Genomic DNA, 144179 nt, shown 5'->3' on the forward strand with positions numbered 1-144179 from the left:
TTTTTTTTTAAATGGTTACAATACAAAACAGGGCGACAAAATAACACCTCAACACAGAAAATCAGCCAATCCAGATCTCATGAAACAAATATGTAGGAATTCATTCACCTAATGTTTTGAACGCTGGAGAACAAAACATTATTTTTCTGCGTGTCTGAACTTAATTAAATCTGGCACTCAAACACTTTTACAGTAAACACTGGAACCGATCAATTAAAGATTTACGACCTAGTTTAATTTTAGACTGTGTAGGCCATTGTTCTCACAGAAACACATGTTGAACCGGTTACTGTGAGCAGCATCCCAACGCTGTCTGAAAACATGACGCTGTCTGAGAAATCAGAGAGGTGAGTGTACTCCATGTCCAAGCGGGTTGGGTTGGTGGGATGTGTTTGCTGTCTGTATGTACGGTCCCCTCCAAAAGTATTGGAACGGTGAGGCCAATTCCTTTATTTTTGCTGTAGACCTGAAACATTTGCCACTTCACAAGAAAAAAAGAAAAAAAGTTAGAGCTCATATGAAACAAGGATGCCCCTATTGTAAGTTATAAAACAATCTGAAATGTTGCCCTAAATTCACTTGAACTGAACCAATGCCCATTGGGGCATGTATCGAAGTCCCAACTGCTGAGGTTAAATAAACAGGTTTGAATAAGGATTTAGTAAAAAACAAAAACGTGTGTGTGTGTGGAGGGGGGGGGGGGGGGGGGTGCATTGAAACTTCAAGGAAGTTCTGTAGAAGAGCGCGTGTGGCTCAGTAGGTTTTTTTTAATGGTTTTGGTCCAGGGCGACATGGATACCACAAAGGCGTTAAGAAAAACTATATAAAAATAGCATTCTTTGCACTGATGGTCTTGTTGGCTGTTACATGTAATTCATGATCATCAGAGGAAAAATTAGACTGTTTCAGAAATATTTAAAAGTTCCTGGTAGCACCTTTAAAGCTGACCCTTGGAATGAGGTGCATCTGTACCTTCTGTACAAACAGCTATAAACACACACACACACACACACACATCGAGGTTGTTATTATCTTTGACTTATCTAAGACTTGTTGTCTTAAGAACAAAAACATGTGAAGGTTATTGGGAAACACAGGCGATTATTAAAGGTCATCGCTGTCTCTAAGGAAACGCAATCGACATTTGAGTCCAAAACAAACTAGAGACTTTTGCCATGACTAATGTCATGTCCACACGTACACGGGTATTTTGGTAAGTTAAGTTAATTACATTAAAGGAATTAGCCTCACTGTTCCAATACTTTGGGAGGGGACGTGCGGGTTTTACTCTGTGTTCCCCCCATTTCCACCACTGCTGGCTACTTGCTCCCAAAGATTTAAGTCGGTGGAGAAAGAAACTAGATTCTCATGACTGATCGCCAATTGTTACCCAAGAGAAGTGAAAATACCTGCTTGGTTAATCGTAAAACAAGATACAATTTACGAGAAGTCAGATGGTGAGACAAAAATAAATCTCTTCCGTTTTCTTTGGGTCAATGCCAACAACTCATCAGTTTGTGTCAAACATGAAGTGAATCAGTGCCAGCATCTGGCGTGGTAAGAAAAATATTTAAAAGTTCCTGGTAGCACCTTTAAAGCTGACTCTTGGAATGAGGTGCACCTGTACTTTCTGTACAAACAGCTATAAACACACACACACATCGAGGTTGTTATTATCTTTGACTGACAGCTTGTTGTCTTGAGAACAAAAACATCACACGAAGGTTACTGTGGAAACACAGGCGGTTATTAAAGGTCATCGCATGTTGATAGAGACAGAGGTGAAATGGGGCAGAGAGGGGAGTGACATGCAGAGCACGACCGCGGGTCTGCTGCTGGCCCCGGGGGGGGGGGGGGGGGGGGGCACCCAGTTAATTACATTTTAGTCAATTGTACATAGGACACATTGAAATTCATCTTTTCTCATCTCCCCTCTCAAGTTCCCACACTCCAGAGGGGGTCCTCACAAAGGGTCAGCCATAGTACAGCGCCCCTGGAGCAGTTTGGGGTTAAGTGTCTTGCTCAAGGACACAATGGTAGAGATGGTTGGTACCGTAGATGTAATAACAGCCACCCACTACTTTTATTACTAACACCCTCCTGTCCGGTGCCGAGGATCCAACCAGAGACCTCATGGTTACTGGGAGGAGGAACCAGAGACCTCATGGTTACTGGGAGGAGGAACCAGAGACCTCATGGTTACTGGTCAGCCCCCTTTCCTCTAGGACATCCTACCATCCCTAACCATATCTTTGCGTGAATTGTCCTTCTGTCCACACAACCGGACACTGAAACCGGAGCTTTTTGAAGGAAAACTGCATTTCTGTATCGGTGGTGACAGGGGACCAGGAGTGTTAGAGCCATATTCTATGTTAGTTTACAACCTATTTTATTTCAATTATTATATTAATGAATTCCTAATTGATTTAAGGGATTTATTCTTATTTATTTAAATATTAGATTTATGTTGGATTGATCGGAGGTATAGCCTAATTAGAGGCAGCCGGCATAGAGTGGGTTGGGTCACCAGGCAGCCAGGTTAAGAAGGAGGAAATGAGCCACTGACAGGGTGGAACAGGGGGAATCGAGACTGCTTTAGACCTCACGCTCACACTCACACTCACGGCCTCTGCACACATCCTGCGTCTACCTCTGGAGCGCGTCGCATTACCTTACTGCTGCGTCTCTCGGACTTTTCTCGGACACACATGGAACGTCTCAGCAGCTGCTGCTGCTGCAGCGCTGCTTCTAAAAGCCCTATCTTTCTACATAGAGTTTTCATAGATAATTCCCATTAAAAATGAAGTTCTTTCCTGTCATTTATGATGCATATGATTTATACTGAATCTAATATTGAGTCTGGACAGTAATCCGTGCGCCCCATTGCCTTTTTTTTTTTTTGCCACATTTTCGCTTGTTGGAAGTTTTATTTTGAAAGGGACACACCAGGAAATGGTGAAACTACAGCGAAAGCTGCCGGTATGAAGTCAACATGACTCTCAGCAGAGTATTTCTCTATCAGTTAAAGCAGAGAGACCCGAGAGAGACGCGCGGCTCTCAGAAAAAAATAGGCGAGCCTCCTGAGGTAAAGGGGAGCGTCGCTGCAGACGTGCCTCTGACGTGCGTCTGAGGTTGGATGTGTGCTCGCTCTAGGTTGATTACACGGTCAGTGACAAAAAGTCAGACGCAGACGCGAGTTAGACGCGCAGTAGAGGTAGGATGTGTGCAGAGGCCGTCACTTAGCTCATGCTCACCAAGCTGAAGGAAATGTTCTGTGATAAGAAAGAAAATAAATCATCTGAAACGAGAAGAAAGACTCTTGAGTATAATTGAACAGAGTGTGTGAGTCCAGCGAGCGATCCCCTGTACGGTGAAAAGTTTAAAACTAAGGTTAAGAACTGGCCACGACAAGGAGGATTGGGGAAAAGCTGGCGTCATGCCTCATTGTGACCTCAACACAGAAAAGCAGCCACTACTGATCTCATGAAACAAACATGTAGGAATTCATTCACCTGATGTTTTGAACGCTGGAGAACAACACATTCTGTTCTGAGCTTAACTTTTACGGTAAACACTGGAACCGATCGATGACAGATTAACGACCTAGTTTAATTTTAGACTTTGAAGGCCATTGTTCTCACAGAAACACATGTTGAACCGGTTACTGTGAGCAGCATCCCAACGCTGTCTGAAAACATGACGCTGTCTAAGAGGTCAGAGAGGTGAGTGTACTCCATGTTTAAGCGGGTTGGGTTGGTGGGATGTATTTGGTGTCTGTATTTTTATGTAAACCAAAAAATAAAAACCATAGACATGTGAGCCGCGTGCGGCTTTTACTCCCATTTCCACCACTGCTGGCTACTTGCTCCCAAAGATTTGAGTCAGTGGAGAAAGAAACTAGATTCTCATAACTGATCGCCAATTGTTACCCAACAGAATGTAAGTGGAACTACCTGCTTGGTTTATCGTAACAAGAAACACTTTATGAGTCAGAGGGTGAGACTAAGACAAATCTCTTACGTTTTCTTTGGGTCAATGCCAACACCTCATCAGTGTGTGTTAAACATTAGGTGAATCAGTGCCAGCATCTCTACGTGGGTTACGTGTTACCAGCATCAGGTTGAGACACACCCAGTGATCAATATAAGAGCGGCTGCCTCAGCTCATAGGTACCACAGGTGAACAGGTGAACAGACTGACAGGTAAACTCCTTCACATCACAGACTGACTGCAGCGACCGCCACCATGACACCAGCCTTCATCTTCCTCCTCTGCCTCGCGCTCCCGGTATTTATATTTTAACCCTTTTAGAGTCAAATTTTACACGTGTTTAACTTCAGCAAAACAGGCCTTTTTTATTGGAACAAGATATTATGATATTCTCAGTAAAAGCTTTTTTTTTTTACCATTTAAGTAAATTCCTAAGGTCTCTAAATAACAAATTGACATCTGTGGTGTTAGGGGTCAGTTATGAGCCGGCAGAAAATAGTGGCTGTTGCATGAATCTTTTAGGTTGTTAGTGGCTCTGTGGATCGAATTTAGTCTCAAACAAGAATCATCTTTGACACTTTGTAATCTACACAACTTTTTTACCTTTTTCCTAACATATCCCAATGTAAACAGGTACATGTTGACCCTTTACGCTACTGATGTCACTATCGTTAAATTTAAAAAGAATTCACTTTGGGATTTCTCCATCTAGGTTGATTTACAAACGACCCAAGCTGGCCCCGTGAGGTTTAACTGTGGTGGCAGACAGTGCCCTTCTGGTCAGGACTGCCTCCTGGTGGACGGCACATCTCGCTGCATGGACCCGTGTGATCACTACACGCCGTTAGACGACGCCTGGAGAGCCACAGATCGCAGGGCACCGCCTTTTCACTGCGACCAGGCAGGGAGGGGTGGCCCAGTCTGGCAGGGCTGGTACCGTCTGTTCCTCGGGAACAGCAGCGTTCAGATGCCAGAGAGATGCATTGATATGCACTTGTGTGGAACTCAGGTTTCAGGGTGGCTGAAGACGCCCCACCCGCAGCTCTCTGCAGGCATCATCTTGGCCCAGGTTTGTGGCAGCTATACGAGAGGCTGCTGCCATTACCCGCAAAACCCAATCCATGTGAAAGCCTGCCCAGGAAACTTCTACGTCTACAAGTTTGTAAGGACCACTCCCTGCAATACAGCATACTGTGCAGGTAAGCAACAAGCATTCCTTCAATGCAGTCACACTGTTGTATCAAAGTTGAGACAAATGCTAAGATCAAGATCCAGAGGCTTCAGCTGCTAAAGCACAAAGTTATAAGTCTAGTTCTTCAGACTGACAGCGAATGGAATCCTTATTCCATATAATGTATCAGGAGATGATCATGTCTTTGGATAATTCAGACCTTTGGACCATCAGATTCTCTGGTGAACTAATTTGTTTTGTGCTCCATCAGATGTCAACACCCTGGTGTGTAATAACTGCACTGCAGCTCAGACCTGTGTGAGCAATGACGCCATCACCTGGAGGTGTGAAGGTGAGTCTGAGTGACCATGAAACATCCACCATTCCACATGATTTACCTTGATGGTTTTGACACAAGAAAAGTTTGGTGTATATTTAATTTACCTTTTCTAATAATTTTCTATGTGCTGGTTTGTGTGGTGTGACATCAGTCTACATGTTGTTGAAGCTCAAAGTACTTTTATACCCACAATGCCTTGTTCCCAACTGTAGCTAAATCGGAGCTGGTGTGTGGACGGGAGCAGATGCGTCTGATGGTCCCAAAGAGGATCCTGGAGGAACAAGGCCTGAACGGTTCCTCTGCTCACCTGATCGACCCGCGCTGCCACCAGCAGCTGGACGGCCAGGAGACCTTCTCCTACCTGGTGGACCGGAGGAAGACCTGTGGAAATGTGGTGAAGGTCAGTGAGAGTCAAGAACAATTCAAGGCACTTGTCTTTAGAAAAAAGGTCAAATTCCTTTATCACATCCAGGCCCGACCACACACATGTCTGCGCCCCCTTTACACCTATCAATGTGTGCATGTGCTCATCCCTTATCTCAGCACATATGTATTTGGAGAGAGACTAACTGGAGGTAGGGTGCTACATGATGGTTGGACACACACACTCTTCGCCGTCCATTGAATTGTCCTCAAGAAACTAGAAAGCTTCCCCACTTTCTGTGAAATGGTATTTGAGATAAACCTGATACAAACATACATCAGCCTCAACACATGTCAAACCATTGTGTCCATTCATTGTCGTTTTCAGAACAACGGGACCCACGTCACGTACTCCAACATTGTGTTTGTGTTCCCCTCCGGTCGGTCCAATGGATCGATCTCTGTCCCGACGAGTTTCCCGTTCTCCTGCGACTTCCCGCTGGATGACATCACCAGCCTGGACGTAGCCATCGGAAACCAGCCGCCGTGAGTTCACCACCTTCACCACGTCACAATGATTATTAACCTTTATTCCTACAGGTAAATCCCATTGAGACCGAAGACTCTTTATCAAGGGAGACCTGTTTTCCTTTCCCACGTTACCATTCACACACACATTCATACACCGATAGCAGCAGGCTAACTATCGACATTCACACGAGGCAAGGTGGGTGAAGTGTCTTGCCCAAGGACACAACAACCATGACACACGTGGCAGTGCGGGGATCGAACCTCCAACCCTTTGATCATCGGCCGACCCGCTCTACCACCTGAGACACGGTCGCCCATGATGTTCAAGCCTGATTGGGAGCGTATCAATGTTGAGCCTGATTCAAATACGTTCATTACCGTTGTGTTTGTCGTCTCTTTGCAGGGCCAGTGGGGAAGGTGTGGTGCGTGCGGGCGATCCCACCAGAGCCTCCATGACTCTGTACACGAGGCCAGACTTCAGCGAGGCGTTCCCGGCCGGCCCCGTCCGCCTGCCGCTCGGCTCCGCTCTGCACGTCGCTGTGTCCGTGAACAACACCGAATACGACGGCTTCGGGCTGCTGCTGGAAACCTGCTACTTCACAAACTCTCCCAACGCCAGCGACCCACGCAAACACTTCCTGATCAAGAACAGGTGACCATCACAGTCAAAACTCAAGTCAAAGTCAAATCCAGCTTTATCGTCGATTTCCTCATTATGTCCCAGACGTACAGAGGAATCGAAATTATGTCTCTCTCCGACCCACAGTGCACTAGAACTAAGGGATACAATTAGATAATATAAGTAAGTAATATTTACAATGAATACATTCTAAAAGGTAAGGCACAACAAAAAAATACGAAATTTAAATGTGCAATATGAGGATTTTTTTTTTACAATATTTGCAATATGCAATAAACTGAAGCAATTGAAAGTGTACATTATAATGGCCACAAACTGCTATCTGTTGTGTTTTGGATTGTTCGTCGGGAAACATGTTTAAAGATCCTGAAGTCCTTTTGAGAATTTCTATATTTGATTGAGTGTAGTGTTTTTAAGTGACTGCAGTTCCTCTATGATCCACTAAATATTACCTGTGTAGAAGAATCCTTATTGCCAGTTAGAGGGCAGATTTTCACGGCAAAAGTTTAGCTAAACGAGGCTGTAGCCATGGGAACAACACAGGGGTTGGACCAAATCTGCCCAAAATTTTTTTGAAATTTTATTAACTTATCTCCTGTCATTCTAAATTATAAAAACAAACAATAATTATTTAGATTGAGGATGTGTGCATCTCATGGAAAAGCAATTTTCTTCTTTACTCATATTTTTTACAACAATATGTTGCTACATTTTGAGCATATTTGAATACTGGGGGGGAGTGTCCCTCTCAATGTATAATAAAAATCCGACCCTTAGAGCTAAATAACAATAGAATTTGAGCTGCTGTGTGATTGGCTGCTCCCTCCAGGTGTGCTGTTGACCGTCGTCATGTGCTGGTGATAGAGAGCGGTGCTTCTCTGCGAGCTCGTTTCTCTGCTCTGCTGTTCCTGTACCACGGGACCTATGAGGACGTTTACCTGCACTGCAGCATCAGCATGTGTGACCGCAGCAGCGCCCCCTGCAGCCCGGTGAGTGAAGTAAACATTTTGACAATTTGTCATTGATTGTATTCCTTTGTGATTTTATATTATGTTCTGTTTACTTGACATCTATTGCCTGATGTCTGTCCTGGGAGAGGGATTCCTTCCTTTCTTTCCTCAATCGAGCTAAGGGTCTAAGGGCAGAGGGTGTCAGACTCTACGGAATGTGAAGTCCACTGAGCCAAATGTCTATTTTTGATATTGGGCTGTAGAAATAAAACTGATTTGATTTGAGTGCACCTGTCCTGTCCTCATATCCTTTAACCAATTTAAACAAACTATCTTAAATCTGCCAAACTCTACCTGTAACTGTTTTAATTAGGCTATATTGTACTTTCACCCATTTAATTTTAATTGCTGCCACTCTTCACCACAGTGTAAATGTTTCAATTGTTTTCTTCTCTTCACCTGTTGTTGTGTATTTGATGTATTTGCATTGAATATTGTGTATGTATTGTTGTTTTTCCTTTGAATTTGTTTTGAACTCGACGTCATTGTAAATGAGGGTCACTAACCCCTCAATTGGTCTCTCGAGGATAAATAAAAGTTGAATAAATAACTCTAGAGCAGTCAGTGGTCATCAGAAATGTGCTGCAAAGTTTTCAAAAAACAAATAGGGTCAAAGGTCAAGTTTTCAATACTCTTATCGGGAGTGTATCAATCTCAGGTTTCATTGGGTTAGTGTGTGTGTGTGTGTGTGTGTGTGTGTGTGTGTGTGTGTGTGTGTGTGTGTGTGTGTGTGTGTGTGTGTGTGTGTGTGTGCGTGTGTGTGTGTGCGTGTGTGTGTGTGTGTGTGTGTGTGTGTGTGTGTGTGTGCGTGTGGTTGCGTGTGTCACTCCTAGTCTAACCTCTCCCTGTCCCCTTACACCTAACCACCCAGCTGTGATGCCTGAACCTAATCGCCAATTTCAGGAACATCCTATTTGGTGCAATACATACCTGAGAACAACCATCTGACAACTAATTAGCTTGCTAACCACAATCTAAACTATAGTTTACCCTTCACACTTTTTTAGGGTAACAAGTGTTTTGTTATAAACCCAATGTGTAAAAGCCTAGAAGAAAAATACTGAGGAGCTAAATATTTTCAATTTGACATGAAAAACACAAACAGTCCTCTCACCTCAAATTCAGCAGTCTAACTCCAAGGAAGACTACGTAGGTGACCTCTGATCTCAATTCTGGATATTAACATACCAAAATTTCACAGACAGCGCCTTCTGTTTCCGAGATATAACGATTGTGACAAATAACCCCGTTCTCCCCTGCATTGGGAACATTGGGACGATCCCGTTAGAAATCAGCTGCAAAATTTACAGAAAATTCCAGGATTCGACAAATATGGTATTTGTGAATAAACAAAATAAATTAACTATAAAAACTTCTACTCGGTTTTTAGAACTGTTCCAGGCGTCAGGCTCGGTCCGCAGACTCCTCCGACCAGCTGGCTGTTGCTGTCGGACCAATCAGCTGTGAGTATTTCCCGTTAATAAAAACACATCTGTTCTTCTTTGAAACATGCCCTACGTTCCAAATCACATACTCTTTATTTTTTTCTATTCTACATACTACATCTGACCATAAAAATGATCTAGCTAGCATGCAGCATGCTACAATTGGGACATACTTTAACTCATTTATGTCATCATATCATTGCGCCTTGATCTTGTCTCATCAATGTGATGTCACTTCTGGTGCGCATTGGATTGTGGGTCAGAATTTGGCCACAAGAATTGGGATATCCTAAATCTTTTTTTCTACCATACTAATTAGCAGAAAGTAAAGAATAGAGATTGGAACACAGCCATGGTCTTTATCTTCTGATCGATAAATGTTTCTCTGTTTGTGTCTTCAGGGTTTTGAGGAGCAGAAGACGACGTCGCCGCAGCTTTTTACTTTTTTTCATTTTAATCATTAACAGAAAATCAACGCTAATCAATGTAACCAGATATAGTCACTAGCTGGGTTTACATGGACATTCATAATCCAATTAAGAATGTTGGATCAAGGCCAAACCGAATCAAACCGTTCCATATAAAGTCTCTATTCTGAATTAAAAGGAAAAAGGTGAACGACACATTTCATTGGGTTGCAGAGCGGCGATTTAAACCTTTTCATAAACCAATCAATAGAAAAATAGTTCCATATAAATGATTAAAGCCGATTACCTTCTGGCTATGTTGTTCTGAGCCTGTGCACTAACTGGACCTCATCAGACACAACATTTTTAATTCAAACTATTTGGTATTTTAGTCTCATCGGAGGGATTGTTATGCAAGTCAGGAACAATTCACTTTTTAAACAAGTATACGAAAAAAATTTAACAAATAAAGATTGCAACAGTCCGCTCTGACGGAAGTAAATAAAGGCAGAACCACTTTGCACGTGTCAAACTGATCGAAGGCTTTGGGCATTTGACCATCTGATCCATTCATAACCATTCATTCTTAACGTCCATGTAAACAGTAAATTTGGAATCTGCAAACTGAATTAATTCATTCAGTTTGAAGAAATATTATCCATGTTATTAATCAATCAATCCTTAACAGTGTGAAATCAACAACACTTGAAGCTGATTATTTTTTTATTTTTGTGATGATTAAACATAAATAAAACATATATATTGCACTTTACATTGAGTCTGTTTTGTACCCGAGTCAAAACTTTTTATTTATGTTTTATGTATGTATGTATTATTAAGTCTACAATTATTGTTCTCCCCCATACTTTTTAAGTGCTGGTCCTCAATTCATTGAGGATCCTGCCCCGGATTTAAAAAGTTTAAGAGGCCACGCCCCTCACACCGTTAGTCCGATTGACTTGACATTTCTCACACAGGTACACATGAGGGTGCTGTACAAAAAAGCCTCTTGGTCCATGTAAGTCCGCCTTGAAATATCTTTAGCTAATTTGCATAAACTGAAAAACAGGTTTTTCACCACAACTTTCTCAAATTTTAAGCGATCAACACGAATTGATCATAAAGCCTCGGGGGAATGAGATACAGATGTCTATAAAAGATTAGTAGAAATCTTGAAAACCATGGCCGCCATTGACCAAAACGTTTACGCAGGGGCGGAGCTTAGCAGTTAATTGGCCATAACTCATTGACCATAGGTCCAGTCATCATAAAAGTTGCTGGATATGTGCAGAACACATGTGGTTGCCTGTCCCCCAAGGCCTTTAGAGCAAAACCCATAGAGGTGCCACAAATGCGAAAACCATAGCTCAGAAATGTAATGTTTGACAGGCTACGGCATTAAGAAAAACTATGTAAAAATAGCATTATTTGCACTAGGGATGGGACGATCCACTTTTTTTAGTTCCGATCCGATTCCGATACCTGGGGTTTGGATATTGGCCGATACCGATACTGACCGATACGATATCATAATTGTTATACATTTTTTCGTTGGTGGTGATGTTATGTATAGGAAGGCTTAAGCAATTCTAATTTAAAAGAGCAATAAATATACACAAATGCATATAGGTTTATCTTAAAGGCAGAAATCCTTCTCAATGATCACTTCTGCCCCACTAGAATATGTGGTGGTCTGTTTGTCTAAACAGTCTTTCTCACTCTGGCTGTATTTTACATAGTAGAATTTGTCACAAGCCTCTCCACTTCCTTGACTTGGATTAGCTTTGGTTAGCTCATTGGCTAACAAACTCATATGTACTGTATGTCAAATTATAAAGTGATGTCCTCTCTCCCTCCACCGAACGTCGGCGCATGTTACATAGTAAAAAAAAAAAAAAAAAAATCGAATTTTAATATCGGAGCTGTCAGTCCGATATCCGATACGCAGATTTCGGCCATATCGGACCCGATACCGATACTGGACCGGATCGGCCCCATCGCTAATTTGCACTGATGGTCTCGTTTGCTGTTACATGTCATTTATGATCATCAGAGGAAAAATTTGACTGTTTCAATAATATTTAAAAGTTCCTCGTAGAAAGAATTTAAAGAAGCTACGGTGGCCTTCAAGGACAAGAAGCTATAGTTACTAAAGATGGCATTATCCACCACTGCCTCAAGTCTTTCCCACAACATCAAGTGATGAGGTGAAGATATTTAGTTAGACAGGTGCATTTCCAGAGGACACCCTCTATATCTAGTAAATCAGCTCAATGTTTCCACCGGTGTGTGTGTGTGTGTGTGTGTGTGTGTGTGTGTGTGTGTGTGTGTGTGTGTGTGTGTGTGTGTGTGTGTGTGTGTGTGTGTGTGTGTGTGATAATGAGGGGTTAAAAGTTTAAGAACATGACATTAACATCTTCTAATGACACCAAACGATTTTCAGCAGGCAGATGGGAAAAGCATGTGACTTTTCCCTTTAGGGTGAAATAAAAAAAATATGGTTGTATGTAAAAACCTGCAAATATTTAATTAGTTTAGATTTGAAGAACCAACATTTCCTATTTCGGTTAATATAAGACACTTTAACTGTAGAAATGTGTTTTCCATTGTATAGGAATACAGACATAATTATCTATTATAAAATAAAATAAATATACTATTTGAGGGACGATATATATACAATGTGTGGCTGCAGATGTAGATTTTGTTGGGAAAAATCTGTTGAAAATCATCATGTTGCAATTATTCATACAGTGCAGGGAGAGGCAAAAAGAAATACTTTATTTAAAGCCTAATTTGAAAAACAAAAAAAATTAAATTATCACAAAAATATCATTAATATCTCATACAATTTAAAGTAAACTAATAAAATAACGTGGATACATATAAAAACCAACCAACATTTTGAGGAAAAAGAATCATATTGAATAAAACTTCAGCATGTAAGAAATGTAGGACAATGAACATTGAAAGATTGACAAGTTAGGAGTAAACCTGAGAATTTGCTTTAAAGTTAGTTTTGAAATGCTCAGGAATATTCCCTTCACTTGAATGTATCTTAAAAATAAAAATAATATCTGCAAAATATTAATGTCAGAAATAGGCAGGAATCTGGAGTTTGTGAATTTGAGTAAGGATACGGTTTGTGGGGAGGGTGAGCACAAATTAAAAATAAAAAAGTTTTAAAGATTTATAAAACTCGATGCAAACTACATTTACTATATTGCTTCTGGGTAATGTCTGTCATTAATTCAGTTTCAAGGGCCTTTACATGAACTGTAACTGTGTTGTGTGATTTTTAGTGAAGGATGTGACCGTTATTATCCTATCTAAATTGTCTGTATTATATTTAATGACCGGTTTTCATGATGACTTCATGGACAGACATCTCTCGTAAAAAAATTGTAAGACATATTAAAATAACCTGCTATTATTCCACATCATCCTGAGTTTCTGTTAATCTCCATGCAAGATCTGTTGAGGACAGCTCCAGTTGACTGACTCTGTGTGTTTGCATATGTGTCCTGCCTCTCTGCTCCCAGCCGTTAAGAGGCCAGTGTTGATCAGTGGCTGTCCAGGCCTTTCAGAGAACCACTGACACGCCGGCAGCACAATGATGATGTCTGTGATTCTCCTGCTGGCCACCCTGGGGCTCCTTGTTCAGGGTGAGACTCTCTTCTGAAAACTTTGCTTCAGGACTCAACCAGGTTCACCAGCACAATGATGGAGCAACACTGAAACAAGCAGCGTTTACCTTCTTCCATCTGCTCTCCATGTTAAAGAGATGATGCTCTTCTGTCTGGAGGCTGATCATCTTCCTCCAAGCTGGATGTGTCTCAGTAACCCTTCTCCTCTTTCTCATGTTTTACAGATTCATCAGGAGAAATCATCCTGACTCAGTCTCCTGAATCTCAGTCTGTTGTTCCAGGACAGACTGTCTCTATCAGATGTAAAACCAGTTCATCTGTTAGCAGCTACCTCCACTGGTACCTTCAGAAACCTGGAGAAGCTCCTAAACTCATGATTTATTTAGCTACAAACCGTCATTCTGGAGTTCCAGATCGTTTTAGTGGAATTAAATCATCTAACACTGACTTCACTCTGAGCATCAGTGGAGTTCAGGCTGAAGATTCAGGAGTTTACTACTGTCAGAAGGGTGGCAGCACACCGTTCACACAGTGATATAACGTCGTACAAAAACCTCCTCAGCTGGAGAGGAACTGATCTGACTCAACAGCTGCACTGAAGCTAGAACAACAGAGGTTTGACTTAATAATATGTAGTCAGTCATAATACACTAGAACATTTTAACACTAAATATAAAACATTTAACACAAAATGTTAATTTAACCCACAATGTAATAATTGTGTACTTTTTTTAAACTAACATCTTTCAGTATGAAGCACAGTTTCCATTCATTGGTAAATTTGTGTAAAAACATTTGAACACTCAAACTGAATATAATTTTTATATTTTACACAATTTTTCAGTTAACATAAACATTTGGAAATACATACAGAAGGATGTATATTTAATATTTATATAGGAAAGTAAAAACAGTTAGTTTTTGAAGTCTGGAAAATGATAAATCATTATTATATTTTGTTTAGTAACCAACAAATGTATTTTATTATTAAACAAAAAAGGATTTATGAAAAAATACAAAAAACTAACATTTTATTTGTGTTCATATTTTTATTTGCCTTTAAGGATCTTTGGCGGGAGAAATATATTAATATTAATCCAGATTTAAAACCCATTCTATTTATTTTTCTCCTCTTTATTTCTATTTCTCTTCACTTCACAAATAACAGATGATTTATCATTCAAATGTTCCTACCATGGGTTTTGTTCCAAAGGTTTATTATGACAGACACGTTTTTTTCTCTTTCGCGAAAATTTCAAATCATGTCTAGAACACAATTTGGTAATTTTTGTGTTTTGTTCACCAATAAATGTAATGTATTATTAATACCAAAAAGGATAAATTAAAAGTTTTAAATTATTAACATTTAATTTATGTATGTTTGTCATATCTCCAGTTCACTTTAGTTACCTGTTTGTTTCTTCATCAGAAAGATTTTAAATGATAATCCAGATTAAAAAACTGCTCATGAAACTAATTGTATTTCTCTCTATAATGATGACACTGTGCTTTTTATTTACATATTTATTAATTTTATTCGAGTAATAATGCATGTTCTTTGAAAACCCCTAAAACATTTACAATATTACAGTCCTAACCCCTATCAGACTTCAGTAATAACATGTGATTTATCATTTAAATGTTCCTACCATGAGTTTTGTATTAAAGCTTTATTATCACATTTACATCACTAACGACTATAGCAGAGAAAGTTTCAGTTATAAAAGTGTCCATATCGACTGTGACAACAAATGATGGACTCACACTACGACCATCGCTGGTTTGTCCTGATCAAACTGTAGTGAGGAGTTCATAAAGCCCTTAATTCTACAGTGTATATGTCTCTATATTATATGAGCCTACACATCCTTTGTTAAACCATCACGAAGCAATATACAGTCACTATATTTTTCTCTGAATTTAATAAAGTCACTGACAACCTGAAGAGAAAATGTATAAAGACATTCTGATGATAATAAAACATGAAAACAAGTGATTTGATGAACTCGTCTTTATTATGTGGAAACAGTGAATAATATTGAAACACAGCAACAAGCCAGTAAATATCTTTAGATGTGAAATAACAGAGAGAGACAGTCCCAGAGTCAAAGCAGCAGCAGAGTCCCAGTGAGTCAGCTCAGGACTGGGGACACTGGTCTCTCCTCAGTGTCTCTGAGAGCGGAGCCTGGGAGCCCTGGGTGGCCTCACAGGTCACAGAGCCCACCTTCCTCCACTGGTCTGCAGGGAGCCTCAGGGTGCTGCTCCAGCTGTAGAGGCCGTCCTTCCCCAGCAGCCCGGGGCTCCTGCTCTCCTCCCAGCTGCTGCTGCTGCTGCCGTCCACCTTCCAGGCCAGACTCCAGCCTGAGGGGAAGCCCTTGTTGGCCAGGCACATGAGCGTGGCCTTCCCCTGCTGCAGCTCCTCTGTGGAGGGGGGCAGCACCGTCAGGGTGGGGCGGACATCACCTAGAGGAGACACCAATCAGCTTAGAGGACAGGGAACACACAGCTGTCAATCAAACACCAGCATCTTGGACACCTTGTAGCACCTGATAATGTTAAATTCCCTAATATAATGTAGTTTCTCCTTAAAATGTACTAAAATTGTTTCACCTAACTTGATCGAAAATACAATAAAAGACCAATTAAGTCACATCTGTCCACCAAACACCAGCATCTTGGGACACCTTTACTGTGTGACAGTGGATTTACTCATTGAAGGAGTTTCAGTCAGATGGTTTCTCTGCTCCACCAGTCACTCACTTTGTTTCACTTCCCTTAAAGAAACCTCTCATGCACATCAGCACAGACAGAGTCCTCATCTGACCTGAATACTTTAAACTACACTACAAATAAAACAATCACACTTTATATTGTTTACAGTTTGAAGAAAACAATAAATTGTGGTCTGAATATATTTACACTCGTTTGGTCAAAGTCCTGGAACATTTAAACATATTTACTGTCAAAACTCTCCAAGGTTAAAAGTTAATGAGATCCACAGTTCAAATACATTATCGGCCATAAAAACTGACAAGATTTAAACACTTTGTACTTCAGAGAACTGTCCACATTATTTCAAACTGAGCTTTGAGGACTATTTGAGACTGTTTGAGACAATGTCAACGATTTTTCACATTTTACATAAAGTATTTTTGTCTTAAGTCAAACTATTAAAAATTAGTTTTACTCAGCGACAAAATGGAAGGTGAAGTTTGGAAACATTTCAAAAGTATGAGGGTTGTTTTTTAATGTTAGCTTCAGTTCATGCTGTTCACATTTAACAGAATAAATGCACACGTTTAGAAAAAGCTCAGTGCAACTCAAATTCAAGGTTAAAGAATTGAGCACTAAAACTGAGCCTGTAAATTAATTTAAATCAGCCCATTAAAAATGTATATGTACTACAAATGTTCACACAAACTAATTTTAGCCTTAACTGGTCATACTATATTTCATATTTTAAGCAGAAACTTACTTCCAACATCCAGTCTGGTTCCTCCACCGAACGTGTACCACAGTGATACAAACTGGTTGAGTCGCCGTACAAAAACCTCTCACTGTAGAGACACGGCTCTCTGACTCTGTCTGACAAACTACAACTACAAGTCCTCAACTTTCAAATTTCAACTAGAAATCTAAATACACCACTTCTCATCTACAACAATACATTATAGTAAAAATTACCTCCATGATTTAATTTCTAAAAAAAAACTAAACCTTGGTTTTGAGACTAAACTGTTGCAAAGACTAAAAGTCCAGATATAAAATCATCACGTTTGAGTTTTGAGAGGAAAATGTACTTTCAGGAATTAAGTAGTTGGTTGTGAATTAATAAAAAAACATCAAAGATTGAACTTACTTCCAACCTCCAGTCTGGTTCCTCCACCGAACGTGTACCACAGTGATACAAACTGGTTGAGTCGCCGTACAAAAACCTCTCACTGTAGAGACACGGCTCTCTGACTCTGTCACAACAATCTCAATATGAACTCTTCCTGTTTTTTATTAACAACTTCATTTTTCATTATTTATGAAACAACACCATTATTCCTCACATTTATGTAGTTAAATTTTTTCATTTATTATATTTTGTTAAAAAATGCTTTTCTTCCGGCATAAATTTAAAGACGACAAACAACTTTCTTAATGAACTCTCATCCAAAGTCATCAAACCATACTCAAATAATATGATCACTGAAACATTCCTGATCAATCCTGTGAAAAAGTGATTGATCCGTGGAGAACCATCTTCCTCAGAGTAATCCCAGTCCCTGTTGGAGTCAGTCAGAGCATTTCCATAGAGAGCCACTTTGCATCAGCAGCACCATGCTCCAGTGCTCTGGGAGAGTTTATAGTCCTGAGAGTTGAACACTGGATGACTGACAGCTGTCCTTCATGACAACAGAAGCCACAGAAATCCTCCTCACCACCAACATGACTCTGATCTGCGTCCTCATCTGGACTCTCCTCTGCTTCACTCAGGGTGAGGGAGATCTTTCTTCTGTGCTGTGAGAACCATTTGGAGTGAAGCTGAATTCCACCTCACCATCTCATGTCCAGTGTTTCTTCTCTCTCCTCAGGGTCTGTGGGACAAAGTGTTGTTGTGACTCAGCCAGCAGCCAAGTCAGTGCAGCTCGGTCAAACTATTTCTATTGACTGTAAAGCCAGTCCAAAAGTTGTCCACCATACTGGTTCTCAATATTACCTGGCCTGGTACCAACAGAAAACTGGAGAAGCTCCTAAACTTCTGATCTACTTCACATCAGACAGATTTACTGGAATCTCCTCCAGATTCAGTGGCAGTGGAGCAGGGAATGGGCTTGACTTCACTCTGAGCATCAGTGGAGTCCAGGCTGAAGATGCAGCAGTTTATTACTGTCAGAGTTATCACTACATCAACAGCCAGAATGTGTTCACACAGTGAAAAACCGTCGTACAAAAACCTCCCTCAGTCAAACTGAACTGACTGCTGCAGCTGGAAGATACTGCAGAGACTGATACAGTTCACTGAACCCCCTATCCCCCCCCCACACCACCACACACACACACACACACTGATATAACTTTAACAGAAGCATTGACCGATTTAAAAACCTGTGTTATCAATATTCTTAAGCCGTTTTTCCAGGTCAGGACAGAAACAGTAATTCCTCCTCCAGAAGGTGACGCCTGCAGACTATAAGCTCTGATCTATGGATGGTAGGAAACATGAGAACTCAACAAAAGCTGTTCAACATTTAAAAGTCAATCTGTGGGGAAATATTTGAACAAACACAAAGAGCCATTTATGACACTTCACCTCACCATTATCAATCAGTGGGATTTAGTTAAACATTAGTACAAAATATCATCTAAATGCTTTTAGTTAAAATCTGACAGCAGGAGCTGAAACAAATTATTATAATTGCCTTTAGTTTTAAACAACATTAATTACATTTAAAGGACTCTTAAATATTCAACAATATTAGTTGAATAAGCAGCAGTAACTTAGACCACTGCATCATCTGCATAATGACACACATTTTAGATTGACCAATTAAGATAAGATAATTTCTGCCTAACACACAGTGACACAGAGGGCAACATACACAGGCCTTTCTCTACAGTATAGAAACGTACACTGTCATTTACTTTACTGATGGCAGCTCTTTGATCCTTACGTGATATCACTGATAGTTTCTTATGATCCAATTTTAACCCTTAAACACCTGAAAAATCAAACCAAATGCAGAATTTAAATTTTTCTGAAATAGAAATGCAACACAATACATTAAAGATTTAGGGATTTTCAGATATGATACTTTTTATAAAGCTGCAGTTTCATATTTGATAAATTGTCAGTGCAATTATACTGTTAAATATGGCACCAAATATTCAATATTATGTTATTTTACATTGCTTCAATACAGTCAATCTTGAAATCAAACAATTTCTAAGAATATAAATGTTATTTTAACATTCTCACACTAACTTTTTTATTATCAAGTCTTTTAAAACGTTAACGCTGTTTGTCACAGTGATGTGGTCAGTTAAAGACTAAAAAAAGCTCAAGTAAACCTTCTTCAAAATAGAGTAAAATGCATTAAAACTTACTTCAGTTTCAATGGCCTGTATGAGAACTTTAACTATAGAGGCTGTTTGATTTTTAGTGAAGGATGTGACTGTTCTCGTCCTATCTATTTTGTCTGTATTATATTTATTGATTTTTTTTCATGATGAATTCTTGGACAAACATCTCTTGCAAAACAATGTCAGAGAAATTGAAATAACCTGCAATAATTCCACATCATCCTGAGTTTCTGCTAATCTCCATGCATGATCAGTTGAGGACAGCTCCAGTTGACTGACTCTGTGTGTTTGCATATGTGTCCTGCCTCTCTGCTCCCAGCCGTTAAGAGGCCAGTGTTGATCAGTGGCTGTCCAGGCCTTTCAGAGAACCACTGACACGCCGGCAGCACAATGATGATGTCTGTGATTCTCCTGCTGGCCACCCTGGGGCTCCTTGTTCAGGGTGAGACTCTCTTCTGAAAACTTTGCTTCAGGACTCAACCAGGTTCACCAGCACAATGATGGAGCAACACTGAAACAAGCAGCGTTTACCTTCTTCCATCTGCTCTCCATGTTAAAGAGATGATGCTCTTCTGTTTGGAGGCTGATCATCTTCCTCCAAGCTGGATGTGTCTCAGTAACCCTTCTCCTCTTTCTCATGTTTTACAGGTTCATCAGGAGAAATCATCCTGACTCAGTCTCCTGAATCTCAGTCTGTTGTTCCAGGACAGACCGTCTCTATCAGATGTCAAACCAGTTCAACTGTTGGTAACCTCCTCCACTGGTACCTTCAGAAACCTGGAGAAGCTCCTAAACTCGTGATTTATTCAGCTACAAACCGTCATACTGGAGTTCCAGGTCGTTTTAGTGGAAGTGGATCATCATCTTACACTGACTACACTCTGAGCATCAGTGGAGTTCAGGCTGAAGATTCAGGAGTTTATTACTGTCAGCAGAGTAACAGCTTCCCGTTCACACAGTGATATAACGTCGTACAAAAACCTCCTCAGCTGGAGAGGAACTGATCTGACTCAACAGCTGCACTGAAACTAGAACAACAGAGGTTTGACTTAATAATATGTAGTCAGTCATAATACACTAGAACATTTTAACACTAAATATAAAACATTTAAAACAAAATGTTAATTTAACCCACAATGTAATGATTGTGTACTTTTTTTAAACTAACATATTTCAGTATGAAGCACAGTTTCCATTCATTGGTATATTTATGTAAAAACATTTGAACACTCAAACTGAATATAATTTTTATATTTTACACAATTTTTCAGTAAAATATTTTTTTTTAAATAAATATAGAAGAATATTTTATATTTATACAGGAAAGTAAAAACAGTTTGTTTTTATGAAGTCTGGAAAATTATAAATCATTATTATATTTTGTTTAGTAACCAACAAATGGATTTTTTTATTAAACCAAAAAGGATTTATGAAAAAACGCACAAAAATAAAATTGTATTTGTCTTTTTGTCATCGTTTTATTTGCCTTTAAGGTATTTTGGCGGATGAAATATATTAATATTAATCCAGATTTAAAACTAATTTTATTAATTTTTCTCCTCTTTATTTCTATTTCTATATATATATTCATAAATAACAAATGATTTATCATTAAAATGTTCCTGGGTTTTGTTCCAAATGTTTATTATTACATTTCATTTATTTACAGCTCTTGACCATAGTATCATGGAATGGAGCACAAAACATTCAAATAATAACAGAACAAAACAATTGTTTACGGCATGGTGTGAACAAAAACGCTACTTAAACAATGGTAGGACTTTTTTCAGATAGGCACCTGTTTTACCAATAACCTTTGGTCTTTCCAAACTTAGAAGCAAAATCAATTTAAACATAGGTCGAGAATTAACATAATATTTCGGCAGGTACTTCTTTCTATAATACATTACATTTATATTCTTATATTCTCTACAGACACATCTTTAAAACAAATCTAAATCATGAAAATTACTAATTTGTCCATTTTGTGTTTTGTTCATCAATTAATATAATTTATTATTCATACCAAAAAGGATAAATTAAAAGTTTTAAATTATTAACATTTAATTTATGTATGTTTGTCATATCTCCAGTTCACTTTAGCTACCTGTTTGTTTCTTCATCAGAAAGATTCTAAATGATAATCCAGATTAAGAAACTGCTCATGAAACTAATTGTATTTCTCTCTATAATGATGACACTGTGCTTGTTATTTACAGAATATTTTCCACATATTTATTAATTTTATTCGAGTAATAATGCATGTTCTTTGAAAACCCCTAAAACATTTACAATATTACAGTCCTAACCCTTATCAGCCTTCAGTAATAACATGTGATTTATAATTTAAATGTTCCTACCATGGGTTTTGTATTAAAGTTTTATTATCACATTTACATCACTAACGACTATAGCAGAGAAAGTTTCAGTTATGAAGGTGTTCATATCGACTGTGACAACAAATGATGGACTCACACTACGACCATCGCTGGTTTGTCCTGATCAAACTGTAGTGAGGAGTTCATAAAGCCCTTCATTCTACAGTGTATATGTCTCTATATTATATGAGCCTACACATCCTTTGTTAAACCATCACGAAGCAATATACATTCACTGAAAAAATGAAGAGAAAATGTATAACGACATTCTGATGATAATAAAACATAAAAACAAGTGATTTGATGAACTCGTCTTTATTATGTGGAAACAGAGAATAATATTGAAACACGGCAACAAGCCAGTAAATATCTTAAGATGTGAAATAACAGAGAGAGACAGTCCCAGAGTCAAAGCAGCAGCAGAGTCCCAGTGAGTCAGCTCAGGACTGGGGACACTGGTCTCTCCTCAGTGTCTCTGAGAGCGGAGCCTGGGAGCCCTGGGTGGCTTCACAGGTCACAGAGCCCACCTTCCTCCACTGGTCTGCAGGGAGCCTCAGGGTGCTGCTCCAGCTGTAGAGGCCGTCCTTCTCCAGCAGCCCGGGGCTCCTGCTCTCCTCCCAGCTGCTGCTGCTGCTGCCGTCCACCTTCCAGGCCAGACTCCAGCCTGAGGGGAAGCCCTTGTTGGCCAGGCACATGAGCGTGGCCTTCCCCTGCTGCAGCTCCTCTGTGGAGGGGGGCAGCACCGTTAGGGTGGGGCGGACATCACCTATAGGAGACACCGATCAGCTTAGAGGACAGGGACCACACAGCTGTCAATCAAACACCAGCAGCTTGGACACCTTGTAGCACCTGATAATGTTAAATTCCCCCAAAATGTAGTATCTCCTGGAAATGTAACAAATTTGCAAAAATGCAATAAAACACACATTTTGTCAACAAAAGTCTTTCAGACGTTACCAGTCTCATCAAATAAGTTATATCATATTCCGGAAAATGTTATAACAATATCATTCAGGACATTCTATGACATTATTCGGTTTTATTACATTTCTAACAAGTCAATCAAGTTAAGTGCAAAATTACAAAAAGAGTAACTTTATTATTGGGAAATTATTATATTATCGGATGCCACACACCTTTACTGTGTAAGAGTGGATTTACTCATTGAAGGAGTTTCAGTCAGATGGTTTCTCTGCTCCACCAGTCACTCACTCACACATTGTTTCACTTCCCTTAAAGAAACCTCTCATGCACATCAGCACAGACAGTCCTTATCTGACCTGAATACTTTAAACTACACTACAAATAAAACAATCACACTTTATATTGTTTACTGTTTGAAGAAAACAATAAATTGTGGTGTGAATATATTTACACTCGGTTGGTCAAAGTCCTGGAACATTTAAACATATTTACTGTCAAAACTCTCCAAGGTTAAAAGTTAATGAGATCCACAGTTCAAAGGCATTATCGGCCATAAAAAACTGACAAGATTTAAACACAATGTACTTCAGAGAACTGTCTGCAATATTTCAAATTGAGCTTTGAGGACTATTTGAGACTGTTTGAGACAATGTCAACGATTTTTCACATTTTACATAAAGTATTTTTGTCTTAAGTCAAACTATTAAAAATAAATTTGACTCAGTGACAAAATGGAAGGTGAAGTTTGGAAACATTTTAAAAGTATGAGGGTTGTTTTTTAATGTTTGCTTCAGTTCATGCTGTTCACATTTAACAGATTAAATGCACATGTTTAAAAAAAAGCTCAGTGCAGCTCAAGTTCAAGGTTAAAGAATTAAGCACTAAAACTGAGTCTGTAAATTAATTTATATCAGCCCATTAAAAATGTATATGTACTACAAATGTTCACACAAACTAATTTTAGCCTTAACAGGTGATACTATATTTAATATTTTAAGCAGAAACTTACTTCCAACCTCCAGTCTGGTTCCTCCACCAAAAGTCCACCACAGTGATACAAACTGGTTGAGTCGCCGTACAAAAACCTCTCACTGTAGAGACACGGCTCTCTGACTCTCTGTCTAACAAACAAGTCCTCAACGTTCAACTAGAAATCTAAATACACCACTTCTCATCTACAGCAATACATTATAGTAAAAATTACCTCCATGATTTAATTTCTAATAAAAAACTACACCTTGGTTTTTAGACTAAACTGTTGTAAAAACTATTCGTCCAGATGTAAAATCATCATGTTTGAGTTTTTAGAGGAAAATGTACTTTCAGGAAAGAAGTAGTTGGTTGTGAATTAATAAAAAACATCAAAGATTGAACCTACTTCCAACATCCAGTCTGGTTCCTCCACCAAAAGTCCACCACAGTGATACAAACTGGTTGAGTCGCCGTACAAAAACCTCTCAATGTAGAGACACGGCTCTCTGACTCTGTCACAACAATCTCAATATGAACTCTCCCTGTTTTTTATTAACAACTTCATTTTTCATTATTTATGAAACAACACCATTATTCCTCACATTTATGTAGTTACATCTTTTCATTTATTATATTTTGTTAAAAAACACTTTTCTTCCGGCATAAATTTAAAGACGACAAACAGCTTTCTTAATGAACACTCGTCAAGCCTCAAATAATATGATCACTGACACATTCCTGATCAATCCTGTGATAAAGTGATTGATCCGTGGAGGAACATCTTCCTCAGAGTAATCCCAGTCCCTGTTGGAGTCAGTCAGAGCATTTCCATAGAGAGCCACTTTGCATCAGCAGCACCATGCTCCAGTGCTCTGGGAGAGTTTATAGTCCTGAGAGTTGAACACTGGATGACTGACAGCTGTCCTTCATGACAACAGAAGCCACAGAAATCCTCCTCACCACCAACATGACTCTGATCTGCGTCCTCATCTGGACTCTCCTCTGCTTCACTCAGGGTGAGGGAGATCTTTCTTCTGTGATCTGAGAACCATTTGGAGTGAAGCTGAGTTCCACCTCACCATCTCATGTCCAGTGTTTCTTCTCTCTCCTCAGGGTCTGTGGGACAAAGTGTTGTTGTGACTCAGCCAGCAGCCAAGTCAGTGCAGCTCGGTCAAACTGTTTCTATTGACTGTAAAGCCAGTCCAAAAGTTGTCCACCATACTGGTTCTCAATATTACCTGGCCTGGTACCAACAGAAAACTGGAGAAGCTCCTAAACTTCTGATCTACTATACATCAGACAGATTTACTGGAGTCTCCTCCAGATTCAGTGGCAGTGGAGCAGGGAATGGGCTTGACTTCACTCTGAGCATCGGTGGAGTCCAGGCTGAAGATGCAGCAGTTTATTACTGTCAGAGTTATCACTACATCAACAGCCAGTATGTGTTCACACAGTGAAAAACCGTCGTACAAAAACCTCCCTCAGTCAAACTGAACTGACTGCTGCAGCTGGAAGCTACTGTAGAGACTGTTACAGTTCACTAAGCAAACACACACACACACACACACACACACACACTCACCGATAATATTTGTAAAAGTTTAACAAACATTACCAGAAGCATTGAAATATTTAAAAGCCTTTGTTAACATCTTTATGAAACCATAATTCCAGGAGCTGATGCCTGCAGACTATAAGCCCTGATCTATGGGTAGAAGGCATAAAGAGAACTCTCAACTCTCAACAAAAGCTGTTCAACATTTATAAGACAATCTGTGGGGAAATATTTGAACAAACACAAAGAGCCATTTATGACACTTCACCTCACCATTATCAATCAGTGGGATTTAGTGCAACATTTGTACAAAATATCATCTAAATGCTTTTAGTTCAAATCTGACAGCATTAGCTGAAAACCATAATTATGTTTGCCTTAGTTTTAAACAACAATAATTACATTTAAAGGACTCTTACAGATTCAACAATATAAGTTGAATAAGCAGCTGTAACTTACACCACTGCATCATCTGCATAGTGACAAACTTTTTAGATTGACCAATTAAGACAAGATCATTTCGGCCTAACACACAGTGACACAGAGGGCAACATACACAGGCCTATCTCTACAGTATAGAAACGTACACTGTCATTTCCCTTACTACAGTAATAGCAGCTCTTTGATCCTTACTTGATATATCATGTTCTTTTGATCCACGTTTACCCTTACACACCTGAAAAATCAAACCAAATGCAGAATTTCTATTTTTCGGAAATTTTAATACAACACAATACATTAAAGATTTAGGGATGTTCAGATATGAAACTTTTTATAAAGCTGCAGTTTCATATTTGATATATTGTCAGTGCAATTATACTGTTAAATATGGCACCAGTTATTCAATATTATGTTATTATAAGTTGCTTCAATACAGTAAATCTTGATAATTGAACAATTTTGAAGAATATAAATGTTATTCTAACACTAACATTTTTATTATCAAGTCTTTTAAAACATTAACACTGTTTGTTACAGTCATGTCGTCAGTTAAAGACTAAAAAAAGTAAACATTCTTCAAAATAAAGTAAGGTGCTTTAAAACCTACTTCAGTTTCAATGGCATTATTTGAACTGTAACTAAAGATGTTGCGTGATTTTTAGTGAAGGATGTGACCGTTATTATCCTATCTACATTGTCTGTATTATATTTATTGACCGGTTTTCATGATGACTTCATTAAAAAAAATAAAGACATATTAAAATAACCTGCAATTATTCCACATCATTCTGAGTTTCTGCTAATCTCCATGCATGATCTGTTGAGGACAGCTCCAGTTGACTGACTCTGTGTGTTTGCATATGTGTCCTGCCTCTCTGCTCCCAGCCGTTAAGAGGCCAGTGTTGATCAGTGGCTGTCCAGGCCTTTCAGAGAACCACTGACACGCCGGCAGCACAATGATGATGTCTGTGATTCTCCTGCTGGCCACCCTGGGGCTCCTTGTTCAGGGTGAGACTCTCTTCTGAAAACTTTGCTTCAGGACTCAACCAGGTTCACCAGCACAATGATGGAGCAACACTGAAACAAGCAGTGTTTACCTTCTTCCATCTGCTCTCCATGTTAAAGAGATGATGCTCTTCTGTTTGGAGGCTGATCATCTTCCTCCAAGCTGGATGTGTCTCAGTAACCCTTCTCCTCTTTCTCATGTTTTACAGGTTCATCAGGACAAATCATCCTGACTCAGTCTCCTGAATCTCAGTCTGTTGTTCCAGGACAGACCGTCTCTATCAGATGTCAAACCAGTTCATCTGTTAGTAGCAACCTCCACTGGTACCTTCAGAAACCTGGAGAAGCTCCTAAACTCATGATTTATTACGCTACATCCCGTCAGTCTGGAGTTCCAGATCGTTTTAGTGGAAGTAAATCATCTAACACTGACTTCACTCTGAGCATCAGTGGAGTTCAGGCTGAAGATTCAGGAGTTTATTACTGTCAGCAGGGTACCAGCAGACCGTTCACACAGTGATATAACGTCGTACAAAAACCTCCTCAGCTGGAGAGGAACTGATCTGACTCAACAGCTGCACTGAAACTAGAACAACAGAGGTTTGACTTAATAATATGTAGTCAGTAATAATACACTAGAACATTTTAACACTAAATATAAAACATTTAAAACAAAATGTTAATTTAACCCACAATGTAATAATTGTGTACTTTTTTTAAACTAACATTTTTCAGTATGAAGCACAGTTTCCATCCATTGGTAAATTTGTGTAAAAACATGTGAACACTCAAACTGAATATTATTTTTGTACACAATTTTTCAGTAAATATAAAAAACTTGAAATAAATATAGAAGAATATATATTTTATATGTATATAGGAAAGTAAAAACAGTTAGTTTTTAAAGTCTGGAAAATGATAAATCATTATTATATTTGGTTTAGTAACCAACAAATGTATTTTATTATTAAACAAAAAAGGATTTATGAGACAATGCAAAACACTAACATTTTATTTGTGTTCATATTTTTATTTGCCTTTAAGGATCTTTGGCGGGAGAAATATACTAATATTAATCCAGATTTAAAACCCATTCTATTTATTTTTCTCCTCTTTATTTCTATTTCTCTTCACTTCACAAATAACAAATGATTAATCATTAAAATGTTCCTACCATGGGTTTTGTTCCAAAGGTTTATTACGACAGACACGTTTTTTTCTCTTTCGCGAAAATTTCAAATCATGTCTAAAACACAATTTGGTAATTTTTGTGTTTTGTTCACCAATAAATGTAATGTATTATTAATACCAAAAAGGATAAATTAAAAGTTTTAAATTATTAACATTTAATTTATATATGTTTGTCATATCTCCAGTTCACTCCAGTCACCTGTTTGTTTCTTCATCAGAAAGATTCTAAATGATAATCCAGATTAAAAAACTGCTCATGAAACATTGTATTTCTCTCTATAATGATGACACTGTGCTTTTTATTTACATATTTATTAATTTTATTCGAGTAATAATGCATGTTCCAAAACCCCTAAAACATTTACAATATTACAGTCCTAACCCCTATCAGCCTTCAGTAATAACATGTGATTTATCATTTAAATGTTCCTACCATGAGTTTTGTATTAAAGCTTTATTATCACATTTACATCACTAACGACTATAGCAGAGAAAGTTTCAGTTATGAAAGTGTTCATATCGACTGTGACAACAAATAAAAAAAAAGCCCTTCAATCTACAGTGTATATGTCTCTACATTACATGATCCTACACAACCATCACGGAGAAATTACAATATTTTTCTCTGAATTTAATAAAGTCACTGACAACCTGAAGAGAAAATGTATAAAGACATTCTGATGATAATAAAACATGAAAACAAGTGATTTGATGAACACATATTTATTATGTGGAAACAGAGAATAATATTGAAACACAGCAACAAGCCAGTAAATATCTTAAGATGTGAAATAACAGAGAGAGACAGTCCCAGAGTCAAAGCAGCAGCAGAGTCCCAGTGAGTCAGCTCAGGACTGGGGACACTGGTCTCTCCTCAGTGTCTCTGAGAGCGGAGCCTGGGAGCCCTGGGTGGCCTCACAGGTCACAGAGCCCACCTTCCTCCACTGGTCTGCAGGGAGCCTCAGGCTGCTGCTCCAGCTGTAGAGGCCGTCCTTCTCCAGCAGCCCGGGGCTCCTGCTCTCCTCCCAGCTGCTGCTGCTGCTGCCGTCCACCTTCCAGGCCAGACTCCAGCCTGAGGGGAAGCCCTTGTTGGCCAGGCACATGAGCGTGGCCTTCCCCTGCTGCAGCTCCTCACTGGAGGGGGGCAGCACCGTCAGGGTGGGGCGGACATCACCTATAGGAGACACAAATCAGCTTAGAGGACAGGGACCACACAGCTGTCAATCAAACACCAGCAGCTTGGACACCTTGTAGCACCTGTTAATGTTAAATTCCCTAATATAATGTAGCAACTCCTGAAAATGTAACAAATTTGCGAAATGCAATTTAGTCAACAAAAGTCTTCCATACTTTACCAGTGTTATTAAATAAGTTATATCATATTCCGGAAAATGTTATAACAATATCAGTCAGGACATTCTATGACATTGTTCGGTTTTATTATATTTCTAACAAGTCGATCAAGTTAAGTGCAAAATTACAAAAAGAGTTACTATATTAATGGGAAATTATTATATTATCGGATGACACACCTTTACTGTGTGAGAGTGGATTTACTCATTGAAGGTGTTTCAGTCAGATGGTTTCTCTGCTCCACCAGTCACTCACTCACACATTGTTTCACTTCCCTTAAAGAAACCTCTCATGCACATCAGCACAGACAGTCCTCATCTGACCTGAATACTTTAAACTACACTACAAATGAAACAATCACACTTTATTTTGTTTACTGTTTGAAGAAAACAATAAATTTTGGTCTGAATATATTTACACTCGTTTGGTCAAAGTCCTGGAACATTTAAAAATATTTACTGTTAAAACTCTCCAAGGTTAAAAGTTAATGAGATCCACAGTTCAAATACATTATCGGCCATAAAAATTGACAAGATTTAAACACTTTGTACTTCAGAGAACTGTCCACATTATTTCAAATTGAGCTTTAGAGACTATTTGAGACTGTTTGAGACAATGTCAATGATTGTTCACATTTAAAAAAAAATTGTTTTGTCTTCAGTCAAACTATTAAAAATGCGCTTTACTCAGCGACAAAATGGAAGGTGAAGTTTGGAAACATTTTAAAAGTATGAGGGTTGTTTTATAATGTTTGCTTCAGTTCATGCTGTTCACATTTAACAGATTAAATGCACACGTTTAAAAAAAGCTCAGTGCAGCTCAAATTCAAGGTTAAAGAAATGAGAACTAAAACTGAGTCTGTAAATTAATTTAAATCATCCCATTAAAATGTATATGTACTACAAATGTTCACACAAACAAATTTGAGCCTTAACCGGTGATACTATATTTAATATTTTAAGCAGAAACTTACTTCCAACATCCAGTCTGGTTCCTCCACCAAAAGTCCACCACAGTGATACAAACTGGTTGAGTCGCCGTACAAAAACCTCTCACTGTAGAGACACGACTCTCTGACTCTGTCTGACAAACTACAGCTAGAAGTCCTCAACTTTCAACTTTCAACTAGAAATCTAAATACACCACTTCTCATCTGGCCAAAGAAATTATAGTAATAATTACCTCCACGATTTAATTTCTAATAAAAAACTACACCTTGGTTTTTAGACTAAACTGTTGCAAAAACTATTCGTCCAGATGTAAAATCATCATGTTTGAGTTTTTAGAGGAAAATGTAATTTCAGGAAAGAAGTAGTTGGTTGTGAATTAATAAAAAACATCAAAGATTGAACTTACTTCCAACCTCCAGTCTGGTTCCTCCACCGAACGTGTACCACAGTGATACAAACTGGTTGAGTCGCCGTACAAAAACCTCTCACTGTAGAGACACGGCTCTCTGACTCTGTCACAACAAACTCTTCCTGTTTTTTAGTAACAACTTAATTTTTCATTATTTATGAAACAACACCATCATTCCTCACATTTATGTAGTTACATATTTTCATTTATTGTATTTTGTTAAAAAACACTTTTCTTCCGGCATAAATTTAAAGACGACAAACAGCTTTCTTAATGAACACTCATCAAGCCTCAAATAATATGATCACTGACACATTCCTGATCAATCCTGTGATAAAGTGATTGATCCGTGGAGGAACATCTTCCTCAGAGTAATCCCAGTCCCTGTTGGAGTCAGTCAGAGCATTTCCATAGAGAGCCACTTTGCATCAGCAGCACCATGCTCCAGTGCTCTGGGAGAGTTTATAGTCCTGAGAGTTGAACACTGGATGACTGACAGCTGTCCTTCATGACAACAGAAGCCACAGAAATCCTCCTCACCACCAACATGACTCTGATCTGCGTCCTCATCTGGACTCTCCTCTGCTTCACTCAGGGTGAGGGAGATCTTTCTTCTGTGATGTGAGAACCATTTGGAGTGAAGCTGAGTTCCACCTCACCATCTCATGTCCAGTGTTTCTTCTCTCTCCTCAGGGTCTGTGGGACAAAGTGTTGTTGTGACTCAGCCAGCAGCCAAGTCAGTGCAGCTCGGTCAAACTGTTTCTATTGACTGTAAAGCCAGTCTAAAAGTTTCTGAGTACTCTAGTCCTCGATATCACCTGGCCTGGTACCAACAGAAAACTGGAGAAGCGCCTAAACTTCTGATCTACAGAACGTCAGACAGATTTACTGGAGTCTCCTCCAGATTCAGTGGCAGTGGAGCAGGGAATGGGCTTGACTTCACTCTGAGCATCAGTGGAGTCCAGGCTGAAGATGCAGCAGTTTATTACTGTCAGAGTCATCATACCATCAACAGTCAAGCTGTGTTCACACAGTGAAAAACTGTCGTACAAAAACCTCCCTCAGTCAGACTGATACAGTTCACTGAGCACACACACACACACACACACACACACACACACACACACACACACACACACACACACACACACACACACACACACACACACACACACACACACACACACACACACACACACACACACACACACACACACACACACACACTCACTCACCGGTAATATTTTAAAAGCTTAACAAACATTACCAGAAACATTGAAATATTCTAAACCCGTTGTTAACATTTTTATGAAACCAACCATATTACCAGGTCAGGAGACAAAAAGATTCCTCCTCTAGAAGGTGATGTCTGCAGACTATAAGCCCTGATCTATGGGTAGGAGGCATAAAGAGAAATCAACAAAAGCTGTTCAGATTCATAAGACAATCTGTGGGGAAATATTTGAACAAACACGAGGAGCCATTTATGACACTTCACCTCACCATAATAAATCAGTGGGATTTAGTTAAACATTAGTACAAAATATCATCTAAATGCTTTCAGTTCAAATCTGACAGCATGAGCTGAAAACAATAATTATAATTGCCTTTAGTTTTAAACAAAATTAATTACATTTAAAGGACTCTTACAGATTCAACAATATTAGTTGAATAAGCAGCTGTAACTTAGACCACTGCATCATCTGCATAATGACAAACTTTTTAGATTGACCAATTAAGATAAGATAATTTCTGCCTAACACACAGTGACACAGAGGGCAACATACACAGGCCTATCTCTACAGTATAGAAACGTAAACTGTCATTTCCCTTACTACAGTAATAGCAGCTCTTTGATCCTTACTTGATATCTCATGTTCTTTTGATCCACGTTTACCCTTACACACCTGACAAATCGAACCAAATGCAGGATTTCTATTTTTCTGAAATTGAAATACAACACAATACATTAACGATTTAGGAATGTTCAAATATGATACTTGTTATAAAGCTGCAGTTTCATATTTGATATATTGTCAGTGCAATTATACTGTTAAATATGGCACCAGTTATTCAATATTATGTTATTATAAGTTGCTTCAATATAGTAAATCTTGATAATTGAACAATGTTTAAGAATATAAATGTTATTCTAACACTAAAGTTTTTATTATCAAGTCTTTTAAAACATTAACACTGTTTGTTACAGTCATGTCGTCAGTTAAAGACTAAAAAAAGTAAACATTCTTCAAAATAAAGTAAGGTGCTTTAAAACCTACTTCAGTTTCAATGGCATTATTTGAACTGTAACTAAAGATGTTGCGTGATTTTTAGTGAAGGATGTGACCGTTATTATCCTATCTACATTGTCTGTATTATATTTATTGACCGGTTTTCATGATGACTTCATTGAAAAGAATTAAGACATATTAAAATAACCTGCGATTATTCCACATCATCCTGAGTTTCTGCTAATCTCCATGCATTATCTGTTGAGGACAGCTCCGGTTGACTGACTCTGTGTGTTTGCATATGTGTCCTGCCTCTCTGCTCCCAGCCGTTAAGAGGCCAGTGTTGATCAGTGGCGGTCCAGGCCTGTCAGAGAACCACTGACACGCCGGCAGCACAATGATGATGTCTGTGATTCTCCTGCTGGCCACCCTGGGGCTCCTTGTTCAGGGTGAGACTCTCTTCTGAAAACTTTGCTTCAGGACTCAACCAGCACAATGATGGAGCAACACTGAAACAAGCAGCGTTTACCTTCTTCCATCTGCTCTCCATGTTAAAGAGATGATGCTCTTCTGTTTGGAGGCTGATCATCTTCCTCCAAGCTGGATGTGTCTCAGTAACCCTTCTCCTCTTTCTCATGTTTTACAGGTTCATCAGGACAAATCATCCTGACTCAGTCTCCTGAATCTCAGTCTGTTGTTCCAGGACAGACCGTCTCTATCAGATGTAAAACCAGTTCAAATGTTTATGGCGCCCTCCAGTGGTACCTTCAGAAACCTGGAGAAGCTCCTAAACTCATGATTTATTCAGCTACATCCCGTCAGTCTGGAGTTCCAGGTCGTTTTAGTGGAAGTGGATCTAGCACTGACTACACTCTGAGCATCAGTGGAGTTCAGGCTGAAGATTCAGGAGTTTACTACTGTCAGCAGAGTCAGAGCTTCCCGTTCACACAGTGATATAACGTCGTACAAAAACCTCCTCAGCTGGAGAGGAACTGATCTGACTCAACAGCTGCACTGAAACTAGAACAACAGAGGTTTGACTTAATAATATGTAGTCAGTCATAATACACTAGAACATTTTAACACTAAATATAAAACATTTAACACAAAATGTTAATTTAACCCACAATGTAATAATTGTGTACTTTTTTTAAACTAACATCTTTCAGTATGAAGCACAGTTTCCATCCATTGGTAAATTTGTGTAAAAACATTTGAACACTCAAACTGAATATTATTTTTATATTTTACATAATTTTTCAGTTAACATAAACATTTGAAAATACTTACAGAAGAATGTATATTTTATATTTATATAGGAAAGTAAAAACAGTTAGTTCTTGAAGTCTGGAAAATTATAAATCATTATTATATTTTGTTTAGTAACCAACAAATGTATTTTATTATTAAACAAAAAAGGATTTATGAAAAAACGCACAAAAATAAAATTGTATTTGTATTTTTGTCATCATTTTATTTGCCTTTAAGGATCTTTGGCGGATGAAATATACTAATATTAATCCAGATTTAAAACTAATTTTATAAATTTTTCTCCTCTTTATTTCTATTGCTATATATATATTCATAAATAACAAATGATTTATCATTAAAATGTTCCTGGGTTTTGTTCCAAATGTTTATTATTACATTTCATTTATTTACAGCTCTTGACCATAGTATCATGGAATGGAGCACAAAACATTCAAATAATAACAGAACAAAACAATTGTTTACGGCATGGTGTAAACAAAAACGCTACTTAAACAATGGTAGGACTTTTTTCAGATAGGCACCTGTTTTACCAATAACCTTCGGTCTTTCCAAACTTAGAAGCAAAATCAATTTAAACATAGGTCGAGAATTAACATAATATTTCGGCAGGTACTTCTTTCTATAATACATTACATTTATATTCTTATATTCTCTACAGACACATCTTTAAAAAAAATCTATATCATGAAAATTACTAATCATGTCTAAAACACAATTTGTCCATTTTGTGTTTTGTTCATCAATTAATATAATTTATTACATTCATACCAAAAAGGATAAATTAAAAGTTTTAAATTATTAACATTTAATTTATATATGTTTGTCATATCTCCAGTTCACTCCAGTCACCTGTTTATTTCTTCAACAGAAAGATTCTAAATGATAATCCAGATTGAAAAACTTCTCATGAAACTAATTGTATTTCTCTCTATAATGATGACACTGTGCTTTTTATTTACAGAATATTTTCCACATATTTATTAATTTTATTCGAGTAATAATGCATGTTCTTTGAAAACCCCTAAAACATTTGCAATATTACAGTCCTAACCCCTATCAGACTTAAGTAATAACATGTGATTTATCATTTAAATGTTCCTACCATGAGTTTTGTATTAAAGCTTTATTATTACATTTACATCACTAACGACTATAGCAGAGAAAGTTTTAGTTATGAAAGTGTTCATATCGACTGTGACAACAAATGAAAAAAAGCCCTTCAATCTACAGTGTATATGTCTCCACATTACATAAGCCTACACATTCTTTGTTAAACCATCACGGAGAAATTACAATATTTTTCTCTGAATTTAATAAAGTCACTGACAACCTGAAGAGAAAATGTATAAAGGCATTCTGATGATAATAAAACATGAAAACAAGTGATTTGATGAACTCGTCTTTATTATGTGGAAACAGAGAATAATATTGAAACACTGCAACAAGCCAGTAAATATCTTAAGATGTGAAATAACAGAGAGAGACAGTCCCAGAGTCAAAGCAGCAGCAGAGTCCCAGTGAGTCAGCTCAGGACTGGGGACACTGGTCTCTCCTCAGTGTCTCTGAGAGCGGAGCCTGGGAGCCCTGGGTGGCCTCACAGGTCACAGAGCCCACCTTCCTCCACTGGTCTGCAGGGAGCCTCAGGGTGCTGCTCCAGCTGTAGAGGCCGTCCTTCCCCAGCAGCCCGGGGCTCCTGCTCTCCTCCCAGCTGCTGCTGCTGCTGCCGTCCACCTTCCAGGCCAGACTCCAGCCGGAGGGGAAGCCCTTGTTGGCCAGGCACATGAGCGTGGCCTTCCCCTGCTGCAGCTCCTCTGTGGAGGGGGGCAGCACCGTCAGAGCGGGGCGGACATCACCTATAGGAGACACCAATCAGCTTAGAGGACAGGGACCACACAGCTGTCAATCAAACACCAGCATCTTGGACACCTTGTAGCACCTGATAATGTTAAATTCCCCCAAAATGTAGTATCTCCTGAAAATTTAACAAATTTGCGAAATGCAATTTAGTCAACAAAAGTCTTCCATACTTTACCAGTGTTATTAAATAAGTTATATCATATTACGGAAAATGTTATAACAATATCAGTCATGACATTCTATGACATTGTTCGGTTTTATTATATTTCTAACAAGTCGATCAAGTTAAGTGCAAAATTACAAAAATAGTTACTATATTAATGGGAAATTACTATATTATCGGATGCCACACACCTTTACTGTGTGAGAGTGGATTTACTCATTGAAGGAGTTTCAGTCTGATGGTTTCTCTGCTCCACCAGTCACTCACTCACACATTGTTTCACTTCCCTTAAAGAAACCTCTCATGCACATCGGCACAGACAGAGTCCTCATCTGACCTGAATACTTTAAACTACACTACAAATAAAACAATCACACTTTATATTGTTTACTGTTTGAAGAAAACAATAAATTGTGGTCTGAATATATTTACACTCGTTTGGTCAAAGTCCTGGAACATTTAAACATATTTACTGTCAAAACTCTCCAAGGTTAAAAGTTAATGAGATCCACAGTTCAAATACATTGTCGGCCATAAAAAAACTGACAAGATTTAAACACTTTGTACTTCCGAGAACTGTCCACAATATTTCAAACTGAGCTTTGAGGACTATTTGAGACTGAGACAATGTCAACGATTTTTCACATTTTACATAAAGTATTTTTGTCTTAAGTCAAACTATTAAAAATGAGTTTTACTCAGCGACAAAATGGAAGGGGAAGTTTGGAAACATTTCAAAAGTATGAGGGTTGTTTTTTAATGTTTGCTTCAGTTCATGCTGTTCACATTTAACAGAATAAATGCACACGTTTAAAAAAAGCTCAGTGCAGCTCAAATTCAAGGTTAAAGAATTGAACACTAAAACTGAGCCTGTAAATTAATTTAAATCAGCCCATTAAAAATGTATATGTACTACAAATGTTCACACAAACTAATTTTAGCCTTAACCGGTGATACTATATTTAATATTTTAAGCAGAAACTTACTTCCAAAATCCAGTCTGGTTCCTCCACCAAAAGTCCACCACAGTGATACAAACTGGTTGAGTCGCCGTACAAAAACCTCTCACTGTAGAGACACGGCTCTCTGACTCTGTCTGACAAACTACAACTACAAGTCCTCAACTTTCAACTAGAAATCTAAATACACCACTTCTCATCTGCCCAAAGAAATTATAGTAATAATTACCTCCACGATTTAATTTCTAATAAAAACCTACACCTTGGTCTTCAGACTAAACTGTTGCAAAAACTATTCGTCCAGATGTAAAATCCTCATGTTTGAGTTTTTAGAGGAAAATGTTCTTTCAGGAAAGAAGTAGTTGGTTGTGAATTAATAAAAAACATCAAAGATTGAACTTACTTCCAACATCCAGTCTGGTTCCTCCACCGAATGTGTACCACAGTGATACAAACTGGTAGCCTGGAAATCCTGACCCTGATATCTTGAACGATAGAGGGTCTGGCGACGATCAATAGTAATTTCCAACTCTAGGGGCGGCTCCTACTCGTGCATTTCAAATGCCACTGCACGCAGTTGGATAGCACTACAACCAATCAGAGCGATGCACAAGTGACGTAAGCCCCGTTCGTTTAGCGAACAGCTGTTAAACTGTTCAATTAAACGTTTGCCGTTGTCGGTCGGCAAAACAGAACATTCCACTTACTTGCTAGTGAAAGCTATGAGTCCCGTCTTCCAATTCGTAAAGGGTCGAGGCCAAAGCAGTCTCAAACTCACACAACATATCCGCAGCCATCTTTGATGTTTACTATCACAGCTTCGACGTCGCATGCACGTCACTGTCGTCATCCGGTTACGTCCTCCCCAGAGCACCATATAAAGGGCTCTGGCGCGCCCATATTAGATAGAACCAATTGAAACGTTATACCAGATTTCTGGTAGTCTTGATAAGCTTCAACGGAGCGTCTCCAGACCAACACGCGCAGCAAATTTAATTTGCCAGCGCCTAGTGGCAGGTCTGGGAATGCCAGGCTAACAAACTGGTTGAGTCGCCGTACAAAAACCTCTCACTGTAGAGACACGGCTCTCTGACTCTGTCACAACAATCTCAATATGAACTCTTCCTGTTTTTTATTAACAACTTCATTTTTCATTATTTATGAAACGACACCATTATTCCTCACATTTATGTAGTTAAATTTTTTCATTTATTATATTTTGTTAAAAAACACTTTTCTTCCGGCATAAATTTAAAGACGACAAACAGCTTTCTTAATGAACACTCATCAAACCTCAAATAATATGATCACTGACACATTCCTGATCAATCCTGTGATAAAGTGATTGATCCGTGGAGAACCATCTTCCTCAGAGTAATCCCAGTCCCTGTTGGAGTCAGTCAGAGCATTTCCATAGAGAGCCACTTTGCATCAGCAGCACCATGCTCCAGTGCTCTGGGAGAGTTTATAGTCCTGAGAGTTGAACACTGGATGACTGACAGCTGTCCTTCATGACAACAGAAGCCACAGAAATCCTCCTCACCACCAACATGACTCTGATCTGCGTCCTCATCTGGACTCTCCTCTGCTTCACTCAGGGTGAGGGAGATCTTTCTTCTGTGATGTGAGAACCATTTGGAGTGAAGCTGAGTTCCACCTCACCATCTCATGTCCAGTGTTTCTTCTCTCTCCTCAGGGTCTGTGGGACAAAGTGTTGTTGTGACTCAGCCAGCAGCCAAGTCAGTGCAGCTCGGTCAAACTGTTTCTATTGACTGTAAAGCCAGTCCAAAAGTTAGTCACTACTCTGGTTCTCAATATTACCTGGCCTGGTACCAACAGAAAACTGGAGAAGCTCCTAAACCTCTAATCTACAGAACATCAGACAGATTTACTGGAGTCTCCTCCAGATTCAGTGGCAGTGGAGCAGGGAATGGGCTTGACTTCACTCTGAGCATCAGTGGAGTCCAGGCTGAAGATGCAGCAGTTTATTACTGTCAGAGTCATCACTACATCAACAGTCAGAATGTGTTCACACAGTGAAAAACCGTCGTACAAAAACCTCCCTCAGTCGGACTGAACTGACTGCTGCAGCTGGAAAAGACTGCAGAGACTGTTACAGTTCACTAAGCACACAAACACACAACACACACACACACACACACACACACACACACACACACACACACACACACACACACACACACACACACACACACACACACACACACACACACACACACACACATACAAACACACAAACACACACTTACTCACCGGTAATATTTTAAAAAAGCTTAACAAACATTACCAGAAACATTGAAATATTCTAAACCCGTTGTTAACATTTTTATGAAACCAACCATATTACCAGGTCAGGAGACAAACAGATTCCTCCTCTAGAAGGTGTTGTCTGCAGACTATAAGCCCTGATCTATGGGCAGGAGGCATTGAGAGAAATCAACAAAAACTGTTCAGATTAATAAGACAAACTGTGGGGAAATATTTGAACAAACACGAAGAGCCATTTATGACACCTCACCGTAATCAATCAGTGGGATTTAGTGCAACATTTGTACAAAATATCATCTAAATGCTTTTAGTTCAAATCTGACAGCATTAGCTGAAAACCATAATTATGTTTGCCTTAGTTTTAAACAACAATAATTACATTTAAAGGACTCTTACAGATTCAACAATATAAGTTGAATAAGCAGCTGTAACTTACACCACTGCATCATCTGCATAATGACACACTTTTTAGATTGACCAATTAAGACAAGATCATTTCTGCTTAACACACAGTGACACAGAGGGCAACATACATAGGCCTTTCTCTACAGTATAGAAGCGTAAACTGTCATTTACTTTACTGATGGCAGCTCTTAGATCCTTACTTGATATCTCATGTTCTTTTGATCCACGTTTACCCTTACCTGAAAAATCGAACCAAATGCAGAATTTCTATTTTTCTGAAATTGTAATACAACACAATACATTAAAGATTTAGGGATGTTCAGATATGAAACTTTTTATAAAGCTGCAGTATCATATTTGATAAATTGTCAGTGCAATTATACTGTTAAATATGGCACCAGATATTCAATATTATGTTATTATAAGTTGCTTCAATACAGTAAATCTTGATAATTGAAAAATGTTTAAGAATATAAATGTTATTCTAACACTAACGTTTTTATTATCAAGTCTTTTAAAACATTAACACTGTTTGTTACAGTCATGTGGTCAGCTAAAAAAAGTAAACATTCTTCAAAATAAAGTAAGGTGCTTTAAAACCTACTTCAGTTTCAATGGCATTATTTGAACTGTAACTAAAGATGTTGCGTGATTTTTAGTGAAGGATGTGACCGTTATTATCCTATCTACATTGTCTGTATTATATTTATTGACCGGTTTTCATGATGACTTCATTAAAAAAAATTAAGACATATTAAAATAACCTGCAATTATTCCACATCATCCTGAGTTTCTGTTAATCTCCATGCATGATCAGTTGAGGACAGCTCCAGTTGACTGACTCTGTGTGTTTGCATATGTGTCCTGCCTCTCTGCTCCCAGCCGTTAAGAGGCCAGTGTTGATCAGTGGCTGTCCAGGCCTTTCAGAGAACCACTGACACGCCGGCAGCACAATGATGATGTCTGTGATTCTCCTGCTGGCCACCCTGGGGCTCCTTGTTCAGGGTGAGACTCTCTTCTGAAAACTTTGCTTCAGGACTCAACCAGGTTCACCAGCACAATGATGGAGCAACACTGAAACAAGCAGCGTTTACCTTCTTCCATCTGCTCTCCATGTTAAAGAGATGATGCTCTTCTGTCTGGAGGCTGACCATCTTCCTCCAAGCTGGATGTGTCTCAGTAACCCTTCTCCTCTTTCTCATGTTTTACAGGTTCATCAGGACAAATCATCCTGACTCAGTCTCCTGAATCTCAGTCTGTTGTTCCAGGACAGACTGTCTCTATCAGATGTAAAACCAGTTCAGATGTTAGTAGCGACCTCCACTGGTACCTTCAGAAACCTGGAGAAGCTCCTAAACTCCTGATTTATAACGATATAACCCGTCAGTCTGGAGTTCCAGATCGTTTTAGTGGAAGTAAATCATCTAGCACTGACTTCACTCTGAGCATCAGTGGAGTTCTGGCTGAAGATTCAGGAGTTTACTACTGTCAGCAGAGTGAAAGCAGACCGTTCACACAGTGATATAACGTCGTACAAAAACCTCCTCAGCTGGAGAGGAACTGATCTGACTCAACAGCTGCACTGAAACTAGAGCAACAGAGGTTTGACTTAATAATATGTAGTCAGTCATAATACACTAGAACATTTTAACACTAAATATAAAACATTTAACACAGAATGTTAATTTAACCCACAATGTAATAATTGTGTACTTTCTTTAAACTAACATCTTTCAGTATGAAGCACAGTTTCCATTCATTGGTAAATTTGTGTAAAAACATTTGAACACTCAAACTGAATATAATTTTAATATTTTACACAATCTTTCAGTTAACATAAACATTTGGAAATAAATATAGAAGAATGTATATTTTATATTTATATAAGAAAGAAAAAACAGTTAGTTTTTGAAGTCTGGAAAATTATAAATCATTATTATATTTTGTTTAGTAACCAACAAATGTATTTTATTATTAAACAAAAAAGGATTTATGAAAAAATGCAAAACACTAACATTTTATTTGTGTTCTTGTCATCTTTTTATTTGCCTTTAAGGATCTTTGGCGGGAGAAATATATTAATATTAATCCAGATTTAAAACCCATTCTATTTATTTTTCTCCTCTTTATTTCTATTTCTCTTCACTTCACAAATAACAGATGATTAATCATTCAAATGTTCCTACCATGGGTTTTGTTCCAAAGGTTTATTATGACAGACACATTTTTTTCTCTTTCACGAAAATTACAAATCATGTCTAAAACTCAATTTGGTCATTTTTGTGTTTTGTTCACCAATAAATATAATGTATTAATAATACCAAAAAGGATTCATTAAAAGGTTTAAATTAATAACATTTAATTTATGTATGTTTGTCACATCTCCAGTTCACTTTAGTTACCTGTTTGTTTCTTCATCAGAAAGATTCTAAATGATAATCCAGATTAAGAAACTGCTCATGAAACTAATTGTATTTCTCTCTATAATGATGACACTGTGCTTTTTATTCACAGAATATTTTCCACATATTTATTAATTTTATTCGAGTAATAATGCATGTTCTTTGAAAACCCCTAAAACATTTACAATATTACAGTCCTAACCCTTATCAGACTTAAGTTATAACATGTGATTTATCATTTAAATGTTCCTACCATGAGTTTTGTATTAAAGCTTTATTATTACATTTACATCACTAACGACTATAGCAGAGAAAGTTTTAGTTATGAAAGTGTTCATATCGACTGTGACAACAAATAAAAAAAAAGCCCTTCAATCTACAGTGTATATGTCTCTACATTACTTGATCCTACACATTCTTTGTTAAACCATCACGGAGAAATTACAATATTTTTCTCTGAATTTAATAAAGTCACTGACAACATGAAGAGAAAATGTATAAAGACATTCTGATGATAATAAAACATGAAAACAAGTGATTTGATGAACTCGTCTTTATTATGTGGAAACAGAGAATAATATTGAAACACTGCAACAAGCCAGTAAATATCTTTAGATGTGAAATAACAGAGAGAGACAGTCCCAGAGTCAAAGCAGCAGCAGAGTCCCAGTGAGTCAGCTCAGGACTGGGGACACTGGTCTCTCCTCAGTGTCTCTGAGAGCGGAGCCTGGGAGCCCTGGGTGGCCTCACAGGTCACAGAGCCCACCTTCCTCCACTGGTCTGCAGGGAGCCTCAGGGTGCTGCTCCAGCTGTAGAGGCCGTCCTTCCCCAGCAGCACGGGGCTCCTGCTCTCCTCCCAGCTGCTGCTGCTGCTGCCGTCCACCTTCCAGGCCAGACTCCAGCCTGAGGGGAAGCCCTTGTTGGCCAGGCACATGAGCGTGGCCTTCCCCTGCTGCAGCTCCTCTGTGGAGGGGGGCAGCACCGTCAGGGTGGGGCGGACATCACCTATAGGAGACACCAATCAGCTTAGAGGACAGGGGCCACACAGCTGTCAATCAAACACCAGCATCTTGGACACCTTATAGCACCTGATAATGTTAAATTCCCTAATATAATGTAGCAACTCCTGAAAATGTAACAAATTGTGGCACCTAACTTGATTGAAAATACAATAAAAGACCAATTTAGTCACATCTGTCCACCAAACACCAGCATCTTGGGACACCTTTACTGTGCGAGAGTGGATTTACTCATTGAAGGAGTTTCAGTCAGATGTTTTCTCTGCTCCACCAGTCACTCACTCACACATTGTTTCACTTCCCTTAAAGAAACCTCTCATGCACATCAGCACAGACAGAGTCCTCATCTGACCTGAATACTTTAAACTACACTACAAATAAAACAATCACACTTTATATTGTTTACTGTTTGAAGAAAACAATAAGTTGTGGTCTGAATATATTTAGACTTGTTTGGTCAAAGTCCTGGAACATTTAAACATATTTACTGTCAAAACTCTCCAAGGTTAAAAGTTAATGAGATCCACAGTTCAAATACATTGTCGGCCATAGAAAAGCTGACAAGATTTAAACACTTTGTACTTCAGAGAACTGTCCACATTATTTCAAACTGAGCTTTGAGGACTATTTGAGACTGTTTGAGACAATGTAAACGATTTTTCACATTTAAAAAAAAAATGTTTTGTCTTCAGTCAAACTATTAAAAATAAGTTTTACTCAGCGACACAATGGTATGTGAAGTTTGGAAACATTTTAAAAGTATGAGGGTTGTTTTTTAATGTTTGCTTCAGTTCATGCTGTTCACATTTAACAGATTAAATGCACACGTTTAAAAAAAGCTCAGTGCAGCTCAAATTCAAGGTTGAAGAATTGAGCACTAAAACTGAGCCTCTAAATTAATCTATATCATCCCATTAAAAATGTATATGTACTACAAATATTCACACAAACAAATTTGAGCCTTAACCTGTGATACTATATTTAATATTTTAAGCAGAAACTTACTTCCAACCTCCAGTCTGGTTCCTCCACCAAAAGTCCACCACAGTGATACAAACTGGTTGAGTCGCCGTACAAAAACCTCTCACTGTAGAGACACGGCTCTCTGACTCTGTCTGACAAACTTCAACTACAAGTCCTCAACTTTCAACTAGAAATCTGAATATACCACTTCTCATCTTCTACAAGAAATTACAGTAATAATTACCTCCATGATTTAATTTCTAATAAAAACCTACACTTTGGTTTTTTAGACTAAGCTGCTGCAAAAACTAAAAGTCCAGATGTAAAATCATCATGTTTGAGTTTTTAGAGGAAAATGTACTTTCAGGAAAGAAGTAGTTGGTCGTGAATTAATAATAAAACATCAAAGATTGAACTTACTTCCAACATCCAGTCTGGTTCCTCCACCGAACGTGTACCACAGTGATACAAACTGGTTGAGTCGCCATACAAAAACCTCTCACTGTAGAGACACGGCTCTCTGATTCTGTCACAACAAACTTTACTTCAGTCTGAGTGAAACACATCTGGCTGATAGGACACATTAACTCACTAAAGCAATTAATATGTTTCATGTTTATTATATTTCTAAATATAGTTGCATCTAAAAAAAATGTAATATCATGGTGAAGTTAACTTTAATTTACTCTAGATTTATTGCACACAGTGAAAATGTACCTCCTGTTTGGTTTCATTTTTAATTAATAAGGCTTACAGCTGATAAAAATAAAAATACAGCATCTCAACTTATTAGAATTTTACACCATTATATTATAAGACAAAATAAAAAAAAGGGATTTTCTAAAAAATTTGGGATGCGGAATTTGGGATTTCCATCAGATGTTATTAATCTGTAACCATCACAATTATAACAAAGAAAGGCTTGAAATATTTCACTTTATTTGTATCAAATGATATTGTCTGTGATACACTATATATTTTTTTTCTTGATGTATCAGTATGTCTTTGATTAAAGCTGAGCGCCGTCAAAGTCACTTTCATCAGAATAGACATTTCTGGGGAAATCAATCTGTTCAGAAGTAAAATCCACTAAATTGGAGTAATGGCGCATTCCCGATCAATCCTCTGATAAAGTGATTGATCCGTGGCGAAACATCTTCCTCAGAGTAATCCCAGTCCCTGTTGGAGTCAGTCAGAGCATTTCCATAGAGAGCCACTTTGCATCAGCAGCACCATGCTCCAGTGCTCTGGGAGAGTTTATAGTCGTGAGAGTTGAACACTGGATGACTGACAGCTGTCCTTCATGACAACAGAAGCCACGGAAATCCTCCTCACCACCAACATGACTCTGATCTGCGTCCTCATCTGGACTCTCCTCTGCTTCACTCAGGGTGAGGGAGATCTTTCTTCTGTGATGTGAGAACCATTTGGAGTGAAGCTGAGTTCCACCTCACCATCTCATGTCCAGTGTTTCTTCTCTCTCCTCAGGGTCTGTGGGACAAAGTGTTGTTGTGACTCAGCCAGCAGCCAAGTCAGTGCAGCTCGGTCAAACTCTTTCTATTGACTGTAAAGCCAGTCTAAAAGTTAGTCTTTGGACTGGTTCTCAATATTACCTGGCCTGGTACCAACAGAAACCTGGAGAAGCTCCTAAACCTCTGATCTACAGAACATCAGACAGATTTACTGGAGTCTCCTCCAGATTCAGTGGCAGTGGAGCAGGGAATGGGCTTGACTTCACTCTGAGCATCAGTGGAGTCCAGGCTGAAGATGCAGCAGTTTATTACTGTCAGAGTTATCACTACATCAACAGCCAAGCTGTGTTCACACAGTGAAAAACCGTCGTACAAAAACCTCCCTCAGTCAGACTGAACTGACTGCTGCAGCTGGAAGCTACTGCAGAGACTGTTACAGTTCACTAAGCACACACACACACACACACACACACACACACACACACACACACACACACACACACACACACACACACACACACACACACACACACACACACACTCACACACAGACAGACAGACAGACAGACGCACACGCACACGCACACACACACACACACACATACACACACACACACACACACACACACACACACAAACACACAAACACACACTCACTCACCGGTAATATTTTAAAAGCTTAACAAACATTACCAGAAACATTGAAATATTTTAAACCCTTTTTAACATTTTTATGAAACCAACCATATTACCAGGTCAGGAGACAAAAAAATTCCTCCTCTAGAAGGTGTTGTCTGCAGACTATACCCTGATCTATGGGCAGGAGGCATAGAGAGAAATCAACAAAAAGTGTTAAGATTAATAAAACAATCTGTGAGGAAATATTTGAACAAACACGAAGAACCATTTATGACACCTCACCTCACCATAATCAATCAGTGGGATTTAGTTCAACATTAGTACAAAATATCATCTAAATGCTTTCAGTTCAAATCTAACAGCATGAACTGAAAAAATAATTACTGTATACTTGTCTTTAGTTTTAAACAACATTAATTACATTTAAAGGATTCTTACAGATTCAACAATATTAGTTGAATAAGCAGCTGTAACTTAGACCACTGCATCATCTGCATAATGACACACTTTTTAGATTGACCAATTAAGACAAGATCATTTCTGCCTAACACACAGTGACACAGAGGGCAACATACATAGGCCTTTCTCTACCCTTACTTGATACCTCATGTTCTTTTGATCCACGTTTACCCTTACCTGAAAAATCGAACCAAATGCAGAATATCTGTTTTTCTGAAATTTTAATACAACACAATACATTAAAGATTTAGGGATGTTCAGATATGAAACTTTTTATAAAGCTGCAGTTTCATATTTGATAAATGTTCAGTGCAATTATACTGTTAAATATGGCACCAGATATTCAATATTATGTTATTATAAGTTGCTTCAATACAGTCAATCTTGATAATTGAACAATTTTTAAGAGTATAAATGTTATTCTAACACTAACGTTTTTATCATCAAGTCTTTTAAAACATTAACACTGTTTGTTACAGTCATGTGGTCAGTTAAAGACTAAAAAAAGTAAACATTCTTCAAAATAAAGTAAGGTGCTTTAAAACCTACTTCAGTTTCAATGGCATTATTTGAACTGTAACTAAAGATGTTGCGTGATTTTTAGTGAAGGATGTGACCGTTATTATCCTATCTACATTGTCTGTATTATATTTATTGACCGGTTTTCATGATGACTTCATTAAAAAAAATTAAGACATATTAAAATAACCTGCGATTATTCCACATCATCCTGAGTTTCTGTTAATCTCCAAGCATGATCTGTCGAGGACAGCTCCAGTTGACTGACTCTGTGTGTTTGCATATGTGTCCTGCCTCTCTGCTCCCAGCCGTTAAGAGGCCAGTGTTGATCAGTGGCTGTCCAGGCCTTTCAGAGAACCACTGACACGCCGGCAGCACAATGATGATGTCTGTGATTCTCCTGCTGGCCACCCTGGGGCTCCTTGTTCAGGGTGAGACTCTCTTCTGAAAACTTTGCTTCAGGACTCAACCAGGTTCACCAGCACAATCATGGAGCAACACTGAAACAAGCAGCGTTTACCTTCTTCCATCTGCTCTCCATGTTAAAGAGATGATGCTCTTCTGCCTGGAGGCTGACCATCTTCCTCCAAGCTGGATGTGTCTCAGTAACCCTTCTCCTCTTTCTCATGTTTTACAGGTTCATCAGGACAAATCATCCTGACTCAGTCTCCTGAATCTCAGTCTGTTGTTCCAGGACAGACTGTCTCTATCAGATGTCAAACCAGTTCATCTGTTAGTAACAACCTCCAGTGGTATCTTCAGAAACCTGGACAAGCTCCTAAACTCATGATTTATCACGCTACAACCCGTCAGTCAGGAGTTCCAGATCGTTTTAGTGGAAGTGGATCATCATCTTACACTGACTACACTCTGAGCATCAGTGGAGTTCAGGCTGAAGATTCAGGAGTTTATTACTGTCAGCAGGGTACCAGCTTCCCGTTCACACAGTGATATAACGTCGTACAAAAACCTCCTCAGCTGGAGAGGAACTGATCTGACTCAACAGCTGCACTGAAACTAGAACAACAGAGGTTTGACTGAACAAAAAGTTAATAATATTTCACAAGAACTTCTTAACACTAAATATACAGTATTACATTTAACCCACAATGTTCATTTTATTTATTTAAAAATAATAAAAACTAACCTCTTTGATTATGCAGCACACTTTAAGTTATTTGATACATGTATGTCAATGAATGTGTTGTTACCAACACATGAAAACTAAAATTGTAAATATTATTTTATTATTTTAAACAATTTTGCTTTAAAACCTGAACATACTCATTGTGAAATAAGTTTAGAATCTTCAACTCAAAAAAACAAATTTAGTTAATGACTGAAATAATACTAATCATGTCTAAAATATACTATAGTAGTTTAGTCTGCTTTGTTCGTATTTCATGATTTAGACCAAATGGGATAAACACAATTTTTAAACCAATGAAATTTAATTTCAGTTGTTTTGTCATCTCAGTTTTTTTGTCTTTGTGGTTCTTTAGCAGCAACAGTTTGTAAATATAAATCCACATCTAGAAACTTCACATCAAACTCATTTAATTTGTCTTGATTATCTTTATCTTAAAAACTATTAATGAAAAAAGTGACAGTGATCTTTTTTATGTGGGATCGACTTGAAGCCACACATTGATCTGTGCACTTGTTGTCACTTTTATGTCGATTTTTCATTCTATTGATAGTTTATGTTTATATTTTTTTAATCTAAATGGATGGGATTGACTGTAAAATTGTCTTGCCCCTTTGGGATTGATAAAGTATTTAAAATCTTTATCAGGCCGTGAGTAAGTTCTTATGTTTGTTCGCCATGATGCCTGCGGATGAATGTTCATTAGGACGTCTTGTGTCGTCTTTCATTTTATGCTAAACGAAAAGTAATTAACAGAATACAATAAACGGGAAAATTGGAAGATCATTAAAAAAGAATTGTAGTTGTTTAATAGACATTTAAAAAGTTAGAATGCAAATAAAAACAGGAAGAGTTCATTTAGAGTTTGTTGTGACAGAGTCAGAGAGCCGTGTCTCTACAGTGAGAGGTTTTTGTACGGCGACTCAACCAGTTTGTATCACTGTGGTACACGTTCGGTGGAGGAACCAGACTGGATGTTGGAAGTAAGTTCAATCTTTGATGTTTTTTTATTAATTCACGACCAACTACTTCTTTCCTGAAAGTACATTTTCCTCTAAAAATTCAAACATGAGGATTTTACATCTGGACGAATAGTTTTTACAACAGTTTAGTCTAAAAACCAAGGTGTAGGTTTTTATTAGAAATTAAATCATGGAGGTAATTTTTACTATAATGTATTGCTGTAGATGAGAAGTGGTGTATTTAGATTTCTAGTTGAACGTTGAGGACTTGTTTGTTAGACAGAGAGTCAGAGAGCCGTGTCTCTACAGTGAGAGGTTTTTGTACGGCGACTCAACCAGTTTGTATCACTGTGGTTGACTTTTGGTGGAGGAACCAGACTGGATGTTGGAAGTAAGTTTCTGCTTCGAATACTAAATATAGTATCACCGGTTAAGGCTCAAATTAGTTTGTGTGAACATTTGTAGTGCATATCCATTTTAATGGGATGATTTAGATTAATTTAGAGGCTCAGTTTTAGTTCTCATTTCTTTAACCTTGAATTTGAGCTGCACTGAGCTTTTTTTAAACGTGTGCATTTAATCTGTTAAATGAGAACAGCATGAACTGAAGCGAACATTAAAAAACAACCCTCATACTTTTAAAATGTTTCCAAACTTCACATTCCATTTTGTCGCTGAGTAAAATTTATTTTTAATAGTTTGACTGAAGAAGAATCTTCAAAACAGTCTCAAATAGTCCTCAAAGCTCAATTTGAAATATTGTGGACAGTTCTCTGAAGTACATTGTGTTTAAATCTTGTCAGTTTTTTATGGCCGATAATGTATTTGAACTGTCTCATTAACTTTTAACCTTGGAGAGTTTTAAAAGTATATATGTTTAAATGTTCCAGGACTTTGACCAAACGAGTGAAAATATATTCAGACCACAACTTATTGTTTTCTTCAAACAGTAAACAATATAAAGTGTGACTGTTACATTTGTAGTGTAGTTTAAAGTATTCAGGTCAGATGAGGACTCTGTGTGTGCTGATGTGCATGAGAGGTTTCTTTAAGGGAAGTGAAACAATGTGTGAGTGAGTGACTGGTGGAGCAGAGAAACCATCTGACTGAAACTCCTTCAATGAGTAAGTCCACTCTCACACAGTAAAGGTGTTCCAAGATGCTGGTGTTTGGTGGACAGATGTGACTTAATTGGTCTTTTATTGTATTTTCGATCAAGTTAGGTGCCACATTCTGTACATTTTTAGGACATACTACATTATATTAGGGAATTTAACATTATCAGGTGCTACAAGGTGTCCAAGCTGCTGGTGTTTGATTGACAGCTGTGTGGTCCCTGTCCTCTAAGCTGATTGGTGTCTCCTCTAGGTGATGTCCGCCCCACCCTGACGGTGCTGCCCCCCTCCACAGAGGAGCTGCAGCAGGGGAAGGCCACGCTCATGTGCCTGGCCAACAAGGGCTTCCCCTCAGGCTGGAGTCTGGCCTGGAAGGTGGACGGCAGCAGCAGCTGGGAGCAGAGCAGGAGCCCCGGGCTGCTGGGGAAGGACGGCCTCTACAGCTGGAGCAGCACCCTGAGGCTCCCTGCAGACCAGTGGAGGAAGGTGGGCTCTGTGACCTGTGAGGCCACCCAGGGCTGCCAGGCTCCGCTCTCAGAGACACTGAGGAGAGACCAGTGTCCCCAGTCCTGAGCTGACTCACTGGGACTCTGCTGCTGCTTTGACTCTGGCACTGTCTCTGTCTGCTCTCAGAATCTCTCTGGCACATTTTCTTTTATCATGTATCATCATTAACGTCTTCTTGCTTTTATTGATTGTTTTAAAATCTGAAAACAATAAAGATTTAATCCTGTGTAAAATCTACATGACATCCATTCTTTGGTATTTATTATACAGTGATAATCGTCAGGTTAACGCACAAAGTCACAACAGTAACAAGTCCATTTGTTCCAATTACAATTTTTCTCAGTCGCTTTGGTGCTTTTCTCACACCACTATTAACATTTGCACAGCAGTTAGTGCATTTTTCAAAACAATTAATGCAAACTGCAAAACCTAGAGGATAACCTGCAAAAGTACATCACTTGCTCAAAGTGGATAGTCTATTCCTCAAAAGCAAGTATTCATGTCAATGAAACTGCCAGTGTCATCAAAATGAGAAGTCTTGACACCATCGTTTATGAACAAGATAGTCAAATGGCTTTGTCATGTTTTCATTATGAAAGTTTATTCTCTCAGTGTTTTCCAATGCAAAAAAAGGTCGGAACTCGGTGACACTACCTGAAAATGCTCAAGACAGCACTATACACTACTTGTACAGCCATTTGAAAACTACAGTAAAGTTACACATTGCTGTAGTTAGGGGAGTAAGTGAGTACAAGACACTGAATACGTATGTTTCACATTTTTACTGTATATGCTCTTTGCAATTCTACAGCATTGTGCAAAAGAAAAATACACTTCAGTCACTTATTTAGATCAAAAATACAATCATACAATTCATTTTGACTGACATGACATAAGCAAATGACAATGTTATAAAACAGCAGAGAATTGTATGAAAGAAACTGATACATGTCCAAAAGCATTTGCAATTTGTTCAGAGGAAGGAGAAATTGCTACTATGATGTGCACAAATGACTAAATGTTGCGGAGGTTGAACTAATAGTTAAGAGAATTTTCATTCTGGTCTGAGAAAAGCACCAAAGCCACTGAGAAAAACTGTAAATAACTTTAAAGATGACAATAACAAAATAAGTTTGCCTTTTTGGAAAACAAAACAAAAATGCAATTAAATATGTTAGTACTTTTTCAAATCATCAATCATTTATTTCAGTGTAGGACCATTTGAATCATACACATTGTTAATCAGGCTCTGAACATCAGATTTGTTTACGACTGATCCTTTAAAACGCTGCTCTAAACTAAGCGCGGGCAGGTCCAGGCTCATTTCTGTGAACGGCATTACAAAAGCACACTCAGTTATCCATGTATGAAGGAGTTCCTGATAATGAACCAATTGGTCTGAACTGCTGGTTTGATGTAAAGGTGCTGCCCTCTTGTGGTAAACCTCAGTAACTACTGCTGTGTAAATGTACTGATTCGTTACTCTTACTGTATATTGCCCTGTGTTCCAATCCCGATACTACCATACTTTTTAGTATCACAGAAAAAGATTAAGGATGTCCCAATACATGCTTATTAAATGCAGTATGCCAAAACTACCCAGATGCCCGAACACTTCCAATTACCCTTTGTAGTATGCAAACCAGCATGCTTTAATATGTAGTGCAGTACAAAGAAAAAGTATGTGATTAGGAACGCATGGTTGGTTTCTTCTGATTGCTTAGGACCTATCTCTGAAACTTTTGACTGTTTTTGTGAAACTCTAATCACCTCAAAACCTGACACCATAACAACCAAACATCATATTTAAATGCAAGAGTAAACTATTACAAAACGATTCAAAGTCTGTGAAAAAATGTGTTTCTTGTTATTTTCTTTTTTCTGTGTGCATAGCAGTTTCAAATAAAGTTGTCGTAGAAATAGGAAATACACATACACACAAGTGACAAATAAAGTGATGATACGCATTAAAATTAAATAAAGATTAGATAAGATTTTGAAAAAGACTCCTTGCTGAGCCTTGGCGGAAGAATTCGTTTTTGTAGTCACTTGGAAATGTGTTGTTGTTGAAGAATGATTATAACAGCCACCAACTCTCTCAGATAACATACGGATTATGTTTATTGTAGAAAAAGAGGTTTGAAAATTCAGTCATTTCATTTATAAAGCACATTTTAGAAAAGCAAGATGTATACACAGTAGCCTGGCACCGCCCGCCAACTACTTCCGCTCAATTTTCATTTCCCTTCAGTAGTCAGTCTGGGTGTGCGGTATATTCTTAGGTTTTCTCCGGACAGATTTCTGCCGGTCCAATCAGCGAACAGAAGGAGTGGCTCAGAAGCCGGCGCATGACATGGTTGGTTGGCAGATCTAGAGTGGCACTGGGCAGATCCAATAGTTTTAAACTTCAACAGACACAAGACACTTCAAGTGAGTTAACATTTGTCAATTGAGTGATTCCAGACCTTCTGTACAAATGAAATGAAGTACGATGGTCTGGTAGAACCAGGCTATATACACAGTGCCGTATAGATGGCATGCAACATTTTGATCAATTAAAGGTTCCAATCAATCAATACATGTAATTCCAAAAAAGGCACAGTTCAAAGAAAAGAGTTATATAAGATAGGCAAATAAAAACACAACATAATCAAGTGGCTTCATCTTTGCTGAAAAGATCAAGCAGCTCCTATTTTGGAGATTTCTTCACGGTTGAGTCTTTCCCTCACTATTCAGGCAGTTTTCAGTTTAGTTTAATAACCCCTGCAACTCTCAAACCTCATTCTTTCTGACTTTTATTACCCCTAGACGGCAGCTGTCCTATTGCCCCCGACATTCAGCCAATTAGTACTCCTCGTATAGCACACTTGCTTTGCTGCATTCTTCTATACACGTTCCTAAGCTACAAATTCACGTAGAACAGAATATATAATGAACATGTAAATTGCTTTATTACTTTTAAACCACTGAAAAATAATATCACTGCAGATTCATTCATTTTTGTTTGTCTCACCAACACACTTGTGTACTTTGACGTGATTGCGCTGAGTGAATCTCCTGCCACAAACTAGGCAGCTGAATGGTTTCTCGTCACTGTGGACGAGCAAGTGGTTCTTCAGATATCTTTCTACCGCAAATGTTTTGCCACAAACTGAGCAGCTGAATGGTTTCTCCCCATTGTGGACAACCAAGTGTTTTTTCAGATATCCATCTAGTGCAAAACTCTTACCACAGACTGAGCAACTGAAGGGTTTATCCCCACTGTGGATAGCCAGGTGACGTTTCAGCTGTATGTTTTGTGCAAACTTTCTACCACAAAGTGAACAAATGAGTTCCTTCTCCAAAGTGTGGACTACCAAGTGTTTTTTCAGATATCCATGGTCGGAAAAACTTTTACCGCAAGTTGAACAACTGAATGGTCTCTCTCCTGTGTGGACAGTCAAGTGACGTTTAAGAGATTCGTGTACTGAAAACTTTTTACCACAAACTGAACAAATGTATGGTTTCTTCCCTGTGTGAACGGCCAAATGTCGAATTAGATTTCCATGTGTTGCAAATCTCACACCGCATACTGAACACATTAATGGTTTCTCCCCTGTGTGACTTCTCATGTGCCTCTCAAGCTCTCCTTTCCGTACAAACTTTTTTAGACAAACTGAGCAACTGAAACATTTTCCATCTGTATGCACCTTCATATGCTTCGTTAAGGAGTCTTTGATTTTGTAGCCTTTTCCACAAACAGAGCAACTAAATGGTGTCTTTCCTGTTTGGGTTTCATCATGTTTCTGCATTTGTCCCTCGTGGCCAGAACTTGTAGCACATTCAGATGAGCTCACTGATATTTTCCCAGTATTATATTTCATGTCATTTAGAGATTCTTCATCGTTTGGCAGAGGGTTTGAACATGACTGAGGTTCACTGGTCTCCTCCCAGTCAATGCTGTCATCAGTCTCAGATTCAGAGAGAAACCAACTCTTTGAATCCGAATTATCAGCCTCCTCCAGCCCTTGAAGCTGCTCTCCCTCCTGACTGGTCCAGAGTTCCTCCTGTTCCTCTTTAATGTGTGGGGGCTTTGGTGGGTCCTCCTGGTCCAGACTGGGGCTCCACTCCTGCTGCTCAGGGGGAACCTCTTCTTTAACCACCACAAGCTGCCGGACATCTGTGGAGAAGAATGACACATGTGTTTAAAAGTTACAAGTTCCCCAAAGATAAACAGCTTAATAGTTTTAAACAAATCTTCAACATTTAGCATACAGCTGCACAGACAAGCACAGACAAACAAATATGCTTCATTACTTTGTAAAAGGAAAAACTTGGATTACTCCTTTAGTCCATAACATGTGTGTTTGTGTATGAATCTTTCTGATGCATTAATGTCAGTGAATATCTCCTCACTGTCCACAACCAGATTTGTTTTCCAGCCCACACACAGTACAGATCCGTAGCAGATGGTGAGGAGCTATTCACAGATTTTGACAAAGCTTGTTTTGACAACAAGGTACTTCAGAATTGCTGCCTCCGCCTTTGAGTGGACAGCCATGTGTCAAGGTTCCCTTCCATCTAATGTTTTATCACAAACTGAGCACCAGCTGGTTTTTAATCAGGAATACATCTCATACCATTTTTCAGAAAGGTTAAATGAGCGAACCTCAGTTTGAAGAGGAACAATGCAGATTCCATCCTGGCTGTTGAAAAACGGACCTGCTCATCACTCTTGCAGAGATTCTGGAGGGGGATTGGAAGTATGCTCGTCAGGTTTACATGTGTTTTGTGGATCTGGACCTCCCATGGAAACACTGTGCGGGGCGCTGCGAGAGTATGGGGTGAGGGGTCCCTTCTAAGGGCCATCCAATCTCTGTAAGCTCAAATGGAGAGCTATGTCCGAGTTTTCGGCAGTATGTCGGGCTTGCTTTGGTGGGGGTTGGCCTCTGCCAGTACCTACCCTCTTCTAAAGGCATGAAGGCATGACCTAAGGAACGTCTCCCTAAGAGAAAGGGTGAGAAGCTCAGTCATCCTGAGAGACTCTACAGAGTAGAGCTGATGCTCATTTGCTTGGGGAGGAGCTAGTTGAGATGGTTCAGGCAGCTGGTAATGATGTTCCCTGGGCGCCTGGTTAATGTGGCTCTAGAAAGGAAAGTTTGGGTTCCAACGTAAGTTGTTGAAAATGAGTGAGTCAGTGAGTTGTTAAACCTGACTGGAGTTCTGTGATCTCTTGACTATCTTTAGTCTCAGGCTGTGAATGTGTATCTGGATGTGAGTTCCTGACTAGTGCTGGTCCTCCACAGTCCTCTCCTCTGTCTCTCTTCTACTCAGTTGGTTTTGATGAAGCTTTGGGGACCAAAGCACATTTGTGTCTGTGGAGTTGTTTCTCCAAAGTGAAACTTTGGTCACAAACGCTGCAGCTGAATTTTTTCTCACCTGTGTGGATGACCATGTGCCCTTCGATATCTGCCTTCCGTATAAATTGTTTGCCACAAACTGAGCAGCTAAAAGGTTTCCCTGTGTGCATAGCCATGTGTACTGTCATATGTTCCTTCTGTCTAAATGTTTTACCACAGACTGAGCAGCTGAATCTTTTTTCCCCTGTGTGGATGGCCATATGTCGTGTCAAATTGGCCTTCCTTGTAAATTCTTTACCACAAACAGAGCAGATTAATGGATTTTCATCAGCATTAACATTTTTAGAGACTTCATTATTTTTGAGAAAGATCAAATCTGACTGAGGTTTTCTGGTCTCCTTAGAATAATCATCACTGTGTTCAGTTTCAGTCGAGTCTCCATTCTTGTCTTCAGTTTCAAGATGTAACAGATGTTCGTTGGACTCCTTACAAAAAGCACTGTCTCTAGTCTCAGAATGTGTATTTGTATCTGTGTTCTTGGCTGGTTCTGGTCCTCCACAGTCCTCTCCATCAGCTCCTGTTTCCATCTGTTCAGTTGAGCTGCTGGCTCCAGGCTCTGCCTCTCTGTTCTGCTCAGTTTGGTGTTGAAGAAGTTTTGAGGACTGAAGGCCGTCACATTTGTGTCTTTGGAGATGTTTCTCCAAGGAGAATCTTTGGTCACAAACGCTGCAGCTGAACGGTGTTTCACCTGTGTGGGCGGCCATGTGACGCGTCAAACTTCCCTTCAGTGTAAACCTTTTACCACAAACATTGCAGCTGTATGGTCTCTCCCCTGTGTGGATGACTATGTGTCGTGTCAAATGTCCCTTCTCTGGAAATTTTTTACCACAAACTTCGCAGCTGAATCGGTGCTCCCCAGTGTGTATAGCCATGTGTTGTGTCAACTTTCCCTTCCGTGTAAATCGTTTACCACAAAATGAGCAGCTGAATGGTTGCTCCCCTGTGTGGATGGCCATGTGTCCTTTAAAAGTTTCCTTCAGTGTAAATTCTTTCCCACAAAATGGGCAACTGAATGGTTTCTCCACATTGTGGATGACCATGTGTCTTGTCAAACTTCCCTTCTGTGTAAATATTTTACCACAAACTGAGCAGCTGAATGGTCTCTCCCCTGTGTGGACAGTCATGTGTTGTGTCAACTTTCCCTTACGTGAAAATATTTTACCACAAACTGAGCAGCTGAATGATTTCTCTTCAGAGTTACATATGGTTTCATCATTTCTCAGACAGTTAAAACTTGACTGAAGTTCTCTGGACTCTCCACTGTCTTCAGTCCCAAGTTGTGAATATGGATCTGGATGTGAGTTCTTGGCTGGTTCTGGTCCTCCACAGTCCTCTCCATCAGCTCCTGTTTCCATCTGTTCAGTTTGTCTTTGATGAAGCTGTGAGGACTGAGATTTCTCTTCATCATCTTCACTCTTCACAGGGTCAGGAGTGAATAGGAGCTTGGTGATATCAGCCTCCTCCAGCCCATGAAGCTGCTCTCCCTCCTGACTGGTCCAGAGTTCCTCCTGTTCCTCTTTAATGTGTGGGGCCTCTGGTGGGTCCTCCTGGTCCAGAGTGGGGCTCCACTCCTGCTGCTCAGGGGGAACCTCTTCTTTAACCACCAACTGCTGGATGTCTGCAGGAAACATTACAGAGAAATGTTATCCTTATTTCAATTCTATGGATCACTGACCATGAAAACAAGCAAACACAGGAACATATTCCCAATGTCCTCTCAGCTGTATCAGATCTCTTTACAATGTGTTTAAGTAGCTGCCGTAATCAGATGTTATTGTTTCTGTGTGTATAAATAGTCAGCTGTTCTATTGTTTTAGCCACTGGTCCCTTTTAAACTCCCTGTATAGAGTTACCAAACAGACTGCTGAATCCCTAGAGACGCAAATCATAAAAACCCAACACACCAGCAGGTACAAGGACATCAGAAGGACATACACACATGACAAAACAACAAGGGAACACTGTTCGACTTGCTCCCTTCAACACAAAGCAGCAGGGACTAGACCGATAGAACAAGATCTTTGCATACCAGCTCAGCTCACCACAACGGTGCAGTTAAGCGAATGCAATATCGCTCCTGCTACTCTGATTCTCCGGCCAACCTCCTGCTCCATTGTCCCCTCACTCGCAAACAAGACCCAGATGTATTAGAACTCCTCCACTTGGGGTCAGGACTCATTCTAGACCCTGAGTAGGAAGTCCATCAGTTTCCTGCCCAGAACCACTCGGCTGTGAACAGATCCAGTGATTGCTAGACCATCAAGACCACATCACCTGCAAAAAGCAGTGACAAGCTCTTCAGCCCACCAAAATGCAAGAAAGAAGAAGCTTTTAAAGGGGGACCGAGTCATACGCCTTGTCCAGATCCATAAAAGAAATGTAGAGCAGATGGGCATACTCCGACATCCTCTCCAGGATCCTTGCGAGATTCAAGAACTGGTCCTTTTTTCCACAGCCAGGATGGAATCTGCATTGTTCCTTTTCAATCTGAGGTTGGACTATCAGCCGAATCCTCCTTTCCATCACCTTGTAGTAGACTTTACCAGGTATGCTTGGTGTGATGCCCCTTGTGACAGCCTGCTGTATGTGTGTCTTTCCCCTGCCTGTCTGAAAGATCAGAAGAAGCTCTGTTTGTGAGGATTCCAAGGAGGTCCAAATAGTTTTTAGGTAGGTATACAAAGGAGCAGCTATGACAAAATGTACAGACAATTTCGGACAGAGGTTAAAGAACAGTGTTAAATGTATGTTAAAACGGTTGTTGTGGATTTGACATTTGACAGACAAAAACAGTCAAATATCACCCAGAGATAGAGAAGCATAACGCTGTATAAAAGTTGCACTGTAAGACTAAACAGGCAAAGCTCTGGCAGAGGTGTAGTCTACATCAGACTAGACTAGATTAAGAGTGAGAAAATTACAGCTGATGGGTCAGTGGAGCTGGGGGGTTCAACGGTCTTCTTGGTGCCAGCAGAAGAATCTATTGATATTTTGGTTTATCGAGAAGGATTCAGAGACTTTCTTCTCTCTTTTGTGAGCAGTTGGTGGACACAAAGAAATGGGAAGGGAATGATGCAGTGTGTGTTAAATGGTTGAGCACAACAGGTCAATTCTGCATTCCCTTATGCAGACAGCCAAAAATATTCTGTGGTGAAGTCTGCTGTTATAAGAGCGTATGAGATTGAAATAGATATTAGAACGAAAGAGCGGCAATTTGCCGGCTCTGCTTGGTTAGGTGTTATTTACACAGAACCAAGCAACGCCGGCATGTTGGCGCATCAGTAGCCCCTTTTACACAGCGTTCCGGAATGAAAGAGGTGCTTGAAAGCAGCGTCAGGTGTGACGTAAACATTTAGCGCCGCGCCGGTCAGCTGCTTTACAACAACAACACTGGCCGGTGAATTGTGAGTAGAAGTGCTGGAGCTTGCACTAAGAGGGCCGTATTTTACTGTCCCCGTGATATGCCGGTTGATCTCGCTACGCGCTGAATCCAACATCTCTGGGACAGTTAACCAAACTGACAAAATCACTCTGCTCACTGCGTCATCTGTGAGTGTGTGTGTGTGTGTGTGTGTGGGTGGGTGTCTGTGTGACAGGTTGGCTGTGAGCGAGTCTCTTTGAGAGCAGTGCTCTGCCATTCAGACATACACATACACACAGTGTGTGAAGTCACGTTACTGTAGACAGAAATATAGTGTGGATATATACGCTCAGACTTAGGATAATAATAGCGACAGCGATCCGGTCGCAGCCTAGCTTAGCCTAGCCTAGCTTTCCCATTGTACAACTTCTCCTGGGCAGAAATAGACTCATACACTCTGCAAAATGAAGCGTGGGGGTTTGCATTGAGCAGCGGACCTTATGATCAGCTAGATTATATGCCGTTCCTTTAAGTGTAAGTGTGAGTGTGAGCGTGTGTATGTATGTGTGTGTGTGTGTGTGTGTGTGTGTGTGTGTGTGTGTGTGTGTGTGTGTGTGTGTGTGTGTGTGTGTGTATGGCTTTCAACTTGCTGTACCCTATAATTGGCACAAACTCTCTGGTCCCCCTTTTTGAACAGAAGAACCACCACCCCGGTCTGCCACTCATTAAGCACTGACCCAGACTTCACGCAATGTTGAAGAGATGTGTCATCCCAACCAGCCCCCTCTCAAATCCAGAGCTTCAGCATTTCCATTCGGCTCTCATCAACCCCCCGGGGCTTTGCCACTGTGGAGTTGTTTGACTACCTCAGTGACTTCCACCAGGGAAATTGACGATGATCCCCGTCAGCCTCTAAGTCGGATTCAGGAGTTCCTCAAAGTGTTCCTTCCACCGCCTCATTACCTTCTCAGTTGAGGTCAACAGCGTCTCATCCTTACTGTTCACAGCCTGGATGGGTCACCGTTTCCCCCTCCTAAGGTGCCAGTCGGTTTCCCAGAAACACTTTGGTGTTGTCAGAAAGTCTCTGGAGACCTCTGGGGTAACATATCTCGGAAAGACTCCTCCTTAACACTTGCCTGAGACCAGTTGCCAGAAAACACAGCCCTCCGGTTCATAGGGACACACATACCCCTCCATCATGGTGAAGTGATGGTTTGTGGGTTAAAAAAAAAATAAGAAATACATTTCATATTACTAATACAGACTTCATTCATTTTCAGGTAGTTCAAACTGACACTGACCTTTGCTGGTTTCAGTCCAATCATCGTCACTGTCTTCAAGCTTGACTTCAATCTCAGCTTGTAAATGTGGATCTTGCTGTGAGTTCCTGGTTGGTTCTGGTGGACGACTGGAGCTCCACTCCTGCTGCCCTTCCCCACCAACAATCACTCTGCGGATGTCTGAAGCTAAAATTGAAACAGAAAAACAGCTGATTAGTGGAGTTTTCTCCTGTTTTGATCATTTGAACATGAATGGAGATGAACAGAGCTGTAGACCGTTTCCTTTTGGCCACCTCAAGGGATGGGTATGAAGAACCATCACAAAATGTGTATTGGTTCTTTACTGGTATGTTCATATCGATAAGCTCCTTGACAAACATTGCTGCTGTATTGATTTTTTATAAAAGATACATGTTTAAATTCGTAAGGCAAGACATGACAGGTATAGACAATGGTCGGTTTTGAGAATTTTGTCTATTTTGCTTCCACAACATGTCTTTTTGCTTACTAGTATTTTTAGGTGTTTATTTTACTTAACCTTGTCTGTTCGTGACTGGATATTTCTCCTGTATATATTTGATTTGATTTTGTTTGTTTGCTCTACTAGTGAGTGAAGGAATTGAGTTAAAGAACCACAAGGCTTGTTTTGTATTAACTAGTGCAGTGCCCTTAGGAAGCAGGTATTAGCTTATACTTGTTTAAATGTAACCTGTCTATGAAAGTGGGACACAGAAACAGATGTAACCTACACATAGGCAGGCAGTGTCACATCACTCGTCAATGTCATTTTTGGTCTTTCTGTAATAGTGTTTACGCCATCTATAATCCTCTATTCTTTATAGGCATATCAGGTTAACATTTGTTTTTGATTGTTAATTGCAGCTTGACGGCAGCAGCATTGATGCATCCAAACTGTAGGGCCTTTTAGCATCTTACATAGTATTTCACAGACATAGTAAATTGTGAAAGACATGGATGTACATTGAGACACAGACACACAAACACAGTGATTTTGAAATAAGGAAACACAGATAACTCAGTCCAAATAGTTCTTGTTAGGTTCATTTCCGTGGGCTGAAATATGAACTTCCAGAGAACTATGTTAGAAGGTTTGTTGTCAGAGCGTTGACTACTGTGTCAGCACCTCTGTAAAAACAGCATTGCTCAGAAAGTGAGGCTTTTGCTTTGTTTCTTCGTCTAGAGCAAGTATGTGAAGTCTGCTTGATCTGCAAACTCTGCTGGCGGCATGGCTGAAGAAATGTTTGTGCAAAGAACGCCAACGAGCTGCAATGACTGAGACTGTGACTTATTTACAGTCATTGCAAATCAGGGTCTCACTGGCAGAGTGGACTTTTAGTTATTGAAATACATACTTTTTTTAACCTTTATTTATACAGGTAAATCCCATTGAGACCGGAGACTCTTTTTCAAGGGAGACCTGTTCCCATTTGCACGTTACCATTCACACACACATTCATACACCAATAGCAGGCTAATTATTGACACTCACAAAAGGCAGGGTGGGTTAAGTGTCTTTGCCCAAGGACACAACAAACATGACAAAAGTGAATCGAACTGCCAACCCTTCTATCACTGGCCGACCCACTCTACCACCTGAGCCACAGTCGCCTCGTGATTAAGTCTGTTTTCTGTTTGAGTGATTTGATCTTGAAGTTGTTCGGTGTTATGTTCAATCTGGTGCTGGGAGTCTGATTGTGGTCCTGAAGTGGATCAGGCTCAGGGAGTCCAACGTTTCCCCTCAGAGTAAAGCCATGTCTTTCAATGTGGTCGAGTAGCACCTGATAGAATGTGTTTTCATCTGGCCCTGTGCATGAAATCTTCACTAAGAACACGCTTGTGCCTTTCCCAGAACTGTAAGTGCTCACCTCGAGGTACAAACATGAGCATGTTGGCAAACACTTCACACAGTGCTGGGCCAACGTTCACACATGCCGCCTCCTCCATAACAGAATCTACTTCCTCGTTATTGTCAACGATGCCATGTGGAACGCAGGCAGCCAGATATGTGTCCATGACCACATCTACAACTTTTCTGAAGAGAGTTGGTCCTGGGACGCGGTACAAAAGGATGCGGAGATAGACATTGTGAGCCTGTAGGACACTCAAACAGTGTGGTGTCACTTAGCGTGTGTGTGTGTGTGTGTGAACTCACCATAAAGCTCCTCTCGGGAAAAGTCAATTATGCAGCTCTTTCTGCGCGCCTGTTCAAGTCGTGCATAGTGCGTTTCCTGGTGGCACAGGGCAGCCCTCGCCTGACGTTCCTCTTGCTGCTGAGGCGTGTCCTCCATTCTCTGACGGTTGTGTTGATCACAGTCATGCATGTTGCGTGCTGCTTGCTCTTTAGGTTTCTTACTGTCACGGAGCCTTGCTTGACGCGCTGCATTGATAGCCAGGCGACTACTTCGCTGTTCAGCTGTCTCAGCTACGCGGAGCCTTGCCTTGCGTGCGTTGTCCCTGGCCAGGCGGGAATCTCGCACTTCAGGGCACTCAGCATCACGTATACGGCGCATTGCCTCACGTTTCTGCTCTTTCTTTGCACGATAATTTTTCGGCATTTTATCACCGCAGGTAGTAGGCCAATATCACTTGCACTGAAAAAATAATAAAGAATATGATTCAGTTTGGTGTTAGCATTTGAAATTAAGATAATGTTGAACAAAGAAAGATTTGGCTAAGAGTTAATACATTGGGCTGCTATCATTGATGGCTAACTTCACACTGTAGAAGGTTATCATCAGTCACTATCTGACTTGGTATAAGTTGGCAACATTCCTTAGTGTATTTTGGAAAGATAACCACAAACTTATTTCATGTCTTTCGTAAAGGAAAATCAAACACAAAATGAGTTATTGAATTCGGGGTTGAAGCCTGAAGAAGAATAGAGCAGGGATACACACATTACTGGTGGTGAGTGGGTATGTATGTGTGTGTGTGTGTGTGGTGAGTGTGTCTCTGTTTAATTGTCAAACCAGACTGCAGGAGTTACCTATACAATCTGACAGTATGGTACCCTGCATACTGCCATCCATACTGCATAATGCACTCAAACTTACAATCAGTTGCCTATATAGTAAATGGCTGCACTGTGTATGAAAAGACTCGCCATGACCACATTGCCAACCCCATTACCATTATTGTTAAGTATTTTCAAAACATTTGCCTATGTACAAACATTAATGTGTTATGCCTGGTTGGTTCAACTGCTCTGTTGATGTGTCTAATAACGTCACTAACACCCCTGATTATGTTGAAATAATATTGTGATTATGTTGATTATAGTGAAAAAGCCTTTTTACAGATGAGATTACTGAGACCTGGACCGCGGTTCTATCGCCCCCCCCCCCCCCCCCCCCCCCCCTGTGAGGAGAGTTAACTTTCCAGTCAAATCAATGACGCTAAAGAGCATCAGTGGACCTCTGTCATATAAATGACCCGACAACCCCATGGACTTATTATGAGACAATGCCGGAGATTCTTTATTTAATAACGATAGCGTTAGGAGGGTTAAGGGCTGGTCACCTATAGGCTGCTACTGTAGCCCTGGATGTGTGAGTCGCAAACGGTTGTCAATGAGGCTATATTCTAAAGGACAAACAGTCTAAGTTATATGGAGTAATGTCACATAATTAAAAGCAGATTGGAAAAGAGTCGCGTTTGTTACAGAAAATGGACTTTAAATATGTAATGAGGTGTTGGTGATGTCTGTGGAAAGGTTTTTAAGTAGGCTTATGTTTTGTTTGGGTAGTTAGAGCAGACAATCAAATCAGAAGGAGGCCGGTTTTACTCGGGTAGGCCTATTTCATGTCCGTCCTCACTGTGGCCTTCAGCAGGCTATGCGCACAACAGCATGATATGTATATGATAACTTCTCCCTATTTGTTCCAAAAAAATATCTAAATCAAAGATGCACAACCTCGTGCGTGCGCAAGCCACATCCGGGCGCTCAGACCGATCTAACTAAGTCAGAGAGATATGCGAGCCACAGACAGACACAGACACAGACAGACAGACAGACAGACAGACAGACAGACAGACAGAGACACACACACACACACACACACACACACACACACACACACACACACACACACAGACGTGCCTTGCTTTATAGATAGATTATGCTCCCTTATCTTTTTACCAGGGGATTTTAACCCAGCTGGGCGACATAGCCTAGCCTACTATATCCCTCACATTAACCTCCGATAAGTGGAGGGGGAGAAGTATTAGGACTCAAATAAAGTACACAAACCCGGAGATTAACACACAAACACACAGTAGTATCATAACATGAAACGCAAACTAACCTGAGATCAGATCCTTGCGAGAAGTATTGAGCTGCGCGCGCCGTCTTGAATCCTCTTTCAGCTCCTGAAATCTGGACATTTTCCACAGGTCGACGAGTCAAATGAAACTAAACACCAAGACGTTGTATTTTTCTAGCTGATTAATCAGTATGTGTAACAAGAACCATGTGGTATTCATGCTCAGCTAGTAGCTACATCCAGCAATTTCAGTTTACGAGCTGGTCACAGGACCCGGTAACAGACAGACAACGTCCACTACACTCCGACCTTCACAATAAAACTGTAGCGTAGTAAGTATTTTATTGGCACGTACTAACCAAAAGTTTAAAAAGCCTACAGACTGATAATTGTTTTTTAAAATGATCAAAGTTGTCTAATTTTAAATTGTGCAGACACAAGTTGTTACTGTTAATAATAGTAACTTTTAATTAACTACTTAATTGTTTTGATTATTATTTGAAATTAAATTATCAGACTCTTTCAATGCTCATAGATGGAAATGTTCAGCAGTAAAGTAACTACATATGTTCTAGACAGTAGCTAAGGGTCTAAGGTGAGAGGGTGTCATACTGTATGGAATGTAAAGCCCACTGAGGCAAATGTCTATTTGTGATATTATGCTCTATACAAATAAAACTTATTTAATCTGATTTGATTAGTGTGGTATCACAACAGCTCTGGCAAAAATATCAAAAGCGCAATTCTTCTTTGTGGAAAAAAAATGTATGGCCAGGGCTGAATAATAAGGAATTAAAAAGATGTAGGCTATATAATACACAATTACATGAAATTATATCATATACATCTAATCTTTTCAATTTGCATCACTGCATTTTTTAGTGTATAATTTATTTTCCTTTGGTCTATGTCTCAAAATATTTTCCATGTTGCCTCAGCGAACCATCGGGGCTTTTATTCTGAAGTCCAGAAATTATTAGCCTCGTTCGACTTGGAGCCGTCTTGCTCAGACCTGCGCAACTATGACGCGCGTCTTGCTGAGCGCACAACAAAAATGCTGCAAAAATGCTGTGCGCTCAGCAAGCCGAGCGTCATAATTGCGCAGGTCTAGCAAGGCGGCGACATCTCAAACGAGGCTAATGTTTTTTTTCTCCGACTTACAAGATGGCGTCTGTTAGCATCGAGGCCCCAGGTTGAGCTCAGTTATTTCCCTCTAAAACACTGGCAACAATCTACCACAGCCTCTGTATGTCTGGATAAACCTTTCTGGTTAATATGTCTAATATGGAAATGGTGAGAGCGTTTGTGAATCAGCGACTAACTGCGGCTGCTGAAGAGATATTTGGGCTGTTTGAAAGAACCATAGCAGAGCAAGAGGGGGAACTCTGTCGTTTAAAAGAGAAGAACGAGCGACAACAGAAACTACTGGACGCTGTTTTGAAGCCTGAAGTCCGGTTACACAGAGCAGGTTCGTTCCGCTAACATTACAAGATCTTTATTAATCAGAGAAACTCAGCTTCTGTACTTTAACATCAAGTGTGTTTACGTGTGTGTGCTCTGCGCCTGCGCGTCCGACATTTTGTAGTTGTCTAGACTAGTAAAATATGAGAGACTTTTCTACACAATTCACCGTAACTCGCTTGATTCACAACCGATTTTAAAGAACATTGTTTCGTTGTGAACGTGAGAAGTGAATTATGATTTAGGTGCATTCAGTTTAGTTGGATCTAATCAGCTCGAGGCCAAAACACTTACTTCCTGAACAACTGCAATGCCTTCTGGGACATGTAGGCTCCGATCTATGAAAAGGAAACATCATCAAGTGTAAGTTTTTGCGTTTATTCGGATGTGTAGAAATAATTGTAGACTATTCAAAAAACAAGATTATATTAATTCAGCCCAAGACACATTTAAATATAATAGATAGATAAAGTTAACTCTCCTCACAGGGAGGGGAGGGGCGATAGAAGCGCAGTCCACGTCTCAGTAATCTCATCTGTAAAAAGGCTTTTTCATTATAATCAACATAATCACAATATTATTTCACGAAATCAGGGGTGTTAGTGACGTTATTAGGCACATCAACAGAGCAGTTGAACCAACCAGGCATAACACATTAATGTTTGTACATAGGCACATGTTTTGAAAATACTTAACAGTAATGGTAATGGGGTGTGGTCATGGTGTGCAGCATAGAGTCCTTTCATACACAGTGCAGCCATTTACTATATAGGCAACTGATTGTAAGTTTGAGTGCATTATGCAGTATGGATGGCAGTATGCAGGGTACCATACGGTCAGATTGTAACGGTAACTCCTGCAGTCTGGTTTGACAATTAAACAGAGACACACTCTGTCATGGAATTGAAATATCAACCTTTAAAAGATGAGAATGAGGCAATTAATACCAGATGACACAATGTTTAAATACAACAATAGAACAGATCTTTGTTTGCAAACAGGGTCAAGACAAACAATGCAACAAGGGGATTGTAATGAAGTGACCACCGATAGGCAGTCATACAGAGAAGTTATAGTGAAATCTAATTACGCACGAACATTTCAGCCTACGTAATAGGTTTTCAGGGTTGGGGTAGTGAGACATAACAAATCTAGTTGGTGAGGAGAAGTCTTCAGTACATAAAACAACCTGACTTTATCTTAGGAGGAATGCACAGTGCAGGTAGGGGGCGTGGCCTCTGTACCCCTGCAGTAAGCAGTGTGCTGTGTGCAACCTGCCAAGCTTACTTGCATGAAATCTGGTTGTTTTAAGACAAGATTATGCTAAAATATATTTTCCCAAACTATATTTAAAATCACAGTTTAAGCCTCTGTAAACCTGCTCTAGTAAAAATCAATATATGATATCAAGTTGGGTTTCTCAATAAGCTTTAAAAAAATCAGATTTGAAATTAAACGTTCTTAATTTTTTAATACTTAGTTGAAAAAACTGCTTTTTACTGTCTAGAACGTTTGCCAGGACTGAAATAACACAGTTAGAATGACTTAGTGCATTTGTGTTGCTTTAAATTGAGATAATTCCCGTTTATTCCTGTTAATTCCCAAAATTCCTGTTAATTCCCATAAATTCCTGTTAATTCCCATGGAAAGTTTCCAACTTTGAAAATTGCCAGAATTTTGCAACCCTATGCAAGACTAAGGTCGGAACAGTTTGAACGATTCCATGAAGATTCACAATTTATGATAATATAATATAGTATACATTTCAAATATTCACACAATAACAATTTCCCTAACACCACTCACCACCAATAATGTCTGTTTCTGCGCTTTATTCTTCTTCAGGCTTGTTCCACATTATCATAATTTCAAATGCATTTTTTTGGAATGTCACAGTAAATCGATCGATTTGTCGATTCATGCCTCCGACACGTCGACACGCAAATAATGAGTCGTTTAACATCCTACCCAGGACCAATTTCCTTCAGAAAAGTTGGAGATGTGGTCATGGACACATATCTGGCTGCCTGCATTGCACATGGCATCGTTGACAATAACCAGGAAGTAGATTCTGTTATGGAGGAGGCGGCATGTGTGAACGTTGGCCCAGCACTGTGTGAAGTATTTGCCAAAATGCTCATGTTTGACCCTCAGTACGTATTTCAAAAACTACGTCACCTCTGCCAGTGAGACCCTGCCACCCAATGACTGTAAATAAGTCACAGGCTCAGTCATTGCAGCTCGTTGGCCTTTTTTGCACAAACAGCCATGGACAATTCTACTTTGCCGCCAGCAGAGTTTGCAGATCAAGCAGACTTCACATACTTGCTCTAGACGAAGAAAAAAAGCAAAAGCGTCACTTTCTGAGAAATGTTGTTTTTACAGAGGTGCTGACACAGTAGGCAACACTCTGACAACAAACCTTCTAACATAGTTCTCTGGAAGTTCATATTTCAGCCCACGGAAATGAACCTAACAAGAACTATTTAGACTAAGTTAACTGTGTTTCTTTATTTCAAAATCACTGTGTTTGTGTGTCTGTGTCTCAATGTACATCCATGTCTTTCACAATGTACTTTGTCTGTGAAATACTATGTAAGATGCTAAAAGGCCCTACAGTTTGGTTGCAAAAAAATAAATGCTGCTGCCTTCAAGTTGCAGTTACCATTGTTACCATATTAACAGGAGTATAGATGGTGTAAAAACTATTACAGAAAGACCAAAAATGACATTGACAAGCGATGTAACACTGCCTGCCTATGTGTAGGTTACATCTGTTTCTGTGTCCCACTTTCATAGACAGGTTACATTTAAACAAGTATGAAGCTAATACCTGCTTCCTAAGGGCACTGCACTAGTTGATAAAAAAACAAGCCTTGTGATACATTTGGGATATTAGTCTTTACGTTGCACAACTGGTTTGAAATCTCCAGATTCAAAAATATATCTTTTATAAAAATCAATATAGCAGCAATGTTTGTCAAGGAGCTTATCGATATGAACACACCAGTAAAGAACCAATACACATTTTGTGATGGTTCTTCATACCCATCCCTTGAGGTGGCCAAAAGGAAACAGTCTACAGCTCTGTTCATCTCTATTCATGTTCAAATGATCAAAACTGGAGAAGAATACACTAATCAGCTGTTTGTTTGTTTCAGTTTTACCTTCAGACGTCCATAAAGTGATCGTTGGTGAAGAAGGGCAGCAGGAGTGGAGCCCCAGTCTGGACCAGGAGGACCCACCAGAGCCCCCACACATTAAAGAGGAACAGGAGGAACTCTGGACCAGTCAGGAGGGAGAGCAGCTTCAAGGGCTGGAGGAGGCTGATATCACCAAGTTCCTATTCACTCCTGTCCCTGTGAAGAGTGAAGATGATGAAGAGAAACCTCAGTCCTCACGGCTTCATCAAAGACAAACTGAACAGATGGAAACAGGAGCTGATGGAGAGGACTGTGGAGGACCAGAACCAGCCAGGAACTCACATCCAGATACATATTTACAGCCTGAGTCTGAAGACGAGATTGACAATGTTTCAGTAGCTGACGTAGAAGTCAGTGATGATGATCGTAAAGACACCAGTGAACCTCTTCCAGACAAGTTGCCATTCGGGTGCACGGTCTGTTCGAGAAGGTTTACAGGTCTGATAACCTTGGAAAGCCATATGCGCAACCACAACAAAGGAAAGAGATTCAGCTGCAGAGTTTGTGACCAACGATTTGCTTTGGGTTGTCATCTAAAAAGACACAGTCGCTTCTGTCATCAAAGCCAACCTGTGACTGAAGAGAGGAATCAGGCGTTAGAAACTCTGTCGGATTCAAACCTTATGAATGATAATGAACGTAATACTGTTGTGAATTTAAGCCAAATAAAAAATCTGAAAGCATATGTGACAATTCACCAAGGGAAGAGGCCATTTGGTTGCTCAGTTTGTTACAGTAGATTCACACAGAAGGGAGGTGCGACAGCACACATGGCCATCCACACAGGAGAGAAAAGATTCAGCTGCTCAGTTTGTGACCAACGATTCACTTTGCGTCATCAACTTACAAAACACAAGCTTGTCTGTCCTCAGTCGTCACAGCTTCATCAAACTGAGCAGAACAGAGAGACAGAGCCTGGAGCCAGCAGCTCAACTGAACAGATGCAACCAGCAGCTGATGGAGAGGACTGTGGAGGACCAGAACCAGCCAGGAACTCACATCCAGATCCACATTTACAACCTGAGACTGAAGTCAAGACTGAAGTCATCTGCTCTGAGTGTGGGAGAAGATTTAAGAATAAAAGATGTCTAAGGTTACACATGACATCTCACAAACCGTTCAGCTGCTCAGTTTGTAGTGAAAGATTTTTTTTGCCGAAACAGCTCAAGAGACACATGCTAATTCATCCTAAAGAGAAGCCATTCAGTTGCTCTTTCTGTGGGACAAGGTTTACACACAAGGTGTCCTTGACAAACCATACACGCATCCACACAGGAAACATGAGATTCAGCTGCAGAGTTTGCAACAAAGGATTCATTTGGCGTCATCAACGTGCAAAACACATGTGTCCCGGTCCTCAGTCCTCACAGCTTCGTCGAAAAACAAGAGCTGAAGGAGAAAGATTCACATCCTATTCTCAGTTAGAAGATCACAGCTGTGAGTCTCGCCGGTCGTCACGGCTTTATCAAAACCAAGCTGAAGCCTACCGCTTGGCAGCGCTTCAAGCCAGCAGCTCAACTGAAGATGGACATTTGGCATTTGGAACTGAAGATGATGATTATTCTAATGAAACAAGAGAACCCAAGTCAGCTTTAGAGTATGAAACCTCTGAAAGTGGAATGAGCTTCAGCTGCTCTCAGTGTGGGAGAATATTTAGCAGGATTAGACATCTGAAGATTCACATGAAGCGTCATGGAACATTCATTTGCATGTGCGGGCTACGATTTCCCGGAAAGTCACAGTTAAAAAGACATAAGGCAATGCACCGAGGGGACAAAGGATATATTTGCTTAGTTTGTCGTCGAAAATGTTTAAGCCTCAAATCGTTTAAAAAACACATGAGAACTCATACAGAAGAGAATCCATTCAGCTGCCGTGAGTGTGGGGAAAGATTCAGTTCAATAAACAATCGGAGGATACACAGGAGAAATCACTTGAGATTTGGTTGCTCAGTTTGTGGTATGAGATATGAGCAGGAAGAAAAGTTGAAACGACACATGGCTATCCACCAAAAAAAATTCAACTGCAATGTTTGTGACAAAAGATTCACTTCGCGTTATCGACTAACAAAACACAAGCTTGTCTGTCCTCAGTCCTCACAGCTTCATCAACATCAAATTGAAGAGAACAAAGAGGTACAGTCTCGAGGCAGCAGCTTTAAACGTGATAGGAGATGTAATACTAAAATCCACAGCAAACTCGGTTGCCCTTATTGTGGTAAAACGTTTCCAGGGGGACCGTCAAAAGAACACATGGCCATGCACACTAGAGAGAAAAGATTCTATTGCAATGTTTGTGAACAAGGATTCACCTTTCGTCATCAACTCAGAAAACACAAGTGTATCTTGTATCAGTTCTCAGAGCTTTATCACAACCAAACTGAAGAGAACAGAGAGGAAGATCCTGGAGCCAGCAGCTCAACTGAACAGCTCCACAGTAAAGAAGAGGTTCCCCCTGAGCAGCAGGAGTGGAGCCCCAGTCTGGACCAGGAGGACCCACCAGAGCCCCCACACATTAAAGAGGAACAGGAGGAACTCTGGACCAGTCAGGAGGGAGAGCAGCTTCAAGGGCTGGAGGAGGCTGATATCACCAAGTTCCTATTCACTCCTGTCCCTGTGAAGAGTGAAGATGATGAAGAGAAACCTCAGTCCTCACAGCTTCATCAAAGACAAACTGAACAGATGGAAACAGCAGCTGATGGAGAGGACTGTGGAGGACAAGAACCAGCCAGGAACTCACATCCAGATCCACATTTACAACCTGAGACTGAAGACAGTGAGGACTGGAATTTAGGCAAGAAACCATTCAGCTACTCTAAGTGTGGTTCTACACAAGCAGAAGACCACAAGTGTGTTGGTCCTCAGTCCTCACAGCTTCATCAACAAGACAAGACTGAAGACTCTTCTGACACTGAAGACAGTGATGAATGGTCTAAGGATATCAGAGAACCTCCATCAGGTTTGGAGTCCCTGGAAAATAATGAAGTCTCTAAAAGTGGTGTCAGATGTAATACCGAAGAAAATCCACTCAGCTGCTCACATTTTGGTAAAGCATTTACAGGGAAGAAAAAAATGAAACGACACATGACTGTCCACACAGGGGAGAAAAGATTCAGCTGTTCTGTATGTGAGAAACGTTTTGAACGGAACTCAGATTTAACACGACACATGGCCGTGCATAACGGGGACAAACCTTTCAAGTGTTCAATTTGTGAAATATCATTTACACAGAAGGGATCTTTGACCAAACACATGGACATCCACACAGGAGAGAAAAGATTCAGTTGCTCGGTTTGTGGTAAAACATTTACATGGCATTCAAGTTTTAGAGAACACATGTTCGTCCATTTAGCTGAGAATCCTTTCTAATGCTCAGTTTGTGGCAAAGCATTTACACAGAAGGGAACTTTGACAGAACACATGGCCATCCACACAGGAGAGAAACTCTTCTGTTGCAATGTTTGTGACCAAAGATTCACTTGGTATAGTCAACTAAGAAAACACAAGCTTGTCTGTCCTCAGTCCTCACAGCTTCATCAAACTGAGCTGAACAGAGAGGCAAAGCCTGGAGCCAGCAGCTCAACTGAACAGATGGAAACAGGAGCTGATGGAGAGGAGTGTGGAGGACCAGAACCAGCCAGGAACTCATATTCAGATTTTTAAATGAGTGTCCTTTCATATCAATTCATCATCATATTGATTCTCTTTGGGAAGCAGCAGAGACACTTGAAGCCTCAGACGACATCACAACAATCATGCTTTTTTATACATTTGATACAAACTGACCCAACACGTTCAACCAGGAATGAAACCAGCTAAATGTAATTTATCGGTTATTGGCGTTTCATAGTGATCTATTCAAGTTGGTCACATATTCCATATTAGAAACTCACAGATTGTTTTGGTTTTGTAAATATACATTTCTAGGGGTGTTGAAAAAATTCCTATCATCTGTCATTTTAAATCGATTCATAATTTGCAAAAATCGTTATAATTTTGTTTGTGTATTTTGCTGCCTAGCTTCACATCTTTATAGACTTAAATGAAGATGGATAAGACATGGACTTACATTTGCTTTCATGTCATCATTTGCCGCAATGCCTCTTCATTTCTATTCTTACTGTCTGCAGAAAATCATTAGTTTATGTTTGTAAATAAACTATTACAGGTTACCTGTGGGTGCTCCGGGGCTCATTGTTGCCACTATTATTTATCTGTACGTTAATGTTGCAATCCATAAGATTACCATCTTGATTGTGTCTGTTAAAGTCCTATCTATCAAATACTGGGTTAAAATAATGGTGATGATGAAAGCGACTGTATTTGCTGCTTTGCCAAGTAAAACTATCAGAGTGTCTGTGGTGAACTGCAGCGGTGCGTTCCCTTGTACTCGGGACATCGGAGCATCAGACTCAGTTGTTCTGAGTTCAGGACTGTGCATCTTTAATTTCATTTGTAGCTTTTATTTACAGTCTGTGGTTTGTATAAGACATGGTCCTCCATCTGTTATGTTAGAAAGCACACACCAAGCTAGAAATCTTGGAGTAGTCATAGATTCAGACTTGAATTTCAAAAAACACATTAAATCAATTACTAAGTCAGCCTACTACCACCTTAAAAATATATCAAGAATTAAAGGGCTACTGTCTCAGCAGGACTTAGAAAAACTTGTTCATGCATTTATTTTTAGTAGACTTGACTACTGTAATAGTGTCTGCAGGCCTTCCTAAAAAGTCAATCAGACAGCTTCAGCTAATTCAAAACGCTGCTGCTCGAGTCCTCACTAGGACCAAGAGAGTGGATCACATTACCCCAGTTCTGAGGTCTTTACACTGGCTTCCTGTCAAACAGAGAATTGATTTTAAAATACTTATGTTAGTTTACAAAGCCCTGGGTGGTCTAGGGCCAAAATACATTGCTGATCTGCTGATCCTTTATGAACCAACCAGGGCTCTTAGGTTGTCTGGGACAGGTCTTTTAAAAATCCCCAGAGCTAGGACTAAACAGGGATAGGCTGCCTTCAGTTTTTATGCGCCCAAAGTCTGGAACGGACTGCCAGAGAGTCTGAGGTCCGCTGAGACTCTCAGCTCTTTTAAATCGGGTCTCAAGACTTTCCTGTTTCCCTTTTAACCTGTAATTTTTATTTTTGTTCAAATGTTTTATTTATTTTATTTAAATGGTGTATTTTTATCCATGTTTTTAAATTTGATTCTTTTTTGTGTGTCTGTTCTATACTTGATATATTTTTAATTTTTGACCCTGTGAAGCACATTGAGTGGCTCCGTGTCTGAAATGTGCTATATAAATAAAGTTGCCTTGCCTTGCCTTGCCTTGCCTCTATCCCACATTTTCAAAATTGATGAAAAGGTCATTCTGCACTCGATGTGTGCTGCTGTTTTTGGGCTCCGCGTACAGTCGAACACATGTTGGATCAGAACACAGAGAAAGCCTTGCACAGTAAAGAACTGACAATTATCTGACTCCATTCTATAATGTTCGGTTTTGAAAGAAACTGATCCACAGGAACCTGCAATCACATTTACCCACTGATGAGTTTAGCATCAGTATCATTGACTACATTAACATGTACTGCTTATTCTGATTAGGTTCCATATCCCTGTTTAGACAATATTCCAAATAAGGCTTTAACATGCGCAGCAGCTACGGTGATATTCCCCTTAACATGTCAATCAGCATATTCTGAATTAGCCAGCGAAGTGGCAGTTGCTGGTTTTGGATCAAATCAACTCGAGGCCAAAACATTAACCTTCTAAACAACCAAACTCTGCATTACTTAACCTGACATCCCACATGATTCCAACAGCGACTATTTCAACTGTTATTAATTACATATGTAACCTCTTTTATGTAAGTGGCTCCATTGTTCTTCAGTGCTCTTATGTTGTTGCTGTGTGGAAACAGGGACGTGTCTTTTTGGAGGAGGGGTGTTATCTTACCTATTCCCTGTTAAAGTGTGCCTGTCATTTTGCTGATTTGATTGTTTGGTTTGGAGCGCTAAAATAAAGTGGATCGTTGAGTGGAGTTTCCCGATTTTTTTTTTATTATAATACTCTAGTATAGGGGACAGTCAAACCCTCGGTTACATATATTTAAAGTCTTAAGAAGTGGTGGGAATTCATTTTTTAAGGGGGTTTCTTCTAAACCATACTATTGTTCCAATTGGCAACCTAATAAAATAACATTTATAGTAGAGGTGTGCCACATTGGATACTTAATTTTTTTAAATTATTATTTGAAATTAAATTATCAGACTTTCAGGCACTTTCGGTGCTCAAAGAGACATACGAAAAAAATCATGATGGAAATGTTCAGCACTAAAGTAACTAAATATATATATACAATCATATGAAAAAGTTTGGGAACCCCTCTCAGCCGGCATTATAATTGACTCTGCTTTCACAAAAAAAAGATAAAAGTGGTATGTCTTTCATTTACCAGGAACAGCTAAGTACTGGGATGTTTTCCAAACAAAGATTTTTTGAAAAGCAGTATTTGGTTGTGTGAAATAAAATAAAATGTGAAAAACTGGCTGTGCAAAAATATGGGTACCCTTGTGGTTTTGTTGATTTTAATGCCTGTAACAGCATGTAAAACTGATGACTTTAAACACAAAGTTGGTTGGATTATGTTGTTAAGCCTTGAACCTCATAGAAATGTCTGTTTAATCATGAGAAAATGTATTTTAGGTGCCTAAATGCAAGTTGCACTTCTCTTTGACTCTCTGCTGAAGTGAGACAGAATGGGACCATCAAAACTGCTCCCAAAAGATCTTAAAAACAAAGATTATTCATTGTCATGGTTTAGGGGAAGGCTACAAGAAGCTTTCCCAAAGGTTTCAATTGTCAATTTCTACTGTAAGGAACGTTGTCAGGGAATGGAAGGACACAGGCACAGTTGCAGTTAAACCCAGGTCTAGCAGACCAAGAAAAGTACAAGAGCGGCATATGCGGCGGATTGTGAGAATGGTTGCACACAACCCAAAGATCACCTCCAAAGACCTGCAAGAACATCTGGCTGCAGATTGTGTATCTGTACATGGTTCAACAAATCAGTGCAATGTTGCCGGCTGAGAGGGGTTCCCAAACTTTTTCATATGACTGTATGTTCTGGACAGTAGCTAAGGGTCTAAGGTGAGAGTGTGTCATACTGTATGGAATGTAAAGCCCACTGAGGCAAATGTCTTTTTGTGATATTATGCTCTATACAAATGAAACTTATTTGATTTAAAGTGGAATCACAACAGCTCTGACAAAAACATCAAAAGCGTAATTCTTCTTTGTGAAAAAGAAATGTTTGGCCAGGGCTGAATAATAAGGAATTAAAAAGATGTAGGCTATATAATACACAATTACATGAAATTATATCATATACATTAAATCATTTCAATATGTATCACTGCATTTTTTTGTGTATAATTTATTTTCCTTTGGACTATGTCTCAAAATATTTTCCATGTTGCCTCAGCGAACCATCGGGGCTTTTATTCTGAAGTCCAGAAATGATTTTTTTTCTCAGAGTAACAAGATGGCGTCTGTTAGCATCGAGGCCCCAGGTTGAGCTCAGTTATTTTCCTCTAAAACACTGGCAATAATCTACCACAGCCTCTGTATGTCTGGATAAACCTTTCTGGTTACAATGTCTAAAGTGGAAATGGTGAGAGCGTTGGTGAATCAGCGACTAACTGCGGCTGCTGAAGAGATATCTAAAGTGGAAATGGTGAGAGCGTTTGTGAATCAGCGACTAACTGCGGCTGCTGAAGAGATATTTGGGCTGTTTGAAAGAATCATAGCAGAGTACGAGAAGGAACTCTGTCGTTCAAAAGAGAAGAACGAGCGACAACAGAAACTACTGGACGCTGTTTTGAAGCCTGAAGTCCGGTTACACAGAGCAGGTTGGTTCCGCTAACATTACAAGATCATTAATCAGAGAAACTCAGCTTCTGTACTGTAACATCATCGTGTGTGTGTGTGCTCTGCGCTTGCGCGTCCGACATTTTGTAGTTGTCTAGACTAGTAAAATATGGAGTAGGTTTCAGCTGCAGCCCCGGAGACAAACGCCCTGGCGTGACAGAAACACCGTGGCGTGACAGAAAACATCCTGGCGTGACGGACGTGATTTTTGACTATTTAGCTTCCATGACATGTCTGCTACGTCACTCATGTGCCCTAACCCTAACCACCTAACTTTTTTTATTGTTTGACTTGACGTACTCAAGATGGCCGCCGCGGTGTTCCGTCAATGTTCTATCTATAAACCCTTTATCAGTGTTTCCCCCAGGAAATGTCTTAGTCAAGGTGGTCACTGCCTAGCTGTACAGGAGGCGCGGCGCGACGCGCCGCGGCGAAAATTTTGGGGGTATTTTGCTCAAAGATGCCAATGCGCCCTAAAGAAATAGTTCTGTTTATTTGAATGACACTGACCTTACAGTTGTGCAATTTTGTTTGCTATGTGTATGTGCACATTTTGTGCAAACATGCAGACGGTACAAAATACAATTAAAGAAAAGTTCTACTGTTTTGGTGCAATACCATGCAGACACACTAAATAAAAATAATGGACCATACACTTAACATGTGTATCAAAGTGCTTTTTAAAGTTCCTTTTTGGATGGGGGGCTGTTGTGAGATTATTGTGGACAATAGGCATACTGTGATGCGATTAATTCATATATGGTTATTATTAGCCTACTTGCTTGATTTCTTTTTAAATACAGAGGTTATTGGTTGTTTTGGAACATGTATTTCCAAATTTAAAACATAAAAATAAAGCAGCATTTAAAATTCAGAAAAATAAATCTTGTATGGCTACACTAGCATGCTGTTTGAAAAATAATTAAATAATTGAAATAATACAAAGTGTTTTCTCCTTAAAATTACTAAATGCATTTCAAAGACAGTTACAGTGTGCACTTCTGTAAACTTACTGAAAGGTGCCTAGGCCATCAGTCTCATGCATGTACCAGACTTTTCTCTGCGCTGTACAAATTGTGTTGCCACGGTGATGTGGAGTCTTAAACTAGTCTAGCTTTGCAGAGCACTTCTTTCTGTTCAGCTAGATATCCCCATAGAACCGCACTGCGTTTATTATCGCCACAGGTTAAATGTCGGTTTGCTGCTGCTCGTTTACTCTCCCGCGTATATGCCGTAGTCGCGCGCAGCGCGGGACGGTCGCGCGCGCAGAGCCCCCGACACAGAGCAGCTGATAGTCTGAGCAGAGAGAAACGCTTGGAGACATATGTGCACATTTATTTACCGCAAATCACGGCCTTTCGCGCATTTCTGACCATGAAAAATCACACATCGTGCTTGCTAGTACATTAATTGTGCAGCACTAAAAATAAAAAAAATAAAGATTTAATTTTTTTTTTTTTTTTGGTCGGTCAGTAGTCAAGGCGGGGGGCTGGTTTTGCTAAGGCGGCCGCCTTAACTATAAAGCGCTGGGGGAAGCACTGCTTTTACACAGCCAGTGAAAGCCGGGAATATGCCGGAATTTCGGCCCTCCGCCCTGCTGCATAAATGCGACAGTTGCGGAACGAGGGAAGAAAGGTGCGAGAAATTGTTCCGGGAATTTTACTACCTCGGGGGGTAGTAAGATTCCCGACACTATCAGTTCCGCCTCTCTGTTTAAATGCTCCAGCTTGTTGATGCGGAACAGGGGGGCGTTTGACGTTCCATAGCCTACGTTCTAAACATGCGACCATGTTAGCAGTTGAAGGACGTGTGTTTAACATTAATCACGGCGGCATGATGTCCCGTAAAAATCACCAAATAAAAAGAACCTTATATAATCTAGCTGGTCATAAGGTCCGCTGCTCAATCCAAACCCCCACACTTCATTTTGCAGAGTGTATGAGTCTATTTCTGCCCAGGAGAAGTTGTACAATGGAAAGCTAGGCTAGGCTAAGCTAGGCTGCGACCGGATCACAGACGATATTATTATCCTAAGTCTGAACTATATCCACACTTTATTTCTGTCTTCAGTAACGTGACTTCACACACTGTGTGTATGTGTATGTCTGATTGGCAGATCTCTGCCCTCATAGAGAGACTCGCTCACAGCCAACATGTCACACAAACACACACACAGACACACAACGCTGAAGTTGGCAGCTGATTGATTTTGACAGTTTTGATGTGTGTTTAACATTAATCACGGCGGCCTGATGTCCCGTAAAAATCACCAAATAAAAGGAACAGCGTATAATCTAGCTGATCATAAGGTCCGCTGCTCAATCCAAACCCCCACGCTTCATTTTGCAGAGTGTATGAGTCTATTTCTGCCCAGGAGAAGTTGTACAATGGGAAAGCTTGGCTTGGCTAGGCTAAGCTAGGCTGCGACCGGATCGCCGCCGCTATTATTATCCTAAGTCTGAGCATATATCCACACTTTATTTCTGTCTACAGTAAAGTGACTTCACACTGTGTGTATGTGTATGTCTGATTGGCAGATCTCTGCCCTCACAAAGAGACTCGCTCACAGCCAACATGTCACACAAACACACAGACACAGAGGTGAAGCGGATTGATTTTGTCAGTTTGGTTAACAGTCCCAGTGATGTTGGACTCAGCGCGTAGCGAGATCAACCAGCACATCGTGGGGACAGTAACATACGGCCCTCTTACTGCAAGCTCCAGCGCTTCTGCTCTCAATTCACCGGCCAGTGTTGTTGTTGTTGTAAAGCAGCTGACCGGCGCGGCGCTAAATGTTTACGTCACACCTGACGCTGCTTACAAGCACATCTTTCATTCCGGACGCTGTGTAAAAGGAGCTACTGATGCGCCAGCAGGCCGGCGTTGCTTGGTTCTGTGAGAAGCAAGCAACGCCGGCATATTGGAGTGATGTTGTTCCGTCAATATGCCGCAATCTCTGTGTAAAAGGGGCTTATATTCTAACCTCTCCCTGTCCCCTTGCCCTAACCCTAACCACCCAGCTGTGATGCCTGAACCTAATCGCCAAAACAATATAAATAACACAAACTTAGTATCAGTCTGTGCTCTTGTTATTGTTTGACGTTGTTTACAACTTTGAAGTTTATGACGTTGCAAAAATAAAATCTACAGGTAACTTGTCACGCCAGGGTGTTTGTCTCCGGGGCTGCAGCTGGATAGTATTGAAAATATGAGAGACTTTTCTACACAATTCACCGTAACTCGCTTGATTCACAACCGATTTTAAAGAACATTGTTTCTTTGTGAACGTGAGAAGTGAATTATGATTTAGGTGCATTCAGTTTAGTTGGATCTAATCAGCTCGAGGCCAAAACATTAACTTCCTGAACAACTGCAATGCCTTCTGGGACATGTAGGCTCCGATCTATGAACAGGAAACATCAAGTGTAAGTTTTTGCGTTTATTCGGAAGTGTAGAAGGGGAGGGGAGGGGCGATAGACGCGCAGTCCACGTCTCAGTAATCTCATCTGTAAAAAGGCCTTTTCACTATAATCAACATAATCACAATATTATTTCACAAAATCAGGGGTGTTAGTGACGTTATTAGACACATCAACAGAGCAGTTGAACCAACCAGGCATAACACATTAATGTTTGTACATAGGCACATGTTTTGAAAATACTTAACAGTAATGGTAATGGAGTGTGGTCATGGTGTGCAGCATAGAGTCCGTTCATACACAGTGCAGCCATTTACTATATAGGCAACTGATTGTAAGTTTGAGTGCACTACACAGTATGGATGGCAGTATGCAGGGTACCATACGGTCAGATTGTAACGGTAACTCCTGCAGTCTGGTTTGACAGTTAAACAGAGACACACTGTGGTGGAATTGAAATATCAACCTTTAAAAGATGAGAATGAGGCAATTAATACCAGATGACACAATGTTTAAATACAACAATAGAAGAGATCTTTATTGTTTGCAAACAGGGTCAAGACAAACAATGCAACAAGGGGATTGTAATGAAGTGACCACCGATAGGCGGTCATACAGAGAAGTTATAGTGAAATCTAATTACGCACGAACATTTCAGCCTACGTAATAGGTTTTCAGGGTTGGGGTAGTGAGACATAACAAATCTAGTTGGCGAGGAGAAGTCTTCAGTACATAAAACAACCTGACTTTATCTTAGGAGGAATGCACAGTGCAGGTAGGGGGCGTGGCCTCTGTACCCCTGCAGTAAGCAGTGTGCTGTGTGCAACCTGCCAAGCTTACTTGCATGCAATCTGGTTGTTTTAAGACAAGATTATGCTAAAATATATTTTCCCAAACTATATTTAAAATCACTGTTTAAGCCTCTGTAAACCTAGTCTAGTAAAGATCAATACATGATATCAAGTTGGGTTTCTCAATAAGCTTTAAAAAAAATCTGATTTGAAATTAAATGTTCTTAAATATTTTAATACTAATGCTGGGCTTACACTTGAGGACTTTTAAAATACTTTGAAAAGACTGAAGACTGAAGACAACTAGTCATTAGTTTTCAGTCACAGAGTGAGATTTTGAAAAGACAGGGGTCTCATATTGCAAGACTACAACTAGATTCCTTTTGAGATTAATATCATTTCCGCAAACGCGATTTTGATTATTTAATTAAAAACAAGTTAATTCAATATTCCGAGCGGGGGACTTCCTTTAGTTATTTGACCAGATTTATTTGCTGATCTCGTCCCCCAATAACTTCAACTCCTAACCCTGTATTTGACGGTAGAGTGTTCAGGTTGCGCGGCTGTCAGCCTGGTTCTCCACCGAGGCTTCTATGAAAAAGTATCCGAAATAAGTGCCTCACTAGGCGGACACATGTTGCGACTAATGCCGCTCCTCCTGCGTCGTGATTGGTGCATGCAAGAGTGTGACAGTGTTTACGTCATTTTGCTTGAGTCAACCCCCTAAGACTAGCGATAATATCAAACATGTTTGATAATGTCGGAACAACAAGACGGGAAGAAGACTGAAGGCTGAAATCGGGTCAGAAGACCACCATACACCAAACGACTGAGATTTTGTGCGTGCGCCACAACTCCAGCACGACTCCCATGAATATAGTATAAATTTCATATATTCACACAATAACAATTCCCCTAACACCACTCACCACTAATAATGTCTGTTTCCCCGCTTTATTCTTCTTCAGGCTTGTTCAATATTATCATAATCTCAAATGCAAACTTCTTCAATCTGGCCAGTCACTGGCCCGCCCGGGCCAGTAGTGGCCAATCACAGATCAGTATATTTTTGTATACTACACCATGGTTCATTAGTGCGCGCTGAGAGTCGTAATGAAAGCAGTGTTTATTTAAGATTCATTACAATATATCATATATTTTTTAATGAAAGGCCAGTGGACATAGGGCCTAGTATGCGTGGGCGTTTTGACAGGTGGAGCAACAAGCGGGCGCACTCTCGCTCCGTTGGCAGAGCTGTAGGCCTGCCCTCCGATCAGCACCGCGAGCGGGACAATACCGAGAGAGCCAACTCAATATTAGGGATGTGAACGACTTATTAAGATCGCGAGTCAACAAATCAATCGACTTACTTTGCCCCCCCCCCCTTTTTTTCTTCCCAAAGCAGAGGTTGAGGTGCAGAAAATAAAAGTGAAAACTGCGCTTTTCCTTTAGCAGCAGAGCTGCCGCCGTAATGTCACAGTATTTGCATCAAAGCGCTAATGGTAATACAAATGAGAGGCTTTATTTAACCGCTGTGAATGCGTCTCAGGTGATTGTAATTGTGTAGGCAGAAACTAACGGGGGGAGGTGGATCACTGTACAGTTCCTATAGTCGCGCAGTTTGTCTGCCGACATGGCTCTGTGTTTTAAGGCTCGAGACATGCAATCAGATCGCGGAAGCCTTCCCCATTGACATCGCTAACGGGGGGAATATCCCCGGTTATTATTTTAGTAGTCAAACCGTGGAGTTCTTCCGCGCGGCGGCTCACTGGCGAAATGTCACAGTGAAGGCTTGCACTACTAGGCATTGTGTGTTTCTAAGGTGATTTAACATCATAGTCTTAGACGAGCGTTTAACTTATGCTGCATATTTTGCACTGCTTATGTGAAGCTGACACTTCATGAGGCTTCAAATTCAATATTTTTGCCAGGTTTTATATTATGTGTATCAATATTTCATATCATTAACTAAAAGAAAAATAAGCAAATCTAAAGGGATCTTCTATACTGTATTATAATTATTGACATGAAATTACAAAAAAAAAAGTGTCTGCAGGTGCTGCAGGGCCAGTGAAAATATACAAGGGGCCAGTAAAACTCGGATCCACTGGCCCGACGGGCCAGTAGGAAAAAAAAGTTATGTTGAACCCTGAATTATGCCCATCCCTAGTTTCAATAACTAAAAGTCCACTCTGCCAATGAGACCCTACTTTGCAATTACTGTAGATAAGTCACAGGGTCATCTTGTTGGCCTTTTTTGCAAAAACAATTCTTTAGCTATGGACAATTCTACTTTGCCGCCAGCAGAGTTTGCAGATCAAGCAGACTTCACATACTTGCTCTAGGCAAAGAAACAAAGCAAACGCGTCACTTTCTGAGCAATGTTGTTTTTACAGAGGTGCTGACAAAGTAGACAACACTCAGACAACAAACCTTCTAACATAGTTCTCTGGAAGTTCATATTTCAACCCACGGAAATGAACCTAACAAGAACTATAGTTATAGATAAGTTAACTGTGTTTCTTTATTTTAAAATCACTGTTTTTGTGTGTTTGTGTCTCAATGTACATCCATGTCTTTCACAATGTACACTGTCTGTGAAATACTATGTAAGATGGAAAAAGGCCCTTCACTTTGGTTGCAAATATCAATGCTGCTGCCTTCAAGTTGCAATTAACAATCAAAAACAAATGTTGACCTGATATGCCTATAAAGAATAGAGGATTATAGATGGTGTGAAAACTGTACCAGAAAGACAAAAAATGACATTGACGAGCAATGTGACACTGACGTTTAAGTTACATCTGTTTCTGTGTCCCACTTTCATAGGCAGGTTACATTAAAGGTATAGTTTGGAATTTTGGACATAGGGCCTGATTCCCATGTTAGCCTTAGTGTTCTTTATCATTGGAGACAGTTTTCAACACATTTCATTCAGTCCTTCTAGTTGCAGGGTTTGCTCGTGTTACGCTAGCGCAAGGCAATGGGGTCAAATGAGCCTGCTACTAAAACAGTCTTACCCACTCCACAGTACACCTGAGGCTAATCAATTATAATGCCAGACTATCAATGTAAATGTCTGTGTTGATAGAATAATTTTAGAAATAAAACCAACCTCGCATCGCATGAATTATCGCATTTTGAGGGACTACTTTCTTAGCAGCAGCGGACTTTTACTTTGCTGTGTAACCGAATCACTACAGCAGAAAGTAAACAGAGCAGCGTGGGACAGAAACGGAAACGAACGACTAGGCAACATGGTGCGCCAGTGTGCATTCAGGAATTGTACAAATAATCCCCACAGATGGACACTACAAAGTTTCCACAAATTTCCAGTGCGAGATCCAGAAAGGACGCAACTGTGGCTTGTTGCTGAGGACTGAATGAAATGTGTTAAACTCTCCAATGATAAAGAACACTAAGGCTAACTTGGGAATCAGGCCCTATGTCCAAAATTCCAAACTATCCCTTTAAAACAAGTATCAGCTAATACCTGCTTCCTAAGGGCACTGCACTAGTTGATAAAAAAACAAGCCTTGTGATACATTTGGGATATTAGTCTTTACGTTGCACAACTTGTTTGAAATCTCCAGATTCAAAAATATATCTTTTATATAAAAATCAATTGGGGAGACTGGGTTAGTAGGCACACTTTTTACTCTAGTGAGAATTGCTCATCACCTAAACATCTTTCAATAGTCATTCCTACATTAAATTGAAGCTTAAGGTGTTGGCTTGAAATGTGAACCCCTCACTTTTTCTAACGTATTGTAATAAAGAAGAAATGTACCATCAAAGACACTAACACATTGTGACAACCAACCCCATCAAGGGGTCGGTTCTCACACACTATGGGGTTGTTTGTCACAATGTTATCTTTATGGGAAAAATCTTAAAAAGAAGGCAAGAAAGCAGAACTACATTCGAAAGTTTAATTTCATTGTTAAATTGAAAAATAGGCCTACATAACTTTATGCATCTTAACACAAAATGAGCAAGGAATTAACAAAAGTAAATCCATAATAAAACCAACATACTGTATGTAACAACATAAAGAACAAAACAAATAGGTCTAACAATAATAGCTTACTCAACTAGGATACACACATTCACTATCTGAGTTACAGTGATGGCAAATGTAGGGTCTGCTCACTAGCTAAGCAGAGATTGTGTGCCCACTGGTTGCACATACAACACTTCTGCCTTACCTCCCCTGAACAGGTGCTGGAGAACGTTTCCATACAAACCAAACACAAACTATCCTCTTCATCTGATGAAGATTCCTCCCCCTGTTTCTTCTTCCCCAGCTGGTGTAGAGTGCACTGGGGTGCAGTAGCCTTGGCAACTGGTCTAGTTTGGGATGCACTGGGTCGTTTTGATTTTGTTGCCCTTTTTCTCTTTTGCATGCTAGCTGCCTTTCCTGCTCAATTCTCTCCTCTCCTACAGGAGAGGAAATATTAATCTGCTGTCAGTGAGGATACACCTTGACAGTTTGGGAAGAGGGCTTTCATGTACTCTGCTCCCTCCGCCTGGAACACTATACAAAAAACACTCAAATTACAGGAACTCATCACCATGAATGATTTTAAAACTCGAATTACATGTTTTTTAATGGCAAATTTTGGAGTGTGTAAATGTTTCACTGTGTAGTATTTTTTCATTTCCTCAAAATTGTTTTTCTTTCACCCATTGGAATGTATTTGTCTCTGTCTTCTCATGTCCAGGGTTTTTCCTGGCTCAGAATGGGCCTTTGGGGGGTCAGTACGTGACCAACTTTTTTTTGGGTCGCGACTGTGCAACAGTAAAGGCAAACGGTTTGTGTATTTTAAGAGGGTGTGGGGTTGGGAGAGGGGAGTTTCTGTCCAGCTCAAGAGCATTTCAGTCAGCCTGTCAATCACTGCGTTACCATGGAGCTCACTGACGCTTATGAAATCACAATAAACAACCTGTATATATGAAGTCAAAATACTAATAATGACTAGGCCTACCTGTTTAATACTTTAATTGTTTCTAATTGATCTAAACCATGGAAGAAGGTAGGGCTGCTCGATTATGAAAAAATCCTAATCATGATTATTTTGAGTAATCACATTGTGTTATCACGATTATTAAAGACAGTTAATCATTGATTTAAGAACATTATACATTTATTTTACTTTTAACAAGGTTTTTTTCTAAAAACACCATGACTTTGGACTTTAAACAAATGCCTAATTGAACTGAAAACAGGGAGAATAGAAATAGGCAAAATAAGTGAAACATATTTTTAATAAAAATATGTCAAAATAAAAATAACCAGTTGTAAATGGTGTTGATAGGGCACGTCTTTTGCTAGCATTGAATGTAAGGGCATGATTTATTTATGTCAAGGAGCAGGGTGGATAGGCAGTTGCATTGTAGTGTTGACTGTTGTGGTGGCAGGATGTTTTTTATTCAGTGATTACTTGGTCATAGACCACTGTGATTCGACTTAAAGTGAATAAACAAATTGGTCGGGATGTTTAGAGGTGCAGATCAGGTCGTATATGGCTTTTCTCTCTCTCTCTCTCTCTCGGTCACGTATGTCACGTTACTCGCGTGTCCGCGCGTGACATATCTTGCACATAATTAGGGCCCGAGCACAGACATGTGCGAAAGCCCTATTGTAATCGGTACGATTTTTATTATTATTCTTCCGGATCTAAAATGGGACTTTTCCCCTACTTGCCCTGGTAGAATAGTTGTAAAACTCTGCGGGCAGGTCAGACCTGCAAAAAATTGCAATGTATCAGTGGTTCAGGATTTGTGCACAAAAATAGCGCCCCCTATGGCCAAAAACAGTTTTTCAGGAAATGCATGCTCAAAAATTGGGCTAGAAGCCTGAAATTACCGGTCAACATGTAATTGCCCAAGGCGCACATAAATGCAATTGTATGTCATTAGCCAAAATCAACAGGAAGTCGGCCATGTTGGAATTAGTGGCTAAAACCGCCACTTTACATCTTTTCGCATTTCGACGAACTGGTCCCAGAGTTTTGACGCCAGCGACGTCAAACCACTTCTCAAATACAAAAGACCCTTGCCCGATAAGGAATTGCGGAAAAGATTTCAAATTCCTCCCAGTACCAGGGATCTTTTTGGGGTCAAAGTTCGCGTAAATACGCACCTCACGAAGCTTTAATTCATCATAACTCAGGCTGTGTTATACCTAGCTACACCAAATTAATAACCCAAATGTATCTTTGCAGGCCCCACAAAAAAGCCTCTTGAAGCCCCGCCCCAAAATCAACAGGAATTTTTTTAAAGTGAAATATGTGAATTTCTGACTCGAAAATCCTCACAAAGTTCAAAAATTCATAACTCCTAGCAGGAACATATTTAGCAAAACGAAAACTCTAGGGACACTCACAAGACATGGAATATACACCAATAATTTTTTTGTTTGATTCCGAATAACTATGACGAGGTGGGAGCCGGTATTCGCCAACATGGCGGCAAAAGTCAGAACTCCACATTACTCTGCAGGATTGCAGAGTAAAGTGCACACATAACAACTTTTTGTGCAAAAGAAAATATGATAGGGTATGTCCTCCGACATGGAAGATGATATACCCGAAAGCTTGTTTTAATCGGAACCACCGTCTTGCAGCACTGGCGCCTGATTAGCTAAAAAACATCACAAACGCACGTCATGAACCCTTTGATTGATCATAACTAAGGCTGTGTTGTACTTAGAACCACACAATTTCATACAGCGATGTACAATCCCAGTACGAACAAAAAAGCCTCTTGACGCCCCGCCCCAAAATCAACAGGAAGTGTTCTTTTTAGCAATATTCGCCCAAAAAGCAGGAAGTTGCCCTAACTCCACCATGCTCTTACTTAGGACAGCTAACCACTAGATGGCAGTGTTGCATTACAATTAGAGGGAGTGAAGACTTTTCTAAACATTTCTTAATCTGTGAGGTAAGGAAAACAGCGCCCCCCAAATCTCATTAGTGGCCGAAAATATATTACATGCATAGGGAATGAATGGACGTGGACTGAACCATTTTGCAGTTTTTGCAAGGAACCTGCTAATATTTATTTATTAATCCGTACAAAAACACTGTTTCTGGCATGAGCATTCTGCATACAATCACCTTAATATAAAATTAGATGTTTGATTATACAATTAGCTGAGATAACTTCTGCAGCAACTTCAAAAAAAATTGGAGTTCAGTTAATTAGCTCAATTTGTAACATTTAAACAAGACAACTCAGTCTGTGTGAATCTCAGGACAGAGAAACAAGAGCAAATGATTAACTGAGGTTTGCATTTCATTCAAAACATTTCACAACTGTACACATAGGTGGTGTTTTTTCATTATTATAGGCCAATATGCCTTCTGTGATGCAAACCTATAATTGATTAATGTTATAATTAGTGTACTTGCTTAATTTCCTTTGAAATAGCCTACAGAGACACTTGGAGACACATGTGGACGTTTATTTACTGCAAATCACGGCCTTTCGCACGGTAATGACCGTACACAAGCACACGTCGCGCTTCGCTGTAATTTCGCTCTGCAATGGTCCATGTGCTCCAAACTTCACCTTCCTGGTAAGAGTCCAGGCCTGAGGTCGTCCTTGCATCCATATCAAGCACGTCGCGGCAACTTCCGCGCTTCCGGCGACAGGTATTGCTGTGCCGCGCGCTCCGAAGAGGCACGTTCTCTTGTGCGGTCACCTGGAGCGCCGAGGACGGCCAGGACGGCGAGCAGCATGGATGGGCGAGGGCCCGGTCATCACTGCTTGCAGTTTTAATTTTAGTTTGTTGTGAGTCTGAAGTGCTTTCAGACAACACAATTAGTTTTACCTTTATTCTCGTCATCTAGAAGTTTTTCAAAACACCCGGCAATGCGCGACATCTCCCTGCTACTCTCTGGACCAGCCGATAGCTTAACTATCAGGTGAGGGAGGGGCCGAGCGGAGCTCACGGCTGAAAGGGTGCGCTGCATTTATAAGCCTGCATGCCCCGGCGAGCGGAACAATGATAGTTTAATAACGATTATCCCTGACCTGATTTATTTTTTTACAACTGAGATTGCAAGTAATATGACTGGGATGGCGCGGAAATGGAAACACATTTGGAGCCGTTTTAAGTAGATTTTTATTTATTTATTTATAAAAAAGAAAAAGAAAAAACACTTTGGCGCTGAGGATTTTCCTTTGGGGGGCGCTAAAATTCCTTTGGCGGGCGCCAACATTTTTTGAATGCAGGAAAAACCCTGATGTCTGTGCTTTTTTCTTATGTTCTCATGTCTGTGCTTTTGTCTCTGTTTTCTCATGTCTGCTTTCTTTTTATGTTTGTCTTGTATTTGATTTATTCTAGCTGCTGCCATTTTGGCCAGGCCTAGCTCGAAAAAGAGGTCATTTGACCTCAAGCAATTTGCCTGGTTAAATAAAGGTTAAATAAAATTTTAAAAAAATTCTTTTGTTATTGGGTTCCTTTCCTGGGTGCACCCTTTGGATAACATCTGACAACCAACCCCCCAAAAAATGTGATGACCAACCCCAACTGGAATTTATTGCTAGCATCAAGGCTAACAACCATCTGACAACTAATTAGCTTGCTAAAAACAATCTAAACTATAGCTTACCCGTCACACTTTTTTAGGGTAACAAGTGAGGAGCTAAATATTTTCAATTTGACATGAAAAACACTAACGGTCCTCTCACCTCAAATGCAGCAGTCTAACTCCAAGGAAGACTATTTAGGTGACCTCTGATCCCAGTTGTGGATATTTACATACCAAAATTTAACAGACAGCGCCTTCTGGTTCCGAGATATAACGATTGTGACAACCTACCCGTGTGACAAATGACCCCGTTCTCCCCTATAGTAGCAATGTTTGTCAAGGAGCTTATCGATATGAACATACCAGTAAAGAACCAATACACATTTTGTGATAGAGTTGACACCCAACCCTTTAGGTGGCCGAAAGGAAACATTCATGTTCAAATTATCAAAACAGTAGAAAAATACACTAATCAGCTGTTTGTTTGTTTCAGTTTTACCTTCAGATGTCCAGAAAGTGATCGTTGGTGAAGAAGGGCAGCAGGAGTGGAGCCCCAGTCTGGACCAGGAGGACCCACCAGAGCCCCCACACATTAAAGAGGAACAGGAGGAACTCTGGACCAGTCAGGAGGGAGAGCAGCTTCAAGGGCTGGAGGAGGCTGATATCACCAAGTTCCTATTCACTCCTGTCCCTGTGAAGAGTGAAGATGATGAAGAGAAACCTCAATCCTCACAGCTTCATCAAAGACAAACTGAACAGATGGAAACAGGAGCTGATGGAGAGGACTGTGGAGGACCAGAACCAGCCAGGAACTCACATCCAGATCCACATTTACAGCCTGTGTCTGAAGACGAGATTGACAATGTTTCAGTAGCTGACGTAGAAGTCAGTGATGATGATCGTGAACAAATTAACAATCTGAAAGCACATGTGACAATTCACCAAGAGACAGAGCCTGGAGCCAGCAGCTCAACTGAACAGATGGAAACAGAAGCTGATGGAGAGGACTGTGGAGGACCAGAACCAGCCAGAAACTCACATCCTGATCGACAGTTACAACCTGAGACTGAAGTCGAATGCTCTGAGTGTGGGAGAAGATTTAAGTATAAAAAAAGTCTAACGTTACACATGCGATCTCATAAACCGTTCAGCTGCTCAGTTTGTAGTGAAAGATTTTCTTGGCGAAAACAGCTAAAGAGACACATGAAATTTCATCCTGAAGAGAAGGCATTCCGTTGCTCTTTCTGTGCGAGAAGTTTTACAAATGAGACAAGCATGACAAAACATATGCGCGTCCACAGCAGAGAGCCGAGATTCAGCTGCAGATTTTGCAAGAAGGGATTCATTTGGCATAATGAACTTTTAAAGCACAAGTGTCCCGGTCCTCAGTCCTCACAGCTTCATCAAACTGAGCAGAACAGAGAGGCAGAGCCTGGAGCTAGCAGCTCAACTGAACAGATGGAACCAGCAGCTGATGGAGAGGACTGTGGAGGACCAGAACCAGCCAGGAACTCACATCCAGATCCACATTTACAACCTGAGACAGTCAAGACTGGTGTCATCTGCTCTGAGTGTGGGAGAAGATTTAAGAATAAAGGAAGTCTAAGGTTACACATGCAATCTCATAAACTGTTCAGCTGCTCAGTTTGTAGTCAAAGATTTTTTTTACTGAAACACCTAAAGAGACACATGATAATTCATCCTAAAGAGAGGCAATTCAGATGCAGAGTTTGCAACGAAGGATTCATTTGGCGTCATCAACGTGCAAAACACATGTGTCCCGGTTCTCAGTCCTCACAGCTTTGTCGAAAAACAGGAGCTGATGGAGAGGACTGTGGAGGACCAGAACCAGCCAGGAACTCGCATCCGGATCGACAGTTACAACCTGAGACTGAAGTCGAATGCTCTGAGTGTGGGAAAAGATTTAGGGATCGAAGAGGTCTAACGAGTCACATGCGATCTCATAAACCATTCAGTTGCTCAGTTTGTAGTGAAAGATTTTGTTCGCGGAAACGGCTAAAGAAACACATGATATTTCATCCTGAAGAGAAGCCATTCAGTTGCTCTTTCTGTGCGAAAAGGTTTACAAATGAGACAGAGATGACATACCATATGCGCGTACACACAGGAGAGAAGAGATTCAGCTGCAGAGTTTGCAACGAAGGATTCATTTGGCGTCATCAACTTACAATACACAAGTGTCCCGGTCCTAAGTCCTCACAGCTTCATGAAAACCAAACTGAGGAGAACAGTGAGAAGACATTTAGTTTCTCAGTTGGTGGTAAAACATTTAATCAGCTGGACGATTTGACAGAACACGAGGCCAACCACACAGGAGAGGAAATATTAATCTGCTGCATTTGTGAAAAAAGATTCACCTCCTATTCACAGTTAAAAGATCACAGCTGTGTGTCTCGCCGGTCGTCACGGCTTTATCAAAACCAAGCTGAAGCCTACAACTTGGCAGCGCTTCAAGCCAGCAGCTCAACTGAAGATACAGATGGACATTTAGCATTTGGGACTGAAATCAAGACGGAAGACAATGATGATTATTCTAATGAAACAAGAGAAACCCAGTCAAGTTTAGAGCATGAATCCTCTGAAAAGGGAATGAGCTTCAGCTGCTCTGAGTGTGGGAGAATATTTAGCAGTATTAGATATCTGACAGGTCACATGAAGATTCATGGACCATTCATTTGCTCAATGTGCGGGCTAAGCTTTGCCAGAAAGTCACAGTTAAAAATACATAAGGCAATGCACCGAGGGGACAAAGGATACATTTGCTTAGTTTGTCGTCGAGAATGTATTCGCCTCAACTCGTTTAAAAAACACATGAGAACTCATACAGAAGAGAATCCATTCAGCTGCCGTGAGTGTGGGGAAAGATTCAGTTCACGTTATCGAGTAAGAAAACACAAGCTTGTCTGTCCTCAGTCCTCACAGCTTCATCAACATCAGATTGAAGAGAACAAAGAGGTACAGTCTCGAGGCAGCAGCTTTAAACCTGATAGGAGATGTAATACTAAAATCCACAGCAAACTCGGTTGCCCTTATTGTGGTAAAACGTTTCCAGGGGGACCGTCAAAAGAACACATGGCCATGCACACCAGAGAGAAAAGATTCTATTGCAATGTTTGTGAACAAGGATTCACCTTTCGTCATCAAGTCAGAAGACACAAGTGTATCTTGTATCAGTTCTCAGAGCTTTATCACAACCAAACTGAAGAGAACAGAGAGGAAGATCCTGGAGCCAGCAGCTCAACTGAACAGCTCCACAGTAAAGAAGAGGTTCCCCCTGAGCAGCAGGAGTGGAGCCCCAGTCTGGACCAGGAGGACCCACCAGAGCCCCCACACATTAAAGAAGAACAGGAGGAACTCTGGACCAGTCAGGAGGGAGAGCAGCTTCAAGGGCTGGAGGAGATTGATATCACCAAGTTCCTATTCACTCCTGTCCCTGTGAAGAGTGAAGATGATGAAGAGAAACCTCAGTCCTCACAGCTTCATCAAGGACAAACTGAACAGATGGAAACAGGAGCTGATGGAGAGGACTGTGGAGGACCAGAACCAGCCAAGAACTTAGTCAGATGTTCACTTTGCAGTAAAACATTTCCCACTAGGAAACGCCTGAAGAAACACATGAAAATTCATCCTAAAGAGAAGCTATTGAGTTGTGCGGTCTGTGCGAAAAGGTTTATACGTCAGATAACCTTGAAAAGACATATGGTGGTCATCCACACAGGGGAGATAAGATACAGATGCAGAGTTTGTGACCAAGGATTCTTTTGGAGACAAGATCTAGCAAAACACAATTGTGCTGGTCCTCAGTCCTCACAGCTTCATCAAAGACAAACTGAACAGATGGAAACAGCAGCTGATGGAGAGAACTGTGGAGGACCAGAACCAGCCAGTAATTCGCATGCAGATACATATTTACAGCCTGTGTCTGAAGACGAGATTGACAACTTTTCAGTAGCTGACGTAGAAGTCAGTGATGATGATCGTAAAGACACCAGTGAACCTCTTCCAGACGAGTTGCCATTCGGGTGCACGGTCTGTTTGAGAAGGTTTACAGATCTGATAACCTTGGAAAGCCATATGCGCATCCACAACACTGGAAAGAGAGTATACAGCTGTAGAGTTTGTGACCAACAATTTGCTTTGGGTTGTCTCCTAAAAAGACACAGTCGCTTCTGTCGTCAGTCATCACCTGTGACTGAAGGCGAGACTGAAGAGAGGAATCAGGCGTTAGAAACCCCGTCTGATTCAAACCTTATGAATGATAATGAACGTAATAGTGTTGTGAATTTAAGCCAAATAAAAAATCTGAAAGCACATGTGACAATTCACAAAGGGAAGAGGCCATTTGGTTGCTCAGTTTGTCACAGAAGATTCACACAGAAGGGAGGTGTGACAGCACACATGGCCATCCACACAGAGAAAAGATTCAGCTGCTCTGTTTGTGACCAAATATTCACTTGGCTTCATCAACTTACAAGACACAAGTGTGTTGGTCCTCAGTCCTCACAGCTTCATCCAACTGAGCAAAACAGAGAGGCAGAGCCTGGAGCCAGCAGCTCAACTGAACAGATGGAAACAGGAGCTGATGGAGAGGACTGTGGAGGACCAGAACCAGCCAGGAACTCGCATCCAGATCCACATTTACAACCTGAGACTGAAGTCAAGACTGAAGTCATCTGCTCTGAGTGTGGGAGAAGATTTAAGAATAAAAGATGTCTAAGGTTACACATGCAATCTCATAAACCGTTAAGCTGCTCAGTTTGTAGTGAAAGATTTTCTTTGCAGAAACAGCTAAAGAGACACATGATAATTCATCCTAAAGAGAGGCCATTCAGTTGCTCTTTATGTGGGATAAGGTTTACACATAAGGTGTCCTTGACAAACCATACACGCATCCACACTGGAGACATGAGATTCAGATGCAGAGTTTGCAACGAAGGATTCATTTGGCGTCATCAACTTGTAAAACACATGTGTCCCGGTCCTCAGTCCTCACAGCTTCATGAAAACCAAACTGAGGAGAACAGTGTGAAGACATTTAGTTTCTCAGTTGGTGGTAAAACATTTAATGAGCTGGACGATTTGACAGAACACGAGGCCAACCACACAGGAGAGGAAATATTAATCTGCTGCATTTGTGAAAAAAGATTCACCTCCTATTCACAGTTAAAAAATCACAGCTGTGTGTCTCGCCGGTCGTCACGGCTTTATCAAAACCAAGTTGAAGCCTACAGCTTGGCAGCGCTTCAAGCCAGCAGCTCAACTGAAGATACAGATGGACATTTAGCATTTGGGACCGAAATCAAGACGGAAGACAATGATGATTATTCTAATGAAACAAGAGAAACCCAGTCAAGTTTAGAGCATGAATCCTCTGAAAAGGGAATGAGCTTCAGCTGCTCTGAGTGTGGGAGAATATTTAGCAGTATTGGATATCTGAAGAATCACATGAAGATTCATGGACCAATCATTTGCTCAATGTGCGGGCTAAGATTCTCCAGAAAGTCACAGTTAAAAATACATAAGGCAATGCACCAAGGGGACAAAGGATATATTTGTTTAGTTTGTCGTCGAAAATTTATTCGCCTCAACTCGTTTAAAAATCACATGAGAACTCATACAGAAGAGAATCCATTCAGCTGCCGTGAGTGTGGGGAAAGATTCAGTTCAATAAAGAATCGGACGAGACACAGGAGAATTCACTTATTCAACTGCAATGTTTGTGACAAAAGATTAACGTCACGTTATCGACTAACAAAACACAAGCTTGTCTGTCCTCAGTCCTCACAGCTTCATCAACATCAAATTGAAGAGAACAAAGAGGTACAGTCTCGAGGCAGCAGCTTTAAAGGTGATAGGAGATGTAATACTAAAATCCACAGCAAACTCGGTTGCCCTTATTGTGGTAAAATGTTTCAAGGGGGACCGTCAAAAGAACACATGGCCATGCACACCAGAGAGAAAAGATTCTATTGCAATGTTTGTGAACAAGGATTCACCTTTCGTCATCAACTCAGAAAACACAAGTGTATCTTGTATCAGTTCTCAGAGCCTTATCACAACCAAACTGAAGAGAACATAGAGGAAGATCCTGGAGCCAGCAGCTCAACTGAACAGCTCCACAGTAAAGAAGAGGTTCCCCCTGAGCAGCAGGAGTGGAGCCCCAGTCTGGACCAGGAGGACCCACCAGAGCCCCCACACATTAAAGAGGAACAGGAGGAACTCTGGACCAGTCAGGAGGGAGAGCAGCTTCAAGGGCTGGAGGAGGCTGATATCACCAAGTTCCTATTCACTCCTGTCCCTGTGAAGAGTGAAGATGATGAAGAGAAACCTCAGTCCTCACAGCTTCATCAAAGACAAACTGAACAGATGGAAACAGGAGCTGATGGAGAGGACTGTGGAGGACCTGAACCAGCCAGGAACTCGCATCCAGATTTCTAAATGAGTGTCCTTTCATATCAATTCATCATCATATTGATTCTCTTTGTGAAGCAGCAGAGACACTTGAAGCCTCCGACGACATCACGACAATCATGCTTTTTTTATACATTTGATACAAACTGACCCAACATTTTCAACCAAGAATGAAACCAGCTAAATCTAATTTACTGGTTATTGGCGTTTCATAGTGATCTATTGGTTACCATACGTTGGTCACGTATTCCTTATTACTCACAGATTGTTTTGATTTTGTAAATATACTTTTCAAGGGGTGTTGAGAAAAATGCTTATCTTCTGCAATTTTAAATCGATTCATAATTTTCAAAAATGTTTTTTTGTGTATTTTGCTGCCTAGCTTCACATCTATATAGACTTAAAGGTGAAGTGAGCGATTTATTTATGTTAATATAAGTGTTAAATCGCTCTTCATTCATACAGTGATCACTTACATAATGTGCACGTTTCATAAGGCCGATCTCTCAGTCAGCTGCTCTGCATGTAATCGGCAAATAAACTTTTCGTCGGATCCCGAAATTAATAATCAATCACAAGAGAGAACGCTACAAACCGACACCCGTCTCACTCATGGTCTCACTGCCGGTGCACGCCAGAGGACAGATGGGTGAATGTTTATGCGCCTACAATGGCGGAGCAGATAAAAATCCTTCCCTATGTCTGTTTTGATGGTTTTTATCATGTTTTATCACAATTACTTATCTGAGATGGTGCTAGATAACTTGCTGTTTGAAGACCGCAGTGCATTAATGTGGTGACGTAGGGACGAGCGAGGGGACTGCTAACTGCAGTAACTGACAGGAAGTTAGCTAAAAGAACCATTCCGCTTACAGCACCTTTTTAAATGAAGATAGATAAGACATGGACTTACATTTGCTTTCATGCCAGCATGTGCCGCAATGCCTCTTCATCTGTATTCCTATTGTCTGCAGAAAATCATTAGTTTATGTTTGTGTAAATAAACTATTACAGGTACTAAACAGGGACGTGTCTTTTTGGAGGAGGGGCGTTATGTTACCTATTCCCTGTTAAAGGATCTTATTATGAAGGGCAGAACGGAAGTGTGCATGTAATGTTGCTGATTTGATTCTATGGTTTGGAGCGCTAAAATGAAGTGGATCGTTCTGTCCAATGAACGGAGTTTTCCCGATTCTTTTTTATTATAATACTCTAGTATAGGGGACAGTCAAACCCTCGGTTACATATATTTAAAGTCTTAAGAAGTGGTGGAAATTATTTTTTTAAGGGGGTTTCTTCTAAACCATACTATTGTTCCAATTGGCGACCTAATAAAATAACATTTATAGTAGAGGTGTGCCACATTGCCTCAAAAACAGAGACTGCTTTCCTTACACATCGCAGTCTCAGCTATAGGTCTACATTCGAAAATCGTAGGTGTACTTTTACAAACAGCTGTTCTGTCTATCTCTATTGATAGTCCATGTTCTTGAAATAATGCCTGTGTACTGATTACTTTACTTGCAGGTACTTTATACATTAACTTCAGTAAAGATGTTAATTGTTGACAAAGAAACATTGTACTGTAAATATAAGTGTAGAATCTTTTATTTTGAAGATCAGCAAAGGAAGCAGCTTGACTTACGGTGGTCAATTGTATAAGGGTTTCCGGAGAGAAGAAGCAGGAAGCAGCCGAGCGCGAGCGTGGAGGAAAATCGGTTTGATTAGGCAAAATGACTAATGTCCAAATGGTGAGAGCGTTGGTGAATCAGCGACTAACTGCGGCTGCTGAAGAGGTATTCGGACTCTTTGAAAGAACCATAGCAGAGTACGAGGAGGAACTCTGTCGTTCAAAAGAGAAGAATGAGCGACAACAGAAACTACTGGACGCTGTTTTGAAGCCTGAAGTCCGGTTACACAGAGCAGGTTTGTAGCCTACAGTTTCTTTGTTCTTTTTACTTTAAACCAGATGCAATTATCTAACGTAGAAGCATTTAATTACAAGTGTCGAAACGCTGATGCTCTTTTACCCATGGACACAGAACAGTATGTACCTCGTTGGCCCTTTTTTACCGTTAGATGGCCGCCATCTTGAGGAGGCACACATACCTTGTACGTGTAAATAGCATGGTAAATAGTAGTGATGGCGAGATGAAGGTTTTCGAAGCATTGAAGCCTTCTAGCCAGATATATTAAAGGCCATCATTATATCAATTTGTAATACACTCAATAGTGTCCTGCAACAGTGAAGCCATGGGAGTGAGTGACAAGCAAAATAAATCAATTAAAAAATGCCTTTCATGTATCGTTAATGTTTTCATAAATAAAATGCCTAGGGGAGAGTGGGGTGAGGTGTGCCAGCGGGGAAGTAGTGCCACCCCTTGTTTCTAGAAGAAATTAGAAATGTGACCATTTTTTTTTCAAGAGCCATCCATTTGACTCGAGAAGGGAGACACGTGGAATAAGATATAAGCACATCCTAAAATATACATTTATATTTTGTAGTTGGGGATATCACTGTCAAGGCCTCACTTTAAAGTAACTTTGAGTAAAAGGTGGCACAACTCACCCCAATCTCCCCTAGTTTGTTTAGTGTATTATTATGGACATGAAACATGACAATACTAGTGCTGTCAAACGCTTGAAATATTTAATCGCATTAATGTCATAGTTAATGCGATTAATCACGAGTTTTAATTTATTCCAGGCTGAATGTCCCTTGATTTCTTTTTGTCCCATTATTTTCTCTCATTTTAATGCTCTTATCACACCTATTCTAATTATGATATTTTAGAATAAATACACTGAATTACAATGGTGTAATTCAGTGTATTTCTTCAAAAATATCATAATTTGCAATTCAGTGCAAATAACAATATAGACCCCCCCCCCCCCCCCCCAAAAAAAAAAAAAAAAAAAAACATAAAACAACATAGGGTATATAAAACAAATTAGTATTAAGGCTAAATTAAACTGGTTGTTGTAGGCCTAAATGTTTTGGGAGTCTTTCATCCACGGCTTATTTCAGACTGTGTGTGGAGTGGACACACTATGCCTGCGTGCATGGTGGTTGCCATGGTGCTGCTGCAGCCTTGCTTTGATGTCTTTTGATGCCCCGCTGTCCTTACTGATGAGGCTGCCAAGATAGGTGAAATCTTCCACAAACTCAAGTGGTTCCTCATTAACAAGGATGGGTGCTGTGGGGATGGAATTGACACACATCACTTGTGTTTTGCAGGTGATTATATTGAGCCCAACTGGTTATGCAAACTTGTTCAGTCTATCCGTTTTCGCCTGTATGTTGTACTGGTTGGTTGAAAGGAGAGCAAGATCGTCAGCAAAGTCAAGATCTTCCAGCTGGGGGAACAGAGTCCACTGGATTCCTCTGGGTCTGTCTGCTGTGGTGTTGGTTGTGATCCAGTCTATGGCGACCAGGAAGAGGATAGGGGAGATGATGCACCTCTGTCTCACTCCGGACTGCACGGAAAACCACTCAGAGAGCTAATTTCCCATGATGGCACTACACTCAAAATGTTCATAGAATGTAAATGTTCATAGAATGTTTTTATGATTGAAATGATCTTTGATGGTATTCCATAGGAGTGCAGTATCTTCCAAAGGGTGTTTCGGTGGACACTGTCGAAGGCCTTCCTGAAGTCTACGAAGTTGATGAAGAGGGGTGTGTTCCATTCCAAGCACTGCTCTATGATATTACACTGTGTGTGCCTGTGGGAATTTGTCAGTGACACCTGGAGGACAACACATGACATGATAACATAAATTGACACCCGAAAATGGCTCTTACAATGATGAATAGTCTAATCTCTGTATTTAACTGGAAGATCCGACTGATACAAATTTGAGTCCAGAACAGCGATAAAAAATAATGAAATTGTGCTGAACGTTTCCACATTATCGATGGAACTAGTCAGGTTTCACTTTCAGCATTCACACCAATAACATTTCTCTGTTATGTTTCCTGCAGACATCCAGCAGCTGTTGGTGGTTAAAGAAGAGCTTCCACCTGAGCAGCAGGAGTGGAGCCCCAGTCTGGACCAGGAGGAGCCACCAGAGCCCCCACACATTAAAGAGGAACAGGAGGAACTCTGGACCAGTCAGGAGGGAGAGCAGCTTCAAGGGCTGGAGGAGGCTGATATCACCAAGTTCCTATTCACTCCTGTCCCTGTGACGAGTGAAGATGATGAAGAGAAACCTCAGTCCTCACAGCTTCATCAAAGACAAACTGAACAGATGGAAACAGGAGCTGATGGAGAGGACTGTGGAGGACCTGAACCAACCAGGAACTCACATCCAGATCCACATTTACAACCTCAGACTGAAGACAGTGATGACTGGAATGACACCACTGAACATGAGACAAGTGTGAATTTAGGCAAGAAACCATTCAGCTGCTCTAAGTGTGGTTCTACACAAGCAGAAAGTCACAGGTGTGTTTGTCCTCAGTCCTCACAGCTTCATCAACAAGACAGGACTGAAGAATCCTATAATGAAGTCTCTAAAAGTGGTGTTGGATATAATACTGTAGAGAATCCACTCAGCTGCTCACTTTGTGGTAAAGCATTTAAAGCGAAGAGCCATTTGACACGACACATGACTGTCCACACAGGGGAGAAACCTTTCAAGTGCTCAGTTTGTGGTAAAAGATTTTCACTGAAGGGAAATTTAACAAAACATGTGGCCATTCATACAGTGGAGAAACCTTACAAGTGCTCAGTTTGTGCTAAAGGATTTACACAGAAGGACCATCTGACTGGACACATGGCCATCCACACAGGAGAGAAAAGATTAAGTTGCTCAGTTTGTGGTAAAAAATTTACATGGGATTCAAGTTTGAGAAAACACATGTTTGTCCATTCAGCTGAGAAACCTTTCCAGTGCTCAGTTTGTCCCAAAGGATTTACACAGAAGGACCATCTGACTGGACACATGGCCACCCACACAGGAGAGAAAAGATTCAGCTGCTCTGTATGTGACCAATGATACACTTGGTATATTCAACTACAAAGACACAAGCTTGTCTGTCCTCAGTCCTCACAGCTTCATCAAACTGAGCAGAACAGAGAGGCAGAGCCTGGAGCCGGCAGCTTAACTGAACAGATGGAAACAGAAGCTGATGGGGAGGACTGTGGAGGACCAGAACCAGCCAGGAACTCACATCCAGATCTCTAAATGAATCATTTCTCTTCATCACCTTAGTGTCACATTGTGGAGCTGTGAACTAGTTTTGAAGGAACAGAGATGCTTAAAGTAGAGATGCCTGTGCAGTTGGTTTCACTAATGACTTCACTTTAAGTCTTCAAACTGTTGTAATGATAAAGGCTCAGCTACACCAAGTGTTTCTTTGCTGGAAGATTTAGTTTATTTTTTATTTCAAAATCCATCATTGTGTTGGTGAGTCCTTAAAGCTGCATTGAAGCCAAAATAAAGAACAAGTTGATGTAGTTCGAGCCATTTCTAGTAAGATCGTATAATTCCTTTTGTTTTGAATTTTTCCAATGTAAGTAGTTATGCAGCACATAGTGGTAGTTTTGGTGCTTGAACAGGCACACAGCATCACCTGACTTCACATCTCAGGAACCTCTTCATGAAGGCAGGTGTGTTCAAAGACAATCTGTGGTGTCGTCTTCAATCACCATGGACTCGGTCATTTAGTTTGGTGTTAATCTTTGTTTTGTTTGATCAATTTTGGTTTAATCCACACTGATTTTGATTTCATTGTAAGTCAGGAATCTTAAAAATCAAATGTACATTGGAAGTATACAGTGATGCCTTTTCTTTCAATAAACATAACTGAAAACGTGTTTCATTATAGGCTATTGTTTGTTTTATTCATAAACCTCATGAAAATAACTGTCAGGATGTGGGCCAGGTGTGTTAGTGTAACAGTGTAAATAATAACATGGTTTTAATGTTAAATTCCTGTCAAACTTGGGACTGCAACAAAAGGTTTTTTTGTGTATTTTATTGTGAAAGTCCATAGCGGAAGTTGGTTTCACACTTAAAGGGAAAATTCGCCCATTTTCAACCTTAACTCATCTACCATAATATCCTTTGGGTCGCATTATATCCCTGTGTATTTTTTCAACATGGTCCATTTCGAGGGGACCGAGCTTCAAAAATCCATTCACCAGTGACGTTTCTGGTTCAAGGAAGAGCTCGTGCAGGCTCTCGGAGCCGAGCTCACTAACCCCCCTCCCTGTGAATCCAGGGGGTGGACTCTAAAAGCATGTGCAAATCAAAACAAACCGTCTGTCCATGCCCATGGTCCGTGCCAGTTTACTTGTATCATTTCCTGCATTGAAAATTGCATCTTTCCACACGAGCAAACTGGGAGGAACCAGAGACCTCATGGTTACTGGGAGGAGGAACCAGAGACCTCATGGTTACTGGGAGGAGGAACCAGAGACCTCATGGTTACTGGGAGGAACCAGAGACCTCATGGTTACTGGGAGGAACCTCTTTCCTTGTCTAGGTCATCCTACCACCCTGAATTGAACCTTTTCATCAGGTCAAAATTTTACGACCTTTTATGATTATCGATAATGTCTTATTTTATTACAGTTTCCATTTTGTGATTCCTGTATCTCTCTCTCTGCACGCGCACTATTATATTAAGGGCCAGAATGTGTGTGAAACACCTAGCATTGTAATGTCAACTCATCTCAAACTGTTGCCTTCATGATCCTGAGATATGAGCTGTGGTTTCTATTTACTATCTTTCTCTTGTAAGCAACAAAAGACAAAAAATAAATAAAAGGTTTGTGGGAAAATCTGGTGTGTTTATGTCCCCTTCTTCTACCCTGTGTTGCAGTCCACATACTCCCCTGCTATTAAGTACGGAAGAAAAAAGATTGTTAGATGTGTAGAGTCTATTAACCGGCGCTTGTTTGTGTATCCAATTAACCAATGTCCAATACAACCAATTGAGTGCCGTGACTCATGTTTTCCTTGTTGTGGTGCATGCTCACCATATTAACTGTTCCAATCTGTTTCTGTTGTATGGTAAATTCATTCAATATCAGGCTGTGAAGTACAGAGCAAACAATGTCTCAGACGCTGACAAATTTACACATTGACACGTTGACTGTACAAAGCTGTTTGCGTTCCCCAAATAACACACCTGGCCGTGCCAAGTGATTACCTTTATGTGTGCCCGCCCCCTCAATGTGGGCTCCGTCTGCGGGCTGCAGTCAGGGTCTTCTCAGATGACTCGCTGCTTGAAGACCGCAGTGCATTAATGTGGTGACGTAGGGACAAGGGAGGGGACAGCTAACTGCAGTCACTGAGAGGAAGTTAAATAAAAGAACCATTTCGCTCACAGCAACTTTAATTTAAAAACTACTCATCAAAGAGACAATCAAAGAATCAAATCCACAGCAACATTTACAAAAAGTTACACAAGAGTCCACCTTGTGGTCAAAGAGTGGAATTACACATAGTCAACAGAGCAGGAAAACACTGCAGTCCGAAAATGTTTCCTTAATCAAGACCTTTATTTGAGCCAGCTGTGTGCAACTGTGCATTAGTATGGCTCCTGTCTCTGCTGTGGCTGCTCTTGTGTGTAGTGAGTGTCAACCACGTGAGCAGCATTTTAACAGGTTGACAAAATGCACTTTTATACAAGCTGCCCATTCATTTGACTGTTTGTTTTAGCTTTAGGATAGTGATAGCTCCCCGGTGATGGAGTGACTTTAGACTCACTGCCTCAAACCTGTGGTGGACCAGACTGGCCCTGGAACGCCTCCGGATGCCCAGACAGAGCCGGTTATTGTGACTCTGTAAAGTAAAGTGGGCTCCGTCAGCGGGCTGCAGTCAGGCCCTGCGTTCGGAATCGCATACTTTCTACTATTTAGTATGGTAGAAAAAAAGATTTAGGATGTCCTGATTCTTGTGGCCAGATTTAGGATGGTTAGAAAGACCCGGATGTCTGCTACATCCGGCAGAGATTGTTAGTGTTGAAAACAGCATCCTATTTGGGCGATTCTGAACCCACAATCCAGTGCGTACCTCAAGTGACGTCACATCGATGGAGCCACCATATGAAAACAAACGGGGATGCGACGGATATAAAAGCAAGAGGCAAGATCAAGGCACAATGTCATGATGAAATAAATAAGTAAAAGTATGTCCCAATTGTAGCATACTGCATCTTAACTTGATTATTGTTATCGTCAGATGTAGTATGTAGAATAGAAAAAAGAAAGACTGTGATTCGGAACGCAGGGTACATTTTTTTTCTCTCATGCCTTGGATTCTCCTTGTGTTTCTGCATTTGTCCCTAGTGGCCAGAGTGTGTCGCACATTCAGAGGAGCTAACTCGTGTTTTTTACAGCATGAAGTTGTATTTAAATGTGTATCTGTTCTCCTCAGTTTAGTTTTGATGGAGTTGAAGCTGTGAGGACTGAGTACAGACAAGCTTGTGATTTGATAACTGCTTCCACCAAGTGAATCTTTGGTCACAAACACTGCAGCTGAACCTTTTCTCCCCTGTGTGAATGGCCATGTGTTCTTTCAAATTATTCGTCCTATTAAATCTTTTAGCACAAACCATGCAGCTAAATCTTTTCTCTCCTGTGTGGGTGACCATGTGAAGGGCCAAATTTCCGCTGGTTGTGAATCCTTTACCACAAACTGAGCAGATAAATTTTCTCTCCCCTGTGTGGACAACCATGTGTACTTTTAAATCTGCCTTCCGTTTGGACATTTTCCCACAAATTGAGCAGCTAAATAGTTTTTTAGCAGTGTTACATCTCATATCTCTAGTTGAGATTTCATCATTTGTAATAAACGTTAAACCTGACTGAAGTTCTGTGATCTCCTGACTATCTTCAGTCTCAGGTTGTAAATGTGGATCTGGATGTGAGTTCCTGGCTGGTTCTGGTCCTCCACAGTCCTCTCCATCAGCTCCTGTTTCCATCTGTTCAGTTTGTCTTTGATGAAGCTGTGAGGACTGCGGACCAACACTCTGATGGTTTTCGAGCTGATAAATCCAGGAGGATCTCGCATCACGAACACTGCAGCTGAAGAGGTCCTTCCCTGTGTGACACGTCATGTGATGTGTAAGATCGACTTTCTGTAAAAATCCTTCATCACAGACTGAGCAGCTGAAGGGCTTTTCTTCTGTGTGAATGTTGATGTGTCGTTTTAGATTTGAAATTTGGCTAAATTGTTTCCCAAACTCTATGCAGTAAAATGGTTTACCTCCAGTTTTACGTCCATTTTTCTCCCGGACATTCAAACCTGACTGAGGCTCTCTGGTCTCATTAGAATAATAATTACTGTCTTCAGTCTCAGAGGAGTCTTCAGGCTGGTATTCGGACTCAGGTTGTAAATGTGGATCTGGATGTGAGTTCCTGGCTGGTTCTGGTCCTCCACAGTCCTCTCCATCAGCTCCTGTTTCCATCTGTTCAGTTTGTCTTTGATGAAGCTGTGAGGACTGAGGTTTCTCTTCATCATCTTCACTCTTCACGGGGACAGGAGTGAGTAGGAACTTGGTGATATCAGCCTCCTCCAGCCCTTGAAGCTGCTCTCCCTCCTGACTGGTCCAGAGTTCCTCCTGTTCCTCTTTAATGTGTGGGGGCTCTGGTGGGTCCTCCTGGTCCAGACTGGGGCTCCACTCCTGCTGCTCAGGGGGAACCTCTTCTTCACTCACACCCAGCTGCTGGATGTCTGTGGAGAATAAAGAGACACACAATTTAGAAAACCTTAATTTCCTCAAACATTTAAACACCAGATAGCATTACTGTCTTAAACATGGAGAGAAATATTCAACATTTAGTAAAAAAAAAAAAAAAAAGTATTCAAACTAAAGCAAACTGCAGCTGAGAAGTGTGATACCCATTTTATTGGCACAAACTCTCTGGCCACAAAGAACGCGCTGCAGGAATGTATTTATTTGTATATTCCACAAAAGGAACTATGACTATATTCAGCCACTTTTTCAATGTAAATATATACCATTTGAAATTGTGTTTGCAAATAAACAACCCACCATACATTCTAGTGAGTAATAATGGAGTTGGATTATATTTATGTGACTGGACCTTTTTTTAATGAAAATGTTGCATGGTGATCCTTTTAAAAAAACATAATGTTTGGAATACTTTGACGATCACAAATAGATGAAACATGTTGTGTGACTTATCACAGAATATAATGTGTCAGACTTTAACAAGGACATTTATTTTTTAAACAATTTCACATTTTTAAGTAGATCTCAAAATAAAATCACCAGTTGTAGTGCAACTTGTATGATTTCATTAGGAAAGAATGGACAGAGGCCCAACAGTATATGAAAGAGCCTGAGCCTATGAGGTGGTTGGTGTTTTGTGCCCCCAACGCAGCCTTCAAGGCAGCGCTGATTGGTTAAACCTGCAGTGTGGTGAATTTTGAGATTTATTTCAGAGCAGATTTGGTAGGACACAATTATAATATCCATAAGTACGTTTAATTTAGTCTATAATAGCTGAAACATTTTTTTAGATTTTTTTTCTCCCTTAGAAAGGAAAGGGTCTCTTCTATCTCCATATTTCTCCATACCATGGACCAAGGCATTGGCACCGCCATGTTGGAAGTGTCATGGTTGTAATGTCATCAGGTGCATTGTTTAGAATTTAGAATTGTTCGTGTCCTTGAAGGCCACTGTAGCTCCTGTTATTATTGGAAAGGGGTGGGGTTACCCAGGGGCCAAGGAGCATTGCATTCTCAGCTTTCTAGAACTTTCTTGATGATGTCATATAACACACTGCACCTTTAAACCTGCAGTGTGTAGAATTTTGGGTTTTATTTCCTAGCCGATTTTGTGGAAAGTAATTATAATATCCATGAGTACATTTAATTTAGTGCATAATAGCTGAATTTTTTTTTTTTAATTATTATTTTTTCCCTTAGAAAGGGTCTCATATATGTCCATATTTCTGCATATTTTGGACCAAGGCCTAGTGCCGCCATCTTGAAAGTGTCATAGTTGGAATGTCATCAGGTGTATTGTTTAAAATTTAGAATTGTTCTTGTCCTTGAAGGCCACTGTAGCTTATGTTATTATTCGAAAGGGGTGGGGTTACCCAGGGAGCGTTGCATTCTAGAACTTTGTAGAACTTTCTTGATGATGTCATATTACACACTACACCTTTAAGTCAAGGGTTAGGGCCGTCCAGGTGGCGCTGCCTTGAGTTGGGGGCACAAAACACCATCGAGCAAAATATGATGGATAGATTGTGTTATATCTGCCTGTGGTCAGAAGAGGGCGCCACTGTTCTATGTATGGTGAGTTAGTGCAGAGACACAATGTAGGCTACTGTATATGTCCAGAGCAGAAGATGCTGTACCGTCAAGTCAGTCCTGTTAACCTGTTATAAGGAATGGATAAATAAAGCCAGCTCAACTAAATATAGTTAGTAGTGGAATATAGATAGATAGATAGATAGATAGATAGATAGATAGATAGATAGATAGATAGATAGATAGATAGATAGATAGATAGATAGATAGATAGATAGATAGATAGACAGGCAGACAGACGGATAGATAGATAGATAGATAGATAGATAGATAGATAGATAGATAGATAGATAGATAGATAGATAGATAGATAGATAGATAGATAGATAGATAGATAGATAGATAGATAGATAGATAGATAGATAGATAGATAGAAGCTGTACCAACCTGCTCTGATCTGCACATCAGGCTTCAAAACAGCGTCCAGTAGTGTCTGTTGTCGCTCGTTTTTCTCTTTTGAACGACAGAGTTCCTCCTCGTACTCTGCTATGGTTCTTTCAAACAGCCCAAATATCTCTTCAGCAGCCGCAGTTAGTCGCTGGTTCACCAACGCTCTCACCATATCCACTTTAGACATTTTTTTTTTTTAATTAATCAAACAAACGTTTCCTTAAACATCACCTATCGGTCTCACTTTCAATCTTTAAATCGGTCACGAGCTTTCGAGCCTCTGGAAGCTACCATGGACATATAAAGAAACTATATTGACCAGTCAGGGGGCAATCAAGTGCTTCCGGGGCTTGTTGTTTACCTTCAAAATGAAACCTAACCAGTAGCCTACAGATCCCCCGTTAATTCCAATAGACAGCACTTTTCCATAATGCCAAAGAGAAGCTAATTCATAAACCTGAGGGGAAATGCAATAGGTTATTCCAACAGTTCAGGTTGCGCTAATGCACCGATACACTGGATGCCAACGGCCGTTAAAGAAGCTTTTACTTTGAAGGGCACACATTATATTGAACCGGACACGATTTGCGTCATTGTGGTTTGTGAACTGTGCAAGGCGGACAGTAATGAGCTATTTTTTGATAATATCGGGGGCAATAGGATTAATCTTTTAGGGCCTAAGTGTTTGAAACCCCCCCAAGTTATAATGAGTGTGGAAGAAACGTTGGTGTGATTATAGTCAACATGTCTAAAATCCACACTTTCGAGTTGTATCACCGCAGAATCATCTCCTGGTTAGCACAGAAAGCTAAACGAAGCTAGCGAAGCCTGCTAGCTGCAAGTAGCCTAGCACAAACGCAGCGCGCAAACGTTGGGATTTTAGCCAAAATGTCTCAATTCCAAATGGTGAGATTGTTGGTGAATCAGCGACTAACTGCGGCTGCCGAGGAGATATTTGGGCTGTTTGAAAGAACCATAGCAGAGTACGAGGAGGAACTCTGTCGTTCAAAAGAGAAGAACGAGCGACAACAGAAGCTACTGGACGCTGTTTTGAAGCCCGAAGTCCGGTTACGCAGAGCAGGTTGGTACAGCTGCATTGTTCTTTCTTTAAAGGCCGACTATGCCGCGCTTCCCTTAAACACAAAGTAGCCTAGTATAGCCTAGAGTCACACACAAATAATCCCCCTCACAATGACCACTTCTGCCCCACTAGAATGCGTTGTGGTGTCTGTATATGCACAGCCCCCCTCCCTCGTCCTCTGGCTGTATTTTTTTAATGGTAGCATTTGTTGTTGTGTTTTGGAAACAGAAGTTTTAGCTCCACCCGCTACGTCGCTGCCTCCCTAAGGACACATCAAGTCTCGTTTTGTTCTTATTTACCCCATTTAGCCCCAAATGAATGTTACAATGTCAGAGTTTGAAGGAGAAATATCATTTTAACTACAATATTCGGCTTCAGATCAATTTCTGGCAGGTGCCAAACGACTGAAATGTGTTCTATTTTCCCATTTAAAGGTGTTTCAGCTGGTAAAAGACACTGGACATGGGCTGCAATCTATTTAATGTAATATTCATTGAAATTACTTATTTGTTTGAATTTTTATCACAATTGAGTTACTTTATTTGTGATGCCTTTATTTGTTACTCTGATGTATTTGTGGTTGTTATGTAATAGTATGTATACTGTAGGTAACTGGGTATGTGTGTGTTTGCGTGTAGGCTACTTGTACAAAGTAGCGTACCGTGGGGTTTCAGTCAGGGCCTTCAGTAGCGAACTCCAAACCCCCCCCCCCCCCCCCCCCCCCCCACACCCCCCAAACACTGAGAAACGCACACGTCAGGTGCCGATACAGCCAACACAGCCACATACAAAATATAGGCTAAAATCACAGTATACACTAATGCATAACATGAATTGATTTCAATTTAGTGTAGCGACAATATTACCAGTGTGCCGCATTCGCTTCAATAACAAAAATGAAACATGCAAGAAGGGTCTTTTATGCCAAATATTTTACTACGGCCAATCCAACCAGCATATTAAGAAGTAGTGTAGTTGAGAGTTGGTTCCAATATTATGCTTATCATCAACAATGAAGAACAGCATCACCTACTGCCCAAGTCCCAGCAATATAGGCTACAACGACCATAACAAACAAAATGGTTTTAAAACCTCACAAAAAAACGTTATCTCTTCACAGATGGACACAGTCAAAAGTAACAGTCACCCATCACTTGTAGAGGAAATCCATCCTCGGATCCTATAAGCTATTAAGGCTGTTAAAATCCCTGATGTGCCATGTTCCTTCACAGGTTTAAAAAGCAGACACGGCCAGCAACATACTGGTAACTTATTCCGCTCGGTGCTAGCTGTGAGCCAGTCATAGCGTCGTAGTTACAGTCAGTGAAGTGCCGCAAAAAAACGTTGTCAGCCCATCCAGCTTATGTGTAGTATTCCTGTCGAAACTATATCTAAACTATGTTAAAGGATCACCTTTAAATAGCCACGCTAGATCGGCAACGGGATGAGTAGGTTGTGTGAAAGCGATGGCCATAGTAGTTCACTCGCATCACAATGCTAATAGCCCGCCGAAGTTTCAAACTTCGCTGATGACATCACAGGGGGCTAGCGGCTGAGATATCGCTGGGCCTTGGGGCGGGCTGTCACTACACATCAGAATCTGATTGGCTGATGAGACATGTCAGCAGGCCCGGATTAAGTGGAAAGATTCCACTAGGCATACCGCATTTTTTCGGGCCCCCTCCAAACGGATACTTTATGATTTGGTGAAAAAACTACATACATTTGAACTGCCACAAGAGTATTATGCTCATTTATTTATTTAGGTATTTTCATGCACCTTTCAGGCTTTGTTTCACTGTGTATGCAAATTGTTATCTTGTAACAATATTTGAAAGCATAGCCCTATATATTTTAGGGATTCACCGAAAGTTCGGCCACCGAGATGGCAAAATAAATCATGTTCAGTTACCAAATATTGACAAACTACTGACGAAACATTTGTTGAAGAGTTGCACGTTTGTAAACGGGAGTAAAGAGAAACGTAACCGTGTATGCGAGTTCACGTCTTTTCGTGAGCTCACTGCAGGAGCATTTCTGTAAGGTGCGTGCAGAGTCCAGTGTGGGAGCAATTTTTCAAATGAATGAAAAACAGTGCAGTGCAATGCTTTATTCAGCATAAAGTTAAAACACTCGTACAAGCCTGATCTAAACACAAAATCATTGCGTGAGCGAAGCAGCGATTCACCTGGTGAAACGTGGCGTGGAACTCTGTGGTGGGTAACGGCAAAATTCACAGTGAGACATCACCGGTGTGAGACGCCGCACAGAAAAACTCTGGTTTGACGACTAAAATTATAACCGGGGAGCCGAGCCGGCCCAAGCCTTCATAAGCCGAATTTGATTAGGGCCCCCCTCTCCAATGTTATCGTGGCCAAATGATTGACTATTGTTAAATGTGATTCACACATCCAGTTCATCCGCAAGTGCCTCCAATGTCCAGCTTAGTGAAAATAGTTGCCAGCCAAGATCCTGACTCTCCTAGGGGGGTCCGGGGGTATGTCGCCCCGGGGAGATTTTTTTACCATTTTAAAGTAAAATGCATGAATTTGGTGCACTTTGAGAGGGAAATTAAGAGGCTAAATCTAAGGAATTTTGTGTGAACAAATAATTTGGAGATACTGGCTCGGATGAAGTAGAATTAAAAGCTATTGAAGAAAGACATATGGATTTTCCATAATAATATTAAAAAATTATAATTCATTGTCCTCTGGGATGGACTTACTTGGTGTTTTTTTTCTTTTATGGGACATATTTCTCTGTAATATAATTAATGCATTTAAATGCAGTGAGAGGAACGAAGCAGAAAAACTCTGTTGTCCAGCTATCTTTTTTTCCACAGATGAGGCTGAAATAGGCTATAGACTACAGTATACACAGTGCATGGGCAACTGAGGGCAGCCCAATTTCCACATTTTTTTAAATAAACTCAATACCGAGTGATAAATTAACCTCGGATGAACTGATTCAATTATTAGGCTGTTAACTATCCAGACCAAAACATTGTATTCCTTTTTTTGTATGATAACTTACATTTGCATAATATGATGTAAATATCAAACACACATACAAAAATTTTTTTTTTTAAATCAAGGTCTCAGAGTCTGAGCGGAAAATAGAGGCAGAAACTACAAGTTGCTTGAAGTCCAGTGTCAAGTTTCAACAGTTAGTGAGGATTTGGGGTGCCATGTCGTCTGCTGCTTTTGGTCCACTGTGTTATATTAAAGACCTACTTCACTGGTGGGAATATTAAGGTGTATTGAACTCTGAGATCCTATTTAGTATAAATGTGCAAACATTTTAGAAATTGCTTCATCATCTTAGCTTGACAAAAGGCAGAAAGAGTGTTTTTACTGTCTAACCCTACATTTTACTAGTGTGTCATCACACTAGTGAAAATGTAGGGTTAGGATTAACAGGACAGCTGGGCCAAGGGAAGACTGAGGGAAGAAAAACCTCATTCATTATATTATCAGTGATTCTTGAGAAGTGGGACAAAACAGGGCGCAATGTTGAAAAAATACAAACCCTTTGTTTCGGCAAATTAAATTACATGTATGTATCCATCCATACTAAGCTACTGAGCTACACTTTGACACAACCTCCCAGCTTTAGTTTTTTTTACCGTCATTGGCCTATCACCACCGTCAGATGTCAACTCCGTCAGATTTCCTCTCTGAAAGTGTTGACATGTTTAACGTTTCTTAAACATAACAAATGGAATTTATCTAGTAGCCATTTGGTTTTTCTGTTGATGTTAGGTGCTAGTATGAACTACTTCAGGAAACTAAAATTATCAAAAAATTTCAAATAACTTCTTCAGAAATTGTAAGTCAGTGTTGACATATCATGGTTGTGACACAGGACTTTCAAGATTCGGAATGTAAAATATTCTAAAACTACAACACTTATCAGAGCCTGTCTGACTCTAATGTACTCTGCAGAGGTAGAATTTGACAAGAGGTCCTTCAAAGTGACAGCTGCCCCTTATTTCGCCTGATTTTATTACATTTTACATAATGAAATGTCTGACGGTGTTGACTTAAAGTAAAGTGGTCCCACCACTTAGAATCCTTAAAAAAACATGAATGTGTTGTAGAAAAACAGTTTTTATTGATATGAGAGATTATTTAGTGTTGCTTTTGATGAAAAAGCTCTTTTTAATCATTAAAGTACATTTTTAATAGGTTTTATTGCATATGAAAGATTGAAACCTTCTCTGAGGACACACTGTTTTGGACGTCGTGAGAAGATAACAAGTGTCATATATTTGACATAATAATCATAAAATTAAATTTAAGGGGATAATTGTGCTCCAGATATTCTATTCTTAATTCCTTATAACATCTTCAATTTTAAATATTTTTAGTTTTAAACATAACAGCCGTTACATACGGAAGACGGCCTTTTGTCCCGGTTCTCAAGAATCACTGTTATAATAGCGATTTTATAATGATAGGATGCCGGTCCTGTATGGGTGAAGTATTCCTTTAAGTTCAAAGTGTTTTTCCCACAGGTTGAGAATTAACTTGTATTTAGAAATAAATACCTATTTACATGTTAAACAAACCAGCCTATACGGTTAGGCAGTATACATTTTTTTGTATCCTCCTCAAATTATTAACTTCATGTAATTGCGTTGGCCGTTTTATTTAAAAAAAAAAAAATTATTGAGTAGTGTTGCAGCAGCTGTAGCATTTGTGTTTTAGTTTATCGCCTAACACTACGAGATCATAATGAACTAATCGCTAAGAGCTGGTTATCTCCACCAAATTGTAATTTTAACCAAGAGCACTTGAACACATCACTATGTAACTTGCTGTTTTTTTCTCTGGATTATTATTGCACAGACCCTCTGCTCTTCTGTTCTGCTCAATTCATGTTCAAATGATTGAAGCAGGAGAAAACTTCCACTAATCAGCTGTTTGTCTGTTTCAGTTTTACCTTCAGATGTCCATAAAGTGATCGTTGGTGAAGAAGGGCAGCAGGAGTGGAGCCCCAGTCTGGACCAGGAGGACCCACCAGAGCCCCCACACATTAAAGAGGAACAGGAGGAACTCTGGATCAGTCAGGAGGGAGAGCAGCTTCAAGGGCTGGAGGAGGCTGATATCACCAAGTTCCTATTCACTCCTGTCCCTGTGAAGAGTGAAGATGATGAAGAGAAACCTCAGTCCTCACAGCTTCATCAAAGGCAAAATGAACAGATGGAAACAGGAGCTGATGGAGAGGACTGTGTAGGACCAGAACCAGCCAGGAACTCACATCCAGATCCAGAATTAGGACCTGTGACTGAAGATGAGACTGAAGATGAGACTGAAGAAGACTCCTGTGAGCCTGAGGACAGTGATGATGAATGGAAAAAGACCAGAAAACCCAAATCAGGTTTAAAGTCTCTGGAAAAGTATAAAGTCTCTAAAAGTGAAATGAGAAGTAATACTGTTGACAACCCGTTCAACTGCTCAGTTTGTGATAAAAGATTTACACGAAACGAACATCTGAACCGACACATGATGCTCCACACAGGAGAGAGGCGATTCAGCTGCATAGTTTGTGGTAAAAGGTTTGCACGAAAGGACCGATTTAAAGAACATATGATGATGGTCCACTCAGTGGAGAAAATATTCAGTGGCAACTTTTGTAAACAGATCACGTGGCCTAATCAAATAAGAAGACATATCAGTGTCTGTCATCAGTCCTCACAGCTTCATCAAAACCAAACTGAAGTGAACAGACAGGCAGTGTCTCAAACCAGCAGCTCAACTGAACCACTCAACATACAAATGAAAGAGAACCAAGAGGAACTCTGGACCAGTCAGGAGGGAGAGCAGCTTCAAGGGCTGAAGGAGGCTGATATCACCAAGTTCCTATTCACTCCTGTCCCTGTGAAGAGTGAAGATGATGAAGAGAAACCTCAGTCCTCACAGCTTCTGACTGAACAAAGTGATGATTGGTCTAACAAGACCAGAGAACCTCAGTCAAGATTAAACTTTTTCACAAAGAATGAAGCCGCAAAAACTGGTATGACATCATATACTGCTAAACCATTCTGCTGCTTAGTTTGTGATAACAGATTTACGAGTAAAACAAATTTAAATCGACACATGGCCATCCACACACGGGCAAAACCATTCTGTTGCTCATATTGTGGCATACGATTTCAACAGAAGGGACATATGACAAGACATATGGCCGTCCATACTGGGGAGAAAAGATACAGCTGCAGCGCTTGTGACCGGAGATTCAGTCGATCCCATCACCTCAGAAGACACAAGCCTGTCTGTCCTCAGTCCTCACAGCTTCATCAAACTGAGCAGAACAGAGAGGCAGAGCCTGGAGCCAGCGGCTCAACTGAACAGATGGAAACAGGAGCTGATGGAGAGGACTGTGGAGGACCAGAACCAGCCAGGAACTCACATCCAGATCCAGAATTAGGACCTGTGACTGGAGATGAGACTGGAGATGAGACTGAAGACACGACTGAAGAAGACTCCTGTGAGCCTGAGGACAGTGATGATGAATGGAAGAAGACCAGAAAACCCAGACAAGGTTTAAAGTCTCTGGAAAAGTATAAAGTCTCTAAAAGTGAAATGAGAAGTAATGCTGTTGACAACCCGTTCAACTGCTCAGTTTGTGGTAAAAGATTTACACGAAATTTCCATTTGAACCGACACATGATGCTCCACACAGGAGAGAGGCGGTTCAGCTGCTTAGTTTGTGGTAAAAGGTTTGCACGAAAGGATCATTTTAAAGAACATATGATGGTCCACTCAGTGGAGAAAATATTCAGTGGCAACATTTGTGACCAAAGACAAACTGAACAGATGGAACCCGGAGCGGATGGAGAGGACTGTGATGCACAAGAACCAGCCAGGAACTCGCATCCAGATACAGAATTAGGACCTATGACTGAAAACAATTGAGGTCTCACACACGTAATTTAGATTAGGGTCTAACTGGAAAGTCCAGAACAACCAAGGTAGGTTTGAAAGCAAAAATAAAAATATATTTTTGTGAAAAAAAAACATGGTTACAACAGCAACATGAGGTCCTCTCCTTCATGGCCAAGGGGAAATGGGAGGGGCTTGAAAACATAATGCTCACATGAAACTTGAAAATAAAATGCACTTTGTGAATGTCAGGGAGGAGTCAGTTCAGCCCAAACTAGAGTGGTTTAGTTACCCTTTTAGTTAAGTTATCTTTTATAAGTCAATCTACACAAGGCTTATACAAGTTTGTCTCCTCGCATATCCCCTCTCAAGATACCAAACTTTGGAAGGGGTCAGAGCGCAGGGTCAACCATAGGACCGCGCCCCTGGAACAGTTTTAAGGTTAAGTGCCTTGCTCAAGGACACAGAGAGATGGTGGGCAGCGTACATGTAATACCAGCCACCACTAGTTTTACTACTAACACCCTCCTGTCCGGTGCCGGGGATTGAACCAGCAGCCTCATGCTTACTGGTTGGTCCCTCTTCCTAAGCCATCCTACCACCCCAAGTCCTGTTACATATTTTCACCGAAGATGAGTCCTATACGTCATCTTTTACATTTTTGAAGTAGGGGAGAACGAGGTAAAGTTAGACATAGGGTAATATGAGACACCCCCTGTATCTAGGCAACGGAACACATTTTTGGTCATGTGAGCATTATGTTTTCAAGCCCCTCCCATTTCCCCTTGGCCATGAAGGAGAGGACCTCATGTTGCTGTTGTAAGCATGTTTTTTTCACAAAAATATATATTTTTTTGCATGTAAAAGTACATTTTCTTGCTGTCAACTTAAAGGTAACATATTATGCACTTTGCTGTCAATTTTGTATGGTCTAAGTCAGGGGTGTCCAAACTTTTTTCACTGAGGGCCACATACAGAAAAATCTACGAAGGGCCGGGCCACTTTGCAAAAATAACACATTTATCAGGACATGTAGCTGCTCTGATGTTTGGCCGTAGTTTGGACACCCCTGGTCTAAGTAGTCCCTAATACTTATTTTTTTAGATGTTTGCTGAAAAACCCGTTCAGATCATTTATTGTAGCAAGCCTCTATACCCTGATTGTCCTCTGGTCTCAGGATGACCTATATGTGTGCGATCTGGCTGGCCCCTCCCACCTCTCTGCCGGGCTTTCTTTATATGGCCATGGGGCTCTCCCACCGTCTCTGCCGTGCTCTCGCGATACTAGAGAGACACTACGTGAGTCGTGACTCCGAGTGTTTACCCGGAGGCTCCGGGCCGGAGCTAAGCTAAGAGAACAGTTTGACATGACCCGACATGATTAAAACCAGTGAAAACAGTAGCTTCAAAGTTTGATTTCTAAAAACGAGTCATTTTCAGACTGCTGTGGGGAGTATAAACAGCATGTTATGAGCAAAACTTGGTGCTACAACAGAAGCTACATGGGCACTAACGCTAAAAATAAGACTCAGACGATAAAATAAACTAAAAGTACCACACAAATCAGTGAAAAAAATATATTCAAAATTGACTTCCACACTATTAAGTTACAATCCTTTGTCCTGTTAAAAACGAGGCATTTCCAGACTGGTGTGGGTAATAGAATTATGTTTTTATGAGCAAAAGCTGAATGCTTGTCCCAAAGCTAAATAGCTATACACCAGTCAGGCAAAAATACCAATAAAAACATTTCTTTCAGTTTCACTGTTTGCAAAAACCCACAAGTAGCTTCCTATCCGTTGTGTTATTAAAAACGAGGCATAGACAGCTGTGGTTAAGATAAATTAGTGGAGTATGAGCAAAAGCATTCTGTGTTGGTGTCATTCAGGCTGTAGGCTATGGGCATCTTGTCGCTTAGCGGGGAAAGCAACATGGCTGTCCCTCGGAAAAATGTTCAGAGGATCTCATGGGATCTCGGGCACGGGATCTCGGGGCCGTGGACCAATAAGAAATGGGGGGTGGGGGAGTGGGGTTATCATAGACTACTGCACGGTGGAAATTTCTGGTTATTAATGTGGAATTGGAAGCATGGACATATAAAGAAAATATGGGGATGTGGCTGTGCCGACTATTACGTAATAGTCGGCGAGAATTCTGACTGGAGTATATTGGGGGGGAGGGGTGGGGGTTTCAGAAAGGAGAGATTGTTATTTTTTTTTTTTTTTTGGCAGTCTCTAGGCACACCGTGGCCCCATGGATATGTTAGAACACATTTAAAAAGTGCATTTAGCATAATATGTGACCTTTTAATCTACTGTTGTGCCAAAGCAAATTGATTCAGCTTGAAAAACTTATATCATACATGTTGATGAACTACCAACATATGAAACCATGTGATGATGCTAACTGAAGATTAGCCTGAATTGCCAAGAGAGTTAAGGTGCGAACACACTACACGCGTTACCCGCGTAAGATTTACGTGCGTAACGCAGCTAAAATGTTGCTTGATCATTTTGTGTCAAAAATGATTCTACGTGCGTAACGTGCGTAGTCTCCCTCCCGATATTGTATTTCCCCTAATTAACCATGGCTGCGACAGACCCGACCCGACACAACAGCGTGCATGTCCGCACAAAAACAACAACAACACGGCCAACAACTGTGCCAAAAGACAAACTGAACAGCACAAATAGCCTAGCATTAAAACAGCATTGCATATTCACGGCAGCTACATAACAAACACAGTTACAGCAGCATCGGTGCATGGCGGCACAACATAAAGCCAAGTAGCAACATTACCCTACCTGGCTGTGACAGGGGACCGTGGCTGGCGTAGATCCGGTGCTTCGCTGTACTTGTTGTGAAAGTCCCCCGGACATAGCCGTCATGTTTGGGTTCATAATATGAGGCGCTAGCCGCCCGCACACAACCGGGTGAGTTAACTAATGCTATACGACGCTAACTTGTTTTATCAGCTAAAGCACAGCCGCACATATTCACTTAATTAACCAGGAAGTCCATTCTCCTGGTTTACTCTCCCCACGTCTTCTATTCCCGAGCTGCTGTCATACAGCACCGGGCCGCCTGCAATACATTTTCCTCCTCGGTGTCTCTCATCAGCCTCTGTGTACAGTACACTGTTCTCCGACCGTGCCAATGTATGTGACGTCGGGTCAAGCCCAACGCTGATTGGCCAACGCGGCTAGCGTAAAAAGTTCAATTTTTTGAACTCTGACCTTTAACATCAATGGACTCTAAGTAATATGTCTTTATCAATGAATGATCCCAACAAAACAAATGCAGAAAAATATAAATCAAAGACTCAAGAGGAAGAAAAGTACAGGTGGGTTTCGTCCTGTGTTCGGAGTCCAAGGCGGTTCTAGCTGGTTCTGATTGTCCTTTGCTCTGATCCCCAGACACTAGCTGGCTCTAAGGGTCCTGTGTTCTGACCCCCAGACTGTGTTTTAATCTAACAGGTTCTATCGGTCATTTGAATGTTAATTAAAACATTATGAATCATATGTTGTATTTGATTAGTTACTTTCAAGTGGTTAGAAACGAAATGTGCTTAACTGACCAAACCCCATGATTTTGTTTCTAGTCCGAATTTGTTCTGTAATATATGGTTTTCAAGTTAGCTGTCAGGATTCTAACTGTTACAACTTGTGTTGTTATGGTAGTTTCAGAGTGGAACAAGTAAGTGGATCAGTTTACCCCCTTGATTCATCTGGTCTGTCTCAGTTTACCCCTAAACTGGGGTAAAGTGAGACACAAGATTTTATTTTTTTTAAACAATCATCTTTTCACTGCCCATCGTCCTGAATACGTTCTGATAATTTCCATTGCTAGGAAACATCCTGAACTAATGGGAAATGTGTAAATCTGACTGATAAATCATTTTAGCTTGCTTAGCAAATGCAAACAGTGTGTCACTTCACCCCACTTTCCTCTAATGTAATTTTTGGGATGACATTGAAATCGTCAAATGATTTAATTTTATGTTACTTTTACTTATTTTCTTGTTAAAACATGCTTTTATTGATATAGAAGACAGAGCTTGAGAACTTCATTGCAAATTACTGCTGCTGTAATTGTTGTGAATGTGCATATGACAAATAGGTCTTGAACATAAAAAATTAAATTAAATCCCTCTGTCTGTACTGCTTCACAACAAATACTTGTAAATACATTTCCGACATTATGCTTTTGTACTGTTAACTGTCTGGTGTTTTCTACATTTAATAAAGTAAATTAATCTTACGTCCACATATACTTGTCAAATTATTTTAAGTTAATTTTACGTTAATTTCTTATTTACTTATTTGTTTTGAATGCTAAGAATATTCTGTTCTGCTTCACAAAAAATACTTTTATTTTGATGTATATGTTGCTGATATTATGCTTTTGTACTGTTAACTTATCTCTTTGGATAAGACTATCCTACTGTATTGACTATGGTTGTTTGGTATATGATGCAGCAGCTAAGTTAAGTGTGTCATGGAATAATTTGATAGAATTCAATTTAGAGAAGTGGGACACAGACACTAAAGTTAATCACTATTACAACTTACAGAAATCAATTAGTGTGAAGGTTTTTATTTTATCAAGATTGAGATTTGGACATACTGGACTAAAGTCAACTCTTGTTTAATGAATAAATGATTTTAAGATAAATGTATTGAATGTGGAAAATGTGCAACATGTGATCATGTGGTGTGGCAAATTTGAATAAGAGAGAAACATCTTGTGTGATTAGATTTATGAATTAGAACGGTGCTGGAATTTGGAAGGGAGTTTATAGTAAGAAAACTAGGAAATGCTGTAGGCTACTTTTTTGTTTTCTTAAAGATACAAGGTTAGATCGTAATAGTTCTTTTTTCTCTCTTTTCTTTTCTCATTGTAGGCTATGATCTAGGAATGTGACCTAAGTTACCCTGCGTTCCGAATCGGATACTCTTTTTTTTTTTTTTTTTCTATCCTACATACTACATCCGGTGATTAAAAATAATCGAGTTATGATGCAGTAGGCATATAGGGACATACTTTTACTTATTTATTTCATCATAACATTGCGCCTTGATCTTGCCTCTTGCTTTTATATCTGTCGTATCCCTGTTTGTTTTCATATGGTGACGTCATTTCAGGTGCACACTGGATTGTGGGTCAGAGTCGCCCAAATAGGATGCTGTTTTCAACACTAAAAATCTTGGCCAGATGTAGTAGACATCCGGGTATTTCTAACCATCCTAAAGCTGGCCACAAGAATCGGGACATCCTAAATCTTTTTTTCTACCGTACTAAATAGTAGATACAGTGTCACCAAGTCTCACGCTTTGGCCGTGAGACACACGCATATCAACCAGTTCACACGCTCACACGCCACACCTCCAATTTCTCACGCAGAGAAATGAATCCCCGTAATATATATATTTTTTTTGGTACTTTTACTTTGAAAGTCTTATTTTGAAAAGCTAAACGGACTGAGTTCCGTGACATCCTCTTTCTGCCATGCTTTCTGCATGCGCGGTCCCTGCATTCCAATAGTAGTTGCACTTCCCCTTGTTCATTTACCCTCAGCCCTTGGCATGACGTAACAGCATACGTTGCACTGAGGGAACTTGGAGCGCGGAGGGAGACTGGGCGGGGGAGGATCGGAGGATTTAAATGGAACCCACTTGCCCACTTGCCCTTGTAGTCACAATGGACCGTCAGTTACATAGGTAGTTCTGAATGCAAATAATACAGAATTAGAACATTCTGCTAAGGTAGCCTATGTTGCAGAAAGCCATTTCCATAGCATAACAAACATTGAATTTCGACACGGTAACTCAGATTATCAAGATATTGTTACTTACACATGTAAATAGTTTGCTCCGACATATTTTCTTATTTATACTTTCAACCAAAAACATTTGTTTTAAATAGTCCTCTAATTGGCAGCCATCGGTGTTATAGCAGCAATGTGTAAACTGCAATACATTCACTGGATTGTTCGTATGGAAATAGGATAGCCTAATTGAGGCGTTTTGGAATATATTTATATATATATATTTGTCCTGCGGGTGGCCGCGATGTCCCTAAAAGCATACAGTCTACCGGAAAATAAAAGGAGAAGAAGAAGAAGACGAACTGCAATGCACTGTGGGTGATATCCACCTCGGAGTGACCATCCACGTTGACTTGATCACTCAGCCCTCCGAGGGTCTATCTCACGAAGTTCACTTCAGTTTCCAGACTATTGGAACGACACTTAAGATGGCAGCGGGGATTCCCCCGAGGGCAAGTGCCTAGGGAAAGTGAACGAGGGCCTGTTGAACGGGTATTGGAACGTACCCGGTGTCTTTATAGGTCCATGGCCGTGTGCAGCCATGGACCTATAAAGAAAGTGTGCAGCCCGTAGCCGCAGCAGCCACTTGGCAAACCACCACGGCCACGCCCCCCTGCGTTACACTACAAAACTAATAAAAACCCTCCGCCTCCCAGTCCCGCCCTTTGTTCAAATTATATGGAAAATTAATGACAACAAGGACGCCGGTATTAAATGAACAAAGAGGTAAGAACACCTTAATTCAAATCAGTCACTTCACTTGATATATTCAAGCTTGTTTGTTATTGAGCTGGTTGACACACCAACACATTTTTGTTCTAAAATGTTGTCAACATTAATTGAATGAATGTATTGAGTAACTAAGCTTAGAGGTTACTGTGGGAAAAATATGTTCTGAGAAGTCATCAAGTGTCATAGATTTAATATAATAATGGTGAATTGAAATTGGATAATAATAATAATAATAATAATAATAATAATAATAATACTACATTTTATTTATATAGCGCTCTTCTCTCACTCAGAGCGCTTTACAAAAACAAAACAATAAACAAACAAAAATAACATGTAGAGTTGGGTTGGTGGGTGAACTAGGGGTAGGCAGAGGAGAAGAGATAGGTCTTGAGTTTGGACTGGAAGATGGTGAGGGACTCCGAGTCACGGATATGTTGGGGGAGGCTGTTCCAGAGCCTGGGAGCTGCCCTGGAGAAAGCTCTGTCACCAAAGCTGCAGAGTTTAGATGTGTGGGTGGAGAGGAGACTGGCTGAGGAGGATCTGAGGGCCCGAGGGGGTTGATAGAGGGAGAGGAGGTCAGTGAGATATGGGGGGGCCAGATGGTGGAGGGCTTTGTAGGTGAGGACCAGGAGTTTGTAATTGATCCGGAATGAAATGGGGAGCCAGTGGAGCTTTTTGAGGACTGGGGTGATGTGGTTCCACGAGTTGGTGTGAGTGAGGAGACGGGCAGCTGCATTCTGGACACGTTGGAGTCTGTTGATGGAGGTGGTGCTGATGCCGGCGAGGAGTGAATTACAATAGTCAAGGCGGGAGGAGATGAAGGCATGGATGAGTCTTTCAGCAGCATGGGGTGTGAGGGAGGATCTAATCTTTGCAATATTACGGAGGTGATAGAAGGAGGTTTTGACAGTGTGACAGATGTGGGGTTCAAGGGAGAGGGTGGGATCAAAAATAACCCATACAATGTTGAATAGGCCTACATATAGAATAATTACCTTTATTACAGTTTAACCAAATGTTTTAACAATAGGCTACAGGAGATATTTGAAAGCACTACACATGCATTGTAGGCTATTGCAGTATATTTTCTTGGGCCTTTACTCAGAAAGCCGCGTTGGTAGTTAGTTGATGGAAGAAGACACAGTTGAATGCAGATGAGGAGGTCTCAGGAAACTTCTCTTTATTAAACAACAAAACTCATCCTGCAGTCAAAACGAAGCCAATAAGAATTTAAAGTGTTTGTAGCCAAATCTATGAAGAAGTTCCTTTGCTATAGAGACCCAACTTTTTCCAGAATTGTAGCTGCTTTTAACCCTAACCAGCTCCACCCTAATGGTCAGAGGGCAACCTCTGGCCCCCAGAGGACATCCTGAGTTTAGTCATCACCTAGAGTCGATATGTCACGTTGGCCAAGAAGTCTGATTCAGCAACTTCTAAGACAATGCTGATGATGATGATGATGCTGATCAGGGTCAATAAACTACTGTTAACTCTTAGCCAGACTGTCTTTGATTAACTCACAAGACAGTCACCTTTGTGTGGAATTTGAATGATCTACAGGTCAGCCTTGAGGGTTTCCTCACTCAGGCAGCTGACATCCCTGACTTTGCCCCCTGCCAGATGAGGCATTGTCTTTGTCCTGCTCTGTAACAGTATAGGCCTTAATATAAAATGTATAGTATCATAACACACTACAGTAATCTTAAAATGTGTCATAACAAAATACACTACACTATTCAATTAAATTTGTGTCAGCGAAACCGTGAATGTTCTCTTTTACTTTACATAAAAATGAATGCAGAAAAGGCACACATTGCTTCATAAAAATTCACCAGAATGCAGGAAATTAAGTGTTTAATGCTAAAAAAAATTCTGGGGGGGACCCCCAGACCTCCACTTACAATATGTCCACACCCAATGTTTAATTCAAACCTGTCCTACGACTTTGCAATTCATGAATTCGTTTATTTTAATAAGATTTTTGATGTTTTATCACATTTTCCAATTGTCTTTTATTTCTGATTTATTATGAACAATATGTAAACTTGCAGGACACTAGCAAAAATTATTGGGTGGGAAAGAGGACACGGTTTTGGGTCCCTCGGCCAAAAAATCTCACTCCAAACTTTTGGTGAAACTTGGCAGCCCTGTCTTAGATATTATGGGGATTGGAACGCAGGGTAAGTTTATGAAGCCTGGTGTTGCACAGTCCGGTTCAGTAGGTGGCGGTATGCACCTATACGTAGGTTTGCGATCTGCCAAAAAATCCAGAGAAGAAGAAGTAAACCGGAAACATTTGACCAACAGTGGCAAACGTCTTAACGGTTTCTTATTATGTAGCACGATGCCTTAACGGGATCTATCCTCTTGGTCAGTGGACCTCAACGGAGATAAGCAGCTGAGCCTGTGAGTGTGAATTAACTAGTTCAAGAGGAATTTGTACACACTTTCGAGTTTTATCACCGCAGAATCATCTCCTGGTTAGCACAGAAAGCTAAACGAAGCTAGCGAAGCCTGCTAGCTGCAAGTAGCCTAGCACAAACGCAGCGCGCAAACGTTGGGATTTTAGTCAAAATGTCTAAAGTGGAAATGGTGAGATTGCTGGTGAATCAGCGACTGACTTCGGCTGCCGAGGAGATATTTGGGCTGTTTGAAAGAACCATAGCAGAGTACGAGGAGGAACTCTGTCGTTCAAAACAGAAGAACGAGCGACAACAGAAACTACTGGACGCTGTTTTGAAGCCCGAAGTCCGATTAGGGTTAGACAGAGAAGGTTTGTACAGCTTCATTGTTCTTGTTGGATTATTGCGGTGTAAACGCTGCTATGCGTAAATGCCTTTAGTTTACAATCCCTGCGTTCCAATTCCCATACTTCCCTACTATTTAGTATGCCAGAAAAAGATTTAGGACGTTCCAATACATGCACGTCAATTGTAGTATGCTGAATATAGGCCTACATAAATGCCCCACTAACTCCAATAGCATTTTGAAGTATTCGTCTTTATTCTTGACAGTTCTCGACATAATGAAACAAAAAAAAACTCCTTTGTCAGATTTTTTTTCTCTCCTGTCTGTGGCCCTAAAACTCTTTAGTAGTGTAGTAAAAATAAAAAGTATGTGATTTGGAATGCAGTCATGTTTTATGTAGGAACCGGAAAAACTGCCTTGGGAGATCAGCTGATGGCTTTCTTTGTTCAAACTAAGATGTCAGTCTAGCAAATAATCTACTGTAGGCCTATGTCTTTCTGCCATATAGGGGAGAGTGGGGGGCGTTGTGCCACTTTTTACTCAAATTGACTTTAAAGTGAGGCCTTGACCGTAAAGTCTTCAAATAAATATGTATATAGATTTCAGGATGTGGTGCATCCCCAGCAACAATAACCTTGGATCTTAAATAAACTGTTGAAGAAATACAGCTTTTGGAAAAAAAGGTCTTGTGGCACAACTTGCCCCCTGGTGCAGGGTAAGTGTTTGAAATGAGAAATACATACAGTGTATAGGGAAATTATTCACAGCTCTTAACTTTTTCCATATTTCATTATGTTACAGCCTGAAATAACGCCAGATTAATTTATTTTTTCAAAATTCTTTATATAATACACCTTAAAGCTGGGGTATATGATTTGGGGAGAAAATAGCAGTTGGGATAGAGATTCGAATCCAAATACCTCAACCGCTCCACTTGTTCTCTTTGGTCCCTCCCTGACACGCTCTACACCTGGGCTGGGTTGCACCAACTGGGCGTAAGCCTGGTCTTAACTGCGCCTGGTCGTAACTTGGCGTTCTAAGTCCGACCTAACAGTTACGCCGGTTGCACCAACTGGGCTTAGCGTTCTTTTCACTAAGACTAGGCGTAAATCCTACGCCTGGTCAGGGGCAGGCGTAAAGTCAAAATTCTAAGCAGTTTTTATACCAAAAACATCAAATCCATCCAGTTTTGTGTCAACAAAAGCAAAGGTATGAGAGAATATGAGTAATGCTCGCGGAAAGAAATGGTGTGCCGCACGTATTCTCTCTCTCTCTCTCTCTCTCTCTCTCTCTCTCTCTCTCTCTCTCTCTCTCTCTCTCTCTCTCTCTCTCTCTCTCTCTCTCTCTCTCTCTCTCTCTCTCTCTCTCTCTCTCTCTCTCTCTCTCTCTCAAGGTAAAACGCCATACAGGTGTCTGCCTACCTGCTCTTCCTTTTTAATTATTGCCATTGCGCATCAAGTTAACTGGTTAATCGGGAGAGGCGATCCCTTCACCTGCAGCTCTGCATGGATCCCTTGTTAAAAGACTCAGCTGTTGGCATAATGCACTGAAGTAGCCTAACTTGATGCGCTGTGGCATTAATTGCATACGGCGATGGCTGTCAGGCAACACGCAGACAGGCACCTGTATACCTGTATAGCCTACTTTACCAACTTTAAGTTGTCTCAAAGTGATTTTGTTACTTTTTAATAAAGGGCCCGTGTACACCTAGCTTTTTACGGGCATAAACGGTGGCGGTGCGCTTGGATCAAGTGCGCTGGAAGAGAGAGGGGGAGAATGAAAAATCTGATCGTAATTCTTGACTGTCGCTGTAGACTACAGTATGATCGACACTGCTTTTACTGTTTACTGTTTTCTATTCCCATGGAGGAGGCTCGTCGTCACATAGGCTGTGTGCGCAACGATCCGTTATAAAAACAAAAACAATAGAAAATAAATACTATGTTACTGTAAAAGCCTATGTAGAAGTGTGCACCCAATCTTCTCCCACAAACGGGCTTTCCTCTAACTTTTGGTCATTTTTTGTCATAGAGAGCGCTGCTGAGAGTCATAGGCACAAGAAAAAAGTCCCTACAAAACAATGTGCTGCGCGCGCATAAACCAGTTATGTCTTGGCTTTTGTTAAAACAACGTCACTGGCCATAAACTCTGTTTTCCAATACAATTTTTATTATTAATTTAGTAAAACCTACGTTTTGATTGAATTTCTAATGAGAACCTATTGGTAATGCGCATCAGTGCGCACCTCAGCGCTTTACTGAAGGCTCTCGTCTTTCTGTGCATGGGAAGCAGGGGGCATTATAAACGTAAAATCTTGTCCCGGTCACGGGAAGACATGCTGCGTGCCTGGGCCGAGTAGATAGGTTATAGCGCTATATGTAGCCTAATAGTTAGGCCTATTTTAACGCTGTCTGTAGCCTAGACCTAATCACACGCCAAGCTGCTTTTTTTCCCCTCACTAGTTGCCTCGTTGGACTGCTTGAAGTCAGTGTGCCTTGTTCTCGCTGTTGGTCTATTTCTATCAGTTTTCTTATTTCTGAATAAGTGAAATTTCTCTTCTCATTTCCTCCATCATTTTGGATGTCCAGTCTCAACAAAATAGCATGTCGTCATGAGGTATCCTAGCAACGCAGTGATATGCGCATTCCATGGAACATTCACATGGCCGCGCATGGCTAAGACCGGGCGTAGTTAAGACCAGGCGTAAGTCCCGTTGGTGCAACCGGCGTTAGGTCCATTCTTAAGCCTGGTCTTAGCTAAGCCCTACTTAGCAGTTACGACCAGGCTTAGTTAAGACCAGTTGGTGCAACCGGCCCCAGGGGTCTCCAACCTTTTTTCAACTGAGAGCTACATTGAAAAAATTAAAGTGGCCAAGAGCTACTTGCATAAAATTTATTATATTTATAGCACACATCAGATGAATTAAGCTTCTGTTTGTATGTTGGATACATACATGTAATTTAATTTGCCTAAACATAGGGTTTGTATTTTTTCAACATTGCACCACTTCTCACTGAAATACACTTCTCCAAAGGTCAAAGACAGTAACAGTGTGGCACTTCTGTACATTTAGGCCTACTGAAAGGTGCCTGGGCCATCACTCTCATGCATTCTTCAAACTTTTCTCTGCGCTGTCTGAGCTGATAGGTTGTGTTGTCACGGCTTTCTGTTCTAGCTTTGCACAGCACTTCTTTCTGTTCAGCTAAATATCCCCACAGAACCGCGCTGCGTTTCCTTTCGCCAGCATTTCAGTGACGGCTTGCTTCTGCTCGTTTACTCTCCTGCGTGGGTAGTCACGCATGGCCGCACACAGAGCCGCAGAGCAGCACACACACAGACACAGACACAGACACACACACCAGCTGATAGAGGAACCCTGTGAGACACATGTGAACATTTATTTACCGCAAATTGCAGTTTTGACCATGGGAAAAGGTGCATATATATATATATGTATATATATATACACACACACACACACACATACATACATACACATACATACATACACACACACACACACACACACACACACACACTCTCACCGGCCACTTTATTAGGTACACCTGTTCAATGGCTTATAAAAATAAAAAGCTTATCAGCCAATCACAGGGCAGTAATTTAATGCATTTATGCATTTAGACGTGGTCAAACCGAGCATCAGAATGGGGAAGAAAGGGGGATTAGGTGACTTTGAACATGGCATGGTTGATGGTGCACGGCAGGATGAAGCCATACTTTCATGTTGGTAACTCCAAATTCTGAACCTGCCACCTGAATGTCGCAACTGAAATTGAGACTCATCAGACCAGGCATGATTTTTCAATCTTCTATTGTCCAATATTGGTGATCCTGTGAGAATTGTAGCCTCATTTTCCTGTTTTTAGCTGACAGGAGTGTCACCCGGTGGGGTCTTCTGTTGCTGTAGCCCATCTGCTTCAAGGTTGGTCGTGTTTTGCATTCAGAGATGGTATTCTGCATACCCTGGTTGTAACAAGTGGTCATTTGAGTTACTGTTGCCTTTCTATCATCTCAAACCAGTTTGCCCATCCTCCACTGACCTCTGACTTCAACAAGGCATTTCACGTCCACACAAATGCCGCTCACTGGATATTTTTTCTTTTTCGGACCATCCTCTGTAAACCATAGAGATGGTTTAGAGTGAAAATCCCAGTAGATCAGCAGTTTCTGAAATACTCATACCAGCCCTCCTGGCACCCTCAACATTGCCATGTTCAAAGTCACTTAAAACCCCGTTTTTCCCCATTCTGTTGCTCGGTTTCAACCTCAATAAGTTGTCCCTTCCAGGTCTACATGCCTAAATGCATTGAGTTGCTGACATTTGATTGGCTGATTAGTTATATGTGTTAACAAGAAAATGAACCGCTGTACCTAATAAAGTGGCCGGTGAGTGTATATATTTTTACAACACAGTCGGTCAAACTATCAGGCGAGCTACGGAGTTCGACGTGTTGTAGACCCCTGCTCTACACCAACAGTCGGTGCCAAAGTGAATGGACAGTCCCAACAGCCAATAAGAACAGAGAATCGGAGCCTCGCTCTGATTGGTCAAGGGATTTTCTTTGTTTTTAATTTTTTTATTAATTTGCAAACATCTCAGACTAGGGCTGGGCAATATGGGCTAAAATCAATATCTCGATATCTTTTGAGTATATCTCGATAGACGATATATATCTCGATATATTTCAAATCTCCTCTAGAGCACATCCTAAATGCTCAATTTAAATTTGTTTTTTGCATAACATCACACCAGTAGTATGATTTAAATAGTCCTGCAAAATGTGTCTGCACTAACGATGCATTAGGCTACATGAAACAACATCTTGTTTATATTCTTTAGTGCTTTCTATTGGAACAATTTGAAACTTGCACATGGCAAAGAGTTTGCACATTGTATTGATTATTCCACATCCTTCACTCCCATACAATGGATCCAGCACTATTTTAATCTGTAAACTGGGAACATTAATTATGACTCATTACAACCACTTACTTATTGTTTATCACCACTAACCCCGTGAAGATAGCAGCATCACTTTACATGCAGAACAGGTTTTGCTCCATAATAGTATGTTTTATTTTATAAAAAATACAGGCACATTTACTTTTAATAAACTTTTAGTTCATTGTTCACAATGAACGGTGTGCACCTCCCTTGGTGCTGCCATGGGCCTATTATAAGAGGCCGATCATAATAAATGTACTGCCGTGGTTGTGTAATGTCGGACCAAAAACTCTCTGTGAAGTCGGAGTAATCGTCCGCCCCCTTGCACTCGTTCGCCTGTGTAGCCTACTGAGCCTACCTCATAAGGTCCATGCTATGTACAGCAGCCGCCATCGCCGTCATGCGAGCCCCCTCCTCCCGCTCGTTCCATGGACATATAAAGAGAGGCTTGTTCGCATCTCATAGGAGCCGTCTCGTCTCGTTTTCACATAGCGGTACAAGTAAATACACATACAGCGCGCACTGCAGACTACGTCCCAGGTGCGCGCCCAGGAGACTCTGGTTGGGAGGGGGGAGTGAGTGAGTTGCCAATGCATGTGAGTCTGTGAGGCAGAGAGCCACGGGAAAGAGCGAGAGAAGCGAACACCAGCAAGTTTGCCAGTGGCGGCGGCAAAAAGAAACACATTATGTGTGCCTTCTGGCTAATTCTGGCATATTGACAGAAATGTTTGATAATATGCACTGTCCCTATATCAAATAAATAAAAAAAATAAAAAAAAAATGTGCCAGTTTGTATTCAATGGGTCATTTTATACATCCCCTGGAGAACATCTCGCGATACATCGCATATATTCAATATATCGCCCAGCCCTATCTCGGACAACTTCTTTTAATTTAATCCAGCGTTATTCAAGGCTGTAACATAGCAAAATGTAGAAAAAGTGAAGCGCTTGAATACTTTCCGTACGTTGTGTATTTAAAAAAGATCAATCTATGTATTTTCCTTAAAGAAATAGCAAGTACATACACAATACAATTCATTTATTATATCACGTGCTACATAATTGCCATCATGCCTAACACATTTCCTGGGGTATCAACAGAAAATTAGTCTTTTAAAGTGTAATTCATTCTTCTCCACAGACGTCCAGCAGCTGGGTGTGAGTGAAGAAGAGGTTCCCCCTGAGCAGCAGGAGTGGAGCCCCAGTCTGGACCAGGAGGACCCACCAGAGCCCCCACACATTAAAGAGGAACAGGAGGAACTCTGGACCAGTCAGGAGGGAGAGCAGCTTCAAGGGCTGGAGGAGGCTGATATCACCAAGTTCCTATTCACTCCTGTCCCTGTGAAGAGTGAAGATGATGAAGAGAAACCTCAGTCCTCACAGCTTCATCAAAGACAAACTGAACAGATGGAAACAGGATCTGATGGAGAGGACTGTGGAGGACCAGAACCAGCCAGGAACTCACATCCAGATCCACATTTACAACCTGAGACTGAAGACCGCATTGGAAATAATCACAGACGATTTAGCTGTTTAGTTTGCAGTGAAACATTTTTCTTTAGGAAACAGCTCAGGAAACACATGATAACTCATCCTGAAGGGAAGCCATTCAGCTGCTCGATGTGTGCGAAAAGGTTTACACTACAGGTGTCCTTGACAAGCCATATGCTCGTCCACACAGGGGAGATAAGATTCAGCTGCAAAGATTGTGACAAAGGATTTTTTTGGCGACATCTACTTACAAAACACAAGTGTGTTCAGTCCACACAGCATCTTCAAAACCAAACTGAACAGGAAACAGGAGCTGATGGAGAGGACTGTGGAGGACCAGAACCAGCCAGGAACTCGCATCCAGATCCACATTTACAACCTGAGACTGAAGACAGTAAAGAGTCGTTGGAAACTCAGCAAACTTTTAACCGAATGAATAATAATGAGCCATTACAAATCGAGCGTTATAAACAATTTAGCCACATGTCAAATGAGAAGGTACACGATGTGAGAGGTATCACTAAGGAACATCTATTACGCTGCTCATTTTGTGGGAAAACATTTGTAAGGAATAGAAATTTGAAACTACACATGTCCATGCATACGGGGGAGAAACCTTTCCAGTGCTCAGTTTGTGGCAAAAGATTTCCACAGAAGGGAAATTTAACAATGCACATGGTCATCCATTCAGCCGAGAAACCTTTTAAGTGCTCAGTTTGTGGTAAAGGATTTACTCAGAAGGGAAATTTGAAACTACACATGGCCATCCACACGGGGGTCAAAACATTTGTCTGCTCAGTTTGTGGTAATCGTTTTAGATTAAAAGTAACATTGCAACGACACATGGTGGTCCACACAGGAGATAGAAGATACAGCTGCAGCGTTTGTGACCGAAGATTCAGTCGATCCCATCACCTCAGAGGACACAAGTGTGTTGGTCTTCAGTCCTCACAGCTTCATCAAACTGAGCAGAACAGAGAGGCAGAGCCTGGAGCCAGCAGCTCAACTGAACAGATGGAAACAGGAGCTGATGGAGAGGACTGTGGAGGACCAGAACCAGCCAGGAACTCACATCCAGATTTCTAAATTATTCCTTTCTCTTAACTCAGATCCAGAATTAGGACCTGTGACTGAAGACGGAATCGTAAATAATCACAGACAATTTAGCCGTTCAGTTTGCAGTAAAACATTTTCTTTAGGAAACACCTCAAGAAACACATGATTAATCATCACGAAGGGAATCCATTCAGCTGCTCGGTCTGTGCAGAAAGGTTTGCAGCCAGCAGCTCAACTGAACACATGGAACCAGCAGCTGATGGAGAGGACTGTGGGGGACCTGGGGCCTGTTTCAGGTAGCTGGTTTTGAGGCAACCCAGAGTTTGTTCGCTCTGAGTTGGTGGAAACTCTGGGTTTTCCGTTTCAGGTAGCAGGTTCAGTGCAACCGAGAGTCAGTTACTGCGGCAACATACGCCGTGGGTCTAACCTGCTGGATAGGTGGTTAGACCTACCCGAGTTTGTTTTCACTTTACGCTGCAGCTCCGACTGAAGAAAGAGTGTCACTGTCACACGCGTCCCTGTACAGTTTGAAGCAAAATCACTCTATAGAAATCTCCATCGGGATGTTTTTATCATTTCCTGATGATTTTACGTTTGACCAATCATTTATCTGATCAGTAGCCTTGTTCTCAGCCCTCGGTCCGTTCATATAGGCGGCCACCTTACACATCGTGACATGCTCTACATTCAGATTAATAAACCTATTTGTAGCCTATTGTATGTTTTTTAACGTCTGTGCCACTGAACAGATTTATGTCAGGTGGATTCATGTAACGCTGCGGCTGCACGCGATCGTTGTAGTTCACCTGTACGATCCTAAAGTCACAGACAAGCCTCGGTAAATAGCCTAATATGAATATAAAAATTATATAATAATTTAAACTGTGATCACTTGAGGAAAATGGATCTGGTAATAAATCAATCAGGCTCTTCAATGGAAACTGTCACCTAATGTGTCTTGACGTTAATGTATTTCACTCCCCATTTAAAAGAAGCGACAGTCTGTTCTGTTTACTGCACAGTAGGCTTTAGGCACTGTCAGCAATGCTGTGCCGCGCCAGCTTTATTACTTTACAGCTGATATGCGTAACTTTTTAAAATAGACTATGGCTTCTCATACGGAAGCGAAATGATTATCTTGACAAAAAATGTTTGCTCTGTTTTTTTCTGAATTGCCGAGGAGATTAGATCAGAGTTATGAGACAATATCCCGTTAATTCTTCTCCATAGGCTACCATAAACTCATTCGTTAATATTTCTAACTCTAGTGGGAGGAGCGGAGATTTCTTTTTTTCTTTTTTGAGAAGTGGAGAAGTGGGAGGATCAATCATTTGTTTCTTCTGTTTCCATGGTGAATCATGTTATCAGCGATCCATTGACGATGGCTTTTATGCACACGCTCCACCCAGAGTGAACACGCTCAGAGTTGATAAACCCAACGCTGATCCACTGTTCTGAAACCGAAAACCCAGAGTTGCTTATCAACCCTGCGCTCTGAGTTTACCAACTCAGAGCGCAGGGTTAAACCCAGAGTATGTAAAACCAGCTACCTGAAACAGGCCCCAGGACCATCCAGATACATGTTTACAACCTGAGAGGACAGTGATGATGATTGGATAACCACATTCAGGTGGTAAAAACACTCAAAAAATAAAAAAGTCCATGTTTGTGACTTCATCAAAACCAAACCTGCAGAAAGTGTGTAGCTGCTGTGTGTGTGGGAGGTTTTACTGTAGCTACTGAATCAAGAAACACAAGAACTTGTATAAAGGAGTGATCGCAGTGAAATCCCTGATGGAAAATGGTCCCGGCAAAAAGTGTATTTACTTCATGTAATTGAAGGTGGGGAACTGGGTGGCTGCTGGCTTTGAGCCAGGCTTTTAGATCGCTGTTAACAGAGAAACCAAAACACACTTGGCTTTTTTTCAGTGCAAAATGTATTGGCATATTTTGACAAAGTGTTCTGGATTATTGTGATTATTATTATCGCTGAGTGCCCTTAAGTGCCTTGAGAGTACTTCCTAACCTAACTGTGTCTAAAATTACAGTTTCAATGTTTCCAATTGTAATAATTATGTGTTTGTGATAGCATTGCTGCAAACAGCCACCTTAAAATAATAATAATAATAATACATTGTATTTGTATTGCACTTTATATTACTAGAATCTCAAAGTGATAGATTAGATACAAATCAATGAGAATAAAAGCATTTAAAACAATTCAAATGAGAACCTATCAAAGACAATTCAGCAAAATGCATTATTTAAAAGATGTGTTTTTAGGGTTTCGTTTAAAAACAGCTGTAGTCTGTGGGGCCCGATCACCCAAGGTGTGGAGCTTGGTTCTTTGGGTTTGGAGGTTGTGTGTGGATCGAGAACAGAGGGTGCGTGAGGCTGTCGGGGGTGAGGAGTTCCTGGAGGTAAAGGGGGGCTTGTCCGTGAATGCACTGGTGGGTGAGGAGGGGGACAGGGAGCCAGTGTAGAACAAATAAAAGGTGTTCAGTCACTGGTTCCTGATTAACATTGAACTACAAACCACACTGTTGGAAGCAGTGAACATGTGTTGTACACCAATGTCTGCACACACACACACACACACACACACACACACACCCATATCATTTGTAAATATTTTTACCTTTATAAATTGTTTTACATTTCTTATTCTGCAATCACTCTTAAGAATAAGAATCAGTTTTATTGACGGGTACATTTATCAGGAATTTGCTCTGGTCAGATGGCGCACACAATAAACATACAATTAAAATAAACATAGAGAAGGCTTTTTAATTAATAGAAAATGAACAGTTAAAACACATGGAGCAATATATGCAATTATCTATTTGAAAAAAAGGCGCTTTACAATTGTTCAGAGTAATCAAAATCCAAAATGTGCACTGAAAAACAAATTGAGAGATTCAGTATATGGATGTGTGTCTGAATACTGAGGGGTTGTTTGCAAGTTGTGGTTTCTGTCGGATGTATAATAAAATGTTACATCTCAAACAAGCTGGTACTGCAGTGAAAAACGGACTGAGAAATGTATTAATGTGTTGTGTGCCTGAAGACAGAGGGGGTCGTCTGCTCTACACACTGATGCCCAGAAGAAGATTTTTGACTGTGTTATTGGGCTGTGTAAATAAAGTGGATGACTGAAACAAGCTGGTGTCACCTTCTGAATATTAACATTTAAAGGAATACTTCACCCATATGGAACCGGCGTTCTATCATTATAAAATCACTATTATATAATGAATGAGGTTTTTCTTTCCTCAGTCTTCCCTTGGCCCAGCTGTCCTGTTAATCTTAACTCTACATTTTACCATGTGTGATGGACTGTGTACATGTTGAGTATGTAGGAGGGAGGATGTTAGTAGGGCTTTGCGAACACGGCCTAGCATTTGAGTTGCAGGAATCTGCTATCAAAGCCTCTTTATATGGGTAAGCCGTTTTCATATTCTTCTTAAAACATGTTAAAAATGCATTTTTAAGACCGGAACATAATATTTTTTATTCGTAAAATAAAAAAGGCTTTATCGAAAATCTGTTCTGTTTAAACGTTTGATATGTTGTAAAAATTAAATAAAGATTTTAACTCTGGATTTATCCAACATACAGATTTGGGTTTTTATTTTTATCTCTTCATGTTATGATGTATTGTTGAATAACTGTAGCGGCATGCCGATCTCCTTGAGGGTTTCCTGGGTTTTGGAACCTGTTTTTTTAATGTCTCTTAAATGTTTCACTGTTAGTTTTTTTAACGCGTTAAATAAAGAAAATCAAATGGCATGATTAGTACGATTTTGCCACAGTTGCATATTTACTCAAACATTTCTGAAAGTATTAAAGTAAGTTCTGAAAATATTAATCAAATAAATAATTGATTATATTGTAAGCAATACATTGGCAAAGTTTGATGATATCTATAATATTTATTTGTTTAATTGTTACCATTGTCACCTGCAGTGTCTCGCCTTAAAACGCTTTACTTTTATTGTGAAGGCCTGATGAGTGTAGCGGGAGCGGTGGCTTGTGTTTCTGTATCTGGGCTAACAGTTAGCTTGTCTCTTTTTGTTTAATGGCGGGTGGCGGCCGGTACATTTAAAAAAATAAGTAACTTGACCCTGCGTTCCAATCCCCATACTTCCCTACTATTTAGTATGTCAGAAAAAGATTTAGGATGTCCCAAAAAATGCACGTCAATTGTAGTATGCTGAAAATACATAAATATGTAATAATGCCCCACTTACTCCAAGAGCATTTTGGAGTATTCGTCTTTATTCTTGACATTTCTCGACATATTGAAAAAAAAAATCTTCCTTATCTGATTTTGTTTTCTCTCCTGTGGCCCTAAAACTCTTCTGTACTTTAGTATGTAGAGTAGTAAAAAGAAAGAGTATGTGAATTGGAACGCAGGGACTATATAGGCCTAGTTATGCATAACCAACCTACTACAAAGGTTTTTTTTTTAGCCTTGAAGGAGTCTGAGAGTCAAAGGACCAGCGACTGTTTCACTGTAATGATAATAATAATTCCGGGGCTTCGTGTGTGATCCAGTTTTAATTTACTGATCTGTATCACAATAAGACGCCGATAAAAGACAGCGAGTAAAATCCTGTTTAACAAGCTTTATTGTGAAGGCCCGATGAGTGTAACGGAAGCGGTGGCTTGTGTTTCTGTATCTGGGCTAACAGTTAGCTTGTGTGGGTGCAGCCGCCCTCCAGTAGCCTAAACTCTGGTTCTCTGTGGAAATGTCCAGGTTTCAGGAGCTCGAAAGATCCGGGTCTGAAGCGGAGCTGGAGCGAGAGGAGGTGCTTTCCATCCCGGAGATCAAGCAGCGGAGAGCGGGTACGTGTGTGGCTACCAGCCGTGCTAACACCCACACTAAACCACGTAGTTCTAGCCTCTCTTATACACGTACAGAGCAGTTAAATGTTGCATTTAGCTGAACTTATCTTCCAAATAAACGTGGCTGAAAAGGCCACGCTGCTAAGTGGGCCAACCTCGTCCTGTTTACGTGCTGTTTGTTTAAGTGCTCTGATGTTCTTTCACGTTTCAATGTGGTGACTTTTAACTTTAAAAACGTGCTTCAGGCTAACCTCCCACCCTGCGCGGTTAATATATGAACCCTCAAACTATGTGAACACATTGGCTAAACCCTTCTCCGCTATTTCTCATCGGAACGCAGGCTACAATAGCCCATAAAAGGTGGAATCATGGATTCTGGAGAATGCTTGCTATCAAAATCGGTTAACATCTTCTCACGATCCGCTACCTGCCCGTGCAGTGAAACACATCGATGTAATGCTCTGTGAACGGGCATGTTGCTAGCTACAGTGGGACCATTTGGCCCATTTTTTTTGGGTCATTTTCATGCTTTACTGACAGTACGGAGAGACAGAGTTGAAAAGGGCTAGAGATAACCACCAGTGAAATCTCACTGGCCACCCCTTTGCCCCCCCCCCCCAGATCAGATAGTTGTATTTGTTTATTTTTTCCTGATAGGTAGCCTAGGTCAAAGAGGACATGTACAGGTGATACTCGTATTATTAGAATATCATGGAAAATGAATTGGAATTGAGGAAAGAATTCATGCTAAAGAGGCCCAAACCAAGTACTGAGTACATATGGATAATTATAATTTATATAGAGCTGACATTTCTGTATTTAAAATCCCTTTTTTATTGATTTTGATGTAATATTAACATTTTCAGATATTTTGAATGTGGGGTTTTTATAAGCTGTAAGCCATAATACATACAATTATAACAAATGACGGCTCAAAATATCTCATTGTAGAGTCTATATGATATTTTAGTTTCACCTTTTAAGTTGAATTACTGAAATAAATTATCTTTTGCACGATATTCTAATTTTATGAGTTTCACCTGTATTATTAGTTTTTTTTTCTGATCGGTAGTTGGCCGCGGTCATCACACATGACAGCTAATCCACTGGTTTAGGACCAGTTTGCAATTTCCAACTCCTAATGTAATGGTAGGACTGTGGCCACTAGAACTGGTCTCTGGTAAGCAAAGGTCTTGAAAACGGCACAAGTGTGCGTGCGATTCGCGTGCCACCCATGCACGTGCATTGACACACCAGATATCTGAAATCTGCATTTAAAAAATAAAATAAATAATCTTCTTGTGTATATGTAGTTTCAATCATCTATATTATAAGTGTAACATGTTCTTAGTAATGGCAGAATTTCATAAATAAAGGTTTATTTTTTTTTAGCAAGATATTTTGGTTAGTAGCCCCAATAACATTAGCAAAAGCTTGTGTTCATCCGTATCTCAGCCCAGTCCTTAAGCATCAAGCTGCTAGCAAGTTATGTTGTTTTTCTAATTTTAATATTCATCTGAATTGAAATAAATGTCGACTTTTTCCTTTATTCTCTTCACCAGAATTCACCAAAATGCCTCGATTACATGTTTAAATTTTTTTTTTATAGTCCCTTCTCTTGTTGCCCCCCCCCCCCCCCCTCCAGAATTTTGGCTTGCATGACACCCCTGATTAGCCTGGAAATCCAGACCCACATCTAGAATGATAAAGGGTCTGGCCTCGATCAACATACCTTCCCAGCTCATGGGGCGGCACCTACACGTGCATTTCAAATACCACTGCACGCAATTCAGGGCTCCAGACTAACATTTTTACAAGGAGCACTGCCGCCCCTAACTCAGAATGTTTAGGGGCACAAGCTGAAAATGTAGGGGGACATCTTAAATGGACCTGCAACGCATCTTTTCAAATGTTTCCCGATCTAAACTATATTAGTCCTACTGATATTGTATTGCCAGCATGCTTTGGACCACACTGACAACAGATGATACAATTCATTGTGTTTTTGATTTTGCACCACCATGTGAAATCTTTCAGACACTTCCTTTAGGAAAAGGATTATTTTTTTTGCCCATTTTCACCACAGCCCCTTCTACATCTGAGCCCTATGATGTTTCCTCCTCTATCTCTGCTGACTCCATCGTAAGGAAAATAGTTATTGGCCTATATAAGTAAGTAGTAGTAGCTAGATGACATTATCGACTAATTTGCATAATATGCAATTCTGAAAGAGGCTAAACAAATAGAAAATACTGACCAGGTAGTTTATTAATTAACTAGGCCTATTGACATATTTACAAACTCACTTTACAAACTTTTTTTGTTGCCATATAACTATAAGGTTATCTTTTTTAGAGATATGCAGTGGCCGATTGAATATGGAGCTATACATTTTATTTTGTGCTTACAAATGTCACCTGGCACACGGTGCTGTCTGTCTGGGGTCTGCTGCAGGTGGCGGGGGGCTGCTATTAGACTGGCTGTGTGCAGGTGGCGGGGGGCTGCTATTAGACTGGCTGTGTGACTGAGTGCTGTCAGTGGTGAGGAGGAGTGGACAGCAGCCGTTGCTACTCTGCTCTTGTGAGCGAGGTTTGAAAAAAAATTGCAAGATGTGTCTCCGGTCTTTAAAACGGTGACACATCTACGGTGTGCCTACAGACTGCCAAAGTATCAAAAAAAAGAAAGCTCTCTCCTTTTCTCACTCTCCCCTTTTCTGAAACCCTCCACCTCTCCCCCCAATATACTCCAGTCAGAATTCTCCCCGTTTCTGACGTCAAAAACTGGAAAGCCAGAAGCTTCCACTGTGCAGTCCACCCCCCTATTTCTTATTGGTCCACGGCCCCGAGATCCTCTCGAAAAATATTCCTTCACCCCCATGTTGTTTGCTTGTTGCTAAGCGACGAGATGCCTGTAGTACGGCAAAACATGATGAATGTTGCATAATCCACTAATTTATCTTAACCACAGCAGCCTCGTTTTTAATAACACAACGGATAGGAAGCTACTTGTGCTTTTTTTTCAAACAGTGAAACTGAAATAAATGTTTTTATTGGTATTTTTGCCTGACTGGTGTATAGCTATTAGCTTTGGGACAAGCATTCAACTTTTGCTCATAAAAACATATTTCTATTCCCCACACCAGTCTGGAAGTGTGCCTCGTTTTTAACAGGACAAAGGGTTGGAAGGTATACTGAAGAAGTCTGACCAAGTCTAGTGCTAGTAACGCACTAGACTTGGTTCTTCTCATGGGTAGGCTAAACCTAACTGTGCTAACAGGCTATACGTCATCATTGTTTACAAACAGACAGAGGGCGAGGCGTATCTGGCTTCGCTTCCGGACAGGGGCGGGGGGAGCTCAAAGATTGTATATTTACGAGGTTGGGAGGCAGTTCACATCAAAACAGCAGTTATGGGAGGCTATTCTGGCATCCTGCAAAGATATTCAAGCAGAAACTCTCCAAAAACTCACAAGTTCAATGGATGCAAGAATTGTGAAGGTGATATCAAAGAGGGGATCCTATGTTAACATGTAACTTGGCCTGTTAAGATGTTTTTGGGAGGTTTGTTCAATAAAATGTGAATCATACTCTAACGGTTGATGACTTGAAAATTATACTGACTGTGATTTGCATCGACTATTTAGGAAAATCTGAGAAAAATATCATTTGCATAATAATTTGGAACGCTCTGTAACACCGGTGAACTTGTGATGTAATTTGTTTGGGAATTGTGGTTTCTGAACAAACATATCTACAATGAGATGTATATTCATTAGGGTTGTAAAAATTAACGCGTTGCGCAGAATGATGCACCCCGTGCACTCCACCCGCTCTCTACTACAGTCATTGTAACTTTGTGGCTGATCCACGATAAGCAGCTGCTCGCGGCCAAACATAGCAGCACGCTAGCCTGTGTTATGAACTGCTAACGGCCACGTCTGTGTCGCGGGTGGCAGTTGCTGTCGGAAGCAACAGGAGGAGAAACATTGCCTGCTTTGTGCAGTGCACTCGAGGACACAAACATCTGCAGTTTTCAGAGGTGTGTGTTAGGGTTGGGCGGTATCCATTTTTTAATACCTTTAAACCTTCCCCAAATTATACCCCGGTATACGGTATTACCTTCTCGGTATAAGGCTCCCTATTGCTACATTTTACAAGATTACATTGAGCTAATCACTATGACGTTACCTCTGCCAGATAAACATTTGTACTGACAGCACTTGAACACATCACAATCTACGTTCCAAATGAGGGAAAAGGACGCATGTCATTCACTTGTAAGGCATTTTAAGCTTTAAGCTGTCACGTGAGGCGTGAGTTTGGCTTGTCTAAAAAAAAGCTTTGTGCTTTTTTTGACAGGTTCTTTAATTGACAAATCAGACCTAGATATTAACAGGAGTTTTTTCACTTTTTAAAAGCATCTTCAAACACAGGCATTGGTTCTGCTGCTGGACATGGACACACACACACTCTTAAGGCATTTATTATAAACAAGCACCAGGCATTTTTTTATGATGGTATCCACGGTATTTAAAGGAATACCTTTGCTATTTTTGAATACCCCATACGGTAATACCTTAATACCTCCCAACCCTACACTGTGTGTGCAATTATTAGGCAAGTTGTATTTTTGAGGATTCATTTTATTATTGAACAACTACAGTGCTCTCGGTCAATCCAAAATGTTAATGAACCTAAACCTGAATGTTTACGAAAGTAAAAGTGAGGTTTTGTCTTTCTTACAAGAATATATATATGTTTTGCTATTATTAGGCAACTATTAGTATGCAGAATTATTATGTAACTAAATAAAAAAACTAAAATGTTCCCATCTCTCTTGTTTATTTTCATCTGTTAAAGTGAGAATAATAAAACAACTCAAAATGTACAAATAAAAATTTCCGATATGTCAACAAAAAAAAAATCAGTGACCAATATAGCCACCCTTCTTTTCAATAACTGTCACAAGCCTTCCATTCATGGAGTCTGTCAGTTTCTTGATCTGTTGACGACCAACTATTTGTGCAGCAGCAACCACAGCCTCCCAGACACTGTTCCGAGAGGTGTACTGATTTCCTTCACTGTAAATATCCTGTTTAAGCAGGTCCCACAGGTTCTCAATAGGGTTTAAGTCAGGTGAGGAAGGGGGTCATGTCATTATTTTTTCATTCTTAAGGATGAAAAAAGTGATGGAGCATTGTCCTGCATAAAAATCATGGTCTTCTTGAAAGATGCAGACTTTTTCCTGTACCACTGCTTGAAGAAAATATCTTCTAGAAACTGTCAGTAGGTTTGGGAGTTGATTTTGAGGCCATCTTGAACCCGAAAAGGTCCAACTAGCTCATCTTTAATAATACCAGCCCATACCAGTATCCCACCTCCACCTTGCTGGCGTCTGAGTCGAAGTGGAGCCCTGTGTCCGTTACTGATCCAGCCACGGGCCCATCCATCTGGTCCATCAAGAGTCACTCTCATCTCATCAGTCCATAAAACCTTTGAAAAATCTGTCTTCAGATATTTCTTGGCCCAGTCTTGACGTTTCAACTTGTGTGTTTTGTTCAGTGGTGGTCGGGTTTCAGCCT

The 144179-nt window shown here is 40.4% G+C and overlaps 4 protein-coding genes and 14 gene segments (V, D, J or C); 12 read left to right on the forward strand and 6 right to left on the reverse strand.

Annotated features, from left to right (window-relative positions):
• The first annotated feature begins 4178 nt into the window (after positions 1 to 4178).
• LOC307263829 (uromodulin-like) lies at positions 4179 to 10669 on the forward strand. The gene is made up of 9 exons (XM_080045103.1): positions 4179 to 4287; positions 4703 to 5189; positions 5433 to 5513; positions 5714 to 5901; positions 6253 to 6410; positions 6799 to 7047; positions 7865 to 8024; positions 9436 to 9508; positions 9892 to 10669. The coding sequence occupies exons 1-9, from the start codon at positions 4246 to 4248 to the stop codon at positions 9897 to 9899; spliced, it is 1446 nt and encodes a 481-aa protein (XP_079901229.1). The 5' UTR covers positions 4179 to 4245; the 3' UTR covers positions 9900 to 10669.
• A 2841-nt stretch (positions 10670 to 13510) lies between these two features.
• LOC307264053 (immunoglobulin kappa variable 2D-28-like) lies at positions 13511 to 14079 on the forward strand. The segment is given in 2 exons: positions 13511 to 13562; positions 13769 to 14079.
• A 1602-nt stretch (positions 14080 to 15681) lies between these two features.
• On the reverse strand, positions 15682 to 17234 carry LOC307264054 (Ig kappa-b4 chain C region-like). The segment is given in 3 exons: positions 17229 to 17234; positions 17020 to 17071; positions 15682 to 16007 (listed from the first exon to the last, which is right to left on the reverse strand).
• Positions 17235 to 17939: 705 nt separating this feature from the next.
• On the forward strand, positions 17940 to 18468 carry LOC307264055 (immunoglobulin kappa variable 4-1-like). The segment is given in 2 exons: positions 17940 to 18027; positions 18125 to 18468.
• Positions 18469 to 20003: 1535 nt separating this feature from the next.
• On the forward strand, positions 20004 to 20575 carry LOC307264056 (immunoglobulin kappa variable 6-21-like). The segment is given in 2 exons: positions 20004 to 20055; positions 20262 to 20575.
• A 1856-nt stretch (positions 20576 to 22431) lies between these two features.
• Positions 22432 to 24856, reverse strand: LOC307264057 (Ig kappa-b4 chain C region-like). The segment is given in 2 exons: positions 24805 to 24856; positions 22432 to 22757 (listed from the first exon to the last, which is right to left on the reverse strand).
• On the forward strand, positions 24855 to 25344 carry LOC307264058 (immunoglobulin kappa variable 4-1-like). The segment is given in 2 exons: positions 24855 to 24903; positions 25001 to 25344.
• Positions 25345 to 28927: 3583 nt separating this feature from the next.
• On the reverse strand, positions 28928 to 31340 carry LOC307264059 (Ig kappa-b4 chain C region-like). The segment is given in 2 exons: positions 31289 to 31340; positions 28928 to 29253 (listed from the first exon to the last, which is right to left on the reverse strand).
• LOC307264060 (immunoglobulin kappa variable 4-1-like) lies at positions 31339 to 31828 on the forward strand. The segment is given in 2 exons: positions 31339 to 31387; positions 31485 to 31828.
• A 1591-nt stretch (positions 31829 to 33419) lies between these two features.
• LOC307264061 (immunoglobulin kappa variable 2D-28-like) lies at positions 33420 to 33976 on the forward strand. The segment is given in 2 exons: positions 33420 to 33471; positions 33669 to 33976.
• Positions 33977 to 35821: 1845 nt separating this feature from the next.
• On the reverse strand, positions 35822 to 38825 carry LOC307264062 (Ig kappa-b4 chain C region-like). The segment is given in 2 exons: positions 38774 to 38825; positions 35822 to 36147 (listed from the first exon to the last, which is right to left on the reverse strand).
• Positions 38826 to 40920: 2095 nt separating this feature from the next.
• Positions 40921 to 41489, forward strand: LOC307264063 (immunoglobulin kappa variable 2D-29-like). The segment is given in 2 exons: positions 40921 to 40972; positions 41179 to 41489.
• Positions 41490 to 43048: 1559 nt separating this feature from the next.
• On the reverse strand, positions 43049 to 45695 carry LOC307264064 (Ig kappa-b4 chain C region-like). The segment is given in 2 exons: positions 45644 to 45695; positions 43049 to 43374 (listed from the first exon to the last, which is right to left on the reverse strand).
• On the forward strand, positions 45694 to 46183 carry LOC307264065 (immunoglobulin kappa variable 4-1-like). The segment is given in 2 exons: positions 45694 to 45742; positions 45840 to 46183.
• Positions 46184 to 50708: 4525 nt separating this feature from the next.
• On the forward strand, positions 50709 to 51319 carry LOC307264066 (Ig kappa-b4 chain C region-like). The segment is given in 2 exons: positions 50709 to 50721; positions 50918 to 51319.
• Positions 51320 to 54061: 2742 nt separating this feature from the next.
• Positions 54062 to 65657, reverse strand: LOC307263830 (uncharacterized protein). Its single transcript, XM_080045104.1, has 3 exons — positions 65534 to 65657; positions 61230 to 61394; positions 54062 to 55330 (listed from the first exon to the last, which is right to left on the reverse strand). The coding sequence occupies exons 1-3, from the start codon at positions 65610 to 65612 to the stop codon at positions 54162 to 54164; spliced, it is 1413 nt and encodes a 470-aa protein (XP_079901230.1). The 5' UTR covers positions 65613 to 65657; the 3' UTR covers positions 54062 to 54161.
• Positions 65658 to 66775: 1118 nt separating this feature from the next.
• On the forward strand, positions 66776 to 76099 carry LOC307264067 (uncharacterized protein; the record flags this gene model as incomplete). The annotated part of the gene is made up of 2 exons (XM_080045379.1): positions 66776 to 66959; positions 70114 to 76099. 2 exons carry the CDS (start codon positions 66776 to 66778, stop codon positions 73521 to 73523), a joined length of 3594 nt encoding a protein of 1197 aa, XP_079901505.1. The 3' UTR covers positions 73524 to 76099.
• A 1711-nt stretch (positions 76100 to 77810) lies between these two features.
• On the forward strand, positions 77811 to 95885 carry LOC307264068 (uncharacterized protein; the record flags this gene model as incomplete). Its single annotated transcript, XM_080045380.1, has 5 exons — positions 77811 to 78066; positions 91329 to 91765; positions 93909 to 94112; positions 94772 to 94878; positions 95843 to 95885. The coding sequence occupies 5 exons, from the start codon at positions 77811 to 77813 to the stop codon at positions 95883 to 95885; spliced, it is 1047 nt and encodes a 348-aa protein (XP_079901506.1).
• Positions 95886 to 144179: the final 48294 nt, after the last annotated feature.

The sequence above is a fragment of the Ammodytes marinus genome (genome assembly GCF_949987685.1).
Source record: "Ammodytes marinus genome assembly, chromosome: 17".
NCBI classification, from domain to species: Eukaryota; Metazoa; Chordata; class Actinopteri; order Uranoscopiformes; family Ammodytidae; genus Ammodytes; species Ammodytes marinus.

Bases quoted from the DNA above. Each gene is read 5' to 3' on its own strand.
- LOC307263830 (XM_080045104.1), bottom strand. From the start codon at position 65,612: ATGTCCAGATTTCAGGAGCTGAAAGAGGATTCAAGACGGCGCGCGCAG. The intron at 61,395-65,533 runs GTTAGTTTGCGT...TTTCAATTTTAG, and splicing joins TCGCAAGGATCTGATCTCAG to CTTCAGACATCCGCAGAGTG. The intron at 55,331-61,229 runs GTCAGTGTCAGT...TCTTCTCCACAG, and splicing joins TTGGACTGAAACCAGCAAAG to ATGTCCGGCAGCTTGTGGTG.
- LOC307263829 (XM_080045103.1), top strand. From the start codon at position 4,246: ATGACACCAGCCTTCATCTTCCTCCTCTGCCTCGCGCTCCCG. The intron at 4,288-4,702 runs GTATTTATATTT...TTCTCCATCTAG, and splicing joins TCCTCTGCCTCGCGCTCCCG to GTTGATTTACAAACGACCCA. The intron at 6,411-6,798 runs GTGAGTTCACCA...GTCTCTTTGCAG, and splicing joins GCCATCGGAAACCAGCCGCC to GGCCAGTGGGGAAGGTGTGG.